This window comes from Equus caballus, chromosome 12 (genome assembly GCF_041296265.1).
Source record: "Equus caballus isolate H_3958 breed thoroughbred chromosome 12, TB-T2T, whole genome shotgun sequence".
NCBI classification, from domain to species: Eukaryota; Metazoa; Chordata; class Mammalia; order Perissodactyla; family Equidae; genus Equus; species Equus caballus.
This window is the reverse complement of record NC_091695.1, coordinates 50,027,578-50,151,792: the sequence shown is the minus strand read 5'-3', so window position 1 is coordinate 50,151,792 and position 124,215 is coordinate 50,027,578. Positions and strand designations below refer to the sequence as shown.

At 52.4% G+C, this 124,215-nt stretch overlaps 3 protein-coding genes and 1 pseudogene across 55 annotated transcripts; 2 read left to right on the top strand and 2 right to left on the bottom strand.

Moving 5' to 3' along the window:
• Positions 1-3,950: 3,950 nt before the first annotated feature.
• PTDSS2 (phosphatidylserine synthase 2) lies at positions 3,951-34,236 on the top strand. 7 transcript variants are annotated; one of them, XM_001489091.7, is made up of 12 exons: positions 3,951-4,276; positions 10,850-10,951; positions 19,262-19,344; positions 23,911-23,978; positions 30,166-30,300; positions 30,971-31,021; positions 31,506-31,619; positions 31,873-31,991; positions 32,432-32,546; positions 32,619-32,764; positions 32,859-33,044; positions 33,288-34,236. In XM_001489091.7, exons 1-12 carry the CDS (start codon positions 4,101-4,103, stop codon positions 33,487-33,489), a joined length of 1,497 nt encoding a protein of 498 aa, XP_001489141.3. In that variant the 5' UTR covers positions 3,951-4,100; the 3' UTR covers positions 33,490-34,236. The 7 variants fall into 7 exon arrangements, with proteins under 7 accessions (XP_001489141.3, XP_005598462.2, XP_070085149.1 ...); XM_070229047.1 differs by lacking the exon at positions 3,951-4,276 and adding an exon at positions 8,329-8,412; XM_005598405.4 differs by having other exon boundaries at positions 32,432-32,764.
• A 1,858-nt stretch (positions 34,237-36,094) lies between these two features.
• RNH1 (ribonuclease/angiogenin inhibitor 1) lies at positions 36,095-48,246 on the bottom strand. Of its 4 annotated transcripts, none has more exons than XM_023654829.2 (10): positions 48,038-48,246; positions 42,076-42,178; positions 40,574-40,744; positions 39,915-40,085; positions 39,220-39,390; positions 38,967-39,137; positions 38,567-38,737; positions 38,064-38,234; positions 36,431-36,601; positions 36,095-36,325 (listed from the first exon to the last, which is right to left on the bottom strand). In XM_023654829.2, the coding sequence occupies exons 2-10, from the start codon at positions 42,159-42,161 to the stop codon at positions 36,238-36,240; spliced, it is 1,371 nt and encodes a 456-aa protein (XP_023510597.1). In that variant the 5' UTR covers positions 42,162-42,178; positions 48,038-48,246; the 3' UTR covers positions 36,095-36,237. The 4 variants fall into 4 exon arrangements, with proteins under 4 accessions (XP_023510597.1, XP_070086466.1, XP_023510598.1 ...); XM_070230365.1 differs by having other exon boundaries at positions 48,075-48,197; XM_023654830.2 differs by lacking the exon at positions 48,038-48,246 and adding an exon at positions 47,729-47,915.
• LOC102148181 (USP6 N-terminal-like protein) lies at positions 43,681-73,249 on the top strand. 44 transcript variants are annotated; one of them, XR_011424197.1, is made up of 13 exons: positions 47,894-48,118; positions 61,130-61,197; positions 61,485-61,570; positions 63,235-63,267; positions 63,606-63,686; positions 64,589-64,696; positions 68,033-68,142; positions 68,579-68,627; positions 69,495-69,615; positions 70,612-70,677; positions 71,203-71,306; positions 71,515-71,666; positions 71,964-73,249. XR_011424197.1 is itself a non-coding variant. In XM_070230371.1 (13 exons), exons 5-13 carry the CDS (start codon positions 63,648-63,650, stop codon positions 72,437-72,439), a joined length of 1,170 nt encoding a protein of 389 aa, XP_070086472.1. In that variant the 5' UTR covers positions 47,894-48,118; positions 61,130-61,197; positions 61,485-61,570; positions 63,235-63,267; positions 63,606-63,647; the 3' UTR covers positions 72,440-73,249. The 44 variants fall into 44 exon arrangements, 31 of the variants coding, with proteins under 31 accessions (XP_070086482.1, XP_070086469.1, XP_070086486.1 ...); XM_070230371.1 differs by having other exon boundaries at positions 71,203-71,251; XR_011424196.1 differs by having other exon boundaries at positions 47,915-48,118; positions 63,232-63,267; positions 71,203-71,302.
• Positions 73,250-74,201: 952 nt separating this feature from the next.
• LOC100053977 (GTPase HRas-like) lies at positions 74,202-80,108 on the bottom strand (annotated as a pseudogene).
• Between the last annotated feature and the right edge of the window lie 44,107 nt (positions 80,109-124,215).

Here is a 124,215-nt window from a genome sequence, read left to right as displayed (position 1 = left end):
AGGCAGCACAGCTGGGTCAGCTGGGGTGGGCCTCCTGAGTTCTCTCCGGGCTGGTCCCAGGCACACGCTCCCCCTTGGCCTCTCTCTCGGGGGCGGCAGACCTCCCTGGCGTCAGGGGAGACCCCTCTGCCAGGCTGGGCCTCTGCTCCTCCAGTCTGCCAGAAACTGGTCCTTGCCTGTCACACCAGGATGGCCCCTGTATGTCCTCACGCTAGGGACACTTCTGTCTCCCTGCTGCTCCCCCAACACCTCAGGGCCTTAAGTTTCCACCAGGTCCTGCTTTCTGTCTTAGAGAAGCAGAGAGCCATTCTTGGCTAAGTTGACAGCCCTGCTGTCCCAAATCCCTCCGTCAACCTTGAGAAAACTCCCAGGTGGCAGGTGTGCACATGGTAGGGTGCAATTTTAAGTAATCCACTCACCTTTACAGATTTACCACACCAGTGGAAATACAGTCATTGTTCCTTCACAAATTCTCAGCTTTCTCTCCCTTCCCTGCAAGAATATTTTTAGAAAGCATTTCCACCAACATTGTCACTATTTTCCACCATGAACGTGAGCCCTGCAGGCCTAAGGGAACCTTGGCATCTGAGGCCAGGCCGCGCCCAGGCGAGCTTTGACCCGGCTCTGCGCGGTGTGGTCACGGAACAGCAGCCATCCCTGAGCGAGGGCAGAGCTGGCCACCTTTACAGCCCCTGCCTCCCTCCGCCCTGGGGCTTCTGGCGGTCATCTCGGTGGCTGAGGAAGGTCAGGGCCTCTGCACTCTTTCCTCCCTGGGGGCCCTCAAGTTCTGCTGCGTCGGGCAGCCCGGCAAGCCCCAGCACAGCGTTGGACCACGTCCCCAAAGCTGCTTGGCTAACTGCCATCACCTGCGGTCCCGCCACCAGAGCCACTAACTGCCGGCCTTCCGCATGCCCTAGCTGCTCCTCCTCGGGCCGCTCTCCAAGCCCTACGGCGGACCCTGCCGGACCCTGCGAGCCCGAGGGGGAGGGGTGAGAAGGGCTGCAGCCAGGGGGGAGGGTGGTGGTCAGCACAGGAGGCGGGCGGAGGTAAGACCCAGATTTTAGGCCCCAGGTGCATGGCTGCAGGCGGAGTCCAGGGGGGAAGAGGGAGCTGGGCGCGGGTGTCACCAACTTTCTTGTGCCTCAGTTTCTCGATCTCTAAGCGAGAGATAAAAATAGAGCCTAAAGGGTGTGAAGAGCAGGATAGTCAGCTTTCGTAAAGTGTCGGGAACTCTCCTTGGCACCTGGCCAGAGTCCGCGCGCGTTCCTCCATCCTGCCCCGCCCCTGCCCCGTCCTCGCCCCGTCCTCAGGCCCCGCCCCTGACATCTGGCCCCGCCCTGGTCCTCAGAGCCCCCCGCCCATGTCCCCCCACTGGCGTGTGGCTCCGCCTCTGTCCCCGCCCCAATCCGACCCCGCCCCTGCCTCTCCCTCAGGCCCCACCCCTGGCATTGAGCCCCGCTCCTGCCATCTGGCTCCGCCCTAGTCCTCAGCCCTCAACCCCCGGCCCCCCCCATGGCACCTGGCCCCTCCCCGGTCCCTAGGCCCCGCTCTCTAGCCCTGACCCTTCCTCAGGCCCCGCCCGGATCCGGCCCCTCCCCTGCCTTGTCGCCAGGCCCCACCCCTGACACCTGTCTCCGCCCCGGTCCTCAGGCCCCGCCCCTCTCTCGCCCTCTAGCCCCGCCCCGATCCCGTCCCTACCCTGACCGGCGCCCGGAATGCGAGCGCCACTGGCTGGGGCGGGAGAAGAGGAGCCCTGAAGGATGGCTCCAGGCCCCGAGCGCAGGGCAGGCGGGAAGCAGGCCTGGACGTGCTTGCTGGAAAGACGGGGCGGGAGGGACCTGGTCTGCTCTGAGCACTTCCTGCTCCTGGGTCCAGCATCACTTCCCCGGACCAAGCGGGTCCCAACGCATCAGTCTCTGCAGGCCAGTGCCCTGGAGACTGCACGTCCCAGTTTCCCCGAAAAGCAGCCAGTGACGCGGGCCACATCGTGACTCTCTGGCTTTCAGGATGCAGAACAAGGTCCAGCCCTGGCCCTCCTCTCCAGCCTCACTTCCCTTCACTCGCACACGCACAAGCACTGTGGATGGCCACGGTGAAGCTGGCTGCCTAGGCCACCCTGACGACCCCAAGTGGATGGGGCTGAGGCCTGGGGCAGGGGGTGGGTGCAGGGGCCTGGGGCACGGGGTGGGTGCAGGGGCAGGCAGGTGACAGCAGCCAGGCCCCGGAAGGCCCGACAGCACACCTCGTGGGGCCGGTGTTTCCTGGCATGCCCCTTGGTCCCTGATTTATTGGGAGATTCCACATAGCGATCGGGCTGACAGTCAGTCACACAATAATCAGGCCCCATGCTTGTACATATACATATATATTAACAACAGCTTTACTGAGATGTAATTCACACATGAAAATTAACTTTCACAATATATACATAATATATACATATATTAAGAGCTTTGTTGATATGTAATTCACATATGTGAAAATTAATAAAGGGAAAACATTTAAAATGGAGTCGGGAGGCAGGAAGGGGGAGCTCCCATGCAGTACCACCGGCGGTCAATTACAGGAAAGAATGTCAATTACAGACTTGGAAAGAAGTCAACAGAGAAGAACGCCAATTACAGGAAGAAATGTACATTTAGTATATTTAGCATACTGTTTTCAAGGTTCCATGTTGTAGCATGTGTCAGAACTTTATTCCTTTTTATGGCCAAATTTTCCATTGTATGGATATACCACATTTTGTGTATCCATTCATCAGCTGATGGACCTTAGGTTGCTTCCCCCTTTTGACTACTATGAATAATGCTACTGCGAACATCTATGTACAGTTTTGTGTGGACATACATTTTCATTTCTGTTGTGTATACACCTCTTGGGTACTAGATAAGTAGGTTTGTACTTCATAGATTGGTCATCATTCAGGTCATCAGCAAAGTCCAGTTCCATCAGTCCTTACCGACAGGCTATTCTTGTCCTTACTGACTTCTTGGAACGTTGGCTGTTTGGTCCAGCTTGGAAGATAAAGTAAACAAAACTTGCAAGGCGTTCTTCTGAAATGACAGCTTTTGTGCTATTTTTTTTTTTTTACATTTTATTTTTTTCCTTTTTCTCCCCAAAGCCCCCCGGTACATAGTTGTATATTCTTCTTTGTGGGTCCTTCTAGTTGTGGCATATGGGAAGCTGCCTCAGCGTGGCTTGATGAGCAGTGCCATGTCCGCGCCCAGGATTCGAACCAACGAATCACTGATTCGAACCAATGAAACACTGGGCCGCCTACAGCGGAGCGCGCGAACTTAACCACTCGGCCACGGGGCCAGCCCCTCTGGTGCTATTTTGATAGGCTCCACTCATGCCATCTTTAGCAATAACTAGGCGTGGAATTGCTGGGTCACATGGTAACTCTGTCTGGAGGAGCTGCCAGGCTGTTTTTCAAAGTGGCTCAGGGCTAAATATTTTGGGGGCGAGCCCTGTCTATGTTAACAAATTGAGTTAACCAAAATCAGCATGTCCACTCCATTCTCAAGGCCCAATTTCACGCGATCCCACGAAAGAACTGCCGCCGGCAGGGACGACCCTGTGGGCCAGAGTCTTGGAGCTCCTGGCGGCATCTAGGCAATCGCATGTGGGGTAAAGGGTCAGGAAGCGCCCCAAAAGGAGACAAAGCAGGGATCCCGCCTCCGGGCCTGGGCCACGGCTCCACGCTGCGAGGAGGCGCTCCAGGAAAGCGCGGGGACACTGAGTCCGGCCGTCTGGGCAGGAGGGTCTGGAGTGGCCACTGCGCCGGAGGCCCGCGGTGCACGACACTGCCCAGCGGCTCCGGTTACCTAGCAACCAGGCGGCATCCTTCCCAGCAAGCACTGCTTCCAACCCGGGACGTAAGGACTACGAGGCCCAGCATGCCCCGCGGCCCAGACGCGCGGACTACACGCTCCACAATGCAGCGCCCACTCTTTCCTCGCCACTCCCGCCCCTGCTCTCTGGAGACCCCGCCGAGCTAGCGCTGCGACCCCTTCCCGGCGCTCCGCGCGGCGCGCTCTCGCGGTGACCCGGTGTGCGTGGGGTCAGGGCGCGGGGCGGAGCGGTCGTGCCGGGGCGCCATGCGGAGGGGTGATCGCAGGGGCCCCGGGGGGCTGCGGCCGGGGTCCCCGCTGCCCGCGGGCAAGGCCTCGCTGGAGGAGCCGCCGGACGGCGTGCCCTCGGGCCCAGCGCCGGGCCCGGGCCGCCGCAGCACGGAGTCCGAGGTCTACGACGACGGCACCAACACCTTCTTCTGGTGAGGGGCGTCCGCCCGGGCCGGCGGGCATGAGGGCGGGCCGCGTCCTGGGGCAGGGTGCCCGCGAGACCCCGGGAGGGGCCCCCGCCCCCCTGCCCGCAGCCTCAGACTGGCCTTCCCGAGGTACCCACATCTCCGACCCTGCCCCGGAGCTGTCCGCAGACGTCCGGCCCCTCTCCCCTCCCCCGTATCCTGGGAGGACTTGGCTCAAGAGTCACCTCGGAAAGGCTTCTCCTGACCTCTTTGTCCAAAATTCACCTCTGCCCTCCGTCGTGTTACCTTCCTTTGGTCTCTTCGCCGCCCCTGGGATGAATGAAACTACCTTCTGGTACCCCAGCTCGGGCGCTGACATTGGCCAGCACGAACGCCTTACCACGTGCCGGCACTCGAGTGGACGTTTGTTGACTAAGGGTCTTTCTCTCTTTAGCTGCACCTTGCCAGGCCAGCCCTTTGACCCTTGTGCGGCTGAGCCCGAGCAAGCCTCAGGGTCAGGCTGTCCCCAGTCTGCCTCAGTGGGGCGTAGGGACGGAGAGACCTGGCTCCTGCCCTCCGAGAGCCTCTGTTGGAAGGGTTCGTGCCCCTGCTTTACACTGAGTTGGGCATCTCTGTGTTTGAGGGTTCAGAAAACAAGCCCTGTACTGAAAGGTCCCAGGCGCGCCTGCTGGCTCTGTGACCTTGGGCTAGCCCTTCTCCTTTCTGAGCTCTCTATTTGTTAGAGAGACAAACCGCGCACGCTGGGAAGCATGCTTGGTGAGAGGAGGTGGCTTGGCTTTCCTTTGCTGGTTGGTCCCTTTGCAGGTGACCCACAGGCAGTGAGGGCAGTTGAGTCCTCTCTTGGGCCCTGGGGGACAGAAGTGCAGTTGATGTGGCCTCAGCCCCAAGAAAGCTCACAGGAGAGGCAGGCGTGTCCTAGCCAGCTGGGAGGGGAATGTGCGTGGAAGCAGCTCTTCAGAGCACAGAGTTGTGGGGTCTGGTCAGGGAGTGAGGAGAGCCCGACGGGGTAATTGGATGTTTCAGGGGAAGGTGGGCCACGTGGGTGGAAACCTAGGAGAGGTGCGTATGGGGCTGAATGGTGTCCTGGTTTGTATTAGACTCGGGAGAGACGTAGGAAGGTGGGTGTGGGACTAGGTCGCCCTGCATCTGGACGAAGTCGGTGTTTTCCCTGTCAGTGCCCAGTCCTGTTTTGGGGAGATAATGCAGGAGGGAGAGCGAGATGGTGTCGCTCGTCAGTGTGGGTGTGGTCTCAGAGCTAGTGGCATGAGCACTGTTGAACGCTACTGGACATGCTGTGTGTGGATCAGACCTCCATCAGCTGTCTTGCTAGGGCGTGGGGATGCCCCTTCAGGCTGCAGGGGGCAGGGCACCAACCTCCCACAGTCTACCTGGTGACCCCTGGAGACTGAGGTCCGGGATAGTGGTGGCTGGCCTTGCTTTCCTTGTTTCCCCTTCATTCTGCACGTATCTTGGGGGTTCCTACTGGGTGCCAGTCACTGTTCTAGGGGATCCAGCAAAGAACTAAACAAGCTCAGGTTCTGGCACAAGCCTGGAAGCTCAGAGGCATGAGTGTGCTGGCTGGAGGGGCGCTGCGAGTGCAGCACCGCGGGAGCCAGCGAACACATGCCTCGTCTTGTGCTGGGCGCTGGTTTCTTCAGAAGCACAGACCGGCGGCCCTTGGGTCCCTGCCCTCAGGGTCTTGGTCGTTTGGGAGTGGGACACATAGACGCGTGCTATAGCTGCGCTTACCTGTGAGGAGGGCTGACGGGCAGGGGGTGCAGCAGGGCTGGTGGTTCCAGGTGTCTGCCTCGGGGGTCTCCTGGTGGGTGGCTCTGGCCTCCCTACCACAGGTGTGAGGTGTGCTGGGCCCTGGCCGGCGCAGGCACCGTCTGTGGTGTGTGCAGGTTCCTCCTGCCTCGTGAGCCTCCCCCTCACCTGTGGGAGAAGGAGCTTCATGTTTCCTCAAGGCAGGTAACTGGATGCCTGCCTGTGAGAGTTGCTTATTCCCACCTGCACAGCCTAGCCACTTAACCTTCTTCGGAGTCTCCCCTCACTGACTTGCTGTGCTAGGAGTTTTAAAACTCTTATTTTGTATTTTAGTAATGAATGTTACTAAAAATTAACACAAAGACTGAAAAACATGCAGTTGTGGAAATGACTTTATGTTCCAAGATTCCTCAGAGGAACTTGTGCAGGATTCAAAATCTTGTCTTTAGGGTTTTTGTTTTCAGAGGCTGGGCTTCTTTGGAGGCCAGTGCTGGTGGTTGTGTATGAGGAGTTTGAGTTTCTTTCTCATTCCTCCTTAGCTGCAGGGTATGGAATTAGGGTTCAAGGTTTGCTTGAGCCTTAGAGCCCACAGCTGGGCTCCTCCGAATTGAGCCCAAGAGCGGATGCGTAAGGCTCACCAGGGTCCATGGTGGCAAGGACACTGCCTCTTCCGCCAGTCGTGGTGGTCTCCTGTGGGAAACATCGGGGGGGAAGTGTTAGAACCAAACACCCAGAGGAATGACACAAAGATGCGTCAGCTTGCGTTGTCTGAAAACTGTCTGGGAGACGCTTGGAGGCTCAGAGCCCTGGAGGGTGCTGCGGACATGCCCCCGGTAGATGGGAGACTGGACCAGCAGGCTTCCTGACCAACTCCTGGGTCATGGGCAGGACGGATGGTCGTGACATGGAGCGGTGCTTGTGTGCTTGCCTTTGGGGAGCACTCTTAGTGACTCACGGGGCTCTACTATCAGCAGCACGTCTTAATAGTAGCCATGAGGGTGTGTGGACGTGGTCGTAGGTGCCCCAGGTTCCAGAAAATGCCTTTCTTATTGTGGGCTAGGGGTTTGTCGGCTTTGCTCACATCTGGGTAGCATAGTTCACCAGATGCCTTTTGGTCTTGCTGGTCAGCAGGCCAGCGAGGGGAGGGGAGTCAGTGTCATGTCCCAGGCGCCTCTTGCAGGCCTGGGAGGCCCTCTGGTCTTGGCCTTCCCTGGCAGAAGCACTGTTGTGCACTCCGTCTCCCGGCCATACCTTCGTATCTTCACTAATTGGTTTGGCAGGCCTGCCTTCCTGCTCACTCAGCACAGCGAGTGTGGTCATCTTAGGAGAGGGACTGACCACTGGGTATTTTCCACTCATCGTGGCAGGGAGCCAACTGTCCTCACGCCCTCACCTTTGCCGAGTGACTGAAGTCACAGGATTTAAGCCGCTGTTGTCCTGTGCCTGGATCACAGGACCCAAACCTTCCCCCGAGCTGTCTATCAGCCCAAGAGTGCGCTTGTCTTCCGGGGCATAGGGAGGTTGGGTGAGGAGCCTCTGCCCTGCTCTGGTGTCCGGGAGGGGCAGGGAGGCCTGCCTGGAGTCTTGGGCCGTCCCCAGCAGCCCTCAGTTGGCATGTCTGGATTTGTTGGTGTTGATGCACTTTGCTGTTGCCAAACGGCATTCCTTGCGTGACTGTCTAGATGGGTCCACGTAGTCACTGAAGTGCTGGCATGCACGGCTGCTGTCCTGCTCCTGCTGTCTCCGTTTCCTGTCCTTTTCCCACCTTCGTTTGGTTTTGTTCCATTTCAGCTGACATCTTGCTTTTAGTGCATCTCTGGAGCTTTGAGTGTTGCTCCAGTAACAGGGGACATTCCTAAGCTTTCCCAGGCCCAGCTTTGCCACGTCAGGTTCATATTGATCCATCCAGCTTCCTCCTTTGGCCGTGCTGGTCCCCATAAGCAGTTTGACAGTGGCTGCTCTCACTAGTCAGACGTGACGTGTTTAAATAGCTCGGGAGGAGGGCAGTGTGCTTTCTTTATTGTTTCTGTCCTGGTGGTCCCGTTTCCCTCTGTCTGGAGAACTTCCTTTAGCAGTTCTTTTAGAGAAGGTCTGCCGGCACTGGGTTCTCTCGTTATTCCGCCGTCCAAGAATGTTGAGTTTACCTTCATTCCTGAAGGATGTCTTTGCTGGACAGGGAATCCCTGTTTAACATTCCTTTCCTCACCACGATGTGCTTTACAAATTGTGTCCCCCTTCCTCTGGCCTGATCTTTCTGGTGAGAAATCTGAGTTCAGCCTTGATGTTTGCAGCTGGACCTGAAGTCAGTCCTGTGAAGAGAAGCCTGGTGAGGAATGTGTATCCAGCAGAGTGAGTTTCTGCGTCACGACATCCAGGTAACCTCAGGGGTGAAAGTCAGAAAGAGGACCCTCTAAAGTCGTGTCTGTGCTGTAACTGTTCCACGGGTCTCTCCGGCACTGCAGCATTGACCGTATGGAGTTCCCTCCTGGCTTAGAGCTCAGACGTGGATTTATTTAAAGCAGAAGGTGGTTGATGTTGAATTGTATTACAGTAGATAGTTTTGTTTTGCTTCTCCTGCTTTTAAATGGCTAGTGTTGTGAAATGTGGCAAATGTGTCTCTGCTTTCTTCAGTTGGGGCTTGTCCACTTAGACATGACTTTTTTCTTTTCATAAAGAAAATAAAATTTAATTAAAGGGCATGAAATAACACCTAAATAAGCACAGAGATATTCCATGTCTCATGAATGGGGGAATCCTCAGTGTCATTCACACATCAATCCTTCCTGCATTAATCTATAAATCTAGTGCAATTCCCATCAGAATCGTAATAGAATTATTTGTGTCAATTTGTCCAACTGATGTTAAAATTAATATGGATGAGTAAATGTGCAAGAAAAATCAGGAAAAAGAAACAAAAGGGCAGGCTGCCCAGTGTCAGGATGGGTACGGCTGCAGTCCAGTCTTCGCGTGCCCTCGTGCTTTGTGGAACATCAGGTATGCTTGTATTCAGTGACACACAGCCACTTGAAGGGAGTGCGTTGGTGCTTGACCGACGGACACACCTGTGCAGACCACCAGGCTCCGGATGTGTAAGATTCCGTCTCTTGGAAGGCTGCTGCGCCCCAGGCTCTGCTCCCAGTCCCTGGTGCTGTGTTGACGCCTCTTCTCGAGTTCCACATCCGGGGAAGCAGACACTGGTGTCTTTTGTGCCCGACTTCTGTCAGCATCGTGTTTTTGAGATTCCTCGTGTTATGGCCGGTGTTGGTGGCTCAGCACGATGTGGATGCACCGCTGTTTGCACGTCCTATGATGGACGTCTGGTTTGCTTCCAGATTCAGTTATTATAAATAAATGTTCATGCACAAGTCTTTGGAGGGACATATGTTTTCATTTCTCTTGGGTAAATACTTGCGAGCGAATGGCTGGGTTGGATGTATGTTTAACATTTTAAGAAACTGCCAAACTGTTTTGCAAAGCGTGTGTACTGTTTTGCAGTCCCACCTGCAGCGTTTGAGAATTCTCTCTGCTCCACATCCTCGCCAGTGCTGGGTGTTGTCACTCTTTCTCATCTCGGCCTGTTGTGCGTAGTGCTGGTGCCTTACTGTGGTTTACGATTGCTTTCACTGAGACCACTGGTGCTGTACATCTTGTCATGTGTTCCTGGCCATTTGTGTATCTTTTTTGTGAAGTGTCTAGTCAATCTTTTGTCCGCATTTTCATTAGATTGTTTGTCTTTATTGTTGAGTTGTAAGAGTTCTTTAGATATTCTGGTACAACGTCCTTTGGCAGGTGTATGTATTGTGAATGTTTTCTCCCAGTTTGTGGCTTGCTTTTTCATTTCTTTACCATGAAGCTCTCATTTGTGGTAGTTTATGTTTGCACGGGGTTCTGACACGGGGCAGGGAGCTAACCTTGGTGGCAAGTCCAGGGCTCAGTGCTTTATGTGTGTTCACTTAATCTTCATGATGTTCTTCGAGGTTGGAGGCATCTTCATGTAGAGATGAGGTTACACTGTCTCTCCAAGGTCACCCTGCTTGTTTGGATCTAGGTGCTGGGTCTGTGACTCCTTTGCAGGCAGTTGTTAAGATGCAGAGGGGCCCAGGTGAGTGTCGTGGGGCAGCGTGTGGGCCTGTCTCAGCATCGGTCTGCTTGCCCTGCAGCCTGGCACCTGACTGGTTGTCAGCCCTGTTTCCAGGTGAGGCACATCCACCAGCTGCTAGGGAGCCCTGTCTCCTTCCTCCCATGGCAGGGCTCTGAAGGCTGAGCCAGAGGGGGCGGACAGAAGGGGCTGAAGCCCACGTCTCTCTTTAGCCTGGGCCCTCTCTCTGCCAGGTGTTTTAAGTAAATGCGCCCTTCTTGCTTTGCGTCTTGGTGTCCCTTTCTCTCTGCCCTTCCTTTCTCGGGCTCTTGTCCTTGCAAATCTGTCAGATATGGTCATTTCATGAATCACAGGGCTGGTCATCTCAGCGTAATCTTGCTCAGTGAAAAGTGCTGAGTTAACCTGCTGCTGGTCACTGTTGACAACAGATGCCTGCTCCAGACGCCAGCGATGGAAGATGCCCCTCTGTCCTCTGAGCAGCAGCCTTGAGTGCTCCAGAGCTCCGTCTGTTCCCTGGTTGCTCAGGGCCCTTCCTGCTCTGACTGACAGGCTGACTTGGCAAATGCAGACCCACCTAGGCTTCCCCCAAGTAGTAACTCTCAGCCAGTGTTTCTGAGTTGGAGATTGAAGGCTAAGCTCTCCTCTGGTTGGTGCCACACGCGTGGTCATGATGCTTTCCGTGTTCTGATGTGGTCTGCGTGTTTGGATTCCAGGCGAGCCCACACCCTGACTGTGCTCTGCATCCTCACCTGTGTGCTTGGCTACGTGACTCTGCTGGAGGAGACGCCACGGGACACGGCCTACAACACCAAGAGGTAACTGGGCCAGCCCAGGCACTGCAGGCGCCTGGTGTGGCTGGGGATGGGTCCTTGCTCTCCTCTAGCTGGCCGGGGCTCAGGGGACTGCGTCCACTTGAAGGCCATCTGCATCTGTCCCCCCATCACTTGTGCCTGAAGCAGCTCCCTCCCCGGGCTGCCTTTCAGAGCTGTGTGGCATTTTTGGCCCCTCCTCTTGTTCCTGGGACCCTTGACTGCACTGTGTGCTGTGTGACCAGCAGCCCAGACTGCATTTGCACGAGTGAGAGACCAGAATGTGCTGCAGCAGCTCCAGGGATGGGGCCTAAAAGGATGTCTGGTCACCATTTCCAGTGGGGGGTTCCCCCTACACCAACAAGCAGTTCTCAGATCCCCACAGGTGTCATGCAGTTCAGCTCAGCTCTGACACTGTCTACCTGGAGATAGCGTCAGATCCCACAGGTGAAGGGCTCCATCCTACAAGCCTGCCCCCAGCTTCAGACTCCAGCCACAAGTCCAGGTTGTCATCTGTACTTCTGATGGAGTGGCTTTGAAGCAGAGGTTCCCACAACCCCCTCCTCAGGTTCGACTAAGTTGCTAGAGCGGCTCCCGGAACTCAGAAACATTTACTCACTAGATCACTGGTTCATAATAAAAGGTTGTAACTCAGGACCAGCCAGCCGGAAGAGTGCACAGGGCAGGGTGTGGGGAAGGAGCGAGGAGCCTCAATGCCCTCTCGGGGTGTCTCGCTCCCCGTCTCCCCACGTGTGCATCAACCTGGGAGCTCTCTGAGCCCCTTCCTGAGGGTTTCTGTGGAGGCCTCATCATGGGCACAGTTGATGAAATCGTCGCTTTGGTGACCTGCATCCCTTCTCCCCTCCCCAGAGGTGGAGGTGGGGCAGGCTGACAGCCCCAGCCCTCTAACCACGTGGTCGGTTCTCCTGCAGCCCCATCCGGAGGGGGTCCAGTCACCTCCTTAACATGGCAGAAGACACCTTTCTGCTGTCATCACGGGACATGCCAAGGGTTTTAGTTCTGTGCCAGAAATGGGATGAAGACCAAACGCACTTTTCTTATTAGAAATCACAGTATCCCAGAGACTGAGTCTGGGTGTCTGGGGGTGTAGGGGTCTTTGTGACCACCAGGGATGGTCCCTGTCAGCCAGCACTGTTCTATGCTCTGTTTATACTCTCCCTTTCTGAAAACTTTAAACCGGCTTTAAGATGTCAGACGCCTGTCTGGTGGAGGGTCCCATCCTGCAGGTCAAGAAGTGGTGTACTGTCTTCACTACCATCTCCAGAGGGGGACTAGCTGAGAGGTGTGTGTCCTTTGCCTAGATCCCATGGTTCTTGGGCCAGTCTCAGAAATGTGTGAGCAGAAGCTGGTTTTAGAACTTGGTCCTTTGAGTTTGCTGTACAGGATGGACTTACTTTTCCTTCTCGAGGCCCACGAAGCCCCCATTGCTCTTCCCATCCTGGGGTCGAGGCCCCATTTACTCTGGTGGGGCAGCCAGAGGAGGTGGGACCGGGGTCTGGAGACCGGCACTGGGGCAGGGACAGGGGTGGGGAGGGGCGCCTGGTGTAGCCTGAGGACCTCTGGTCAGCTTTGGTTGGTGGGGCTGGGGCTCGGGAAGCTTCATTGCCAGAGCAGCCCTTGCTTTTGTCAAATGAGGGTTTTTAACGTCTGCCTGTGAGCATGGTTATGTACTCTGCAGGTGTCAGCAGCCTCTTAGGATGCCCAGCAGCTCCCCGTCAGGTGTGTGCTCGGCCTCTGGTCCACATGGGCCTCATACCCTGCTCGTCTCCCTGGCTGCAGCCGGGCATTGCTGGTTAGAAATGGCTGCCCGGGGGTCTGGACTCAGGGCCCTGCTCCCAGGAGCACAGGTCTCGCACTCACCTGTAAGGCGCAATCTCCTGTCCTGGCTCTGCTCCGTGCTCTGGGGTTTCCTTCCCTCCTCTCAACACCGTGTCCCAGTAGGCTTTGCCGGCTCTTCTCTTCTCCCTAAGGGCTGGCATCGGCCTCTGAGTCTGATCCTCCTGCTCGGCAGTGCCCGCTGCTCCCTGCCCACTGCTCCCTGCTGCTCCATCTCTGGCAGGTCCTCCCAGCCCGGCCTGAGAGCTTGCAGGCCTGTTGCAGGTGGAGCTGGTTAGCGTGCTGTGCGTGGTGATGGATTTCAGAAACAGAGTGGGGGAGTGTCGGCTGTGCCTTGGGCCCCTCTGGGTTGGGGTGGAAGGTGCCTGGGGCTGTGCTCACTGCAGCGGGTCCCTTTAGAGGGGACACTGACCTGTGGATACAGGAGGCAGTGAGGCTGTTGGCAGGAGGGGCTTTCCGAGTAGAATTTGGTCTTTTTTGTGAATTTGTCCATCAGCACCTGGGTGTGGAGGTGTGTGGTATCTGGGCACAGCTGCGCAGGGAATACCAAAAAGCAGGGCTTGGTCACACTCCAGAGGTGTCCCCATATGGATATGGAATTAGCCAGAGTGGGGCAGTTCTGATGTCACCGGGCAAGAACTGTCATGAGGAAGACTGTGACCCCCCCACCTGTGGGCCCATGTGGGGTGTCCTGGGAGCACCTTCCAAGGACAGGGTTGGTTCTGCTTCACTAGGTGGCTGCCAGGAGAGTCACAAAAGCTCACAGCCCTGGGCCCTGCCCTCCAACACGGACCCAGGGGGCCATGGGCTCAGACCCCCGAGGTTAAGGGGGCTTGTTGGCCACGTCCAGGGTAGCAGCCGTGGACCCGTGGGGACGAGTCCTCTTCATCCTGCACTGGCCTCTCTCCTGAGCTGTTCCTGCACATGAGAGGCTAGGACAGTGAGCACGAAAGGTGCCTGGGCCCCCCGAGGCATCCCCTGTGCGAGTTCACTGAGAGAGAGGTAGGGGTGGGGAGTGGGTAGGAATTCGAGGGCTCCTGGCTCCTCTGCTCTGAAGTTCTGTATTCTGGGGACACTGGGCAACTTTTAGCTCACAGTCTTGGCCCTCTTGGCTGACTTCAAGGGCTCAGAAGGAGCCACCATCCTGCCCCGTAATTCTGCTGGTGGTGCTTGACCCTCCTCCTGGCCCCTCCCTGGGAGCCTCCATCGCCCCAGCATCCGTGGCTCTGCTGCTCCTTCAGGGACATTCTCGTGCATGCGTGCATGTGTGCATGGGTTCATCTGTCCTCAGTCCATCCTCCCCCTTAGACCTGAGCCAGACCCACAGCCCTGCCCTGCCCCCAGCACATCGGCTGGGGCTGTGAGGAGGACCCGTTGGGGCAGCTCTCCACCCAGCCTTCCAGGGTCTCCGAGAGGCTGCTGGGCTGACCTACTGTTGTTACTTCAGAGCTTTTGATCCCCATAGGGGTAGGTTTCATGTACAGAAGATACGTTCTAAAGATTACAGTTATTTACAAAAAATTTATAATTACATTGTTAAAAATTTAGGAGCCTTGTTTGTTTTCCTTCAGTTTTCACTTCTGCACCGTTGTTCTTTTTATGGATCTAACAAGTTCTCTCACTTTGGGGGAGAAGGTTTTGTTTTTCTTCTTAAGTCAAGTTTATTGATGTATAATTTAATAGTATATATATCTAAATAAAACATAGGACTCAGTGCGTTTCTGTAGGTGTGTACGTCTGTGTGCCGCCCACTGAGTGGCGCTACACGCGGTTTCCTCCGAGCCCTGTGGTCAGTCCTCCACACGCTGGCCCCGGGCTCTCACCTGTCGCCGTAGGCTCTTCTTGCCTGTTGCACAGTCTCGTGTACAGGAGGCGTCCAGCGGACACCCTCTTTCTTCCCTCAGCATGATGGTTTTGTGACACCCCCATGTTGTTGTGTCTGCCAGCGGTTATTCTGTTACATTGCTGGGGAGTATTCTGCTGTGTGAATGCACCACACACATTTCATTGATCTGTTTATCTGTTGGTGACATTTGGGATGTTTATGTGTTTGTGTAAATATGTACATATAAATATATAAATAAATTAATATGTATAAGATACAGATATGTTTTGCGTATTTATAATATATAGAAAATGTATTCACAATCTTGAAGAAGAATAAAGTTGAGGACTGCTACCACCTGGCTTCAAGGCTGAATGTGAAGTGACAGTGACTGTGGTATAGGCAAAAGACTAGACAAGTGGATCAGTGGAACAGAATAGGGAGCCCAGATACAGACCCACAGAAATGCAGTCAGCTCATCTTTGACAAGGGGGCAAAGGCAATTCACTGGAGGGTGGTTGTTTCAACAGATGGTGCTGGAACAACCAGACATCCACGTGGAAGACAGCAAATCTAGACCTCACACTTTTCACAGTAATTAACTCAAAATGGTTATAGACTTAAATTTATCATACAAAACTATAAAACTTCTTGAAGAAAACATAGGGGAAATCTGGTAACCTTGGGTTTGGTGATAACTTTTTAGATATAACACCAAAAGCATAATCCATGAAAGAAATTGTTAAGTTGGACGACACACTGTTAAGACAAGGAAAAGACAAACCACGGGCTGGTAGGAAATATTTGCAGAACACACATCTGATAAAGGACTTGTATTCAAAATGTGCAGAGAACTCTTAAAGCTCAACGAGAAGAAAACTAACAACACGGTTAAAAACTGGGCCAAAGATCTGAACAGACCCCTCAGCAGAGAAGATAGTCAGATGGCAGATAAGAGCATGAAGGATGCCCAGCACGTTGTCATCAGGGAAATGCAGATTAAAACCGCGAGCTACCACTCCCACGTGAATGAGTGGCTGAGACAGAAAATGAAACAACATGGGTTGCTGGCGAGGGTCCGGAGCAGCAGGGCCCCTCGCTGCTGCCCGTGGGGTTGCAGTGCTGCTGCCGCTCTGGAAGACAGTCTGGCCGTCCGCACAGAACTGAACGTGCTCTTACCGTGCAGTCCAGCAGTCGTGCTCCTAGGTACCTACCCAGATAGGTTGAAAGCTTACGTCCACACAGAAACTGTATGTTTAGAGCAATTTTATAGATAATCACCAAAACTCGGAACAACCAAGATACCCTTCAGCTGGTGAATGGATAACCAAACTCTGGTACCTCCAGACCGTGGGATATTATTCAGCAATAAAAAGAAAGGAGCTATCAGGTGACGAAGACATAGATGAACCAAAAATGCCTGTTTCTAACTGAAAGAAGCCAGTTTGAAAAGACTACCTAGTGTATGATTCCAACTCTATGACATTCTGGCAAAGGAGAAACTGATGGTAAAAAGATCAGTGGTTTCTGGTGGAGGGAGGGGGAATAGGTGGAGCACAGGGGTGTTTTCGGTTGATAATGTTCTGTGTGATGCTGTCACAGTAGATACATGACTCCAGGCGTTTATCAATATCCACAGAACCTGGCAACACAGAGTAAACCCAACATGTGCAGGTTTTAAAAAGTTATTTAGGAGGTCGGGGACCCCAGCAGGAGTGTAGACTGTGACAAGAGAATGTAACCGTGTTACAGACGTGTGCAGCCACCTCACCAAGGGGGCTGATGCAGGGGCCGCCCTCGGTCACTTTGGAAATGAGCGGAGTGTGTAGACTAAAGGCAGGGAGCTGAACACAAGCACTGTGCTCGGGGCGATGACGTCGGGCTTCAGGTTCATGAGTGTGTTACTGCCATACCTGAGTGCTGGGACTGGACAATTGAGTGGGCGGATGCAGGGGCCGGGGGTCTCCCTGCTGGAGTGGGAGGTTACAGGTAAGTGAGGGGAGGCCGATCCATGGGAAGTAGATGGTAGTGGAGACACCAGTGAGAACTCATGTTTAGCTTAATGTAGATGCAGATGGTTACACACAGAAATATTTACAGTACACGCGTATGTGCACAGTCAGTACACAGGCATACGTCTTGTTGCTTTGTCGGCTAAGGGCCCAGAAGCAAGGAGCACACCGCGCCCAGATCCTGGCTCCTCAGACCGTCTTCCAGTGAAGGAACCAGGGCCCCATGGAGAAATGGCAAGTTCAGGGCCCAGGCAGGACTTGCCGAAGGTGGGCCTGGAGCATCTTCCAGTGCCAGAGGGATGTGCTCCCCAAAAAGTGCATTGAGGGGGGTGTGCCAAAGGGAGAGGGGGACTAACTGGAAGAGCTCCCTGTGGCCAAAGGAACAACATCAATAACGGATTATAACCCAGAGTATAACAGATCCCCACAAGTCCATGCTGCACCAGACGAGTGACTGAATACATTAATAAATGGTGGGCACAAGGATTCCAAGTAATATTCGGATGCTCTCCGTCAAGGGGGGCTGCTGCACTCACCCCCTCGAGAGTGGACCTCCCCCCAGAGCATGGCATGGGGCGGGCCTGGCAGACACATTCAGCCGGGAATGGAGGTCGGAGGTCAGCGCTGACAATTGGAAATCATGTCGACAGTGTGTGCCGTTGATATGATATGATGGAAGTGGTCCTTTGCCTCTGCGATCTTACTCCCCGAAACCAAAGCCTTAATCTAATCCTAAAAAACAGCAGAAGTCTTCATTAAGAGATTCTACAGAATCTCCACCAGTCCTCAAAACTGCCTGGGTCATTCAAAACAAGGGACGCCTGAAGAGCTGTCACAGCCCAGAGGAGCCCAAGGAGACGTGATGAGCAGATGTCACGTGGAGTCCTGGATGGGATCCTGGGGCGGAAAGCTGAGGAAATCTGAAAACCGTGGCCTTTAGTTAATGTGTCAGTATGGGTTCATTAATTGTGACTAACGCAGCCTACTAATGTAAGGTGTTAATAATGGGGGGACTGGGTGTGGGGAATATGGGAATTCTGTACTGTCTTTGCACCGTTTCTGCTCTAAAATCAAAAGTTTATTTTAAAATGTGATTTATTTGCTTTCCTTTAGCAGTTCGTCGTTCTCCTGACTGACGGGTCTTCCCAGGGGATCCTCACCTTGCAGTAGTTGTGTGACCGAGGTTGGAGTCGTGAGGCTCAGCTGTGAGGGTCAGGGTCACCTGGCACCACGGGCGGAGGCGCCCTGGGACTGCATCTCCTTAATCCTGTCCTCATGACTCTCCAAGTCTGAGGCCATTTGGGTGACGCTGACAGCGGCGTCTCTTGGCAGCCGCCCACTTCTCTCTTTTGGGGGACGGGAGGGTGTTTAATGGTCTCTTCACCTCGCACTGGAAGGGTGCCTCAGTGCCACTCTCCAGGCAGCCCTGCACGTGCTCTTCACATCTCCACCCCCACCACTGACCACTGAGTCCTCAGGCAGGCGGACACCTTGCTGACCCTCTGCGTCCACGCCTGTGTTGTGGGTCCTACACCATGAATGACCAGACCCTGGTCCTGGCTGCGCAGAGGGCAGGCAGGCCCTCAGCCCCTCTCCCAGCCGTGATGTGGCGTAGGCAGGAGCACAGGGGGCTGCTTGTGGCGTTCTGTACCCCTTGGCCCTGCACGAGCACCTGCTGGCTGCCCTGTGGGCTCGGCCTCACCTGCGCCTGCCCCCGAGAGCTGGGTGCTCTTGGTGGGCAGAGAAGAATAAGGCGTTTTTGGACTGAAAGTCTGTTGACAGACGGCCTTTGGCCTCTGTCTGTCTCGTGTCAGAACGTGCGTTTGTGCACAGCAGCTTCCTGTACAGCAGCCAGACCTGCCAAGGGTGGGGTCCTCATGATGTGAGTGTCAGCAGTGGGAAGAGTGGGCAGTGCCACGCCCTCAGACCGCATGCTGGAGGGTGGGCACCGCCACCTCTGGAGCAGCAGAGTGGTGCAGGGAGGGCGAGCGGTCTCGGTCCGGGCGGTGGTCACGGGCACGGACGTGCACGTGCCGTGTGAACACTGCAGTCTGCGCATCCCCCCCAGAGCGGGTTCTCTCTGGTCGCCCTGCTCTGTTGTCTGGGCTGTGTCTGTGTTTTTGTGTGATTGCAGCTTCAGGACTTACTCTGTCTTCCTGTGAGTGACAGCAGGCCCGTTGCGACTGGGTGAGGCGGCCCCAATAGGACAGGAGCACTGTCGGGGAATACCTGCTTGGGGTCCCCGTCCTGGGGCAGAAAGCCAGTTGATCCTAACATCCTGTCATCTTAGGAGGGCTTTAGTGAACCCTGGGTTGTCACATATGGAATTTTCGGTGTTTTTTAAAATGTGAGGCGCGTGTGAGTGGTGTAACACTCTACGGTACAAATAACTCACAGCCCCCACTGGAAGGGCTTCTCCTGAGGGTGGTGCTGTCTCTGGGCGGCCGGAGCTGGTCCAGGGCTGCCCCGCTGGGTGCCAGCCTCCTCCCGCCCTGCCCCCACCTGGGGGGGCCATCACCTGCAGTGGGCATCCTGGGGGACCCTCCCACCTCCCTCTGCCTGGAGAAGCCAGCCTGGCGCGTGCTGCCGCACACTGAGGGGCTGTTTGTTCTTTATTTGCAGAGGTATTGTGGCCAGTATTTTGGTTTTCTTATGTTTTGGAGTCACACAAGCTAAAGACGGGCCATTTTCCAGACCTCATCCAGGTAACTTGCCATTTCTTTCTCCGTGTGTGCCCGTGTGGCAGTTCTGTTCTGAGCGGTCCCCGTGTCTGTGCTGCTGGGTGTGAGTGTCGTGTCCTCCCCTCTTCCTGGCCCATCCCCAGCTGGCCAGGGCACACTCTTGTCAGCCAAGGAGGGCGAGGGGTGAGTTTCAGGGTGACCTGTAAGTCCTGCTTCTTTCAGCTGCTGGGTTTCCTTCAGGCCCCTCGGTCCTCCTGTTCCTCACCCTGCCCTGCAGCTGTCCTTGGGTTTCTGCTCCTCCTGCCCACCCTGCCTTAGGGGGATTCTTCCTGCAGGCCCAGGTGCCCCCAGGCCTGTCCAGTAGGGTTGGCATGGGCTGAAGCTGATGGCTCTGCCCTCGGCTGTGAGGTGCCTGCCCTGCTCCTGAGGTGCTCACTGGGTGTCTCCTGTGGCGAGTTCTCCTGTCTCTGTCCCTCACCCTCCAAAGTTATGGGGAGTTCTCACAACTCCCTGGACCTCAGAGCTGGAGAGCACTGCTCTGACTGCTCCCGGTCCTGCCCCCGGGCCCCAGCACGTCCAGGACTGAAGCCTCACCCAGGGGCCAGCTCTAGGGGCAGGGGGTGGTCACTTTTCCTGAAGAGTCACTACTTAGTAACATGTTTCTTTTCTGTCTCAGTAGGGGTGTGCATTTATTGTAGAAAACTTGGAAAATACAAAAAATATTTTTAGATAAAATAGCCACTCAAAAATAACCACTGTTAAGTTCTGATGCGTTTGTGTACGTATACATATGCATCGCTTTAAAAAGAATGGGAACCACGTTGTGCCATGCATCTTTCACTGCAGGTGTAGCACGGGCATTTGCTTATTAACTGTTAACTGTTTATTGACAGCTGGAGTTTTTGTTTGTCTTTGAAGAAGATTAGCCCTGAGTTAACATCTGCTGCCAGTCCTCCTCTTTTTGCTGAGGAAGACTGGCCCTGAGCTAACATCTGTGCCCATCTTCCTGTACTTTATATGTGGGACGCCTGCCACAGCATGGCTGATGAGTGGTGCACAGGTCCATGTGCAGGATCCGAACCGGAACTCCAGGCCGTCGAAGTAGAGTGCACGAACTTAACTACTATGCTGTCATGCCAGCCCCACAGCTAGGTTTTTAATGGCTGTTGGTTCAGCCATCATTTGAATGTACTGCAGTTTACTTAACTAGTCCCATAGGGTTGTATACTTAAGGGTTTCCAGTTTTATTGTAATAAACCAGGCTGTAGTGAATTTTTGCACATCCACCTGTGTACGTATCTGATTGTTGGTTGAACTGAAAGTCCTGGGAGTAGAGCTGGTGAGTTCGAGGGCCCTGGTAGGTACTACTGCACTGCCCTCTAAACGGACATGTCTGCCCGGAGTCAGTGAGCGCCGTGGTGGCCTGCGGCCCCGTGCTCTGAGTAGTGCAGGACTCCTGCACCGGGCCTTGTTGGCTGCTCTGCCCCGTTAGTGCCTGGGGGGGATATCGATGCTGGATGACACCTGCGTGGTCCTGGCCCATGGGGTGGTGATGAGCGTCCTGAGCTGCAGGGCACAGCCCATGTGAGGGATGGCAAGGATTGGGGAGGGGCTGGGTCCCCCAGCTCTGGGGCTGCAAGACCTCCGCCTGCTCAGTTGTCTGGGTACATCCCGTCTTGCCTCAGAAAGGTCTGGGGGCACCTAAGCAGAGCAGTGGAAAAGAGAAAGAACGGTGTAGGACCCACCAAAATTATGGTGGAAAACCAGGTGTGACTAAGTGCTCGTTGGGTTGATTTGGAAGGAAGAGTAAGAGCTGCTGGAAATGCAGCCGGTGTTCGTCCGTGGTTGAAGGCACAGCAAGTCCCTTGTGGGCGTCGGGCCTAGACGCAGCCGTGAGCAGGATACATGGGGTCCTGCCAGGGGCCAGACTGGCCAGCAGGCAGCTGCTTGTCCCGCATTTGGCTCCTGGGCTCTGGGAGACCCTCAGCTCTGTCCCATCCTAGGGCTCTGGCTTCCAGTCAGTCACCTGGTGGGGTGCCGCTCATCTTCATCTGAAAGTGTCCACTGTGGTTCCTTTGAACTGTAGGAGCACCACACAGCTTCCCCTCTGAGAGGGCGGTGTGGTAGCTTCTGAGTCTGCATTCTGAGCTCTGCTCTGCCTGCCTTTGAGAGTAGTTCCTTTGCGTGAACTTGGTGCTCCTTGCCAGTGTTCGTCCTGGAGCTCCTTCTTCCAGGTGTCTTGTTAACTTAGTCGCTGGCGGCAAATCTTCAGACGTCTCAAAGCAGGCTACATTTGGAGTGAGTCTGCGATCAGCCCCGGCAGCACGCCAAGAGCAGCTGTGAGAAGGGTTTCTTGCTCCAACAGGGAGGCGCTGCGGGGCCCTCCTGCCCTCCTCTGGGCCTGCTGAGGGGCCGGAGGGAGCTCCACTATGTGGGAGTTGCTTGCTTTGGAAAAGTGGGTTCTCAGGCTGCAATTCCAGGTAGACTGGCCCGTTGAAAGGCCTCTTCCCCTCATGGTGTTTATTTTCATCCATGGCTCCCTTCGAAAGCTGGAGTAAGTCAGAATATTACCAGTGCTGTTGAGGGGGTCAGTGTGACGTTTAGGAAGAAAACAAGAGTGTTGGGGGGGGTGGGTACTGAATCAGGGAACCCAACTTCAGGAGTCTCAGGTGGTTCAGGGGAGAGGGGAGGGGCGGAGACCCTGGTGGTGGGAATGTGGGAGGAGGGCCTGCTGGATGCTTGGGGGTAGGGTGGGCAGGTCTGGGGCCCTGGGGGCCCTACAGGGTGAGAGTGACAGGGAGTCTGAGGTTGCCCACCTTTCTGGCTGGGCACAGCACAGGGCCCCTGATATCAGGCAGCCACGGGGGAGACAGATTCAGTTTCGGACAGGGTCTGCAAGGCCCCTTGGAGACCTGCACTTCACAGGAGGAGTGCTCTCCTGGGAGCACCTGTGGGCCGGGGAGGCCCCTCCAAAGGGGCCTGTCTGCAGGCACAGCTTTGGGGCAGAGGCAGCATGAGTCACGTCACCCCAAGCTCGTCAGCTGCTGGTGCAGCCCGTGGACCAGGGAGAGTGTCACAGGCGCTCTCCATCCTCAAGGGCTTGAAGAATAAGTTCGTTACCTCAGTTGTTTATCCCCAGCTTCCCAGAAGTATGTTAGCAAACTTTCCTTAGAATTAACCACTTCCTGCCTGTGCAGGGTTGGGTTTTCTTCAGTCTTTGTGGCTCTTTTCCCGGCTGGAGGGTTAGGCATGAGCCCCTGAGTGCTAGGTTGGCCCTAGAGCCTTGTGTGTGCACACCTGTGCAGGAGCTGCTGCCACAGGACTGAGCACACGGGGAGCCTGGCCGCTGTAGCACTGTCAGCCCTCCTGGCATGTGAGGTCCCCCGACTGCCCGTTCTCCCACGGTCTCTGCCAGAGCTGGGGGGCTCGAGACCACAGGCAGGCTGCAGATAAACCCGAGTTCCCTGGAATGGCTGTGCCTCAGCCTTGGGTCTCCTGGTCCAGAGGCTCTTAAATGTTTGCGAGCACCACCTTTTTTGTTTGAGGGGAATCAAGTTTTAAAAGTCGGCTGGTGGTTTTACAGACATAAGCATAGGGCAGGCAGGTCTCTTGGGCCTGTATTTATAGTGTTGTCAAGGTTCTGGGGGTGAGGCAGGCTTACGTTGTAGAGTAGTTCTAGATTTCCCTCCCCTGAAAAACTGCGCTTTCCATTGGAGAGCATGGAAAGCGGATGGTGGAGAGAGAGGTGTCCCTGCTGATGAAAGGAATTTTGAGAAGCAAGTTCTTTTTCCCAGCTTGCTGGGTGTAATTGACAGCACTGTGTGGGTGTGAGGTGTGTGCGTGTTGGTTTGACGTGTGTGGGTGCAGGGTGACCACCACTGCAGGTTGGTTAACGCCTCTGTCACCTCACATGATGACAGTTTTTCATGGTGAGAACGTTTAAGATCTGCTCCCTTAGCAGCTTCCCAGTGTATAATACGTACTGTTAACTGTGGCCGCCAGAGGGATGGGTTCTTGAGTCTGCTGGTTGAAACCAAAAGCAGTGTCCTAAAACAAGACATCAGGACCAAGTTGGGTTTATCCTAGGAATTCAGGGATGGTTGTTTAACACTAGGAAATGTGTTAATGTAATTCATCATGTTAACACTAAAGAGAAAAGGTGATCCTCTTAAATGCAGAAGAAAAAAAATTCACGTTTATCATAGAAACTTAGCATCCTGGAATAAGAAGATTTTCTTAACATGATAAAAGATACCCACCAAGAACCGCCTGTAGACTTCCGTCACCATGAAGGTCAGCAGCATTGTGAGCAAACACGAGACAAGGATGTTTGCGGTCGCTGCTCTTGTCCAGCAGTCGATTGGCCTTCTGTGCTGCTGCAGTGGACAAGAAAAAGAGGAAGGATTTAAGGACTGGAAAGGAAGGCAAAAAACATTCCAGCGCTCACTTCTGAGTTAGATCTCTTTATAAAGTCTCCACAGGGAGCTGCGGGCTCCAGAGCAGATGCCGCAGGTCCAGGAGCCACATGGGGGGGACTCTGCGGAACTGGTGGGCTGGCCTCCCTAATGCTTCTGTGTCCTCTGTCTCTAGCTTACTGGAGGTTTTGGCTCTGCGTTAGTGTGGTCTACGAGCTGTTCCTCATCTTCATACTCTTCCAGGTACGTGGTTTGCTTGGTTGATGAACTGTGGGAAGGCAGATAGTCATGTGGTCCCCGAGTGAGTGACGGATGACAGAGAAGGCTGTGCACGTCAGCCCCTCCCGAGCTTTGTAGGAAGCAAGGTGGGACCAGCCAGAGTGGGCCAAGGCTGCGGGGACCCTCAGAAGGGTCGTTGGTGGGAAGACTAACCATCACCTTTTAGCAGAGTCTGTTCTAAGTGTGGAGTGGGGAGAGCTGGACCTCAGGGTGCGGGCTGTGCTGTGTGGGCCCTGCCCCGACGGCCTCTGGGTCGGGTGAGCCGGGGCAAGGCCAGGTGGGTGGACTGGTTCAGGTGCTGGTGCCTGTGGCAGTCTGCTTTGAGCTGCAGGTGCTCCAGCTTGAGCAAGGGGCCAAACCCAGGGGAGGAGCACAGCTGACCCACGACCCAGGCACTCTGAGTGTGTGAGGAGCACCCGGGCGGGGGGTGGCTGGTTTTTTTCTTGTGATTGGTGCACCAGGTGTGGCCTTGCGAGCTCCCCTCCTGGCATGCTCTGCCCGCTGTTGGGTGGGGGTGGGACTCATCGCCTTAGGAAATCGTGGAGCAGGGTTTGTTGCCACCAATGTCTGATTTCTTAATCTTCCTTGTTCTGCTAAATGTAACACATTTTGGTGGTGATCTTTAGTACAAAGTTCTTTCCTATCCACAGTCTCGAAACCCTGTCGATGTGGCCGGGGTATTTATCATCACACAGTAATGTACCTTCCTAAGCCAGGGGCACTGTTCTGTGAATTTTAACTCCCGTTTGTGTAAACACCACAATCAGGATACAGAACGGTTCCGTTGCCCCCAAAACTCCCTTGTGTTACCCCTGGATAGTCGTACCATCTCCCCTCCCCCGGCAGCCTGCCCTGTTCTCCCTCTGTCACCATAGTTTTGTCTCTTTGAATCTCCTGTGAATGCAATTGTGCAGTGTGCAAGCTTTGGTGCCTCTGACGTCCACCCAGACTGTGTCCACCAGGCTGTGCGCTCCTGTCTGCTGCCCGGCGGTTGCATGACAGCAGTGTTACCCCTCCCGGCTGTAGGAGGGCGTCGAGCCACCTTTAGGGCAGGGCTGCTCGCTGTCCTGTGTGGGCCTTCCGTGGCCCTGAGCTTGCTCTTTCCGGGGTAGACCCTGGGTGGGACTGCCGCGTCCCCTGTTGGCGGAGGCTACCTTTAAGGAGCTGCCAGAGTGCTTCCAGAGCGGCCGCTGCTGCTCCCTCCTGTCCCGGTCAGCCCTTGGAGCCTTAGGCATTGTAACAGGTGTGTATCCCTGTCTTATCACAGTTTTCATTGCATTTCCAGAACGGCTAATGGTGTCGACCCACTTCTGCTGCGTTGATGAGCCACGCAGATAATCCTTTTTGGTGAAGTGTTCATTTTTTGCCCTTTTTAGAAATTGGGTTATTTTCATGGCGTTAAGCTATAACAGCTTTTTATATACAGCTGTGTGCCACATAACGGCCCGTCTCTCAGAATGTGTCCCCCTTTCCGGGCTGCACCTGGCCGTGGTCCTGATGTGAGCCCCTTGCCGCTCGCGATATGCCCTTGAGTCGTTGGCAGAGGTGTTGCTTATTTCTTTCATGGGTTGTGATTTTGATGCCAGGTCTAAGGTTTCTTTGTCTAATACCAGGTTATTAAGCTTTTCTCTTATATTTTCTTCTGAAACTTCCATGGTTTTATGTTTTAGGTTTAGATCTCTCTTCTATGTTGAGTTTTTTTCACATCTTACTTTGAAATAATTATAGATTCAGAAGAGGTTGTAAAAAATTGTAATGGGAGGTCCCCTTTACCCAGCTCCTCAGTGGTAATGTTTTGTGTAAATAGAGGACAGTATCAAACCCGGAAATTGACATTAACACAATCCACAGAGCTTATCACCATTCTCTGTTTTTTTCTAAGTTTTATTACAGTGCATTTAAAAAATTCTTTTTTTTGTTTTGAAGATTGGCACCTGAGCTAACAGCTGTTGCCAATCATCTTCTTCTTTGTTTTTGTCTGCTTCTTCTCCCCAAATCCCCCCAGTACATAGTTGCATATTTTAGTTGTGGGTCCTTCTAGTTGTGGCATCTGGGATGCTGCCTCAGCATGGCCTGCTAAGCGGTACCGTGTCCACGCCCAGGATCTGAACCCATGAAACCCTGGGCTGCTGAAGCGGAGCATGCAAACTTAACCACTCAGCCATGGGGCCGGCCCCTAAAAAATTCTTAATTACAATAAAAAACATAACATAAAGTTTACTATCTTAACCATTCTTAAGTGCACAGCTCAGTGGCATTAAGCACATTCACATTGTTGTGCAACCATCACCACCATCCATCTCCAGAACTTTCCATCTTCCCAAACTGAAACTCCATCCCCATTAAACAATGACTCCGCCTCCCTACTTTCTCTGAATTTGATGACCCCAGGGATTTCATATGAGTGGAATCACACAGTATTTGTCTTTTTGTGACTGGCTTGTGTCACTCAGCATGATGTCCTCAAGGTTTATCCATGTGGTAGCACGTGTCAGAATTCCATTCCTTTTTAAGGCTGAGTAATATTCCACTGTGTGGATGGACCACGTTTTGTTTATCCGTTCATCTTTCCGTGGACACTTGGGTTGTTTTCACTGTTTGGCTGATGTGAATAACTCTGCTGTCAGTGTGGGTGTGCAGATGTCTGTTGGAGTCCCTGCTCTGTTTCTTTGGGTGCACACCTGGGAGTGGGATTGCTGGGTCCTATGGTAATTCTGTGTTTCACGTGTAAGAGGAGCTGCCACACTCCTTAGCATGGCAGCTGCCCCGATGTACGTTCCCGCCAGCAGTGCACAAGCGTCCTCGCCAATACTTGTGCTTTCCCCCCTTTCTTTTTGATGGGTATGAAGTGTTGAAATGATATCTCTTGTGGTTTTAATTTGTGTTTTCCTGATTGCTAGTGATGTTGAGCATCTTTTCATGTGCTTATTGGCCATTTCTGTATCTTCTTGGGAGGCCGGCTTTTGTTTTGGTTTCTTTTTTTATGGTCAATATTTCATTTTGTTATTTTAAAACAGATTCACAAAATTGTGAAATTAGTACAGAGTTCCTGTAAATCCTGCACCCAGTTTCCCCTATTATGAGCATCTTACATTAATATGACATTTGTTACAATTAGCCAATATCAATACATGATCATTAATCAAGATCTCTACTTTTCTAGATTCTCTCTGTTTTCCCCTACTGTCCCTTCTCTGCCCCAGGATCCCCCTTCGGGCCCTCTGGGCTGTGATGGTTCCCAGACATCCCTGTTTGGTGGCCTGGACCGTTTGCATAGGCCTCGTCCTGGTTAGTAAACGGCCCTCAAGTGGGATTTGGAATGGGGAAGTGTGAGTCCTCCTACTTTATTCCTCTTTTTCGAGATGGTTGTAACTCTTGTAGGTCTCTTGTGTCTCCATATGAGTTTTGGGATCCTCTTTTCCATTTCTGTAAAGAGAGCGGGTGGGCCTCTGACAGGGACTGCACGGAGTCTGCACATCACTGTGGGGGCTGTCGCATCCAGCTGCTCCGCGAACGTGGGATTCCCATTTGTTGCCTTACAGCAACGTTTTGTAGTTTTCAGAATCTGGCTTCACTTTCTTTGTTACCTTTATTCCTGAGTGTTTTATTCTTTTTGATGCTGTTGTAAGTGGATTTTTTTTTCCGGTTCGTCTCTGGTTTGCTCATTACTGGTGAATAGAGATACAGCTTATTTCTGTATTGGTCTGTCTTGCGGCCTTGCTGCACCTGTGAGCAGCTGTGAGCTCCAGCTGCCCTGCTGTAGTTTGGTGGGTTTTCTGTGCACAGGGTCATGTCATCTGCAGAGAGAAGGTTTCACTTCTTCCTTCCCAACCTGTGTCTTGTTCTTGCTCTTGCCTCACTGCTCAGCTAGAGCCTCCAGTCTTACGTCGCCTAGACTGGCCAGGTGGACAGCCTTGTCGTGTCTGGACCTTATGGAGGCTCTCGGTCCTTCACCATGAAGGACACGGAAGCTGTGACTTTTTCATAGATGCCCCTTATCAGATGAGGGAAGTTCCCCTCTGGTCCTAATTTGTTGGGTGTTTCATCATAAAAGGGTATTGGGTTTTGTCAGATGCTTTTTCTGTGTCCAGTGAGATGATCATGTGGGTTTTTTCCCTTTATTAATATGATGTATGATGTTGATGCATTTTCTCGTTTGAACCAGCTCAGCATTCCTGGGATAAATCTCCCTCAGTTGTGTGTCTTAACCCTTTTTCTGTCCTGCTGGATTCAGTTTCCTAGTGTTCTGTTGGGGATTCTTACATCCATACTCATAAGAGGTATTGTTTGTGATTTTCCTGGTTTTGGGGTCAGGGTTACTTGGGATTTGTGTGGTGTTTTCTCATGACTTGACGGGGTCAGAGTTCATGTGATCAACATGTCATCACTGTTGATGCTGACATCTGATCTCCATCCTGGGCTGAGTATGTCTACCAGGTCCCCCCAATGCCGTGCTCTGGGGGGAGGTCCACTCTTCAGGGGGTGAGTGGAGCACCCCACCTTGACAGGGAGCATCTGCATATTACTTGGAATCCTTGTGCCTGGCAGACTGTGTCTTCCCCACCATTTATTAATGTATTTAGTCACTTGTCTGGAGCAGCATGGACTTGTCGGGCTCTCTTATACTCTGGGTTATAATCCATTCCATTACTGATGTTGTTCCTTTGGCCACAGGGAGCTCTTCCAGTTGGCTCCCCTCTCCCTTTGGCACAACCCCTCAATGCACTTTTTGGGGAGCGCTTCCCTCTGGCACACAAGATGCTCCAGGCCCACCTTGGGCATCTCCTGCCCAGGCCCTGAACCGGCTGTTCCTCCAAGCAGCCCTGGTTCCTTCACTGGAGGACAGTCTGAGGAGCCAGGATCTGGGCGCAGTGGGCTCCTTGCTTCTGGGCCCTCAGCCGATGGCATGGAGCCGTGTGTGTACAACCAGTGTGTCTGCAGATGGCTGTAAGTGCAGCCGATTCCCCTCGCTCACTCTGAGGCACTCCTTCTCTGCGTCCCTCTCCCACAGGCTGCTGTCCTCTCCCAGGGAGCTGTATCAGCAAGGGAGGGCCGAGGGTCACGGGCACCGCTGGCCTCTGCTGGAGCAGAGGCTCCTGGCCTTGACCTTGGGGCCCGTCTGAGCGGGGCTGCCAGGGCTGGAGCTGCCGTCAGTGGGTTGTGTTGGCCCTGAGACGCTCTGGGACAGAGACTGCCTACACTTGTGCGAGTTTTCAGTCTCACAGTGCTCGAGTGTCCAAGAATCTGGACCCCTGTTGCCCTGATTTCCTGACTCAGGACCCCACGGAGTTGGTGCTGTCCTCATGGGGCCCCAGGTCCTGTGGTTACAAGCTAGACGTGGAGCAATTTTAGTTAGTAATGATGCTGCCATCTCAGGGTCACGTCCAGAGACCCCTCCCAGCCAGGGAGGGTCAAGCTGCAGGACCAGCAGTGCCTCTGTCTAGCTCAGGTGGCTTCGGTCATGTGGCAGGGTGCAGGTCTGAGTGTTGTCTGCCCACATGTGCCACGGATGACATCTCATCACCCCATCCTCCTCCCCCCTTGGTCCCCTGGCTGGTATTCGGGGCAGGAGCATAGATGTCCAGGGGCCCCTTTCTGTGGACCAGAGGCCCCCGTGGGTGGCTGGAGGGGGCCTGGAGGGAGGAGTGAGGCTGTGCCTGCTCGGGGGACTCCTCCTCCGTCAGTCAGTTCCAAAAGCCTCCTTTGTCCTGTGGCTGGGAGGAGCGTTTGGCTGGTGTTGGTGTCAGCATGTCTGGGAAAGGCTGTCCCCATGTTGTGTGAAGGAGTGTCCCAGAGGGCGATTCAGGGGGGTCTGGGCCCTGAACGGACGTGGGGAGGGGAAGCAGTGAGACCTGTGGTCTGTGCCTGCACCCTGTGCTTGGCCACCCCACCCCTCCCTCGGAGGCGCACCTGTGACCCCATGCGGTGCTGTGCTAGGGGCATGGGGTATGGAGCGTCACCTCAGACCTGGGACTCCCCCGGTCCACCCAGCCCTGAGTAGGGGAGGCTGCTGAGACGTGTGCTTGCCCTCACGGTCATTGGAGGTGTCGCCGCACACTGCAAACCTTGTCCCACGTGTGAGCCTCGAGGTGTCGGCGACAGAGGTGGGTGCCTGCGTTGGGTCACACTAACTGGGGCTCTGGGCTTGCAGACCGTGCAGGACGGCCGCCAGTTTCTGAAGTATGTCGACCCCAGGCTAGGGGTCCCACTGCCAGAAAGGGACTACGGGGGAAACTGCCTCATCTATGATGCGGACAATGAGAGCGACCCCTTCCACAACGTCTGGGTGAGGACGCGGGGGCGGCCGGCTAGGGCACTCAGGGCAGAGCTCTCCCAGGAGGGGGTGCTCTCTAGGCGCTGCCACAGGCGGGGATGTTTCTGGACCCAGGTCACCATGCAGACATGCGTGGGGTGGGGCAGCATGGTCCCTGGCAGGCCTGGCCTCCCTCCTGCCTGCCCCAGGGCTCCCCTCGGGCTCAGCCTCGTTGGAGCAGGTATGGGCCCCGAGGGCCGTGTAGCCACAGGTGTGGACAACCCTGAGGGCCGTGCAGCCACAGGTGGGGACGCGACCCCTCCTCCCAGTGCAACACCTGCTCTCGGCCCAGTCGGTTTAGAGGGGCTGTGGAGGGGGCACCTGCTCTCTGTGGTGGTTAGGCTGTGACGTCTGCACACGCCCACAGCCACATGTGCATGCAGCCCAGCCTTGCCCCTTGGGGCAGGCAGGCACTGCTCAGAGGGGCTGTCGGGGTGGGAGCTGGTGCAGTGATGCACATGCGGGAGTGAGGGGGCTCCCCAAGGGAGAGGAGGCCCCAGGGCCCTGAGGGACAAGTGGGACATCCGTACCTCCTGGTTCCAGGCAGGGCTGTGGGGGGGTGAGCATGGAGGTGAGGGAACGTGGGGGTGAGGACCGTACACAGGGCAGGGCCTTCATGAGGCCTGTGTCCTGTCACCTATAGGACAAGCTGGACGGCTTCGTGCCCGCGCACTTTCTTGGCTGGTACCTGAAGGTAGGGTGACCTTGTCATTAGTGGGGACACCGTGGTTTTTGGGCCCATCCTGTGCTCTGGGTCTGTTTCCTGCCTACAGTTTGAGGTTCTGAGTGGTGGGTGAGGGCCCAGGGGCCGCGGTACAGGATGGGCAAGCTGTCCAGAGGGTCTGTAAACTGCCTGGGAGCTCCAGGCCCCGACCCTGACCCACGCTTGTCCTTGGCATTGTGGTGGCCAGTGAGAACAGTGGAGACTAACCCCCCGTGAGGCTACTGGCCACCACCCTTGCCTCACTCCTGGTGAGGGTGAATGTGGGCCCACGCCCTCAGGCCCTGGGTACACAAGTGGCCACCTGAAAGTCTTAAGTCGAGGCAGCTGGAGGAGCACCTGCCACTGCCGATGCCTCGCTTCTGTCACCTCTGAGGGCGGCAGGGGCAGGAGGGGCTGCACCCATGGGTGTCCAGGCTGTGCTCCGAGGAGGCTGATACTCTAGCTGCGCCCGCAGACCCTCATGATCCGCGACTGGTGGATGTGCATGATCGTGAGCGTGATGTTCGAGTTCCTCGAGTACAGCCTGGAGCACCAGCTGCCCAACTTCAGCGAGTGCTGGTGGGATCACGTAGGTGCCATGGCATCACGTGGGGATCGCGTGCATGCTGGTGACTCCCCGGGGGTGGGAACTGCCTCCGCTGGGCACCCCTCCCAAGCTTCAGCCTGGGGCTGGGTCCTGGAGCGTCCTGCCTGTTCTGAGGCCCTGTGTCCCAAGGCCCAGGCTGCCCATGGCGGGAGGGACAGGGGCATAGGGTCCCCTCAGACAAGGCAGTCTGGGGCTGTGGGTCCATGGAGCCTGCCTCCCGCCTGGCCCCCCGCAGTGGATCATGGACGTGCTTGTCTGCAACGGGCTGGGCATCTACTGCGGCATGAAGACCCTTGAGTGGCTGTCCCTGAAGACATACAAGTGGCAGGGTCTCTGGAACATTCCAACCTACAAGTACGTCCCATGAAGTGGCCCCTAGACCCAGGCCGGCCTCCCTCTAATGCGCTTTTCACGCGGGGCGACTGACGAGGATTCTTCCTCCTGTCATCTCCACCCAGGAGTCGCCCCTGGGCTGCCCGTGGGAACCCGCAAGGCCTGTGCAGTGGCCATGGCATTGGCCCGTCCCTTCTAACCAGCTCCTCTTTGTCCCTTCCCTGCCCTTCTTATGTAGTAGGTGCAGGCACTCTATTTTACTTTGGAATTTAAAGGAAAGAAACAGTCCAGGAAAAGCCATGGGGGGCGCTGGGGAGTGGGGTCTTCTCTCCCATGCATCGCAGGTGCCTGGGGGTGGGTGGGCGAGGACCCCCAGCCAGTGGGTGCTGCCCTGTGCTCAGAGCCCCTGGAGGCCCTGTGAGGGGAGTACGGCCACAGGCTGACGGGCTCCGTGGTTCCAGGGGCAAGATGAAGAGGATCGTCTTCCAGTTCACGCCCTACAGCTGGGTCCGCTTCGAGTGGAAGCCTGCCTCCAGCCTGCGCCGCTGGCTGGCTGTGTGCGGCATCATCCTGGTGGTAAGGCCAGCTGGCCTCGCGTGCGCGGCCCCCAGGCAGCCAGACTCGCCCCCACCCTCCTCTGTCCCGCAGTTTTTGTTGGCAGAACTGAACACCTTCTACCTGAAGTTCGTGCTGTGGCTGCCCCCCGAGCACTACCTGGTCCTCCTGCGGCTGGTCTTCTTTGTGAACGTGGGTGGCGTGGCCATGCGGGAGATCTACGACTTCATGGATGACCCGTGAGCGCAGCGGGGCAGCGCGTGGGGCGGGGTGGGGCCCGTGCCTCCCCTTGTTCATGGTCCGCACGCTCAGCCTGGTGCCCTAACTCTGCAGGAAGCTCCACAAGAAGCTGGGCCAGCAGGCCTGGCTGGTGGCGGCCATCACGGCCACGGAGCTGCTCATCGTGGTGAAGTATGACCCGCACACGCTCACGCTGTCGCTGCCCTTCTACATCGCCCAGTGCTGGGTGCTCGGCTCTGTGCTCCTGCTCACCTGGACTGCCTGGCGCTTCTTCCTGCGGTGAGCACTGTGGCCCCGGGGAGCGGGTACCCTATGGCTCCAGCGGGTGCCAGCCATCTCTTGGGTTGGGTTTACCTGGCCTCTGGGTTCTGCGTGGTTTCTGTCATCCCCTGCCAGCCCTCTGGTCCCTGGCCTGCGGCTGTGTGAGCTTCCCCTTGTGGAGCAGCCACCTCAGTCCTGGAGCTGTGGCTCATGGGACCACCGTGGGCCAGCTGGTGGTGACACGGCCCCTGCCACCCCCAGAGACATCACCCTGAGGTACAAGGAGACACGGCGGCAGAAGCAGCAGAGCAGAGGAGACCAGGGCAGAGCCGTTGGCAGCATGGACGGACACCCACTTGGGCCGGATGACCCTCTTCCTCGGCCGGACGACCCCCTGCCTGGCCCAGACAACCCCCAGGGACCCGGGGAGGCCGAGATGGAGGGGGTGCCAGCTCTGAACTGACGCTGCGCCTTGGACCCGCCCGGAACCGAGGTGTGCTGTCCCCTTCGTCCTTCGTGGGGTTCCCACCAGGAACCTCTTGGTGGGCCTTGGCCTCGCGGTTTTATTTTCCTTTTTTCTCGTGCACACAGAGGGGCCCTGAGAGGAGGGGGTGATGGGGGTCCCCTTCTCCAGCCTGTGTGCATGTGGCATCTGTGAACACACATGTGTATGGGGGCACGCACATGTGCTCCATGCTCCTGGTTGCTGAGGCTTCTCTCGGGCTGGCAGGTGTCATGGGGCTCGCCCTGGGCCAGCCAGTCCCAGCAGAGAGAGGGGTGGTCAGCCCCTTCCCCTTCATGTGCGGTCAGCCCACTGATCTCTGGGCCCAGATGGCCCGGCCCGGGCAGAGGTATCAAGGCCCCTTTCTCCACTCCGTGGGCCCTGGGCCACTCCGAGGCCCTGGGGTGTCCGTGCTGGACACCCGGGTGGCACGTGGGAAGGATGGTCATCCAGAGATGGCTCAGAAGGGGCAGATCTAAGCGGGCAGCCCTGAGTGTGTCTTCGGAGCCTTCATCTAACGTGACTGACCTGGAGGGCGTGTGTGTGTGGGGTCCGAGATCACCAGGCTGGCCCCTCAAGGGCATCGTGTCAGAAACTCCACGGCCGGGTGCCTGCGGTCGGGAGGAGGGGTCGTGGGTGTCTGTGGCCCAAGAGGAGTGTCATCTCCATGAGCAGACAGAACAAATAAAGCGATGATGAAAGTCTGCAGCTCCGCGTCCTCCTTGCTGCCCCCTGACCTCGGGTGGGCCCCTGCCCACCTGAGACCTCGTCCGGAGGGTGGGGAGTCGGTGGGCAGGAGCTGCTCCTCCTGGACGCTCATCCTGGGCAGACGACCCAGCAGGCACGAGGGTGCCCCAGCCTCCCACTCTGCTCTTTGTCCCCTCAGGCCAGCTCAGGAGCCGGTTCCAGCTGGGGTGTGGGTGGTGGTGGGCACCAGGCTGCGGGAGACAGCCACATCCACAGCCACAGCGAGAATGTTCACACACAGAAAAACACGCTGAATTTGCAGTTCCCTGCTCACTGGTGAGGGTGACGCTCCAGCGCCATTCCTGGGGGGAGGACCCTTGAAGGGCTTGTTTGCTCAGCTTTTTCTCCTTACCTGTCTTTTGGGAGAATTTCAAACCTAGAGAGGTTGAGAGAGTAGACCAGGGGGCTCTGTGTACCCCCCACCCAGAGGCCTGTCCTGTCCCCTGACTGGCTGAACCTCGGGGCGTTGGCTGCAGAGGGAAGACCTCCACCCCGGACCTGCCAGCTCCAGGATGCAGCCACGCTTGCTCATGGGGCAGTTCCTGTGAGTCTCCCAGGGTGCTTTCCCAGCTCTCAAGGCTCCTCTGAGGTCTCTGCCTGCCGCTGGCGTCGCCCTGGTGTTGAGAGCACAGGCCTTGTCCCGTGGCTGCCCTCTGCTGGGCTGGCGGGCTCCAGAGCTGGTTGGGACGTGGGGCCTCAGTGCCCCACCCGGAGGCTGGTTCTGTTCTCGGTGCTGCACGAGTGCTGATCCCTGGGGTTGGGGCTGCCACCCATCTCCCCACTTCCAGGGCCCCCAACCCCACCCAGGCTCACACTCCCAGGATGAGCGAGGGTCACTGGGCAGGTGTCCGTGGTGCCTTGCTCATGGTCCTTGCTGGGCCGCAGCTGCCTCCCTGGCCCTCAGTGGTGGTGACCCTTGCTCCCCTGGCTCTGCTTGGCAGTGGGGAACCCTTCCAGCAGCTGTGCCTGGGCAGCCCCACTGGTCTCAGGAGACAGGGTTCTGGCAGTGGACGCTTGGCCTCACCCTATGCACCTCCTGCCCAAACCCGGGGCTGCCCGTTTCTCCACGGAGTCCTGGTTTCTTCTAGTTGGGGATCGTAGGAGAAACCAAGACCCTGGGTGCTTGGAGGGCTTTGTAGCAACGAGCCAGAGCTGCTGCCCAGGTACCAGGGCCTTGGGAAGCTGCTGAGTGTCCCATGCGCCACACCGAGCAGCGGCCCCTCTCGATTGTGCCACTCAGGGCAGGTCACCCCTATGCTGACCACCCACAGCAGGACGCAGCCAGCTAGACTCAAGGGTGGGCCCTGCCCTCCGGTCCAGAGGCCCTGGGCTCTGCTGAGAGAGCATTCTGGTGCCAGCAATCTAGAGGCCTGAGGCTGTAGCCGCAGATGGCCCAGGGAGCCGCTCAACAGGCCTTCCATCCCACATAGGAGGCTGTCAGCCAAGCCGCTGACCGACAACCCCAGAGACTGCTGGCCAAGGCAAGCCAGGCTCCTGCCACTTGCAAGGACAGAACACGGGAAGTCAGGCTAAGACCTGGTCCTTGCAGACCCTGAGGAGGTAGATGTCTAGGTGGGGCCTCCAGGAGCTGCAGGAGTGGGATCTGCCAGTGATATGGGAACTCCGGCCAGGCCTGTGGCCCCCTGGGAACCAAGCCTGGCCAATGCCCAGTGGCAGCCTGCAGGCCCCATGCTAGAGCCCCGAGGTGGTTTTAAGCTGCTACATTTGTGGTGATTCTGGGCAGCACAGTGCTCACAAAGTATTGCACCTCAATATGGAGGCGCCTTGTGGGGACCCCATGAAGAAGGACAGACCCTCCTGCCAAAAGAGTGCTTTAATAATTATAAAGTGTCCAGATTTCTTCACAGAAGTAAGCTGATTTGAGCGTTTCTCTTCAGTTAGAGCCAGGGGCTGGTCCTGTGGGAAGGGAGGGGGCCATCTGGGAGTGTCAGGAGCGGGGCCTCAGGAGATGAGCCTCAGGCCTGGCTTGCTCTCCTCCAAGGCCTGCAGGCGGTCCTCCAGCTCCTGTGTCCAGTAGATGTCATACAGGCTGCATGGGAGGCAGGGAGTGAGTGGGCCTTGTGCCACCTGCCTCGCCATCCTCCCCGGTCGGCTTGAGCCGGCAACCCGGCCACACCACCCATGCGTCACTTACACCAGCTGCTCCAGGGCGCAGCCAGGCTGCTCGAGGCTCTGCAGCAGCTCCAGGAGGCCCGGGTCCCCCAAGGCATTGTTGCTTAGGTCCAGCTCACGCAGGCTGCGGTTGGCCAGCAGGAGTGAGGCCAGGCTGCTGCAGCCACTATTGCTCACGTCGCAGTCCCCCAGCCTGGGCAGAAAGCAGGGTGGAGTTAGGACAGAGGGTGCCCCAGGTTGCCACTGACCAACAGAGTGACCTGGACCTGTGCTGCCATCTGCACATGTGCGGGATGGTAAGGGGGTCTACACACCACCACACCCACAGACCCTGAAACACGCTGCACATGGTGTGCTAATCCCCAGGGCTGGAGCTGTTCCTCAAATCTCAGCCTTGGCGTGTGGTTTTCTCGTGATGTCTGCTGGCCTGAACTGACTGCTGGCCCCGGGCAGCTGTCCCCACTGAAGATGGGAGGCGCACACAGAACTCCCCTTAGTGGGCACCATGGGCGCCGGCTGACATGAGCTGGGCATATCCTAGACTTAGAGCACCAGAGGGCCTTCTGGAAGGAGTGGTGTGGAGGACACGGGGACAACAGGAGAACACAGTGGAGCTGGCTGTCCACCCAGAAGGCCTCCCACCCACCCTTGCTTCCTCTCCACCTGGGGGCACCAAGGGGAGAGCTGAGAGGGTGGAGGGCACAGGAGGCCTGAGTGCACGAATGCTTCCAGGCCAGAGGGAGGCCACGGATACACGCCCCAGACAGGAGGAAGGCTGGGTCCCCAGACCCACTCTCACCAGGGTCGGGGTGACACTGGCTGAGGAGCCCCCAGGGTGGCAGGACAACGAGGCAAAGACAACGCCAAGGAGCCTCTCTGAGGCGGAGGATGGCCCCGCCCCATGTGGCAGCGGAGGCAGCCCTGTGTCTACAGGGACCTTGACCCTCAGCCTCCTCCCTGCCTGGCTCCAGAGCGCCCCCACAATCCTGGCAGCAGAAGCTGGAGGATCCCTTTCGGGCTCCTGATCCCTTCTCAGCCCTGTGCTCCAGCCTGCACCCAGGAAAGTGCCCGAGAGGCACAGCCTGGGACACGCGGGAACAGACAAGCTACACGACGGCAGAAATAAGACCGAGTTGATGGGGGGACGACACAGAACAAGAACCCAAAGAAAAGCAAGTGGAGAGAAGACCTGACGATGCGTTCCCAAGCGTGTCTGTCCAGAAGGAAATGGAAAGGGGATGAGAGACCGTCAAGGGCACGAGCAGCACAGAAAAGGAGCCAAGAGCACTGAGCCCCAGGCCACAGCAAAGCAGATGCCGCAGAGGTCCAGGGACGGAGACTTGGCGCAGAGGCCGGGCACCACAGCACGTGCACGTGTACACGCACACATGCACACGCCAGCCTGCCCCCAACACCTGCTCCAAGAATCACCTTCTCCAGGCCCCGTTCTGGAAGCTGCTGGATGATAGTTAAGAGAAACAGAGAGGAAACCTAGAGAGACGGGGGAACCCACACGGAGGAAGGAGAACGAGCCAGTCAGGGGCTGGGACCTCTGCCCTGACCCCTTAGGATGAGAACCGAGCCAGCATGGCAATATGCACACACCATCACACGTGCATGCACACAAGTGCACGTACATTCATGCACATGCTCACCAGAGCACTCGCAGTGTGCTGCCGGGCTGGCCCAGGCCCTGGCAGAGCTCCTGGACGCCAGAGTCCCCCAGCTTGTTGCTGCTCATCTGCAGCTCCAGGAGATGCCTGTTCTGCGTCAGCATCGTGCTAAAGTGGTGGCAGCAGGCAGCTGTGAGGCTGCAAGACTTCACCCTGTGGGGACAAACCAGGACTGGGGCCACGCCTCCAAGGTGCCCTGGGAGGCCCCGTGCACTGGAGCATGGTACCCCCTAGCTCCTGCCTGGCTTCTGGGCAGCTCAGCCTCCCACCATCCTCCCTGCCCTCCAAGGAAACGGTGCCTTCCCCCTTCACAGCCACCTGCCTTGATGTCCCCTCTTCACGCCTGCCTCTTGCCCTCTGGTAGGCAGCTGGCCTGGCCCCCAGCACCCTTCTCCCAGTCTCCTGGCCCATCTCCCTCCTTGCTGGGGTCGCTTCGGGTGTCCTGATCTCCGCAGGGGCCCAGTCTGCCCCCCACCCGCACTCACCACAGGGACTCAAGCTGGCAGCGGGGCTCCAGCAGGCTCTCGCACAGCAGCTGGGCACCCTCGTCGCCCAGTGCATTGCCTGCCAGGCTGAGCTCCTTCAGGTTCTCCTTGGCCCTGAGGACACGGCACAGGTCTCTGCAGCCCCCTGCTGTGATGTCACACTCCCAGAGCCTGGGGGGGGAGGGGGCGCGTCACTGCAGGGCCACCAGGGGGACGCCAGCCGGACAGCAGCACAGCAACACTCTTGGACATCCCCTCACCCAGCTGCCCCGCAAGCCCCTTGCCCACCTGGCCACGGCCACGGCCATGGCCCTGAGAAGGAGCAGGGACGGGGCGAGTGACACAGCACATGCAGAGCTATTCGGACCCCCGCAGCCCCCATGCCCAGAGGCCAACTCACCACAGGGTCTTGAGCTGGGAACTGGGGCTCAGCAGCCCAGGGCACAGCTCAGCGATGCCCACATCGCCCAGCTTGTTGCTGCCCAGATCCAGCTCACGCAGCGAAGCCTTGGATGCCACAATGCCACACAGGTCTTTGCAGTTGGCTGGCGTGAGGCCACAGTTCTCCAGCCTGGGGCACAGGAGGTGCCGCGTGAGCTGGGGAGAACCCCTGCCTGCAGTGCCGCCCTGCCCCCCAACCACCCAACACTTACTTGAGCGTCTCCAGCTGGCAGGCTGACTCTGCAAGGCCCTGGCACAGCACCCGCACGCCGGCCTCGCCCATGTCGTTGTTGCTCACTGTGAGCTCCTTGAAGTCCTGCTTGGCCCTGAGCACCGCAGCCAGGGGCCCGCAGCTGGCGGCAGTCAGGTTGCAGTACTCCAGTCTGGGGACAGGCGGGCAGTCAGCCCCTCACCTGCAGGAAAGTGTCCCAGCCGAGGGGGCATCTGTCTGGGTCTCCTCGCCCACCCAGGCTGTGAGGCCCATGGAGGCGGGAGAACAGATGGGCAGTGAAGCATAGCTGTGCCTGAGAGGCTGCCTCCCTGGACAGTGAGCGCCTGGAGCCTCGTGGAAACTGTTCACTGACCACGAGCCCCACCCCAAGCTCCGGGTTCACTGGACTCAGGAAGATACCCAGCCTCCTGAGCTGGGCCTTTCTGGCTCAGCTTCCTTCCAGTGTTGCTGAGCCCGTCTGCACGCTCCTGGTGGCTAGGCTGCCCCACACTGAAGTGTGGGGTCACAGGCCAGCTGCCAGCTCTTCCCTGAGGGCCAGAGCCCAGTGTCACGGAGAAGCACCTGCAGGTTCCCATCATGCAGTGAGGGGCTTGCCCGGGGCAGGCGCAGGGTGGCGGGGTGTGGCTGGGGGTGGGGCAGGCATCTCAGGGACCCCCAGGGAGGGCACACACTCACTGCAGCTTCTCCAGGTGGCACTGGGGATGCAGGAGCCCCTCGCAGAGCAGCTGCAGGCCCACGTCCCCCAGTGGGTTGTCACTGAGGTGCAGCTCGCGCAGGGAGTGCACGGAGCGCAGCACGCTGGGCAGGACCCCACAGCCGGCCTCCGTCAGGCAGCAGTTCTGGAGGCTGGAGCACACCTGGCCATCAGGAGGGCTCCCACAAGCCTGGCGTGGCCGCCCCTCCGTCTGCAGTAGGCGAGCAAGACAGATGCAGTCCCACCACCTCTGCACCCATGCCCACGGGGAACCACGTAGCCCGGCCTCGCCTGCTCCTCCTCCAGTCGGGGCTCTGGGGTCTCCAGGCCGAGCACAGAGAGCAGGAGGCAATGCACGGGAGGGGCTGTAAGTGGGCTCGGATGCACCTCAGTGCCCCGAGGCGCAGGGGTCTGGGACGAGGTGGGAGGAGAGGCCTGGGGCAGGGCTGGGGCAGGGCCTGGGATGAGACGGGAGGAGCCCCAGGCTCCAGGGCCTCTGGCTAAAGCCTGGACACCTGCTGCGACCTCCTCCCCTCCTGCAGCCACCCACAAGTCTCCACGTCCCTGGACCGCCCAGGCAGGTTCAAATTCGAGCCCAGGGCGGGGGAGCACCTGGGAACACGTCCCTGTGCAGGCTCACCTGAGCTTCTGGATCTTGCAGGTGGGGCTCTGCAGGCCCTGGAGCACCAGGTGCACACCGGCATCGCCCAGCTCATTGGTGCGAAGGCTGAGCTCGGTCAGGGAGGGGTTGGCCTGGAGGGCAGAGCTGATGTCCCTGCACCGCACCTCTGTGAGGCCACAGTCGTCCAGCCTACGGACAGGACACGCGGATGGTCATTTCACCCAGCAGGTTGTGACCCAGCGGTGAGACAAGAACTCAACAAGGTGGGTCACAGCCAAGACATTTTAAAGTGAACCAGAAAAAGCGTGTGGACCTTCTTGTGAGTTTTGTAGAAGATACCAGCATATGGACGCGCGCAAAGTTCCTTCTACCTCTAGGAAGGAAAGCAAAGCTGCATGAGGCACAGCTGTGAGGCAGCGCTGGGGAGGGGCACGGCCAGCATGGACAACTGAGCCACGAGACAGGCAATGGCACTAGGTGATAGCCCAGGATCAAGTCCATCCCGATTGACTGAAACGGTGAACAAGCACAGGGGGGAGGAAAGCCAGCTCTTGCTCCCAGCAGAATGACAAGTGATAAATGTGGAAGGAACAGAGAAACTAAAAACCCCAATTAGGCAAAAGCCCAGTAATAACTGTTCTGGCGAGACCCCCGATGGATGCTAAAATCAGTAGGCAAGAGTCTGAGCAGAAACAAGGTGTGAGAAGAGCTTCGAGATCTCTCACTCGAGACATTTACACTTCCAAAGGGAAAAGAGTAACTTCATGGTGGAGAGCCAGCAGGCACTGTATAGACACAGGGGCGACCACATGGTGCCGTCACAATCGTGCACCCCACAATACGACATGCCAGACAGGACACATCATTTCTATGTTGCCAAAAATGTGTGACTCAGCACAAGGAGACCTCAGGTGGACTTTCTCCAGAGGGCAAGCAGACTCAAGAGTCAGATGGCCAAGGACAAGGCGGGAGACAGGGACCATCGTGGATGGGAGGGGGCCAAGGAGAGGTGACACTACATGCCATGTGGGACCCTGCAGGGACCGGGCACAGGAAAGGACACAGGCAGAAAAGGGGGTAAAGTCAGTCAAAGTGGCCATGCTGGGTACCCCAGGCGGTGGGGCGCTGACGTCAGGGGAAGCAGGGCAAAAGGCAGAGGGGCCCCTCTGTGGGACAGGCAGTGCCTCCACAGAGCCCAGTGAGGCCACCGCATTCCCAGAGGAAGGAGACGAGCTGGAGACCCTGAGCCAGGCTGCTCTGCCCACCTGCCCTCAGAGCCTCCGCCCAAATACGCCCACTCAGCATGGGTCAGGAATGAGTTTATATTTTCAAATGGTTCAACAAAAGTACGAGAAGAATAACATTTTCTGTCACGTGAAAATCATGCAAAATTTACACTGCCTGTCCATAAGTAAAGTGCTTCCAGGGCACACCATGCCCACTAGTGGTGTCAGCTGAGGGAGCCCGCCTGCCACCCCCAGCCACCCGCACCTCCCGCAGGGACCCTGCATGCCTTCTACCTGACCACCGCGTACTGCTGGATCAGAGGCAGCAGCTCCGTCCACCGCGCGTCACTCAGCTGCTCACACTGGATGTCAAGGTTCATGGTGGGAGGAAGGTTTTCTAGACAGAAGGCAGAGGAGGAGGTTCTAGCCAAACTCTCTCAAGGTCCAACAGGCCAGAGATCCAGCCGGCGGGATCATCCACATGGGACCCCAAGGACCCGTTTCAGGAGAAGCCACGGCCACCCCCTGGGTCAGGGCCTGCTGTGCTCCCTTTCTCCAGCACCTCTATCAGCCTCAGCCTCCAGGAGTAAAAATGGGGGAGAGCAGAGGGAGGCTGCGCCCACCAGGCTCCCTGGCAAACGCCACCACGGACCGCAGCGCTTGGGGACACGGCTGTGGGAGCAGAGGCCACAGTCACCTCCTGGCCTCCCGCACCAGCCGTCATGGGCACCTCCTGCCCGTTAGAGTGCCGGGACCTGCACTCGCCACCTCCCATCTGCCTGGGCAAGGAGGGGTTGAGGGGAGCCTGGGCCTGGATGTGGTGTGGAGACCCTGGTTGGGGGAGCACTGAGGCAGCATTTGCGCAGTGCTGTGGAAACCCTTCCTCCTGCTCAGCCTATTTTCCCCTCTGAGAACAAGAGGGCTGTGCTGGGTGGGCAGGCAGTGCCACAGCCCCATCTGGCCAGGCCATCCACAAAGCCAGAGACCCCCCGCCAGGATGTGAAGAGCCTAGGCCTCACTGCCCTGAAGCAGCTGGGCAGGAGAGACAGGTGCTGTGGTCAGCTAACTGTTCCCCAAGGCAGCCAGCCACAGGGACCCTGGACAGAACAGAGCAGGTGGGGTGGGGACCCCAGGCCCAGGGGCTGCACTCAGGATCGTGCATTCATAGGGGGCCACTCGGGGAGCCTGCTTCCATGATCCCTTACTGGGGGCTGGGGACTCTGGACAGGCCAGGGCATGTCCTCTGCCCTACCTGGGTCAGCCCAGGGACCAGGCCACTGAAGACAGGCCATCGGGCAGACTGACAAGAGTAAGGCCTTTGGACCAGAGCAGGTACAGGCCCTGGAAACCCAGCGGGGACGAGCTCAGAGCCTGAATAAACGGGCTACCAGAGCCCACGTGGGCGCTGACTGTGGAAGGGTGTTTCCGAGGCCCTGAAGGTGGGGCCGGCAGGGGAGGAACCTGTGGGCACCATGACCCTGAGACTGGGCAGGGAACTGGGTTTCACTCAAGAGCGACAGAGAGCAGAGAAAGGATCCCCGCCTGGAAATCATGCGATTGGAGCTGCCCTTTAGAAAGGTTGTGCCAAACAGGATGACTCAAGCCCACGTGAGGCTCCCTGCTGCCCGAAGCCCCCAGCTTCCTGACAACGCTGCCCCATTCGAATGTGTCAGTGCCTGGCACGGCAGCCATGCTGATGGGGGCCCAGAGCCGGCTGGGAGTCCAGAGTGGGAAGGAGGGCCAGCCCAGGAAGCGGCTCTCGTTCCACTCCTGCTGAGCAGAGAGGGGGCCCTTGTGCCACCCAGCAAGTCCAGCAGAGGGCCGCCGAGGAAACAGGCGAGAGTCACAACCATCACACGAGGAACCAGGGTCTGCCCCGCCCCCGGGAGCCCAGGGTGTGGTCAGTCCAACTCTGACTCAGAATCCTCGGCATCGCTGGAGGGGGATCCGGAGCGGCATGAGGAGGGGGAGCTCAGGGCTGCTGACCTCGGCCGCCGCCCACCCCCGCGGCGGGAGGGGCCGAGGACCTCAGCCCAATGCTGCTGCCCCAGGCTGCGCCCTCGCAGAATCCAGTCTGACGTTAGGGGCCCAGCCCTCCTGAGACGGTTTGAGGTTAACAAGGACAGGAAACCCATACCGAGCGCCCCTCGAAGGCCTGAGCAGACCTTCGGGTGTCCCCTTGGCGGGGCCTCGGGGCTAGGAGGACGTTTAACCAGCGGGCCACCGATCCCTTTGAGAACCCCACGAAAACAGGTAACACCCCCCAAAAGATGTCGAGCGGACAGCCTTCCGCACAAGCCCCGGTCAGGGGCCCTGGTCCACGACTGCGCCTCACTGGGAACCGGGCCCGCCGCCCGGGCTGCTCCCCAGGGTCCAGGATCGGAACACTGGCGCCCAGTTAATGCTTTCAGGGCGAGAACGGGCCGCTCAGCAGGACCGGCCCGGCCCGGAGGATAGAAGCCGGGTCCTTCCCAACCTTCGTAATCGGAACCGGGGCCTCAACCGGGGCCCACTCGCCCCCGGCCGGGCCACCCCGGACGCGGTCACCTCCGCGAGGCGTGGGGGCGGCGGGGATGGGCGCTCTGGCCCCGGGGACCCCCGCCACGCCGCCAGGCCAGGGAGAGACCCCCAGAAGACACCATGAGGACGCCCCGAGACCCCCGAACCTCACCTCGCGCTGCCGCTGCTGCTGACCCGACGCCGAGCCGCTGCTTCCGCCGGGGCCGGGGCGGAGCCACGCCAGGGGGCGGGGCCCGGGAAGGGGCGGGGGCACGTCCTGGGATGGTGCCCGGAGAAGGGGCGGGTGGCGAGCTCGCCCACCCGCCGGTCTCCGGAGGCAAGGGCCCCGGGGTGGCGGGGCTGCTGTCTGTCCCCGCTCGGCCCGGCCCCGGGGCTTCTCTGACCGCGCGCCCAGCCCCCGCCGCTTTCCCCTGAGCCCGGGATCCAACTCGGCGCCCCCACGTGACTTTCCACGTTGTGGCCCCGATCCTCTCAACTCTGCCTCCTGAACAGGGCACAAGCCTGCCCGCGGGGAGGCCCGGCCCCCCACGCCCCGCCCCTGCCCCCCCCACCCCGAGACCCTACCCCCCCCCCCGCAGCACGCAGACAGAAGACCCCCGAGCCTCTCCCTGTCGCACTGGACAGAGTGACGCCGTGTGTGGCCGTGATGACATGGATGGGACGGTCAGTTGGCTCTAGGGGCGCGACAGGGCCCACGTGAAACACGCACGCACGCACCCGTTTCTCTGTACGGATCAGGAGACGCTCACGGAGGACCTTAGACACGGTGGGAAGGTCTCTTCGCAACACGGTAACCATGCCCTGGAAACAGCCTAATGTCCATCAGTGGGAGGGGGCTGAGTAATTTATGACACCCGCACCCCGCCAGTTAAAACACCGCTGCTGACAGGGAGGATGGCCGAGGGCACGCTGTGAACCTTCCTAGACACGCAGAACAGCCCTATAGCACCACCTCCGAAAACCTACGAGGTGGCCCCGGGAGTCAGCACCCGGCCTGGCCCGCAGCGGGAGTCTGCCAGCTCCCAGCACACGGCTGCGGTGTTCCTTCAAGCCGTCCTGCTGCCATGTGCACAAGTTAGAGCAGGCTGCTGATGTGCTGTAATCGCGCAGCATTCATCAATTCAACCTGCACTTACTGAACACCTACTGTGTGCCAGGAACTGTTTTAGGCATTTGGGTGACATTGGTGAGCAAGCAGGGGACAGGTCGTAGCCCTCGAGGGGCTCTGGGGGACCCACGAAATTAGAAAGCAAATTGAAAGACAGCCAGCCCTGATGGCCTCATGGTTAAAGTTCAGCACGCTCCACTTCAGTGGCCCGAGTTTGGTTCTTGGGCACAGAACGCCATGGTTCATCTGTCAGCAGCCATCCTGTGGCAGCAGCTCACATAAAAGAACCAGAACTTACAACTATACACAACTATGTACTGGGGCTTTGGGGGGGGGGCGTGAGGAGGAAGACTGGCAACAGATGTTAGCTTAGGACCAATCTTTCCCCAGGGGGAAAAAATTAATAGTATTTAGAATGTGGATAGTGCAAAGGAGCAAAAACCATGCAGGACAAAAGGGAATCACGAGTGCTGGAGTAGCAGGGCAGAGGTCAGGTAAGTGCCCTCCCAGGCATGAGTAGGCCATGGGTGGCCGACGCCTGAGGCCATGGTGGCCGGCCAGCAGGGGGATTTGAAGTGGTTTCACAAACCCCTCACTGCAGACCTGGCGTAATCGTTGTGGCCAGCAGGGGGCAGCACACTACAGATTGGGGGGGGAGAGCTGGGAGCAGATCTGGCGAGTGGGGTTGGTTCTTGCTTGTGTAGCTCATTGGGTGCCAGTGGACAAGGGGGTCAGGCCACCAATTGGCCCTGTAGAGTGCACTGGCTTCGCAGGGGCAGACAACCCCACCCATGAGTTCCCCCTGAGCAGGTTCAAGATGTCAAGTTGTCAAGTGAAGACAGCTGACGGATGCAGGAAAATGAGGGAGGTTTGGGTTTCTGGCAGAGGCCACTGCAGCCTGAGGGTGGGGAGGACGAAGGGAGGCAGAGGGCAAGAGGTGGAGAGGTGCCTCTCGGTGCACTGGCGTTCCAATGTGATTGTCACATGAGCAGCACGCGCTCTTTGTAGAAAAACCAGAAGACAGAGACAAGAAAATGAAAAGCTCTAGAATGCCCACTTCCAGAGACAAATGCTCTGACATCTGTTTATCTGCTCCTACTCACTCTGTACACACAATACACACTTTTTAAAAATAAAAAATCAGGTATTAGGAATGGTAGGCAGAATAATGGCCCCCAAAGATGTCCATGTCCTAATCCCCAAACCTGTCAATAGTTACCTTCCATGGCAAAGGGGTCTTTGTGGATGTGAGTAACTTAAGGATTTTAAGATGAGGAGACTGTCCTAGATTACCTGGATAGGACCAGTGTAATCACGAGGGTCGTTATTAAGAGGGAGGCAAAAGGGTCAAAATCAGCGAGCACATGTGACCACGAAGTTGGGGTGCCTGCCCTTTGAAGATGGAGTTTCTTGCCTTTAGAAACTGGAAAAGGCCAAGAAGTGGATTTTCCCGTGGAGGCTCGGGAAGGAACCAGCCCTGTGGATACTCTGGTTTTAACCTCCTAAGGCTCATTTCAGATTTCTGACCTCCAGAATTGTAAAGTAACAAATCTGTAGAAATTTGTTACAGCAGCAGTAGGAAACGAATGCATTATGGAGCTGATATAAATTTTTTCCCTTAGGAATAGATATGTATACAATCTAACTTTTAGTGGCCACATTCTGTGCCACCGTCTGACTGTATTCCATTTAGTCAACCCATCTCTACAGGCCGACATTTCGTCTAACACGTGGTTACCTTCCTGGCACCCATCCTAGACGGGGCTTGCCTGGTTCCAAGACGCCGCCAAACTGCCCTCCGGAAATGCTGCAGAAGCCCACGAGCTGTCTCGCACCGCGTGTCTCCACACCTGCGCGGGTACCGTGGCTGGTGCCAGCCAATAATACAAAGTGCCTGACCCCCTTTTTACATTTTGGCCAACCCTGAGACCATCCTGACCCTGAGGCCCACAAGGCGCTGTCCCAGTCCCGTTCTTCTCTGGCCCCCGTGAACTGCCCACCCAGCTCCCCCAGGATTGTCCGGTGACCTTCCAGGGGCAGAGTGACCGGGGGCAGCCGCGAGCTCTCACTGGGCTCCGCGTCATCACCGCCTGCGGTGTACTCCTTCCCGGGCACTCTCGGAGGGTGGGGACCACCCGAAGCGCGTGCGAGTGTCCTTCCATCTCCGCTCTTACGTCATCGAGACCCCCACCATTTCCCCAAAACTCCGTGGGCGACTCCTCTCTGCCAGGGCTGTCCTTCCAGGGGGTCGATTCTTTGGGGCAACAGGTCGAGGGTTAGTCAATTTGGGGCATAAAGTGTGGCTGAGCCAGTCCTTGCCTGTGCAGCTTGCTGCGCGCCAATGGGTCAGCGTTTCAAGGCGCACCTCACACCAGCACCGCAGAAAACCACCAAGACGCGGACCACGCAGGCGCAGACCAGCGCTCCGCGCGGGGACTCCCAGCGTACCCTGGGAGGCGGGCCGGCGTGGGCGCGCAGGCGCGAGGGCGCTCTCGGCGCTCTGACGTCCTCGGGGCGCGCCGACGCCCGCGGGGCGGCGCTGCTGCCCCGGCTCGCATGCCCCGCCTCGCCTGACCGCCCCCCTCGGCCCCGCCCCTTAGCCCCCACCCCCGCCACGCCCCGTCTCACGAGCGGGCTTCTCCCCCGGGCAGTGTGGCCGTAGTACCGCCCCGCGTGCGTCCACAGCCGGCCCGACCAAGGCCGGCGCCGGTAAGGGTTGACCTCGACACGACGACGGACTGTCAGTGGCCTGGAGACCAGGGGGGAAACGGCCTACTTCCGGCAGGGCGGGGGCGGGGCCAAGCGGGGCGTGGTCTGGCTGCCGAGTCGCGTCTGGCGGGGGCGGGCCCGAGCCATAGGGGGCGGGGTCTAGGGCAGGGGCGGGGCCTAGCGGGGCGAGGTCTGGTTGTCGCGTCAGGACGGGCGGGGGGAGGGGCTGAGCCATAGGGGGCGGGGCCTTGGGCGGGGGCGGGGCCTAGCGGGGCGAAGTCTGCGACTTGCGTGCGGACCGGTTGGGGTGCGGGGCCGAGTCCTCGGGGGCGGGGCCTCGTGGCTCCAGGGGGGCGCGCCCTACTGGGCGGGGGCGGGACCTAACCGGCGGGGGCCGGGCCTAGCGGGGCGTGCGGAGGGGCTGGGGTGTGGAGCCGAGCCCTCGGGGGCGTGGCCTAGTGGCGGGGCGGGGCCCCGGATGGAGCTGGCGCGGGCTCTTGGTGGCCGACTGGCTGTTCACCGTGCTCCCACGTGGAGCAGTGGGCCCGGCTGGGCTGGGAAGCATGGGCGGGGCGCGCGCCGTGGGCGGGCGTCGGACGCTGGGCGCCGTGAGGACGTGAGCTCGCCTGGTCGTGACATTAACGTGGCTGCCGGGGAGGCTCGGTTCAGTGACTTCGAGCAAAATCTGGGTTCCGAGATTCTGCATAGCAGTCCTTGCCTAGCACCGACCTGGTCGTAGAGCTGGAGCGTGTACATAGCCATGATGTTGTAAGAAAGAAGCTGTCCGCGCTATTCATTAAGGCACCGTTTGTAGTTATGGGTAGTGCTTCATTCGTCTGACACTGTGAGGGGCCGGAAATAATTCAGCGGCTCACCTAAGTGCATTCATTCTATGAATATTTATCAATAGCTCCTTTGTGCTGGGCCGTGTTGTACGTGCTGGGGATTCAACACTGAGCAAAACAGACAGAAATCCCTGATGGGGGGAACATGGGAAGGGGAGGTCAGGCCTAGGAGGGTTACCTGATGAGGGGCCCGGCCTGGTGTCCACGGACTGAAAAGTGGTGCTCGGGGAAAGACATAAAATTGAAAGCTGGGAGTTTTACTGAAGAGAGGAAGACTGGTCTGGAAGTAGCAGTAAGGAGTGAGGAGGCCAGCTACCGTTCTCCACGGGAGAAACCAGCCACACTTGAGAGGGCCTTTAGGGGAAGCCCTGTTCCCAGGAGTGTCAGTTCCTGCTGGAGCAAAAGGGATGGGAGGATGTTCAAGAAAAAACGGACTTTTCCTGAAGGTTTATTTCTTTATTTAAGTGCCAAAATTTCATTTTAACAATTTTGATAGAAGTTGATTTTTTAATTATACTATTCACTTTCCTGTTCTCTAGCTGTAGTGTACTGACCTTGAGTAACTTTTCTAAAACTGATTTTTCTTTTCTTCCTGAGAAAGATTGGCCCTGAGCCAACATCTGTTGCCAGTCTTGCTCCTTTTGCTTGGGGAAGATTAGCCCTGAGACAACATCTGTGCCAATCTTCATCTATTTTGCATGCAGGACACTGCCACAGCATGGCTTGATGAGTGATGTGTAGGTCCTCGCCCAGGATCCAAATCCATGAACGCTGGGCCACTGATGCAGAGCATGTGAACTTAACCACTACACCACTGGGCCAGCCCTCTAAAACTAATTTCAACAGCCGGTTTGGGAGAGCCTTCTGTGGGCCAGCACCACAGCAGGTGCCCTGGAGGAGGAAGGGGTAGGCCTGCTGCCTGGAGCTGCATGTGGGGCAACCCTCAAGGTGGTAGGTGGTCACGGATGCTCTAAAGGTAGTACCAGGCTGGGTTGTGAGAAGAGGCAGAAGTAGTCATGAGCAATGCCTTTGATTCCTTTGCTGAAATACAGTGATGCTCATGTGATATCTTAGGAGTATGTGTTGGTGCCAGATAGACCTAGTCTTGTTATCTCTTGTTTTAGTTTATTTCTTTGTTTAATGGGAAACAACAGTCAAGGCTTGTTGGAATCTGAGCATGGGTTTGAGATGTTCTCACATGAATAAACATTATGAACTTTGTTGCGTAAAGGTTGCGACTTATATTTTGGGTGCTTATTCAACAAACATGTTGTGGGCTAGTCCCCAGTTCTCAGAATTGACATTTTTGCAGATGAGGTTTGCAAATAAGGAGACTGCCCGGCAGAGTTGTTCCTTCCCATTTTATTAAACCGCTCTTCTGATTGTCTTTAAGGGAGGTGGCTGAGAACCAGGAAGATGCAGGGCCTGGAACCAGCTGACCTGGTGTGACTCTCGCCCTGTGGTGATCAGGGGCCCATCCCTCAAACCTCTAAGCTTGGTCATTTTCATCTGTATACCAGGCCCACCAAGTACCTTATGCCGGTGGTGAAGATTCAGGGTGTGATACAGGTGAATGCTCGGTGCACCTGGGCCCTAAGTTTGTGTGGAGTGTACACTGCAACAAGTAGGCACTTTTGGTTTAGAATCTGGCTGTGAGGTTTCGAGTGCATCGCAGGTCACTGGAAGACCTCTGCTGGCCTGCCTCTTGGACTGGCTCCCTTCCCTACCACAAGAGTGACATTTTAGGAAAGCTGCTAAAATGTTCTCCTTTCATTTCATTCTTTTCTATGCCATAACCTCTTAGATTTGTTTCTTGCAACTCTCGTAAGGGTGAAGAAGACAATTCAGAATAAATGTTTGGCCCTGAAGCTGTTTGGGCCGCTTCGTGACACCCTATGGAGATATGAGGACTTGGCTGCTGTGAGGAGCAGTGAGAAAATGTGGGGGAAGGTGCTCGTCAACTTTGAGACACTCCACGAAGCCAAGCACACAGGTCTCTACCATCCATGTGGCCGTACCCCTCCCAGACGGGACGCTGGCCACAGAGGGGGCCACATGGGATTCACTGGAAGTTGTGTCTTTATTTTTTTTAACTTACCTGATTCACCCAGTTATGTCCTTATCTTTGTTTTTAGACTGACCCAGTTCACCAGATGTGGGATTTGGAGTGTACAGAAGTCCTCCCGCCCCCACTTCTTTATTGCCCTCCTCCCAGACATGACACTCTTGCCTACCTCTGGAAGGTCGTGGCATGCTGGTCTGTGCTTTGTCTTCCTGATCCAGTCCCAACAGCCACCTAATAGGAGGGAATTCCTTGCCCCTTCCCACCTGCCCCCTCCCTTGTTCCTCCGGCCCCACCTGACCACACGTTTCCTGAAATAGAGAGCCTTTGGATGGTTTTGCCTTTTCCTTAGTACCTGTCACAGTGTCCCAACATAGAGGGTCTCACTAGACAGGAATACAGTGAGGGGCTGAGGAGAGAGACCCCAGCCCGTGTTTGTGAGATGCTGTCCCACAGAGCCGCTGGTGCTGCAGGGCGACCAGTCAGACATGGGAGGGATGCCTCCCACGGTGTCTTCAGGTTGGAGTCCCTGTCCTGCTCTAGTTTTGTAAACATATTTCTTTTAAAAAACAAACTTTTTATTGAAATTTAAGATACATACAGAAAAGTGCACATAGTGTAAGCTTAGAGCCTTAGGGTCCTCACAGACAACGCCCAGGTGAAATGGAAAACATTGAGGATGTAGTAGCAAGTGTTTGGGACTTAAGCTTGATCAGTGGCTGCCCTGGGCTCATATGTGAGTGGTTATGTAGTTGATAGTTTTTTTAACTGACACTGGAGATTTCTAGCTGAGTGTTGTCCCTCTGATTCATGGGTGAGTCCGCCACTTGGCGGGAGGAAATTCACAATGTGGCAGGTGTGGGGAGACCTTTGTATACCCTCCTGGGCTCCTCCTGACAACTGAGAAGTTCTTGGCTTGACGTTGTTGATTTCAGCCAGACAGTAAGCACGCAGGCCAGTCAAGGAGGCGGCGCACGCTTCGGGAGTCCTGAGTCCATGGTGGTCTCCACCCAGCCATTCTCTTCTTCCTGCATGGAGGCACTGCAAAAATTAGACATTCCTTCGAGGGCCTCAGGTCAGACACTGAGTTAGCCTATGGGAATGAAGTGGTATTCAAAACAGCAGCCCATCCACAGGAGCTGGAGGCAGTGGCTGTGCACAGCTGTGCAGTGTGGGCACTGGTGGCCTTGGTCAGTCATCTTGATGAGGCCAGCGAGTCAGCTCTATATAGGAGCTACTTGAGTTCACGGGGCATGGGGGAAGGCATGTGCAAAGGCATAGAGGTTTAAAATAATTGCTCTTCAGACCTCTAATTCCATAGACTCATTTTCCCTGTTTTGAGCTGTGGAATTATATTGTATGTTCTCTTTTTTTGCTGAGCACTATGTGAGAGGGACAGTGGTCCACTCCCTGTCGGTGCTGTGTTCCTCCTACTGCCCAGATATACAGGCCTTCTCTCCTCCTTCCGTCCTGATGCTCAGCTAGGCACTTCCAGGTCCCTGCTGTCACCCACAGTGCCACTGTGAACATGGCATATGTGTCCTTTGCTGGACTATGCAGGCCTTTCTGTTGGGTGTGTCCCTGGGGTGGAATTGCTGCGTCATAGAGTGTGCATTCAGCTCTAGTAGTTTGGGTACCAAGGTTGTGGTGGCTTCATAGTTGTGAAGTGTTTCCCCATTTTCTGTCTTTTGGAAGAGTTTGTAATATTGGTGCCAATTATTCCTTAAGCGTTTGGTAGAGTCCACTAATGAACTCTTTGTTTTCTTTGTAGAAAGTTTTTACCTCCTGTATTCTATTTCTTTTGTAGTTCTAGAACTGTTCAGACTTTTCTATTTTGTAAGTTGTGTTTTTCTAGATGTTTGTCAGTTTGCACTATATTTTCAAAGTTTTGGCATAAAGTTTTGCATGATATCCTGTTTCTTTTTTAGTGTCCATAGGATCTGTAGTGATTTCTCCTTTTCCATTCCTGATGTTAGTTATTTATAGCCTCTCTCTTTTTTTTCTTCAACAACCCTATCAATTTTATTAGTCTTTGCAAAGAACTGTTGGCTTCATTGATCCTCAATACTGTATTTTTTTTTCTCTTTCACTAGTTTCTGTTCTTTATTTTGTATTTTCTTCTAATTTAAGGGGGCTTAACTTCTTCTTACTGTCAGCTCTTGAGTTGCATGCGTAGATCACTGATTTTTTCCTGTTCCCATGTATACATCTAAGATGAGAAAAATGCCTTTTCAGCTGCTTCCTACAAGTTTAGATTTGTGATTTTTTTCTTTAACATTAAGTTCAAAATATTTTCTAATTTCTATTGTGATCCCTGCTTTGACCAATGGACTATTTAGTTTTTAATCCTTTTTAATAGGCATTTAAAAAAAATTAGTTTCTAGCTTAAACCCACTGTGCTCAAGGGACAGACTCTCTGTGATTTCAGACCTTCAACGTTTGTTGAGACTTGCTCTTTGGTCCTGCATGTGGCTGATTTTGGTGAAGACTTTTTGTGCTTGAAAACCATGTTTATTCTCACTGGGGCAGTGTCATACAAATGTCATACAATGTAATAAAAATGTCAGTCAGGTCAGGTTTGTTTTTCTTGTGAACATTAATAAAGGAAACGTCGAGTAAAATTGGAGTTGGGAAGGTCTGGAGAGGGAGTTCTCGGCCCTACCACGCATCCTTGGTCGCTGACCAGGAGGAGCCGTGCCTGGCATCTCAGACAGGAAGTTAGCTACCACTTTGCTGCCCAGGAGGGGGAAGGAAGAATTTCTTCTTGCCCAGTGACAAGCTCAGCCAGTGGAAAACGCTGCAGCTCAGCCAGTGAGGAGCTGTCACCCTGCTCAATTCTTACTCCCCCCAATGAGCTTTCATTTAGAACAGCCCCTCCCAACTCCCCTTTCTCCCTGTAAAAGAACCCCGCCTTTGTTCTCTGGACGTTGCCTATGGTTTTTGCCATGGCTTGCTTCTCCTGAATTGCAATTCCTCTGGCTATTCTCAAATAACCTCATTTTGCTGGTAAGGTAACTGGCTGTTTTATTTAAAGTTGATGTTAAGTGGTGTTGGAAGTGGGATCTGAAGGAGGCAACCCCCGAGAGACAGCGACCCCAGAAGCGAGTGCGAGACTGGCACTGAGGCCCCGTGCTCATTGCGTCTGCGAGCTGCTGACTGTGAGTTCCAGCTTGGTCAGTCTCCTCAGAGTCCCAGCTCCGCTCTGCGTGTGTTTTGAGCACTCCAACTTTATCTGGGATTGTGAAAGGCTCTGTCCTTTCTGGTTCAAGGCTTCGTCCTTGGCATCATGCTTCCTCCTTGGTACGTACTCAGTTATTTTCCTTTTGGTAGTGCACTGAAAGGCTAGGTTCCTTTTGGAATCAGGCTAGCTGGGAATTTTCTTTTGGTCTTGGAAAATTTTGAGAAGTAGGATCCCAGTCATCTGAATGCTCTAAGGGCAGCCCTCCTTTAGAGTCCCTGGGCTGTTTTGTGTTTAAAAACTGTATTCCCTCTGCATGTGCATTTTTGACTAAATGAACTGATTTAACAGACTGATTTAGAACACCATTGGCCATTAAGGGGAACTTTTGATCTCCCCAAACTTGCTTTTCTCAGGACTAAATCAGAAAGCCATGGCTCTAAAATAAAACAGACTGAATGGTATGCCTGTTTTAATTGGCATCTAAAGGCTTCCAGAGATATTTAAGACTCCAAAATTGCCTCTTTGCAGAACACAAGTTTTAAATTACCTGAGGTGAACAAACAGTTGAAAGAAGGCAAAATGACTTCTGAGACCTCTTTTTTCCCCTCCCGCTTCTTCTTTGTCTCTGGATGTGTGGTGGCCATCATGTGCTCAGGCCCCACCCCCGGCACTATCTTCCTCTCTTCCCTTCCGCAAAAACCTGCCCCTTTAAAATAAGACTCTCTGAGGATTCAAATGCTAAACCCCTGATTGCTATCTCTAAATTAACTGGAGAAAATAAACAACTATAAGGAAAATTTAAATAGAAATTACCCTAGACTTTTGATAATAGACAAATAAATCCCAAAACTCCTAGGAGAAAATTTGCCTTCTTTTTCTGTCTGTGTGCTGATGCTTCTTGGTGAGTTACCCATCCTGCTCAAAAGGGAGAAATAATTCTAGAATTTGACAGCATTCAAATAAAAATCTTTAGGGGAAAAAACCCGACTGTCTCAACAGGTAATCTTAACTTAATCTGTATGCCAGAAACTCAGTTTGGATCCAACTATTCTTTTGAGTTTTATGTTATTTTACCTGAGACATAGCTAAAGTTTTCTAATAAAAGCTGTGAGATCTCTGTGGCTATCTGCATGCTATGTATGTCTATGTGCATATGCTATAGATAGGTTGTGTATCACCTCTGGATGGTATTGCCAAAATTAATTTGTAAAAGAGCTTTATTTAATTGCCTTAAAGGAAGTCAAGCATTCATATGAATTGGGTATTCACAAAACTCTCCAAAATATAATAAACTAACTCAAACGTGTTTCAAGTTCAGATGATCTGGGATAATCTTTGGTAAATAAAGCTAATTTAACCTTGGTTTAATTAAAACAGGTATGTCTTCAAGAGTTACCATCGTGTACTTGAAAACAGCTTCCCCAAATCTTTTTGGTAACTTGAAACTTTAGAGTTTTGCTAAGTTAAACTACATGATGGGCAGTAGTTAAACATCTAGATCATTTCCAAATAAGATAAAACAGTGAAATATTATTAAAAATAGGTCTGTCTGCTTTTGGCTTCTAATTGCAGGAAAACTAAAGATGTTTGGGCCTGTTGGCAAACATGTTTTGTGCCACATGGGAAATTTTACCATGAGAAAAATGTACTTCTAGGAATTATGAAATATATTTATAAATTTTCTAGTAACAGACTATTCACAATTGTTTGAAGCTACTAGAAATAACAAGAGATGACTCTGTAAGAAGGAAAGTAGGATGTATGTTTTTGCTAAGAAAAGGTATGAGGAATGGAAATGTACTTTTGTTGAGAGAAAACAAAGGACAAAATCTGAATGTTTCTTTAAAAAGTTGTAGGTTTGTGGAAAGGAATCTTGGGGAAGGAATTGTATGCATGGTTAGGATTGGCTACATTGAAAGTAACCTGATACAAAGTTAAAATTCATCTTTCTTTTTTATTAAAAGGACAAAGTTTTCTTGGGCTCTTGGCCTACTTTTGATAAGATTTTGAAAGCTTTTTTACCTTTTAAATAATATGCCTAGAAAACAGAGATTTTGTGTTTTATTAAGAGAATTTCCTGTTTTTTTTATCAAGTTTTTAATTACTTAGGAAAACAACTTCTTCTTAATATTAAAAGAGCTCAGTTTGGCTTACAACTATTTAACCTTTTGTATTTGCCTTTGAAATCTTTCATTTAACTTGGGTCAAATAGATATAACGTTATCACTTGTAATTCTAGTTACTATCTAAAAGCGTATGCCACAAAAATACCCAGATTTCCTTGTCAAGTGCATTTACCCATTGCCTTTTTAAAATAGTCTTTTGTTGGGGCTGGCCCTGTGGCTGAGTGGTTAAGTTTGCGTGCTCCACTTTGGTGGCCCGAGGTTTGCAAGTTCGGATCCTGGGCGCGGACCTACGTACTGCTCATCAATCCACACTGAGACAGTGTCCCACATACAAAATAGAGGAAGATGGGCACAGATATTAGCTCAGCAACAAGCTTCCTCACACAAAAAAAAGGAAAAAAAAGTCTTTTGCCATTTACAGACAGTTACTGTTTTCCTCTGATACTTTTACAGATGTTTCATCTTCAAAGAGATTCACGGGAAAGTCTTTAATAAGTACTCTGGAATACAGGTTTTGATAACTTTAAGATCATAACACTGAACTGTGTGGAAATTTCTGGAACTCGAGTGGAGGGCTGATTGCTGTAACGTTTTGTTTTCCAGATGTAAAGGACCCCTTTTTCCTCCCCTTTAGGCTATGTGTAACTTACAGCAATTTGGCAAAGTGTATCTTTGCAACAGAGGTTGAAACATTTATCTTTTTCTCCCTACCTGATCCTTCCAGCACTTGGACACTCTTAAGTATTCTTTTCATGACAAATATATATTTGCATAAAATCATTGAGAATCTGTTCTCCTTATCACAGGACACAATTGGAAGTATTGGCTAATATTATCAAGGCTTTGACCACATTTTCATGTTCAAGAGAGAGGTACATAGACTCAAAAATAACCACATAGCTTTAAGGATTGTCTAGAAAAATCAGCCTAGTACCTTGCTTACAAGCTTTCAGCAAAGCAATCTTAAAAAAACAAACAAAAAAAAAGGAGCTTGTATGGTCAATCACCCTTTCTAGCTGCAGTTATCAGAACAAGTTTAATACAAACAAATTAGTTTTAACTATGATTATGTTTAATAAAATTGGGGGTAATCGTAGAGAGAAATTACGTTTGTACCTTCTTAGGTATTAAATTCTAGTCCTATTAATTGTCTTTGAGGTTTTGTTATATATGTGTAAGCTGGACTGGATCCTAAATTCTTCTAGTTTTCTTAAGTGTCTTGCTGCAACTCCACAAACTAACATTTCCAATTTTGCTGCCCTTGAGATCTCCTTGGAGGGTACTATGCCAGGTCCTGCTCACTACCAGATGGCAGCCAGACTTCAGGGACTCGAGCCTTGGGTGCACATCTCACAGCTGAAGAAGGCTCCTCCTGACATCCAGTCCTGTACAAACACTGGGGACCTCAAATCAAATTGACTAGGAAGAGAAGCAGCCGACACCTGAGGCAATGGCTTCCCCCAGCTGACCAGACCAGGCCTGTACACCCTCTTCCCACTGTTGTTTCTTACTTTATTTTCTCCCCCTCCTTCCTGGAAGGACAATGCCCTTGTCTGCATTTTTCCAATCCCTTGCGAAAGAGGGAACCTCTTCGATTGCTGGATTTGCCATCAGAAACCTCGGTCTGTCCAAGACAGTAATGACCCCAGTTCACCCTGTAAGCAATTTCACTGGGGTTCCAGATGCGGTTGTTTGTCTAAATTGAGCTGCTGGTCCATTTTACTGACTGAGAGTGCTAAGCCTGCCTAAACTTGTTCCTTGCTTTAATTTGACCCTGCCTTGTGAGGGGAAAACAAGGCCTCCCAAATATTTGTATGAAAAATTCTGTGGGGCCGTCATTGTAAATCAGGCAGGCCCTCTGTAAATTTCTTGATATACCCATATATTTAAGTAGCCTTCCAGTGTGTAACAACATAATGTCTGAACCTTGGTTAGATAATGTTAACACCTCTGTACCAATGAATGAGTCCATAGATACCCCCACTTACGCAGAAGCCTTATGTACACCCCCGATTATACCTTCAACTGTGGACGTTTCAGGCTTGGGCAACCCATTGCCTTGACAGCTGGAGATTACAAGGACAGTGTGCCCCGCCATAGTCACTGTTCTGTTCTCTCTGCATAACCAAACAGAGAGCTCTCATAGGTCTTTCCCCTTGAATCTCCATAGTCGCTCTAAACAAGAACTCCCAGGAGGTGTACGTGACTCGGTTTCCCTCCGTGGCAAGAGCTTTCTTCCCATGCGTTGGAGTGAGTGCCAATGAACAAATGACCAGGAATCTCTCCCTGACACTGAACGAGTTGGCTGACTCCAAAGCCAAAGCAGTTTCAGCTCAGCAACAGTCACTTAAGTCCTTGGTCAAGGTAGTTTTGGGTAATCATATAGCCCTTGATGATCTCCTGAGCAGGAGGCGTCTGTGCAGTGGTGAACACCTCCTGGTGCACACGGGTAAATGCTGGGGAAGTAGAAACCCAATTACACAAGATTAGAGAGCAAGCATGTTTCACCTAACCATCCACTGTCTTGATCTGTCCAGCTGGTGCCTTTAGGTTTGGGCTCCCGGTTTAGAGCCATCCTGCAAACCCAGCTGACAGCATTACTCTTATCCTGCTCTGGACACTTGCTGTGAAGCTCTGTACCTATTGCCTTGAACCTCTGTAGAAATGACGTACCCAGTAAGGTGATGCTGCTCAGCACTTTGAGATGACCTCCAATACCTATGACCTCAAAGAGCTGTAGACCTTGAATAGGAAATGCCTGAGAGTTCTCCCTCCTGACCTTCCTCGTTACTCAAACATGGCCTACATGGCTTCCAACCGCTGTGCACCTCACAGCTCTGAGGCCAGGGGCAGGCATTCCTGTGGTTTTAACTGGCACTCCCAACTTTTCAGGTGACAGAGAATCTGAAGTGACGGGAGGGGTCATGGCGTCTGCACAGGTGTTCTCCGGTGGGTCCTCACATCGCCTTGGCGCAGGCCGGGGCTGGGAAGCGGTGGCCTCTGTGGCGTCTGCATCTTATAGTTGTCAGTGTACAAGTATTTCATTTCCTTGGTTAAGTGTCTTCCTAGGTATTTTATTCCTTTTGATGCTATTGTAAATGGGATTATTTTCTTAATTGCCTTTTCAGATGGTTTGCTGTTGGTGTACAGAGAGGCAACAGATTTTTATATGTTGATTTTGTATCCTGCTGCTTTAGTGAATTTGTTTATTAGATCTAACAGTTTTTTTGTGGAGTCTTTAGGGTCTTCTACATATAAGATCATGTCATCCGCAAACAGATAGTTTTACTTCTTCCTTTCACTTTGGGTGCCTTTCATTTCTTTTTCTTGCTTAATTGTTCTGGCTTGGACTTCCAGTACTAAGCTGAACAGGACTGGAGAGCGTGGGCATCCTTGCCTTCATGACATTGGTTTTCATAATGATTCCTTGGATTTGACACCAAAAGCAAAAGTAACAAAGGCAAAAATAGACAAGTGGGTCTACACCAAACTAAAAATCATCTGCACACAGAGGAAACCATCAACAGCCGTTTAAATTATATTCCAGTTTGGCTCTCTTTTAGTATTGTGCTTTGATGAATATAAATTGATAGACTATGAGAGATAAGAATGCCAACCTCAGGAGATACACCAGATTTTAGTGTCCCAACATGGGCTTCATGTAATTTCCATCTTTTTCAAAAAGATGGAGCAAATAACAGGTAGCAATGGGCTTTCTGTAGACACAAAACACAAAGCCAAAATGATGTCCTTTTGCCCTCTTTTGGACAGTCTCCCCAGCGGCGTCCTGGACATCAGATTGCTGGGTCAAAAGCTGACATTTTATGGCTTTTGAGATGTTTCTGTTAAGCCTTTTTCAGATAATGCCTTACAACTCTGACGAGTGTGGACTTGCTGGGTCACATGGTAACTCTACGTGTAACTTCTGAGGAACCACGAAACCGGTTTCCGCAGCAGCTGCACCATTTGACATTCCCACCAGCAACGCGGAGGCTCCAGTTCCTCCCCCCCCCCACACTCCTTCTGTCCATCTGTTGGTGAGAGCCGGTCCAGTGGGCGGGAAGTGGGGTCTCATGGTTTCCGTCTGCATTTCCCTGGGGGCCAGTGCCATTGAGCACCTCCTCACGGGCTTGTCGGCCGTTTGTACATCACGTTGGAGAAATGTCCCTCCGACCTTTGTCCTCTTTCGAATTGGGCTATTTGTCGTTTGTTGGGGAGTTTTCTATATTCTGCACAGCAGGCCCTGATCAGACAGGTGATTGGCAGACATCTTCGTTCCTCGTGCGGGCCGTCTCTGCACTCCTCGATGGTGTCGTCTGAAGCACAGCAGTTTGCGTGTTGCTGGCGTCCCGTTGACTCATCTGCTCTTGTGTTGCTCGTGCTTTTGGTGTCTCAGAGCACAGTCGGATTCCCAGTGCGCCTGCGGGAATCATTGGCCGGCAGCCGCACGCCCCTTTGCTCAGTGCCACCCTGGGCCCGGAGCGCGCACACCGCGCTGCCGGTCAGCAGGTCATCTGAGCACCTGGGTCCACCTTCTCCCTCCTCATAAGCTGAAGAGAACTCTGATCTCACGAGGACAGAAGTCCCAGGGGGCTGGGAGGGTAGCCCCTAAGCGGGAGTGCAAGAAAGTGTGAGTGTGAACCTGTGATCCGCCAAGCCAGATGCTGCCCGCCCTGCCTGCGGGTTTGCCCGCTCTCTGATCAGACAGACCGGGGGGCTGGCAGCGGGGCACACAGGTTTGCTCTCTGAAGCTCTGAGTGCAGTGCTACATTTGGATTTTTTTGTCTTGCATATTAGACATGAAGGAAGACCTGGAGACCCTGCTGGCCCTGGAAAGAGCAAAAATAATTGCCCAGTATGATCAGGTGAGGCCCAGGAGGAGATCCTAGCTCTAGGAGCAGGTACGGCCTGGGGGGCAGACCATGGCCAGCAGGAGCAGGTGGGGCCCAGGTGGGGATCACACAGCGGGAGCAGGGGAGGCTGTCAGGCTGCTCCCGTTCGGGAAGGTGCGTCCTCATCCCTCAGTCTGTGCCCATTGTCGCAGGTTCCAGAGCTCCCTCAGGACAGGGGAGGGAGGAGCCGCCCTGTGCCCTCCTGCCCCTGGTCCCTGGCTCTGGCGCGCCCTCACCACGTTGCCCCCTCTGGGTTGCAGGGACGCCAGGCAGGGGTTCCAGTGGATCCGCAGGAAGACCCCGAGCTCCCCCTTTCCAAGGTCACCGACCGCCTCGGTTTCCTGCAGTGAGTCACCTGGACGCCCGCTCTTTTCATCTCAGGGATGGTTTCTGTTGGTGGAAACACCTCTCTGGAGGCAGGACCCGTCTCCCCAGCTCAGAGCCTCGTCCCCTGGTGCCCACTGCAGTCCAGGGTCTACAGTCGGCTCCAGCTGAGAGACCAGAAGGGGCCTCAGAGTGGTGGGCAGGGGTGGAGCAGGGCCCTGGCCGGGCTGGGACACTCAGCAGTGTGGCCTCCACGCCTGCATGAGGGAGGGCGTGATGGTGTCCAGCGCCCACAGTCAGAGGGCACGTCCAGCCTGGCCAGCAGTGGCTCCACAGGGTGTGGCCACAGAGTGAGGGGCACCCAGTCCCACCAGTGGGATGTTGTCCATCAGGTCCCCAAGGGCACACGTGGTTCTAGTGTAGCATCCACATGGGCACAGGCACAAGGGGCAGTGAGGGATGTGGCCTCTGGCGTTGACAGGATAGGCAGGGGGCGCGTTCAGACAGGACCTGGCCTGGGAACCTCATGGGAAGGGGACAGAGGCAGGCGGAGTTGGAAGGCAGCTGAAGATGGCCTGAACCCCTGTCTGGGGCTGGGAGGAGATTGGGGATGGAGGCTGGGCCTTGGTGGCGAGAGAGGAGAGGAGACTGGAGGGAGATGGGACTGGGTGGGGCATGTGCCCCTGGACGGAGCCAGCCTGGGGCAGGACCGAAGGTGGTGAGCTCCTGGGATGGGGCCTCCTCTCTGGGGGAGGACAGTCCAGAGCAGGGCGAGGCCTGGGGGAGGGACTCACCTGAGACGCCTGAGCCAGGGCCTCTGTCAGCCCCGAGTTCTCTGCGGTGCTCTCTGGAGACACCACCAGTCAGACCTGCAGGGGAGAAGCCAGCGAGGAGGTGCCTGATCAGGAGGGGAGGGGAGGGAGGGTGTGGAGCATGGAGTGGAGGAGCAGCCTGGAGGAGGAGGGAGGAGGGGAGGAGGCGTTGTGAGGGGGGATGAGGAGGAGGCGCCGTGGGAGTGCAGATGAAGGTGGAGGGCTCAGCAGGCCATGTGGTGAGCCGCCTGGTAGGGACGGAGGCTGCAGACATGGTGTGGGGCCAATCTGGCTGCCCGCGGGCCTCAGTCACTGCCCATCACCCAGTGGACAAGCAGCCGTTTGGACCCATCAGGGGCGGGTCCTGCTCAGAGGTTCTGACAGCACAAGCATTAAAAGATGGGCCCGAGTAGCTGAAGTGACGACAAGAAACGGGTGACGTCAGGGATAGGAGGGTGGGCGGCCAGGGGCAGGGAGAAGCAGCTGGACGCTGGACAGGCAGACCCTGCGGGGGGCGTGCGGACCTCAGTAGGATGGCCACAGGGGGCACCCTGGCACGTTGGATGGTTCTCAGGGCAACCCGACTCCAGGACAATGGCAGGTCACCTCCTGTGGGGCTGCTGTCTGGGCGCAGCCCACCCCCCACGCCAGCACCGGCCCTTCTCAGGCACCGGAGGAGGGCACTGCCTCCAGCCACAGGCACCTGGCCGCCCTGCCCTCCTCTGCCCTGTGTCCGGGCTCCCTCCTAGGTCAGCCCTCCCTCCGCAGAATCCAGGGCCCAGACTTGGGGGCTGGGGGCGGACCCTGTCCTTCTATGGCCCCTGGCCTGGTGCAGGGCCTCAGGGCTCTGCTTCTCTTGCCTTCCATTGAGGAGGAGCTGCCCAGCCTCACCACCCAGGAGGCGAAGGTAAGAGCCTGTCCTTGCTGCACAGGCGGGAGGCGGCCGTGGGTGTAGGGCTGCGGTTCCTGCCATCCCCGACCCCAGAGCTGTCCTGAGGGCACGTGGTTTACTGAACCCACCTGTCTCAGAAACACACACACAGCTCAGGGATCACTGCCTGCCAGCCGCCAGGACCCCACCTTGAGGCTGGGACCGGGGCAGGCCCAGGGGTCTGTGGGAGAGGGTCGGCGCCTTTTCCGGCCCCTTTGAGTTCCTCATGTCAGGGCACCTGATGTGACCTGATGCACTAGGGCCCCTCTAGGAAGCGGGCAGCTGGGCTCTCACCACCATTTCTCATTTTCCAGCACAAACGCTGAGACATCAGGCGAGCCGACAAGTGGCTGAAGATGCTGAGGGACTGGGGGCAGTACCAGGGCAGCAAGAAGGTAGGACCTGAGCGCTTGGCAGGCTGCACCCTGCCTGAGCCCAAAGGACCACGGGCCTGTGTCCCTAGGGCAGCCCACAGCCTCCCTGCCCACCCCACAGGGTCACCTCACCTGGAGAGAATCTGAGGCCAGAGCCAAGGCCACCCCAGGGCAGGGCCCCGTAGGGAGGGATAAGCCGGGACCGCTGTCCACCTCATCCCCTGAGGCCTCGTCCACTCCTAGCTGTGGGAGACGGGGCCCAGGTCTAGGTAGACCCACCGTCTCCCGAGAAACTGTGACCGAACTCAGTGGGTTTGTCTCTTGGTGAGTGCGGAGCCGAAAAGCCCACCAAAGCAGAAGTAGGGGAGAAAGGTTTCTCGCTTGCACGAGCGCTGGAGAACAGCGGGGACTCCCAGAGCGGCGTCTCCCCGAGCTCGGTGCCGGTGGAGACGTTATACACAAGAGCGGAGGAGAACAGGTTTATTTGTAACAACTGTGGCCGTTTAGGGTGTGTGGAGCAGGTAAACTCGCTCCTGCTGCATCGCCTGCTCCAAAAGCGGCTGCTTGGCCCTCCCAGCGGGAGAATTTAAGACGTTAATGAGAGAAAGTGGCTGTAGGACGCTTGGTGCTGAACCGTTGGCAGGGGTCTTGCTGCAAATACGTGAGTGTCTCTGCGAGACAGCAACGTCTGCCAAACGGGGACATCAGCTTCTGCAAAGCAGAGCACAGAGCTGCCTCTTGTCTGAAAGATGTTTGAGGGACCATGTCAGTTGTTGCCCAGACCCTCCGTAACCCTTTCTGTGCCTGGGTCCTGGTCACAGAACCACGGAGCCAGAGGCCAGAATCTTCCAGATGCCTCCCACTCCATCTCGTGCGCGGGGTCGCCCTGCGGCCTGGTCACCAGAGCTTTCTGCTTCCCGTAGATGCACAAGCGGGTCTTTAAGGGGATCCCCCCGCAGGTGCGGGGTCGAGTGTGGTCGCTGCTGTTGGACCTGGAGAAGGTGAAGGTGGAGAATAAAGGCAAATACGAGGTACGGCCCTTCCACACTCGGCAGAGGCAGCGCCCACAGGCCCGGCCTTTCAGGAGCTGGGGGAGCCGGCGGGTGGTCATGCGCCATGGGACCCTCTCACCTGGCCTCAGCTCTTTCCTGGCCCGTACTGGACTCACGGGCCCTGGACACTCCCACCGGGAAGGCCCTGCCTGTCCTTCAGCTGCCTGGGCCTCCATTACCTTCAGCTTGACCCAGTGCAGACACTGGAGCCAGAGACAGACAGACGCCACATGAATCCAACTACGGCCCACAGCCCTGAGTAGGGGACAGTCACACAGCAAAGGACAGAAACCAGGGAAAGAGCAAGGAAGCACACCCACAGGACCCACAAAATGAGGAAAGCAACCAAACCCACGGAAATCACAGACAGGAGTGCCATTGGGTAGAAAGGAAAAACTTAATGGGACCAGGAACTGGTCTTTTCCTGTCCCCCCAGCGGGGACCCGGCACCTGGCTGGTTCCCACGGCTCAGCCCTGTCTCCACCCAAGGGTCCCCCAGGTCACATGGCCCAGGGAGGGGGCTCTGTGCACACTTGATGATGCAAGGCAGCGATGCACCCAGACCGAGTGGGACCGGCCCAGCAAAGCCTGGACAAGAGGAGATGCAGCCCGAGGGGGTGTGATGGGGTCACAGTTCAGCAAGCAGCCGGGAATTATGTGGTGAATATGTCCACAAGTGTGCATCCGCTGATGACTGTGGAACAACAGCCAGCATCGTGCTCAATCGTGAGACCCTCCAAGGGCCCCACAGACCAGGACGAGAGGAGGCTGTAGTTGTCAAGCAGGCAGTGTGTCCCTGTGGTCCCGCAGGAGACGGGGAAGGAGGTGTGGAGAGAAGAGGCGGGATGAGTTTGGCTGTGGAGTCCTGTTCCAGCGGGGGCTGAGCCCAGACCCCTCCCACCGCCCCGTGCAGGGTGAGGCGAGGCCAGGCCAGCTCCTTCCCAGGAGCGGAGGGGCAGCACTGACATCGCACCCACCTGCTCCCACATCCGGGCCCCCAGGCTCCCTGCACAGCTGCCCAGACTCCCCCGAGCCCCTGACAGCCGAGTCCGCTTCTGAACTCGTGACCAGGAGCCCGCCAGATGCAGCCGTATTCGGGTGAAAACCCAGACAAACTGCCCCACAGCTGCCGCTGCCCGTGTGTAGAGACACCAGGGACTCAGCCGAGAGCCCAGTCGGCCACAGGAGAGGGGACTAAAGGAGCAGGTGGTTACTCCGCACAGCACACATGGTTATAGTTTGTATTACACAGTGTGCCATGGACATCAGGGAAACCATCGTCTTATTGACCAGCTACTGTGTAAATGTTCTAAGAAAAATGTCCTGTTCACCATAGCACCAAAACTTTAGACCCAAGGACGTCAAAACTGGGATGACATTATGTAACAGACCATGAGAAGCCCCCCAAAACAGTGTTTTATTTTCTAAAAGACTAACATTAAAGAACTATGTATTCAACTTTAAAATTAGAAAAAAATTAGAAAAAGAATAAAGAAGGAGTTTAAAATTGCAAAATGAAATAGAAGCCCAAAAGATGTAGAAAAGATAAATAAAACCAGGAACTGGTCCTTTGAAAAACCAGTTTTACAGCTAAACTTCTCCCGGGCCTGAGTAAGGGAGAGAGGGGAGGGTGCGGGGCGTTCAGGGAAGCGGGCCTGGCCGCAGGCAGGACGGGCTCAGAGAACTACAGGGAGGCCGTGCCCGGCTCGGGGCGGCCTTTGAACAGAGGATTTCCCGGCAGCATTGGCCCGTGTGGAGGGAGGAGAGAAGCCTGAGGTGAAGGAGAAGCGGAGCCGAGCCAAGAGCGCCGTCCGTGGAGGCCGCTGCTCCCAGTACAGTGGACGCGGCTCCTCGGCCCGGGCTCAGGTCGGGCGAAGGGGACGCTCCATCTTCGTGACGCTTCGGCCCCACTTCAGAGCCTCGTGCAGAGTGCCCGGGGAAGACCTTCCGTCCATCGCACACTCGCCGTGGATGCACGAGTCTAGATATGATCCTCGCAGGGGAGACGTACAGGATCTTAAAGGAATGACCCCATGACCCAGGACAGTGCCTTCCAGAGCCAGCCCGTGGGGACCAAACCGCACGTGGACACGTAAAAGGGGAAAGTCATCCATGACATCAGCGGATTCAGAAAGCCAGTGAATACAATTCAGCAGCCACTTCCCCGTTGGTAAAAATCATGAGAAATAGAAGAATAGAAATAAACCGAGTATTTCTGAAATTGTTGAAGAAAAACCAACAGCAAATATTCTGAGGGGCCGGAAATGCTGGAGCCATTTCCATCCACATCAGAAGAACGAACCGGAGCCATCTGCTGTCACCACTGATTCAGAATTGCTCTGGCAGTTTTAACTCATACAGTCAGACAAGAAAATAAAAAAAACCATCACACAGATGAAGAAGAAACAAAATGACCTTCGCTTGCAGGTGATCTGATCACAGACAGAAACTCAAGACATTCTGCAGACACCTACGAGTCAGAATGAGTAACTGATGTAGAAAGTCGGTGGGTCCAGGGGGAGATGCAGAGGCCAAGCGTTCCCTCCACTTGAGCACAAGGAGCTTTAAAGTGGGAAACACGCGGCTCAGGGAGGCCTGCATGGAACCCCAAGGATGCTTCTCTGCCTCCGCAACCAGGGGGCCGAAAGTGGGGGTGTCAGGGCCATGGGGCTATGCGCCCCCGGGCGGTTTTAAGATCAGGGCGACGGGAGCGGGTGCCACAGATGGGCCTGGAGCCCCCGCAGCCCTCTAGTCACCCAGCGCCCTGGGGGTTGGCCAGGTGGGCTGGTGCTGGATCCCTGTGTGGTGAACAGAATTAGCTAGCGGGTGAAGGTGGAGGGTGCAGAGAGAGTGGCCTCGTCTCACTGTCCAGCTGCAGAACTCAGGCGGGTGTCAGGGAGCCAAGGCCGAGCCGCCCTCCTGCCTCCCAAGGGCCCTGAGCGGCCAGCGCCCTGGGAGCAGGTTCCGGGGAGCCATCTCCTGGGGGTGAGCTCAGAGCCCAGGCAGGCGCTGTCACCCTGGACGGGCCCCCGTGCAGGGCAGGGAGGAGCGGTCAGGGGCCTGGACCTGCCTATTGGGGTTCTGGGCTTGGAGGAGTCCACGGGCTGACCATCGGGGTTCCCTCCCCGGGGCTGCTGGGCATCATGTGGGCCTCATGGGCGTGGTGGGCACTTGGGACCCTCCCTGGCTTCAGAGATGAGGTTCCTGCGGAAAAACTCAGGTTCCAGCCAGGAGCGCTCGCTCTGCTCAGGGTGCAGTTGGTGGCAGGTAGTGTTTCGTGTCTCTGATGCCGGCTCCTCCTGGTTCCCCCCACAGAGAATGAAGGAGCAGGCGAGGCTGTTTTCTCAGGACATCAAACAGATCAACCAGGATGTGAACCGAACATTCCGAAACCATATCATGTTCTGGAACCGCGATGGCATCAAGTGAGGCCGCTGGGCAGGCAGGGTCCCCGGGGGTACATGGGGAATCCCAGGGGAGATGGGGATCCCAGAAGAGATGCAGGGGTCCTGTGAGGGATGCAGGTCCTGGGGGGATGCAGGGGTTCTGGAAGAACGCGAGGGTCCCGAGGAGAAGGGAGGTGAAAAAAGCAAACAAAATAATGTTGCATGGTGAAAGACGGAACTTTGACGTACACAAACTAAAAAATCAAGAATGAAGATAAAAACTCATCAGACTGTCCCCCTGAGGTATCTGCATTTCATCGCGTGTAGACTTCACCCCAAAATGTTGTTAAACACTGAGGCACCCTGAAGACGTCAGCTTCTTGGCTGACTTCTTAACCACACCTGTTCTGTCGTCGGTGTTTGTCACAGAACGAACCCGATGGCATCAGCACCGCCCCCTGTCGTCCTTTCCTAGGCAGCAAGCCCTGTTCCATGTGCTCGCAGCCTATTCCGTTTACAACACCGTGAGTATCCCGCCCCCAGGCCCAGGGTCCCACACTGTCCTTGCCTCTTAAAATCGAGTGTCTGTGACCAGACAGGAGGCACGTGTCAGGCCTCCAGCTCACAGGGTCACAGAGACGCAGCGAGGGGCTCTCTCCCCTGACGCTGAGGCGGACAGGGCTGGATGCAGACTCCACTTCCAGGACCAGAAGGGGGCCCTCACCCCCGGCGCTGCCCGGCCCACGAGCTCAGTGGGGCTGCCGGACGCCCGTCTCGGTGGGGCTGTGTCACCAGTCAGTGCGGGGCCTCAGGGGCATCGCTGTTGTCGTCACACTTGAGATTTGATCCTGAAGCCACCACATTATTCATCAGAAACCAGCAGGGAGGAAGTTCCCCATCAACCCGACTCCCTAAGAGTGAGGCAGACAGGGAGGCGGCTCCCGGGGCGGCTGCTCCCCTTTCCAGAACTTTCCCTCAAGAACCACCAGCTCAGCCGACTCCACAGGCAGCCCACAGCGGGGTATGGCCCAGCTGCCATCCTGCGCCCGGTCAGGCTCCAGCCGGCAGTCGTGGCGGGGTCTCCAGATCTCGCGGGTCCCTGTCACCCTGGTGGGCCTCACGGAGGCACCTCTCCCTCATCTGAGAAAGCGGACCCCAGGGGGACACCCCAGAGCTCGGGCACGGGGCTGCCGTGGTGCTGGCGCCGGAGCTGCTGCAGTGGCTCTCCCCGCCGACATCTCGGGGGCTCCACGCGAGCCTCCACTCCCCTCTGGGCCCTGAGAGCCTGGGCCGGGCAGGGGTCTGTCCAGGGGCTCCTAGACGCTGAGATGGGAGCACAGGGAGGAAGAGGCGGCCTCGGGTCATCCTGCCGTGCGGTCTGGCTCTTGTAGGAGGTGGGCTACTGCCAGGGCGTGAGCGAGGTCGCGGCCGTCCTGCTAATGTTCCTGGGCGAGGAGGACGCCTTCTGGGCGCTGGCCCAGCTCATGGTCAGCGAGAGGCATGCCATGCATGGTAGGTGGGCGCTGCGGACCGCTGGACGTGACTTAGAGCCCAGGAGGTCCTGGCAGCCCCAGCAGTGCTGCTGCCCGGGGACCCCTGCCTCATCACCCTGTCCTCTAGGTGAGGGCACCACCTCCCCACGCTGCCCTCTCTGTCCTGTAGCCACGGCCCCCGGCTCTGTCCTCGTCAGATGATTCTTACGTCCCTCCTGCTCTTTCCTCACATCTGCCCGCCTGCCCAGCCGCCCTCCGGGTGCATGGCCAAACGAAGCCCAGATGGCAGCGTCTCCCCCTCCTGCGGGCCCCCAGCCTGACTCCTGAGCCCAGGAGATGGCCGTGCACACCCCATCACCTGCCACGTGGGACCCCCATGCCCCCACTGTGGCCATTGTGGGGAGTGGGGAGCCAAGGGGGGTGCCGGTGTGGGGACATCTGCCTGACCCCCAGCACAGGGCGCCAGCCAAGTGAGCCTCCATGAGGGGGTCTTGTTCCTGGGCCACCCCGGGTCTCAGGGCATCCTGCTCTCTGGTAGAGGGCGTCCAGCCAGCATTCAGAGGCCGTGGGCACAAGTGGGGTCACTGTGGGCGAGAGGAGGCCTTGGGCTCAGCGGGGGCACCTGCCAGCGCCCAACCCCGCTGGGATCCGGCTCTGATTGGCGGGGCCGGGGGCTTCTCAGGCTTCTTCGTTCCGGGGTTCCCGAAACTGCTCAGGTTCCAGGCCCACCATGAGCAGGTCCTCACCAAAGGGCTCCCGAAACTAAAGCAGCACCTGGGGAGTAGGAGCGTCCCGCCTCGTCCTGGGCGCTGGCCCAGGGTGGGGACTGGGGAGGGGCCAGGCCCCTGCTGCCTAGAGAGTTTGGACTCATCCTGCTCGTCCGGTGGCCAGGGGCAGCCGGGGCTGAGCGGGGCTTCGGGAGGAGCATCCACTCAGCCCCCGGGAGCGGCTGCAAAGGCCCCGCATAGGGAGGTTTGTGCGCCAGGAGGGCCCTGAGCCCTCTGCCCTCCCTTAGGACGAGGAGCACATGTGCACCGGCATCTACACCGCCAAGTGCTTCCTGCAATGCTTCATAGACCGGGTGAGGCTGCCAGGGGCCCGTCCCGGGATGCTCCCTGCCCCCGGCGTCGGGGAGGGCTGAGCTCAGCCCAGACAGGCCAGGCCCTGCCGAGTGGCAGATGGGGCCAGGACCCCTCCTGGGGAGCCCAGAGCCTGTTCCAGGATGGACACCTCCGGGCCCCGGGGCCGGGCTGTTTCCACCTGGGCTCTGGAGGGAAGGCCAGGTCAGCCCAGGGTGTGGACGAGCTCTGGGCCCACATTGCAGACGGAGTGTTGTTCCTTCGTGGTGTGTTCCCTTGGGTGGGGGGCCATCCCTGTTGCCCCCCAGGTCAGCAGTCGTGCAGGCCAGCCCCTTAGGTCCCTGCAAGGCCTGGCGGGGAGCACCTTCGTCCAGCAGCCATGTCCCCACCGGGATGAGTCCGCACAGATGAGGAGCTGCGGGACCTTGTCAGACATGGGGACCAGAGGCACAAGGGGTTCTCACCACATGCTGGAACCCCCAGTGGCTCTGCTCAGGATGCCCCCTCACGCCTGTTCTCCCCCACAGACCCCCTTCTCACTCACCCTGAAGCTCTGGGACGCCTACATCCTGAAGGGTGAGCATGTGCTCATGGCCATGGCCTACACCATGCTCAAGGTGCACAGGAGTAAGTGAGTCTGTGCGAGCTTAAGTGCCCGGGGGTGGTGGCCTCTGCTCTGGCCTGGTCAGGGCAGGGCACCCTCTGAGAAGTGGCGGGAATGTGCCTCCTGGGCACAGGGGGACCTGCAGGGGTGGCGCCCAGCAGAACACAGCAGTTGTCCACACAAGGGACCTGGAGTCAGGGTGGGCCCCTGGCCTGACGCGCATCCCCTTGCCTAGAACACCTCCTGAAGCTGCCTCTGGAAGGCCTGCGGGAGTTTCTGCAGGACAGGCTGGGCAGCCCTGGGCCCTGGAGGATAACGCAATGCTCAGGCACCTCCAGGCCTTGATGGTGGAGCTGCAGAGGATGAAATGTGACCTGCCTTCTCCAGGTGGGCTCACAGGCACCGTCCCCTCCCGACTCTCCCTCTGGGGGCTGTGAAAAGTGGGGAGCCCCCAGGGCCTCCCCCCGTCTCCTCTTCTGCTCTGAGAAGCTTCAGCAGCCAGGCCAGGCCGGCTATGAGGGCAGACGCTGCAGACACAGCATCAGCAGCCTGGACGGTTGTTCTCATTGTCAGGCCAGGGTGGCCATGTGGGGAGCCACGAGGACACCACAGGGCCCCACCCTGCGCGGGCCAGATGGCCTGGTGCAGAAGTTAACCTAGTCTGCTCACTTTCATCCAAACCAGAGGAGTTCCCCACCGTGCCCCTGGGCCTGGAGCGAGCGTCCCCGGAGCCCAGGCCTGTCCTCGCCTCTCCCAGCTGTGAGAAGCTGCCCAGTGAGGCCAGGCTGGCCCTCCCCGCCTACCCGTCGAGCACGAGCGGCCAGGACCCTCGCCCACCCAGGCTGTCCCCGAGGCCGAGGAGCTGCAGCATAAGGGGGCCTCCACGGGGCCCATGGCTGCTCACACCTCTCTCAGAGCCCCAGAGGCTCCGGGTCTGTCCTGCCTGCCCCCGGCCCAGGACAGCTCTAGGGATCGGCTGCAGCCACGGCGTTTCACTTCCCTCCCGAACCTCCCAGGGAATCATGAAGCCGCGGACAGGTGGCCCCCAGCCGTGGGCTCTGAGCTGGAAGGCTGGGCGTCTCTCCCTTTACTGCCCGCCTGGGCCACCCCCAGGGCCACAGGACAGGCTCAGCCCTGCATCCCCACTGGGGCCCCAGTGACAGGCCCCATCCAGCCTGACGAGGACCAAGCCACAGGGCCCAGGACACCCTTCCTGCCCTGTGACGCCTGCAGCCGATGCCCCTCTCAGGGTGGTGAAGGGCACAGTGGAGATGAAGCCCTGGCAGGGCCCAGCGAGCTGCCCCGAGGCCCCGACTGTCCCCTCCACCCCCTGATCTCCATGTCCACAAGGAAGCTGGAGGCTTGGGACCCTCTAGAGGGGAGTGTGATGGAGAGGGCGATGGCCCTGAGGCGCCCGGCATCCAGCAGCAGCGTGCCCCGGGTCGTCATGCTGGCCGTCCTGGAGGACGGTGCCCCCCTCTCATAGAGGGGCCTGGCCTGGCTTGAACCTGGGCTCTGGGAGGGAAGGGGCGCCATGAGCGCTTCCCCAGCCGGGATGAAGACAGTGGTGACTGAGCCCACCATGTCCCTGGCCTGTCCTGGTCTCTGGCCAAAGCAGGGCCAGGTCTCTCTGAGCAGTGTGTGGTCACCTGGGGCCTGGGCATGCCCCACAGGGCGACGTCGGTGACTAGAGGCAGCTCTAGGAGCATCAGGCCACTCCAGTGAGGGAGTGGCAGGGGCAGGCGGGCCAGTCCCACCCTCCCGCCCCAGAGGTGGCAGGGACAGCCAGTCGCTGGGCCCCAAGCGGCCACCTGGCAGTGATGGGGTAGAGCCCCCAGGCCGAGCTGAAGGCGCTGGGCCTGCTCGGAGAACCCGAGAGCTGCTGCTCCGGGACGGACTGGAGGACACTGTGGGAGGCCGGGTCCCTCCCTCTTAAAGTTCAATAAAGCGTTTTCGTGGTTAAAATGCAAGACCAGCCTGTCCTCGCATCGCCCAGAACTCTCTGCAGGATGGACCAGAAGCCCCGCGAGGCAGAGGATGGCGTAGCCCGGGCCCCCCCAACCAGCCTCTGCCAGCTGTCCCCACAGAGGGGCCGCGGGCCAGATGGAGCTGCGGTTCCTGCCGTGCCTGGTGCGAGGCCACATGCACCGCAGCCCTGCAGCCGCGTGGGGGCACTCAGCTTATGCACCTGTGCTGCCCAGTCTCTCGCACCAGCATGTAGATGGCATCCCCATGCCCTGGGAAGAAGGGGCCAGCTGAGAGGCGGACCCGGCCTCAGAGCCCAGCCGGGGAGGAGACCCAGGGACCCCTGCCGCGGGCTCAAGCAGAATCCCAGTCCTTTCCCTACCTCCACCCCCACAAACGGAGCCTGGCCCTGCTCGTCCTGCGGCCCCAGGGCCACCCCATGGCAAGGTGGCTTGCTCCTCAGCAGCTCCCCCACAGGGCAGGGCAGCCCCCAGGTCTGGCTCTGAGCTTGACCACCCTGTGCCCAGGTCCTGTCTGAACTACTGCCCTTGTCCCCAACAGCCCACTAAGGGATCAGAGCCAACAAGGGCCCACAGGGCGCTCTGGGGAAAGGGGACGGGGCCCCAGGGTCACCGCTCCGGCCCGGCTCAGGGCAGCTCTCTCCAGGGACCTCCACCTCCCCCTGGAGGTGCATCAGTCCACACCCTGGCCCTGGCCTCCCTCACTGCCCTGCCATCCGGGGAAACTTACAACGAGAGGGGCTGGTGGGTCATGGAGGTCCTGGAGGGTCCCAGAGTGTCCCGGAGCTGAAGCGGGAGCCAGAGCCTGAGTGGCTGCCCTGTGTTGAGGGAGAGGGGGCAGTGAGCGCTGCTCCCTGGCGGGGGGGCGGGGGGGGGGGCGGGGGGTGTGTGGCTGGGTGGGGCGGGTCCGCGGATAACTGTGGGGTGGAGAACCGGCTCACCTGGCGCGTCTTGGCCTCTTGGCCGACGTCTCGATGTATGGGATGCCATAGCTGCGGGCAAGGTCCTGCGCCTGCTAAGCCTCCACAGTGCGTGCAGCCAGGTCACACTTGTTCCCCACCAGCACCATGGGCATGTCATCCGAGTCCTTCACCTGCTTGATCTGCTCCCTGTGAGGAGAAAGGTGTGAATCAGCCAGCAGGCTGCAGGTTCGGCTGCATCCAGGAGATGCAGATGGAGGACAGGGAGGCCCCTGAGGGCCCACGGGCAGCTCACCTGTACTGGTGGATGTCCTCGAAGGACTTGGTGTTGTTGATGGCAAATACACAGAGGAAGCCCTCCCCAGTGCGCATGTACTGGTCCCGCATAGCACTGTACTCCTCCTGGCCTGCTGTGTCCAGGATGTCCAGCAGGCACGTCTCCCCATCAATGACCACTTGCTTCCGGTATGAGTCCTACGAGAGGATACTGCTCAGGGACGCCCCGCCTTGGATGGGGAGTTTGCACCACCAGCCCCTCCCTTGCACCTCTCATGGCCACAAGGGGACTCCCTCCTAGAGCCAGCAATAAACAGAATAGAGAGCCCAGAAATAAACCCATACATATATGGTCAACTAATCTCTGACAAAGACATCAACAATCCACAATGAGGAAATGATAGTCTCTTCAATAAATAGCATTGGGAAAACCAGATAATCACATGCAGAGTAATGAAACTGGACCCTTATCTTACACCATTTACACCATAAATAAACTCAAATTCATTAAAGACCTAAATGTAAGACCTGAAACAATAAAACGCCTAGAAGAAAACACAGGGGAAAACCTCCTTGACCTGGGTCTTGGAAATGACTTTACGGACGTGACACCAAAATCAAAAATCAACCAGTGGGGCCACATCAAACCAAACATTTTCTGCACAGCAGAGGAAACCATCAGTAGAGAGAGAAGGCGACCTGCAGAATAGGAGAAAATGTTTGCAAACCACATACAGTCGTGGCCACATCACAACATTTCAGTCAAGAAAGATGGTCTCATCAGATTAGCACGATAGAGCTGAGGTGTGTAGTTGGCTGTACCATCTAGGATTGTGTAAGTGCACTCTGTGATGTCTGTACAATGATGAAATTGCCTAATAGTACATTTCTCAGAACATGTCCCTGTCGTTAAGTGACGCATGACTGTGTCCAATAGAGATTAATATCCAAACTATATAAGGAACTAATACAACTCAATAGCAAAAAAGAAAACCCAAATAACCCAACTAAAAAATGGGCAGGAGATCTGAATAGACATTTTTCAAAAAAGGCCTACAAATGGCCAACAGGTATATGAAAAAGTGTCCAATATCACTAATCATCAGGGAAATGCAAATCAAAACCACCATGAGATATCACCTCACACCTGTCAGAATGACTGTCATCAAAAAGACAAGAAATAACAAGTGTTGGCGAGGATGTGGAGAAAGGGGAACCCTTGTGTGCTGTTGGTGGGAGTGTAAACGGGTGCGGCCACAATGGAAAACAATATGGAGATTCCTCAAAAAATTAGAAATAGAACTACCATATGATCCAGCAATCCCACTTCTGCATATGTATACAAATGAAATCATCTTGAAGAGTTATCTGTACCCCGTGTTCCTTACAGCATCATTCACAGCAGGCAACGTATGGAAACAACCTGAGTGTCCATCAACAACTGAGTAGATAAAGAAGATGTGGTCTATATATGCAATGGAATATTGTTCAGCCTAAAAGATAAGGAAATCCTTTGCAACGACATGAATGGACCTCGAGGGCATTATGCCAAGTGAAATAAGCCAGACACAGAAAGACAACTACTGCATGGTATCACTTATATGTGGAATCTAAAAAAGTCTAACTCATAGTTACAAAGAATACCATGGTGGTTGCCAGGGGCTTGGGTGTGGGGAAATGGAGAGATTCTGGTTAAAGGTACGAACATGCAGTTATAAGATAAATAAGTTGCAAGGATGTCATGTGCAGCCTGGTGACTCTAGCTAACAATACTATATCAAATACTTGAACTTTGCTTAGAGAATAGAGCTTAAGTGTCCTCACCACAAATAAAGGGTCACTATGTGGGTGATGGAGGTGTTAATTACCTTGATCACTGCAACCATTTAATAATGTGTATATATATCAAAAAATCACTTTGTACAACCTAAATATATACAATTTCTGTTTATCCATCACACCTCAGCAAAGCTGGAAAAAGTATGCAAAACTGGAACCTCATTAGTCACCTTTGGAGGATATTGGGAATCAATTCATTATTTTGAAAATAAGCAAATAAGTAAAAGAATCACACATTTATCCTATTTTTGATACACAAACTCTCTGATCTTAATCAAATAACGAGAGCACACGTTCCAGCTTATAAATGAAGAGAAGTCGTAGGATTAGATACTCACCATTCTGTAACACTAATGAAAGAACAGGTCCAGGAGACGATAATGACTCATTCCACGTCAAATTTACTGAATGCGACCAAATCAGTGCTTAGAGGAAAATCTATAACCTTCAGTGAATATGTTAGAGTGAAAGAGATAGGCTTGAGACCATTGAGCTAAAAACCCGTCTGTGGCACCGACAGAGTTGCACATGGAGCGCTGAGCTGGGGCATCGCAGACACCCTATCTGTCCTCTCTTGGGACCCAAGTCAGAGGTTAGATGGTAGGTGGCCCTTCCCCAGCGCCCCTCGCAGCCGGGCATGGCTGTGTGGTTGCTTGAGCAGAAGCTGTTATCAGAAGTGGAAAGACAGTCAGACTGCCCAGATCGTGTACCGCTGGCCGAGGGCTCAGAGAGCTATGCTGCCTCTGTGCCAGTGGTTGTGGTTGCATTTCGCAAAGCATTATAAGAAAGAGGTTATCTTGAAGAACTGGCTGGTTTGCGAGCCAGAACGAAAGGTGTAGAGAAATCCAGAAATTTGGGGAGATACAGAATTCTCAACCCCAAGTGGTAAACGCTAACATTTAGAAGGTCTTCGAGCAGCACAGGATGATTAAAACTCAGAGTAAGGAGTGCCTACTCTAAGTGGGCACCACAGCGTGGTTTCACAAGGTGGGCCCCACCTACCTGCAGGGAATTGACAGTCCTCCCCAGATAAGCAGCTGAAATGAAGCATGTATTCCTCGCAAGAGTTCACGACTCTCAGAGAAGCTGACGTTCACAAAGTGCACGAAAGAGTGCCAGTCTGCAGAAAGTGCTCTGAGTGTGGCGGTGGCTGTGAAGGTGGTAAAAATTAGATCCCAAATATGTTTCAAAGACAGAAACAGGAGCTGGTGGCACAGAAAGGAAACCAGGAGCCGGTTCTGTCCTGTCCATCCCCTGGTCACCCCCCGTTAGAGGAGTGGTTCCTCGATGACACCGAAATGTCTTCAAGAACTGACACTCGTGCCGACGCGCCCCTTCAGCGTCCATCCCCGCCCTGCCCAGCTTCTCCAGGTCCAGTCGAGGCAGGGGCTGGTTATCTGAGGGTGCATGTCCCAGTCTCAGGGGCAGGGAAGGGCGGTCATGTACTGAAAACACCCACAGACGAGCTGACCGCTTCTAAAACGATTCCCTACTCCAACAGCACACCTGCCTGACAACGCAACTTATCCCCCATCCCTGCCACGTCTCTGTGGATCCAGCTGTCAAATGCAGCTGAATGTGTGGAAAAGGGAGCTGCTGCCTCACACAGCACACAAAACGGGCTTGAGATCCGTCACAGAACAGAACACAAAAACAAAGACTCTAACGCTTCCAGAAGAAAACCTGGGAGATTGTCCAGAGAGATCAGACAAAAGCATGAACCATCAACGATAAAAATGTTTAATGGGACTGCACGAAAATGAAGAACGTTTCCCCATCAAAAGATACTGTCGAGATAATGAGGCAAACCAAATACCGGGAGAAAATTTGTATCTATATCTCTCAAAGTGCTTTACTAGCCACAATTTATGAAGAACTCCAATAAACCAATAACGAAAACAATGAAAATAGACAAAAAATTTGAACATTTTTATCAAGAAAGAAAGATAGATAAATGGCCAATAATCACATGAAAAGACACTCAACTTTGGTCAACAGAGAAACGCAAATCTAGGTCGACATGAGACACCATTTCACACCCGTGAGGATAACTAAAATTTTAAAAAGCTGCCAGCAGCAAATATTAAGAGCGATGTGGAGCAGACGGTGCTCTCAGACACGGCCAGCAGGAGCTGAAAACAGCATAAGCATGTTGGGAACTGTCAGTTTCTCATAAAGTTAAGCATCCGCTACCCCGTGGCTCAGCGAGCCCACACTCAGATATTTAGCCAAAAGGAATGAAATGTGTTCAAAAAAGACGTGTACAAGAATGTTCACAGTGTCTTATCATCACAGTCTCAAACTGCAGACACCCCAAAGATCTACGAACAAGAGAAGAGGGACACGCTGGGGTGTATCTTACATGGAACCCCACTCAGTGATGAAACAAAGAATCCATTATTGATACACGGAAGAAGATGCTGAGCGAAAGAAGCAGGAATGTATACTTCATGAAGGGGCAAAACCAGTCAGAAGAGGGGGCTGTGGCAAGGGGGGGGAGGTGACAGGAGGGGGCAGGCGGACGCTCAGGATGATGGAAACGCTCCATCACGATGGGACCATTGGCTGCGTCAGTTCACAGTGAGCAAAACTCACAGGGCCACATATTCACTGCACGTGCGTTTCACTGGATGTAAATTTCACCTCAACAGAAATACTAAAATTGGTTTTCTAGAAAATGTGTCCATAGAAAGGATGGCTAGTCAAATTGTGGCCGGTTCACTCGTTGAACTATTTTTATAGCCTTTGAAGAAAATACCTTTGAGCTTTCAGTGGAGTTGTGGGGTCTTCACAAAGACCAACTGAGGAAAACTAAAAACCTCGGGAAGAGTGACATAACCCGTGAATGTGGGCCACGCGGGGAGAACACGGGGTCTGTCTCACGTCTGGGGGAATAAGCTAAGCGGACAGAGGGGCTGAGCAAAGAAGAAAAAGAAAAATATGCGACTGTGCTAAAAGCTGAATGCTTCCAAATTTTACAAATTTAACCAAATATTTATAGGCAGTTTTGGGTAGTGAAACTATAAAGCGTCTTATCTTTCTTCCTGATACTTTTATTTACAAAAATGACCACCACTTGATTTTTAAGTAGGGGAACAAGAACTGTGGTCCCTGGGGGACAGAGGGTCCACATCACGGGGCAGAAACAGGTCAAGGATGGTGGCCCCCCAGCCAGCGGGCGAGGACCGGCTCCTGGGGCCCCTGTGGAGGGAGCTCGGTCTATCTTTGCAAAGAAAAGCACCGTAAGGAAGAGGCCAAAGCTAGAAAACAAAGAAAGTGGACCTTGGCTTGAGCTCTTGGGAGCTCGTGGGACTGCAAAGAGTTTAAAAGTAACAGTTGTCCATAAGAAATAGCAAAAATACATGAAAGGAAGTGGCCATGTGTTGAGTACAGACACCTGGAAGGGAAATAAAGGCTCCAGGCCCAGGAGGCTCCACACCTGACCCTCCCTTCTCTACCTGCTCCTCTGACCTGCTCCATCCTCGACCCCCAGAACCATGGGCTTCTATGGCTGTTCCGGAGGCTGTGGCTCCAGCTGTGGGGGTTGCGGCTCCAGCTGCTGTGTGCCCGTGTGCTGCTGTGTGCCAGCCTGTTCCTGCTCCAGCTGTGGCAAAGGGGACCTGTGGCTCATGTGGGGGTTCCCAGGGGACCTGTGGCTCGTGTGGGGGCTCTCAGTCCAGCTGCTGTGTCCCTGTTTGCTGCCAGTGCAAGACCTGAGGCTGTGGCCACAGACCCCAGTAATTCCCCACTTTCAGATTTCTCTGGATTGTCCCCGGCTGCGTGTCATAGCCTCGAAGCTGTAATGTCATCGTAGCCTCCAGAATTTTCTTTCCCTGTCTCCTGAGCTGGGAATTCAGCAAGGCTATGGATGGAGGCAGACAGAGGGGGCATGAAGCTCAGGCCCGTCACCCCTGACGGAAAGCCCACATCCCCTCCAGCACCACCTGTGGGGGAGTCTCCTGCTCTCACTCACCGCACCCCCCCCAGCTTCAGAGCACCTCACTCCACTCCCCTGACTCCCCCCCAAGGGGCCTCCTGCCCCGTCCAGCTCTTCAGTCACTCCAACTCTTTTTCTTTGCATATTTTGGTCCAAACCAGGCATTGTGAAATTCTTCAGCAAACACATTCCCTCTGCACGAGACACATCCTCACAGGAATTTTTTCCAGCACCTGCCTGGTGAGTGAGACCCACATCTCTGCCTCCCGGAGCATTGTGCTCCAGTGCACTCACTCACTCATTCCGGCACTGACAGAGACCCACTGTGCGCAGGCCCATGCTCCACTCTTGGTAACAGAGTCCCTGCAGAGGAGGGAGTGCACGGCCACAGGGCAGCACGAAGGGTACTCGTGGAGAGAAGTCCAGGCCGGCTAGAGGAGAGGAGGAGCTCCCGGTTGAGGCAGGGTGGGGACGAGGGGAGGGGAGAGGGTTTTGTCAGGTAAAGAGTTGGGCGGAGGCCTGTGGGGCGCAGGGGAGAGCACGTCTAAGGACGAGGAAATGCTCCATGCCACGCGCAATTAGTACCAGATGCTGTGTGACCTCTGGCAAGTAACTTGCCCTCTGGGTGCCTCCCTTCCCTCCTCTGAAAAGTGAGGATATGTGGGTACCCACCACACAGCGTTGTGGTGAAGACTGTCTGATCCATGCCAGGTGCTCAGCGTGAAGCCGGACACATGGCACTGTGAACATCATGGCTGGAGGGAGGTGGCGAGCAGAGGGAAGAGCCATCCAGGGCCGTGCTGGGCACTCACTGCAGAGGAGCTTGACGTTTCCACTGAAAGCAAAAAAGCAGGGAGTACCTGGAATTTCTGGAAGTTCATCTGGGAGGTGGGGGTCATTGAAAGCCCAAACTCACGCGATGGAACAGACAGATAATGAGGGAGCTGACCGCACGGGCTGGCATTTGGTCAGATGAAGGCAGGATGGGGTGAGGATGGGACTTGGGGTGACTGAGTGGAAGGTGCTGGTCATGGAACACTCGGTGCTAATGTAACCATCAGAGACCAGTTCCCACTCGCCCGATTGTATCCAATTGTATCAATAACAATGTCATGATGAGCAAAAACTGCTGGAGCACAAGCTGAAGGAAACCTTGTCCTCAGACGGCCTCGAGACAACTAGGAACCAAAAGTTCCCCAACTGGGGAGCTCAATGTGATGAGAAGGCAGCCCGGGGAACCTAATGAGAAGCGAGGGGCCCCTGATCTGTAGCACAGCCGACTTACAAGATCCTTACTCTCCCACCAACCAATCAGATTCTCCCAAACTAGTGTCTGCATAACCGCTCCCACTTCAGCTCCGGGAGACAGATTTGAGCTCTACGTCCTGTCTCCCTGCTGGTCCGCCATGCAGTAAAGCTCTTTCTTCTCCCCAAAGCCGGTGCCACAGTATTGGCTTCTGTGCGCATGGGGCAGTGGATCCTTGCTCTGTAACAATAAGAGGAGGTGTATCGGTTTTCAATTGCTGTGTAACAAACCGCCACAAATGCAGGCTTGAAGCAACACACGTTGCCCATCTTGCAGCCTCTGCAGGTCTGCAGTCCGGGCACAGCAAAGCCGAGTTCTCTCCTCAGGTGTCACAAGTCTGCAGTCTACGTGGCAGCTGCACTTGGTTCTCTGCTGGGACTCAGGGCCCTCTCCCAAGCCCGTTCACAGAGTTTGAAGAATTAAGTTCCTGTGATTGCAGGATCGAGGTCCCCATTTTCTTGTGAGCTATCCGCCAGTGACCTTTCTCAGCAGCTGGAGGCCACCCACAGTTCCTCGATGTGTGACCCCCATGGACTGTCCACAACATGGCTGTTGATTCCTTCTAGGCCCGGGGGACTGCATCTCTCTGACTTCTTCTGTCTCCAGCATCTAAACTCCTTTTTTGTTTTGTTTTTCTGAGGAAGATTAGCCCTGAGCTAACATCTGCCACCAATCCTCCTCTTTTTGCTGAGGAAGACCGGCCCTGAGCTAACATCCGTGCCCATCTTCCTCTATTGTATATGAGGCTTGGTGAGCAGTGTGTAGGTCTGTGGCCAGGATCCAAACCAGCAAACACCGAGCCACCGAAGTAGAGCATGCGAACTTCACCATCACACCGCTGGTCCAGGCTCTAGACTCCTTTTTTAAGAGCTCACTTGATTTAGGCCAGGACCATCCAGGATAATCTCCTTTTTGATGCAACTCAACTGATTAGGAGCCTTAATTACACCTGCAAACATTCCTTTTGCTGGATAGCAGAACAAATCACAGGAGTGACAGCTCATTGTAATCAGGTTCCACCCGGGCTCACAGGGAGGGTCCATAAGGACGAGGGTCATTTTGCACTTCTGCCTGTCACAGGAGGCAAGACCAGTTCGGAGAGGTGAGGAAAGGTCACATTCACAGTCTCCATAGGACGTCAAAGTGGAGGCGTCCAAGGGACGGTCAGAGGTGAGGCCTGGAGGTTGGGGTCATCACACAGATCCAGATGCTACCAACACAGGCAGTGGCCACAGGGGACCCACAAGGTTTTCTGAATGTTGATCAGCAGAATCACTGCTGGCCTAGACTGAAGGGACAGTAAGAGGCTGTGAGACTTCCAAAATTCTCCCGTGGGAAACAGGCTGACAGGGCCACTCGGCTGCGTTCCTTCCATTTCCCCCTTTTGGAAGGAGAATGTCCATACTGTTAACTTATGCCGGTCCCACCATTGTACTTTGGAAGCAGATAATTTATTTTCTAGTTTCACTGGCCCACAGATGAAGAGGAGATTTGCCCCAGGATGGATCCTACCCGAATATCACCCCTACTTGATTCAGATGATTTTGCTGATGAGATCTGAGACTTTTGAGCTGATGAGGTGGAGATGAAATGTCAGACTTGACGTGATGCTGTAATGGGCGGGGAAGTTGGGGGATGTGGGGACGGGGTGAGTGTCTTGTGCACGTGGGACCAATGTGAGTCTTTGGAGGCCAGATGACAGACTGTAGTGGGCTGAATGGTGGACCCCCCAAATCTATGTCTGTCTCCAAATCCCCAGAATCTATGAATATTACCTTATATGACAAAAGAGTGAATGTTTCCTTATTTTGAAAAAGGATCTTTACAGATATAATTAAATGAATGATCTTGAGATGGGAACACTCTCCAGATCAGCCACGTGAGCTCTCAATGCCGTCACATGAGTCCTCGTAAGAGAGGCAGAGACAGACAGAAGCGGAGGAGGCAGAGTCTGGAGTGAGGGGTCACAGGCCACAGAAGCCACCATGAGCTGGAAGAGACAAAGGATAGGTTCTCCCCGGGAGACTCCGGGCGGAGTGTGGTCCTGTCGACACCTCAATTTTGGACTCCCGGCCTCCAGAACTGTCAGAGGATAAATTCTGTTGTTCTAAGCCATGAGCTTGACGTCATTTGTTACAGGAGCCACGTGAACGTGACATGTGCGTGTTATGGGTCCACGGCCCAGCTCTCGGGTCTGGCTGGTACACCTGGTGTGGGGTCTTTCCTGTTCCCACCAGAGCTGCCCAACAGAGCGGTCTGCTGTCTGATAGAAACGTTCCGTGTGTGCGATTTCCGTAAGCTAACTGCTGGCCCCGTGTCGCTACTGTGTACCTGACATGGGCTGGTGCCCTAAGGAACGGAAGCATTTACTTCATCCAATTCTTATCAGTTTGAGTTTAAACAGCCCCACGTGGTGAGTGGTGGCCACGGAGGGCAGTGCAGAAGGGTCCTGCTCTCCAGCCGTGAACCTCACCCCCAGCGCAGCGAGCTCAAGAGGAAGCCGGGCAGCGAGCCTCAAATTTGGATGCCCAGGAGCAGCCTCAGTCCACACAGCTGCAGTCAGGGGGACACTGCGCTGGTCCATGAGGAACAGGGATGCATGGGGCGGAGCATTCGCCGCTCCATGCCTGGCTCGGGATCTCGTGGGCGTCCTTTGCATTGCTTGTGACTCTGAAATTTAAAACAAATACTTTCTGTGTTCTGTCTGTCGCCTCAGACTCCAGACTCTCCAAGGGCCCCAAGACCCCTGAAGAGGGGTTGCACCCCTCCTGTCCTCCTGGCCCTGCCCCAGGGTGGGTGCCGCACTGCACGGGCTGGTCGGGAGTGCACTGCATGTGGTCGCATTGTGACGTGAACGAGTAAAGGGAGCCCAGGGCGAGGAGGGAACAGAAGGAAGAGTCATTGTGAGACAGTATTTCGGGGGGAGGATGTTTATTTAAGGAACTCACAAGTCAGAGGGAGCATGTCACAGGAGATGGCCAAGTGGAGATGCCTTAAGGCAGGGCCAACTTTTGGTGGCAAAGAGGTACACATTCCAGGGGAAGTCCCCAGGGTTTAGGGGACCCCACTGTCTGCTGGTCCTCTGGACTTGACTCCAACTGTAGTCAGAAGGCAGACAGGCAAGGAGAGGAGGTCTGGGGGTGGAGTATCTTCAGAAGAGGGGAGGGGTCAGGAGACCGTCATCTTCACAAGAGTCCAGATCAAACCAGAGCCCAGGATGGGGGTGCAGGAGTCGAGGCCCCGCAGAGACTGCAGAGAGTGACATCGAGGAACAAGCATGATTCCTGAGAGCAGGAAAGAGGGACCTGATTCCACCATGTGAAATGTGTCTGTCTTCTACACCAGCAGGACTGGATGCTCCTCCATCTGGAGACCCAGCTCTCACAAACCGGAAGACGAGGGCTCCAGAGGTGAGCTTCAAGGAGGACGTGGAAAGGAGCTGATTCAATGAAACCACAAGACTACGGGCTTCACCAAACATTGAGAAACTGAAGGTCTGGGTTCAGAGCCTCAGATCTTGCACTGGCAGCAAATGGGGACACAGCAGCTGGACTGGGAGCAGCAGGGCTTGCAGCAGCTGGACTGGGAGCAGCAGGGTTTGCAGCAGCTACACTGGGAGCAGCAGGGTTTGCAGCAGCTGGACTGGGAGCAGCAGGGCTTGCAGCAGCTGGACTGGGAGCAGCAGGGCTTGCAGCAGCTACACTGGGAGCAGCAGGGTTTGCAGCAGCTACACTGGGAGCAGCAAACGGGGACACAGCAGCTGGACTGGGAGCAGCCACAGGATCCACAGCCCCCCTTGGAGCCCCCACAGGAGCCACAGCCCCCCTTGCAACCCCCACAGGAGCCACAGCCCCCCTTGCAACCCCCACAGGAGCCACAGCCCCCCTTGCAACCCCCACAGGAGCCACAGCCCCCACAGGATCCACAGCCCCCACAGGAGCCACAACCCCCCTTGCAACCCCCACAGGAGCCACAGCCCCCCTTGCAACCCCCACAGGAGCCACAGCCCCCACAGGATCCGCAGCCCCCACAGGAGCCACAGCCCCCACAGGACCCACAGCCCCCCTTGCAACCCCCACAGGAGCCACAGCCCCCCTTGCAACCCCCACAGGAGCTACAGCCCCCACAGGATCCACAGCCCCCCTTGCAGCCCCCACAGGAGCCACAGCCCCCTTTGCCACAGCTCGAGCAGGAACAGGCTGGCACACAGCAGCACACAGGCTTGCAGCAGCACACGGGCACACAGCAGCTGGAGCCACAGCCCCCACAGCTGGAGCCACAGCCCCCACAGCTGGAGCCGCAGCCCCCACAGCTGGAGCCACAGCCTCCGGAACAGCCACAGCAGCCCATGATTCTGGTGGGTTGAGGGTGGAGCAGGTCAGAGGAGCAGGTAGAGAAGGGAGGGTCAGGTGTGGAGTCTCCTGGGCCCGGAGCCTTTATATACCTGTCAAGGGTCAGGTGTGATGCTGGGCATGTGATCACTTCCTTGTGGATGTTTATGCTACAACCCAGGGAAATTCTGTTTGCCTTCTACTAAAAATAGATATCATAAGCTTTATCCCGTGTCCCATCTCTGCACCCACCACTGTTCTCTGATCCCCGTCTGCTTTCCCTCGTCAGCTGTGGAGACCGAAGCTGTGTGTTCAGGGTCTGGCTTCTGTCCCAACTCAGGATTCCCTGGGTTCACTTCATTCAAAACTGTGGACGTTCTGTTCTGGTCTGCCTGAAGGCCTGTCCAGTTCTGTGGCCCCCACTGTGTTTTCACGTCGAGTGGACCTACTGCCGCCTCCCTCCCTCCCCATCCTTCCTCCCTCTGCTTACAATTGTATTTTTATCTACTTTGTACATGAACAGTCGAACAGTAAAGTAGTACCACTGACATTAATGAAAACAGCAGCCTCCTGCCCCAACACCTCCAAACATGTCAGCTGCGTCTCCTGTCATCTGCCTTGACAGTTTTTAGACGTTGCTGTGTTTCCCTCGGTCAAGTCTCCTGTTCGATAGCTCTGGGCTTTTGACAATAAACAACGAGGCTTTGCTTTCTCTCCTCCCTCCTCTGCTGACCCCAGAAGCTACCCCACCACCCTCCCAACACAGCCTCTTGGGCCTGTTCTCTAATTTGTCCCCACATTCTGCGCCCCAAGAGTGAATCTCGTGGGGGGCGGCCCCATGGCCCAGTGGTTAAGTTTGGTGGGCTCTGCTTCAGTGGCCCAGGTTCGTGGGTTCAGATCCCAGGTGAGGACCTACACCACTCATCAGCCCTGCTGTGGCAGATACCCACAAATAAAGTGGAGGAAAACTGGCACAGATGTCAGCTCACGGCAGGAAAAAACAAAAAAAAAAGTGAATCTCCTTGTAATCCCTTCAGCCTCTTCAGGCTGTCTCTAATCTCAGCTATTCTTTCCCCTGGAGAGGGTCCCTGGGGGTTCTCTGTCTTCTGCTCACCGTCGTCCTGGACCCTCCATCCTCTCCTGGAGGACCCTGTGGCTCCCGTCCTGCATTCGTGTCCTGTTTAGTGGGTCCCCCGTCTTTCTCTTGGTTTACTCCTTTGTTTTGGTGGAGCACATCCTCTAGTAGTTTCTTGAGAAAGAAAGCAATGGAGATACATCTTTTGAAAACTCGCATTTCTGAAAAAAAAATCTTAATTCTCACTTCAGACTCAATTTGTAGCTTGGCTAGGTACAAAATACTGAATTAGAAACTTCTCCCCAGAACAAGGATGAAATTGTTCTATTTTCTTCTTACTTTTGGTGCTACCACTGAGAATTCGAACCCTCTTCTCATGTGAACTGTTAATTTTCTTTCTGGAAGCTTTTGGGATTTTTCTTGGAAATTCACGCCACGTGCCTTGGTTCTGCTTCTTTTCTTTTTTCCTACCTGTTGTGTTGATACATTGGTGGACTTTTTGAACCTGGAAAGAAATGTCAAAAATACCTTCCAGAGGGTCCCTCGCCTGACGGGAAAAAAGGAAGCAAGAAGGATGGCAGAGGGAACAGAAGAGCATATTATCACAGACGTTGTGGTTGTTCTTCCTTTTTCATTCATTTTGCTCAGTGAAATAAGCAGACATCAGAGGACAGCACTGCCTGATTCCCCCGAGGTGCTGGGTTGGGAGAGATCCCGTGTGCGGGGGGGCAGGGGGAGGCAGAGGGGCCAGGATGGGGCCCAGGGGAGCAGGGACCCAGAGAGCAGCGAGCCTGAGGGGAGAAGAGGCAGGAACCACCCCAGGTCACACGGAGAGACACACTCCAGGGAAGCTGAGGACCTGGAGCCCCAGGGGAGCTGGGCTTCCAGAACGCTGGGCGGGGCAGACACGTTGTTCCTGAGCTTCTGCCCCCAGACACAGTGGAGAACGACGTCTTGATCAGGCCAAATTTGGGTCAAAAACCAAGAGAGCCTAAGCTTTATAAATATAGTGCTCCCCCCTTATCCACGGGGCACACATTCCAAGACCCCGTTGATGCCTGAAACCACAGATAGTACCAAACCCTGTACACACTATGTTTCATCCTAGACACACACACCTGTGGTAAAGCTTAACTTATGAATTAGGCACAGTAAGAGATTGACAACAATAACCAATACTAAAATAGAGCGATTACAATCGTATACTGTAATAAGTTACTGTGGATCTTAGCAACCTCAGCACATGATTTTTTTCCTTATTAAGTTGAGCACTTTTGACTTTTCACTGAAAGGAGGCATTTTACGGCTCTGTTTGGAGTGTCCAGATTGCCAACGTCACTACTCTTGCGTTTTGGGACCATTATTAAGTGAAGCAAGTGTTACTTGAACACAAGCATACCATGATACCACAACAGCCTGATGACGAGACGGCCACTAAGTGACTGATGGGCGGGTAGTGTACGCAGCGTGGGTCTGCTGGACAAGGGGCGAGTCACGTCCCAGGACGGACAGAGCAGGACGGCACGAGATTTCATCACGCTACTCAGAACGGTGCACAGATTAAAACTTATGAATTGTTTACTTCTGGAATTTCCCATTTAATATTTGTGGACCGTGGTTGACCGCGGGTAACTGAAACCACGGATAAGGGGGGACTCCTGTATCTCAGTAAAACCAAGAAACCATTAAAGGCAACTCATCGTATGGTAAGTCCTCCTCGATTAGTGCTGGAGGCCTGGGACATAAAGGGCGGTGGGCAGGGACAGACGAAGCTGGCCCCATTCCCAAGGCCACCAGAGGGGAGTGACATCGGACTTTGACAATAGAGAGAAGAAAACAGTGTCTAAGGAGGAAACAGTCACATGGGTAAAGCAATATTTTTATCATTTTAAAATGACACACAAGTGTCCTGGGGAAAGAATATAAACAGGAACCAGGAAGTGACCACATGCCCAGCATCACACCTGACCCTTGACAGGTATATAAAGGCTCCGGGCCCAGGAGGCTCCACACCTGACCCTCCCTTCTCTACCTGCTCCTCTGACCTGCTCCACCCTCAACCCACCAGAACCATGGGCTGCTATGGTTGTTCCGGAGGCTGTGGCTCCAGCTGTGGGGGCTGCGGCTCCAGCTGTGGGGGCTGTGGCTCCAGCTGTGGGGGCTGTGGCTCCAGCTGCTGTGTGCCCGTGTGCTGCTGCAAGCCTGTGTGCTGCTGTGTGCCAGCCTGTTCCTGCTCGAGCTGTGGCAAAGGGGGCTGTGGCTCCTGTGGGGGCTGCAAGGGGGGCTGTGGCTCCTGTGGGGGCTGCAAGGGGGGCTGTGGATCCTGTGGGGGCTGTGGCTCCTGCGGGGGCTCCAAGGGGGGCTGTGGATCCTGTGGGGGCTGTGGCTCCTGTGGGGGCTCCAAGGGGGGCTGTGGATCCTGTGGGGGCTGTGGCTCCTGTGGGGGCTGCAAGGGGGGCTGTGGATCCTGTGGGGGCTGTGGCTCCTGTGGGGGCTGTGGCTCCTGTGGCTGCTCCCAGTCCAGCTGCTGTGTCCCTGTTTGCTGCTCCCAGTGCAGCTGTTGCAAACCCTGCTGCTCCCAGTCCAGCTGCTGCAAGCCCTGCTGCTCCCAGTCCAGCTGTTGCAAACCCTGCTGCTCCCAGTCCAGCTGCTGTGTCCCCATCTGCTGCCAGTGCAAGATCTGAGATGCCGACCACAGACTTCAGGGGCTTCTCAGCCCCCATGTGAAGTCCGTGGTATCCGTGGCCTTTCATCTTGTCCAGGCGGGGTAGCAGACTGTCCTGGGCTGAGGCCTTCATTGTAGGACACACCTGTGTGGGGACTGAGAATCAGACCCCGGCTGCTCCTGGCCCTCCTCGAGCACTGGCACAGGTGGACACACACTGGGCAGCTCCACTCACCAAGGGGGCAGCCGTGGGGAGAGCGGGGCTGTCTCAGGGAGGCCATCGCCCCGCGGGGATAGGGCTGGCCTTCGCCAGCACAGTCAGCAGTTGGGAGGACGAGCTGGACCTCAGGCGGAGAGGGCGGACACTCTGGAACCTGCCGACCTTGCATTTGCCCATCTCTTTACCTGACCATCAAAGGCCTGTGGAGAGGAGTGACCACTGCTCCCGTCCAGCCCCTAGAGCTTGTGCACCTTTTCTGTGTCCAGCGTCACCCTGGAGCTCCGTAGGGATGGACATCCTGGGAAGTCCAGCCCCCAGACTAGCTCCCAGTCTGGTGGGGGGCAGCTCCGACTCTCCGGGTCCCAAGAGCTTTAGATGTCTCCTTGTCCCCAGGGGACGTCCCTAGGAAGGCCCCAGTCCAGAGCTGCGACCTGCTTTTCGCAGGTGTGATTAGGGACAGATCAGCCCTCGGCACCATTAAATAAACGCCCCTCACCACAGATTGTGTCTGTGATTCTTTCCCACCTGCCGCCGTCCGTCGAGAAACAGTCAGCACTTCCCCCTCGAACTCGAGCTTTTCCCACTTTGAGTCCCCTCCTCACATCAGATCATCATCCACTGACCCCTCGTGTCTGCCAGTGAGGCCACTTCAGGCAGCGGACCAGAGGTGAAGAGAGAGGGCGGGGGGCCCTTATTAACTCAGTGACGATGACCGGTGGCCAGTGCCCGGGTCAGGCACAGGGAGAGCTTCGGGGGCCTTTGGTGGGGGCGGAGGGATGGTGAGGAAAACCTTCTCAGGGTCGAGAGAGGCGAGGATAAAGGAGGTAAAGGAAAATTTGAAAGGTGGGTGTCATGGGCGGAACTGTGTCCCCCCAATTCACATGTTAAGCCTACAACCCAGCACTCAAAAGGTGACCTCATTTGGAGCTGGGTCTTTAGAGAGGTGATTAAGGTGAAATGAGGTCATGGGGGTGGGCCCTGATCCAATGTGATCGGTATCCTTGTAACAAGAGGAGATGAGGACACAGACACGCACAGAGGGAAGGGATGACTGTGTGAGGACACAGGGGGAAGACGGAGTCTACACAAGAAGGAGAGAGGCCTCAGGGGGAATCAGGCCTGCTACACCTGGATCTCGGACGTCCAGCCTCCAGGACTGGGAGACAGTGAGCATCTGCTGTGTAATCCACCTGGTCTGTGGGACTTTGCTCCGGCTGCCCCAGGACCCTAGTGCAGTGGGAGACAGCGTAGGTGGGGGGAGAGGCACACGACAAGGTTTGGAGACATGAAAACGTGAGCTGCTTGAGAGGGAGAGGTAAGCTGGGAAGGGTGGAGGGGGATGCACGGGACACACCGTGACGGACATGCCACCCAAGGGGGTGAGCAGGCTGGAGCATGAAGAATCACAAACACTAGGACATTGCCACTGTATTTTCCCGAAACCTAACAGAAGCCACTTAAGCAGGGGAATCACCTGTTTTAGTCACTTTGCAGGCAGCTCTGTGGAGCATGGGCTGGAGGTGGCCGTACAGCAGGAAGGAGGCCCCAGGAAGCCACTGCAGCAATGGGGGGTCAACTGACGCCAACTGAGGGATGGGGGGCAGGGGTGAAGGAGGGGCTGGGAGGTGGGCACGGAGACAACTGTGGACATGTCCGCAGGACACCACAGGCGGGGTGTCCCCAAGGGCATCGTCCAGGGGTCTGGAGCTCAGCAGGACGTGGGGATGTGGGAGGCAAGGGCTCTGAAGGGTGAAGTCCAAAAGTGGAAGGATGTGGGTCCCAAGGACCATGGCTAGAGCGAGGTGAGGCAGCATCAGGGATGCAAACCTGAGGACTGACGACATTGTAGGGGCTGCAAAGGAAGATGAGCCCACGACGGAGGCTGAGAAAGGAGTGACAGAGGAAGGAATCAGGGAGAGGCTGAGGGAGAGGCTGACGACCTCAGCAAGACAGGGTAACGTGAACACGATGCCATGATATCAGGGACACGGGGAACTGGCTTCCTCTCCAGGGACCACCACCACCTGAGCACTCTAGAAACGGGATCTGATCCTTCAAGAGGAAAACAATAAAAATAACAAATATCCTACAACTTGAAGGAGGAGGGTGATTTAAGAGAGGAGATGCCCACAAGGTCCAATGAGGCAGAATGTCAACGGGGGCTTGGGGGACCATCCCCGCCCCAGGACAGGGCCCTGAAGCATGTGGGTGATGGAGGCGCAGGCATCTAGGACATGTCCTGGGGCCTCAGAAGGCAGGGTCTCCTCCGAGGGTGGACCTCACCGAGAGCCCAGGGAACAGTCTGCCGGACTGTCATGAGGGACGCTCGGCATGTGGATCCGTGCAGCAATTGTCAAGCACAGACCAGGTGCTGGGAAAATTGAGAAGTTGACGAGGCCACTGAGCTTACAGCCCAGCATTTCACCCAACGAGCACAGGCAGTCTGTGCATTTTGGGCAACTTTTTAGAAGACCACACGCTCTGGGGCATTTCGTCCTCAGAGATATTTGTTACCATGAATAAATGAATGAACATCATTACAGCACACACAGCATTTGCTATAAAATTGGCCCAGTGGCTACGCCATGAGCCTGAGAACTGCCATTTGCCTCCTAAGAATGTGTCTTGCCCGATGAACACAAGACATAGTGGCTGATTTCCAAACGCAGTCAGCTGCAGGTCCCATCCAACGGCGTCTCCTGCACAGTTAGTCGTCCACACTACCAAGAAGTCAGGATCAGATCTGATGGGGAAATTCCTCAACAAAACAGCTTAATTTGGAATTTGATTTTGGAGCCTTTCAGGGGACTCCGCAAAGGTGGCAGCTGAAACGTGTCTTTCCCCCTCCTCATTCTGAGTCCCAACGCCAGCCAGAAGCCAGACCCCAGAGGGTGCAGACAGGGAGAGGCTGCAGGGCTCCCTCGCAGGAGAAGACAGTGGGAAGAGGAAGGAAACACAGAGGACTCGGAGGAGGGCCAAGCCGCAGACCTGGGTCCCTGGCGGAAGGTCCACCTGAGCCAATGCGGGTGCCCATCCCCCAGGTGCACAAGTGGGTGAGTCCGCTCCACTCCGAGGTCACGAGGAAACGGAAGCGGGTGGGTGACGGGCAGGCTCATTGCTCACACCTCAGTGATAGAAGGACAACATGAACACCACCACGACAGGCTGACACGCAGGGCCACTGGGACGGCTGAAATGAAGAAGGGCAGCCACGGCACACGCCGGCAAGGAGGCGCAGCAACCAGAACGACGTCAGCCAGAGTGTGAAGTTCTACAGCTGCATTTGGAAACCAGTTTGGCAGTTTCTTATGAAGTTAAATGAACAGGTGCCATACGACCGAGTCATCCAGCCCGGAGGCTCATCCGGAAGAAATGAAAGCACACATCCAAAAATAGACCTGTGCACGGATGTTGACACCCAAATCCAGTAGAAACCTAAGCCCCACCACCAGGTGAGTGAATGGATGCACAGAGTGTGGTGCGTGCCGGTGAGAGAGGACCGAGATACAGGGGCTAAGATGCTGATGGGGACGACCAGACTCGTGGTGCTCCAAGCTCACTTATGCACGAGTGCAAAATGAAATCCCAAACTGAAATTAGCAAGAAGGGTACCGCATTGCATCCAAAGAATATGGGGATGATTCCAGAGACGCAGAGCGGTTTAACACCAGGACACTGTCCAGGTAATCCGTACATGGATTTTAAAAAGGAGAAAACCCATTTAGTCACAGAAAGAGATGTTCAAATGCATTTGGTAAAACTCAGTAGCTTTACCCTTAAGTCTTAGTAAGAGAGAAACAGAAAGACAAAACTAAAATATTATTAACTAGAAACTAATAAGTCTAAAATACTAAATGGAAAACTAAAGGCATTACTAAAATATCTTTAATTAAATAAATAGTCCTAAATACCACTTGCAATATTATTTTGGTGTTTTTGTCAAATGCAATAAGTCAAGAAAGTGAAATAATCAGTATATATGCTGAAAAATAAGAAATATAAAAATAATCTCTTTTGTTGATGAAATTATCTTATACCTAGAAAATTTAACACCAGAATTTTCTTTAAAAAATTACTAGCCTTAATTATATGAGAATATCCTTAAGGGTAGGGATTTTTGTCTATTTATTTCACTTCTAGCTTCTGAGGACATGGAATAGATCCAGCACATAGCTGACACTTAAGAATGTTTTTTAAAGATCTGAAATAATAATAATATTTAATTGAGTGGTTTCCATTCGTCGGGCTCTGCTCTAAGAGTTTTATCACTTAATCATCTTTAACAGCCTTTCTAGGTTAGTGACACTACTGTACCCATTTCACAGACAAGGAAGCTGAGGCACAGAGAGGCTAAAATTCAACGAGGTCACACAGATGGTATGCTAAGAAACTAAGGTGAGGCCCTGGGTCGTCTTGCTTCAGAGTCCATGCTCCTAACTCCAGCAGACGTTTGACTAGAGATTTTCACATATTGAGGTACATGGAGTAGCTATTCTGGTTCAAAACTGATTTGGCTTGAACTAAAGAGGCCTGACTTATGGCCTCTCAAACATACATTGCACATCTGCTTAACCGTTAAAGGAAAGAACGTACTCTCTCAAGACTGTGTACTTCCCCTCCTATGCCCACCAGCATTGGTCACGCCTGGGTCAGTGCTCCTGATAAACTCCCTTTCCGGACATCAGGGTCACATTGACCTGCTGAGTTGCAGCTGAATGCCTTTTTGAAACTTTGATGAATATGTATCCTGGGCATGCTTGATGTCTGCTCTTTGTTCTAAAAAGCTATAAAACTGCACTGAAGACCATGCTCCCCTGGAATGCTTTCCTCTTTGTGGAGTCTGCCTTCCCGGGTTATAATCCTCAGCTTGGCTCAGGTAAAGCTCAGCTTATGTCTCTATCTATGGAACAGTTGTTGGTTATTTTGAGCTGACATTTCTTGGCGTGGTTGGCAGGATTTCAGGAAACCCACTGGAGGGACCTGGAATCTGCTTTGAACCCGCACTTGGTGCCACATAGGCCTGTTGAGCACCAACCCCCAGCTTCACCGTATTCTTCAGGTGCCCTGGTGAGTTCTCCTGAAGCCCAGACATTAAGTCATAGGTCCTGACTTTTTTTTTTTTTGAGGAAGATTAGCCCTGAGCTAACATCTGCTGCCAATCCTCCTCTTTTTGCTGAGGAAGCCTGGCCCTGAGCTAACATCCGTGCCCATCTTCCTCTACTTTATATGTGTGATGCCTACCACAGCATGGCGTGCCAAGCAGTGCCATGTCCGCACTCGGGATCCGAACCGGCGAACCCCAGGCCACCAAAGCGGAACATGTGCACTTAACCTCTGCACCACCGGGCCGGCCCCGAGGGCCTGACTTTACTTGAGCTGTTTCAAGTCCTAAGACTCGCTGTCTGAAGGGGGCCCCAGTACACACTCTCGGTGAGAGAACCCTGGGGGAATTCCTGGGCCAGGGGAGCCAAGGGGGAACTTTGGAGGGAATGGGGCAGGCTGACCTGTTTAATTTGGCTTTAAATTGGAAGGAATTGTGTCTATAAAGTCTGAACAAATTATTGAAGAGCAAAGTGAGAGACTGAAAGCTCCTTCAGCCCCAAAGAAGAGACGGCAGCTCCTCCAGCCACATGGCGTTCTCAAGCAGCTGAGGACCCAGTGGGAGTGTCTGAGGTCGAGCCTCATGATGCGCAGCGGTCTCATGGGGACCCATCATGAATGTTCTCTTTAAGCAATTGGTGGCTCGTCTGGGGGTGCACGCAAGGATTTGTCATCCAGGGCTCTGAGCACCCACAGCAGTTTTCAAATGCTGGCAGGAGAAACCAAGACACATAAGACAGTGTTCACTGCCTTTTAGGAAGTGACACAAGCAGCACACTTCTGACCCACTACACTGTCCTTAGAAATTGTTCAGACTTTATAGTAAAATTAAACTAAAAGAAAACAGGAAATCGCCCTTCTAAAAGCCAACCAGTTCCTGAACGGCAGCCTCCCCTGGAACTCCAGCTGGCTTCACATACAATACGTGTGCAGCTGGTACTTGCAAGTGCTGAACAGAACAGATTACTATAAATGGCTGGATCTTTGGATCAAGATAACCCGGGATAATTGAAAATTACAATGGCCACTTTGGGGCTCCTTTGAGCTTCCAAAACTTGTCTTTTTCACACCAGATTTAAGAGCCATCAAACAGAGATTAAATGCAATCTTTAATCTTTAAAGTGGCAAGGGCACTCCCTTCAACCACAACTGCTCAGAAACTAGTTTCCAAAACCTCTAAATATTTACAGAGAATAGCAAAATCTTGCTAACCTTGTTTCATGTCCTGAGACCTTGGCTTGATAATTGTCAGGTTGGGGGCCCCAAAATATGGTCAGACACAAATGCGGTTGCACCCGTCTTTCTGTCAGAGACGGTTGGACAGAAATGCAGGTTGCACCCCATTTGCAGCTAGAGTTTCGTGAAACTTTCACCAGCCTCCAGAATTACACTGGCCGTTAGAAGGAACGTGCCAATCAGACAAGATCATTTAAGAAGTGCACTTAAAAGCAAAGGCTTAAAAATTCCAAAATAGCCTTACTGAAAGTTTTGTTGCAAAAAGCTAATGAAAATTATGAGGTACCTAAATGAAAAGTCTATTAAGTCATGGCTTTACAGACATCCCCATAACCGACCTTCAAAGGAGGGCCCAGGAGGAGCCTCTCCCACAGTTGAGGAGGCTCTGAGAGATTTTTCTGGGAAACTGCTACATTATTCCCTTCAACAGTCAAGGGGAAACTAAAATAAAAAATTAGCGGAGCTGTTTAATGCTGCCAGGTATGGTTACTGTTTGTTCCAGCTGAAATGTGACAAGATATTTGAAAGGATTTAGCAACTTGTGATCAGAAATTTGGCCAAATTGGAAGCTGATATGCAAAGGCTGACAGGATTGTTTTTTAGGGCCTTCTTCCCTAAATTAAGATAAAACTAAGTATCCAGAGGGAAAGAAGCAAATTAAGAACAATGTGATTGGATGGGTGTGTCAGTCCTTTCATGAGTAACTCACCTCCCCTGTGTATCTCAAACACTTGTGACCTTTTCTGGGAGCTGTTATCTAAACCACCCCAGATTCCTGAGACTGAAGAAAAAACGGGAGGGGGAAGAAGCTTCTGGAGGTGCAGGCTGCTATGAAACACCCTTGCCCAAAAATCTAAGGAAAATTTTTAAATGGATGCTATAAAATCTTTGTTGCATTTGTCTGTGTGTTTATGTGTCTATATATGTGTATTATAGATATGTGATGTTTTCCTACCTCTGGATAGTATTATTAAGACTAGTTTATAAGAGAGCTCTACTCAACTGGCTCAAAGTAAGCGCTTATATGAATTATTTCTAAATGTAATAGAAACTAACCCAAATGTTTTTCAAGTTAACACGATATAAAATAAGCTTTGGTAAATGAAAGCTTATTTAAGTTTGTTGGTGTGATTGAAGTAAGCATATCTCCAGAGTTATCAGCGTTGGATATGATGAAGACACACAGCCTTCATTCCACCCGGGTTTACTAGTCAAATAAGCTCATGGTATCTCTGCTACAAAATCTGTCAGCAAAATAACAGATTAGAATGACAGCTGATTTTGTCTAAAGTCTTATGAGGTTTTTGTAGGCAATCTAAACATTATTGGAAACAAGCAAACTAAATAGATGCAAGTAAGATAAAAGTTTTGGGTGAACTTTTAACAATAATTATATGTTATGGTATATATGTCCTCAAAATAACTTCAAAACCTTTTGATAACTTAAAATCTTAGAGTTTTGTTAAATTGAGTTAAATGATAGAAATTCATTGAGTATCCAGATCATTTCCACATAGGATAAAATATTAGACATTAATGACTAAACACAGATTTATCTACCTTTGGTTTCTTATTACAAAGAAACTAGAAAAATACGTGGGTTTATTAATAAATATGTTTTGTGCCAGACAGAAATTTTCTGCCAGGAAGCACATGTCTCTAGACGGTATCTGAGGGTCTGCCACTCCACAGGATGCCAATATAAGAAATGAGGAAAACAACTCTGTATACAAAAAAAATAAGGTGGATGTTTGGAGATTTGTTTGTTTTCGTTTTGTTAAGAAAGGTAAGTTTGTCCTAAAGTACTAGCAAGGGAAGAAGACACGGGACAAATTCTGGATGTCAAAAAAGGAAGTTATAGAAGGTTTGTAGAAAAGGAGCCCTGAGGAAAGAGCTTTGTGCCTGGTCAAGTTGTCTAAGACTAAACTGAATTTAATTAAGCAAGTAAGTTTTAATATCAAAGTCAGCTGGTGCAAAAATTGACATTTGGTTTTCTTTGTCTTAAAAGGATAATTTTCTTGGAGTTTTAGTCTGCTCCTGATGGAGAGATTATGGAAGGTTTTTTCTTTACCATTGAGTAGTCTACCAGAGGGGCAGGGGTTTTATCAAAATTAATTTCCTGTATTGCTTTTATCGGGTCTTCAATCACAGAAGCTAAGGTTTTCCTTACAGCTATTTAATCTTTTGTATTTGCCTGAAAATCTTCAATTGTCACCTTGGTTAAATGGATAAGCAATGTTTCAAAGCAACTGATGATCCTGTTTGACCAACAGTTTTAAAACCTTTTGATATTTTTGACAAGCTTCCCCAAAATTCAAATCCTAAATGAAGTATTTCTTTTGACTTGAAAGTAACTTTGAGAATTTCTAGCAGGCATGCAGGACTTCTCAAAGAATTTTTTCTCTCTTCCTTCAAGGAGGGAGATACTAAACTAATTAGGTTTATTTGGTATATTGAACCGCATAGGAAGCATTGTCAAGTAAATGGCAATAAACCTTCGTATGTTGTATTGCATGGGTAAGTGTTATTAATATAAGTATTCCAAAAATTATATAAAAATGTAAAAAAATCGAATATGTCTGGTATTCTAGTCATTATCTTAACAACACCACAGGAGGAAAACGACCATGACTGCATTTTATTATTTAGTTTGTTTTACAGATGGGTCCTATTTTAAAGATAAGCAGGGACATTACCAGGCTGGATGTCCTGTCCAGCATCGAGAATGCCCACTGCTCTCTGTTAACCCTGATAAGCCAGTCAAAGATTTCCTCTACAGGTTCAGGAAATTGTCATGGAAGAAGAGAAACAAATATGGCAACAAAAAGTGAGAATTTTTGACCCTGCCACACAAGTGTGGTTTGGACTTGATAAAAAACCTGTAGTGCCTATTGGAGCACAATTTCTTTTACTCCAACATGTGACAAGGACCTTAAGGATCATGGACTACAACCTACAGATTTTGCTTATTGGAAAAGGCGTCAAATATAAGACTCTGCAGACCCATTGGAAAGGACCGTTTCAGTTACTTTTAGCCAATCCATGTGCTGCATAATTAAAAGGCATAGACTCACTTTAAAAAGGCCCCTTGACCTGAGTGGGTTTCAACTCCTATTTCTGACACCCGACTTCAACTGACCAAGACAACACCTCCAAACCAGGATGAGAAGAAGACAGCATCTGTTGTAGGCAGCTGTCCTGAAACTCCAGACCAGGTCTGTATTTCCAACTTTCTCTCTCCTCAGTTAAACCCTTTGTTGTAAGACTGGCATGCAGGCTAGAGTGAAGATTGCCCAATGACTTGAGAGAGTCAACTGATCTTATAACTGGATGAATTCTTTTCCTGATAAAGACTATGCTTAAAACTCGTTCTTCTAAATTAATCATTTCAAGTATTAAATTTATTACCATTGTTATTATATCTCTTCTATAATTGTTACAAACAATGTAATCATAAGAAGTCACGTAAAAGCACATGTACAATGTTTGTGCAATAATCTAAAAATAATTGACAAATTACATAACCTATGAAATGCTTCCCCTGTCAATATATACCGCTATGCTTGTCCACTATATCCGACGGTCTTCCCCCAACGTGACAACGGGGCAAACCAGTGAAATAAAAGCCTAGCATCAAGGGACATGATGGACCCAGGGCAGGCAGCAACCAGCCAGCAGTGAGGGACAATATCTTGATCATCAATGTTTTCTATTGAAAGGTTATTGACCAAGAGGAGAAAATGACAAGAAATTTTCACATATCAAGGTATGTAGGGTAGCTATTCTGGCTTAAAACTGATTCAGCTTCAACTAAAGAGGCCTGATTTATGGCCTATCAAACATACATTGTACATCTGCTTAAACCATTAAAGAATGCAGTTTTTGAAGATAAGAATGCATACTTCCCCTCCTACGCTCACAGGTATTGGTAATGCCCATATCAGTGCTCCTGAAGATAAGCTCCCTTTCCTAGACATCAGGGTCATGTTGACCTGCTAATCTGCAACTGAATATCTCTTTGAAACTTTGATGAATATGTATCCTGGGCATGTTTGACGTATGTTCTCTGTTCTAAAAATGTATAAAACTGTACTGGAAATCATGCTTCTCTAGAATGTCTTTTCCTTTGTGGAGACTGCCTTCCCAGGTTATAATCTTCAGCGTGGCTGAAGTAAAACTCACTCTATCTCTCTATCTATAGAAGGGTTATTGGTAAATTTAGTCAACATGTGTCATAAGTCATGCGCCACTTAAAGATGAGGATACCTAATGAGAAATGTGTCATTGGGTGATTTTGTCATGCAAACATCACACAGTGCACTTACACGAACCTAGACAGTACAGCCTGCTATACACAGAGGCTATATGGTACTCATCTTATGGGACCACTGTTGTATACACAGTCCATTGTTGACCGAAATGTCGTTAGGCAGTGCATGACTGTAAAAACAAACAAAATTATCCGGGGGAAGTAGCACAAACAGGAACCAGGAAGTGACCACATGCCCAGCATCACACCTGACCCTGCACAGGTGTATAAAGGGCTCCTGGCCCAGGAGACTCCACACCTGACCCTCCCTTCTCTATCTGCTCCTCTGACCTGCTCCACCCTCAACCCACCAGAATCATGGGCTGCTGTGGCTGTTCCGGAGGCTGTGGCTCCAGCTGTGGGGGCTGCGGCTCCAGCTGTGGGGGCTGCGGCTCCAGCTGTGGGGGCTGCGGATCCAGCTGTGGGGGCTGTGGCTCCAGCTGCTGTGTGCCCGTGTGCTGCTGCAAGCCCGTGTGCTGCTGTGTGCCAGCCTGTTCCTGCTCCAGCTGTGGCAAAGGGGGCTGTGGCTCCTGTGGGGGTTGCAAGGGGGGCTGTGGATCCTGTGGGGGCTGTGGCTCCTGTGGGGGTTGCAAGGGGGTCTGTGGCTCCTGTGGGGGTTGCAAGGGGGGCTGTGGGTCCTGTGGGGGCTGTGGCTCCTGTGGGGGCTGCAAGGGGGTCTGTGGATCCTGTGGGGGCTGTGGCTCCTGTGGGGGCTGCAAGGGGGGCTGTGGATCCTGTGGGGGCTGTGGTTCCTGTGGGGGCTCCAAGGGGGGCTGTGGATCCTGTGGGGGCTGTGGATCCTGTGGAGGTTCCAAGGGGGGCTGTGGCTCCTGTGGGGGCTGTGGCTCCTGTGGGGGCTCCAAGGGGGGCTGTGGATCCTGTGGGGGCTCCAAAGGCAGCTGTGGCTGCAGTGGGGGATGTAAGGGGAGCTGTGGCTCCTGTGGCTGCTCCCAGTCCAGCTGCTGCAAGACCTGTTGCTCCCAGTCCAGCTGCTGTGTCCCTGTTTGCTGCTCCCAGTGCAGCTGTTGCAAACCCTGCTGCTCCCAGTCCAGCTGCTGCAAGCCCTGCTGCTCCCAGTCCAGCTGCTGTGTCCCTGTTTGCTGCTCCCAGTGCAGTTGTTGCAAGCCCTGCTGCTCCCAGTCCAGCTGCTGTGTCCCCATTTGCTGCCAGTGCAAGATCTGAGACTCTGGCCACAGACCTCAAGTAGCTCCTAAAGATCTGTGCTTTCCATTGAGTGACTATAGACACATCCTGACCCCTCAAGCACTCTTTCTCCAGGTGCTGGACAACTGGAGTCTCCCTGCTCAGGATTTTTCCCCCAGCCCTTGAGGGAAAGAAGTGGACCCCTCTGTTATCATTCCCTAAAGAGGATCCAATCCTCCAGGCACTTTGCATTTCCTACCCATGTGCCTAGTGCCTGAGCCAAATGCTACCTGGGAATGGCCCCAGGCCAGGGAGGCAGCTGAAATTCCTGTTTCTGATCACTCCATGGGAAGCACCAAACCTTGGCTTTCCTCCACCTGCTGGGAGCTTTATTACCTTTGCATATGAATGTCTCATGTAACTTTCTGGATTAAAACAAGTGTATTAAGATCCAGTATGAATCTGGGTGCACCACCAAATAAATTCTCCACCCATAAGCCTTGATTTCACTGTGACCCTTTCCTTCTGGCCTCTGTCTCATTAGCAAATTGATTGTGCTTCCTCCTCTCACTGCCTGATACAGCACTCCTCCCCAGGTGTTCACGCTGTCACTCCAGTGCTGGGCTCAGTAGTCATTTTACAAACACTTGTTAAATTAACTAATGAAGGAAGGAATCACTAAATGGATGTATGAATGTGAAGAATGTATGAGTGAATGAAAGAATATCTCTTATTAGTATAGAGGGTCCCAGTTGAGTCTAAATGGGATTCAGAGTTTGTCTTTGTTGGAATAGTGGATGCTGCTCCTTTCCCCTGAGATGATCTGCGTGGAGGAGAGGAGGTCTTTTCTCTCAGAGCCTAGGAAGGGAGCAAACGGGTGGTCTTCGTGCCCATCGAGGCCCCAGAGCAGGAGTCAACCCAGAGAGAGGGAAGTGAGTCTAAAAGGAACTCTGTTCCTGGGATGTTCTGTAAGACAAAAATGGAAATTGCACTGCTTCTGAGACAGTGTGACTCAGCATGGGGTGAGGAGCACTCTCTCCATTACTGGGCTCTGTTACTGGGAGTCAACCACTCACAGATTTCACAGCTTTGCTTCTGCACAGGGCGGAACAGAAGGGAGCTTCCTCAACCTGGTAAAGGGCATCCACCCAACCCTCAGCCGACATCACATGGCAGGGTGAAAGCCTGGATGTTTTCCCTCTAATATCGCAACAAGAAAAGGATGCCCACATTCACTACTTCTATCCAACATTGCACTGAAGTCCTTGCCACGGTAAAAAGGCAACAAAAAGAGATGAAAGGCATCCAGGTTGGGAAGGAAGAAGTAAAACTGTCTCTATTCACAGAAGACATGATCTTGTATATAGAAAATCCCAAGGAACACACAGACACACACACAACTATTAGAGCTAATATGTGAACCCAGCAGGTTGCAGGATACAACACCAATATACAAAAATCAGTTGTATTTCTACACACCAGCAATGAGCCATCAAAATTTAAATCAAGAAAGCAGTCTCTTCAAAAAGAACAAAATGCTTAAGAATAAACTTAACAAAAGAAGGGAAAGACTTGTGCACTGCAAACTGTGAACATTGGTGAAAGGAGTGAAAGAAGCCCAGGAGAAATGGGAGGATGCCGGGTGCTCACGCATCAGGAGACTCAATACTCTTAGGAAGACAATACTTCAAAAATCAATCTGCAGATTCAAAGCAATCCCTATCAAGACCCCAGGTCGCTTTTTTCAGAAACTGACAAGCTGATCCTAGAATTCATATGTAAATTCAAGAACCCCAAATAACCAAAACAACCTTGAAAAAGAAAACCAAAGTTGGAGGACTCACACCTCCCAATTTCAAAAAGTAGTATGAAGCTACAGTAACCAAGGCAGTGTGGTCCTTGCTTAAGGAAAGATGTAGAGATCAATAGAATAGAACTGCGAGTCTGGAGATAAACTCTCACAATTATGGCCAATTGATTTTCAACAAGAATGCTGAAGCGATTCAATGGGAAGAGTCTTTTCAACAAATGGTGCTGAAACTACTAGATATCGACGTGCAAAAGAATGAAGTAATGAAGGTGGACCTTTACCTCATATTACATATATTGAAAAAAAATCCTCTAAATGGATCAATGACCTAATTGTAAAAGCCAAAATGATAAACTATAAAACTCTTAGAAGGAAACCTGGTTAAGTCTTTGTGACCTTGGATTAGATAATAGCTCTTAGATATGACACCAAAAGCATGGGGAAAAAAAAGAAAAACTAGATATTTTGGACTCCATTGAAATTAAAAATTTTTGTCCTTCAACGGACACTATCAAACAATGAAAAGACAACCCTCAGACTGAGAGAAAATATTTGAAAATCATATACTTGACAATTGACTTGTATCCAGAATACATAAAGAACTCTTACTACTCAAAAATAAAAAGACAAAACCCAATTAAAAACTTAGCAAAGGATTTGAATAGGATTCCTCCAAAGAAGATACACAAATGGCTAATAAGCACATGAAAAGAAGCTCAACATCATTAGGCAACAGGGAAATGCACGCCAAAACCACAATTCATACCACCTCTCACCCCCTAGGAAGGCTATGGCCCAAAAGACAGACAGTAGGGGCTGGCCCCATGGCCTAGTGGTTAAGTTTGGCACACTCTGCTTTGGCGGCCCAGGTTTGGTTCCCGGGTGTGGACCTACACCACTTGTCGACAGTCATGCTGTGCTGGAGACCCACATACAAAATAGAGGAAGATTGGCACAACTGTTAGCTCAGGGTGAAGCTTTTTCAACAAGAGAAAACAAAGGACAGACAATAACAATTGTTGGTGAGGATGTGGAGAAATTTTGGAGCACCTGTGCACTGCTGATAAGAAGAGAAAATGGCGCAGCTACTTTGAAAACCGTTTTGGCAGTTCCTCAAATGTTAAATATAAAGTTAGCACAAGATCCAGAAATTCTACTGCTAGGCATATACCCAAGAGAATTGGAAACACACGTCACACAAAAATTTGTGGGAAATGTTCCTAGTAGCATTATTCATAATTGCCAAAAAAGTGGAAATATCCAAATGTCCATCAACCAATGAATGGATAAACAAAATGTGGTCTATCCATACAATGGAATATTATTCAGCCCTAAAAAGGAATCGGATCCACGCTACCACATAAACAAGCTTTGAGAACCTTATGCGAGGGAAAAGAAGCCAGACACAAAAGGCCACGGATGATCCGATTCCACTTACAGGAAATGTCCAGAATAGGTGAAGCTATAGAGCCAGAAAGCAGATTAGTATCTTCCAGGGGCTGCGTGGAAACGGAGGAGTGGACACTGCCTGGTAACATATATGGAGTGTCATTTGGGGGTGATAAAAATGTTCTGGAATTAGATGGTAGTGATGGTTGTATAACTTTGTGAAAAAACCACTGAGTTGTACACTTCAAAGTGTTAATTTTATGGTGTATGACTTATGTCTCTATTTTCAAATGCACGTGATACGACTCTGTTTCAGGAATAACGTGCATATGTTTAAGATAGTTTTCAATACTAAATGATCTTACCAGGTCACCTTGTGATTTCCATTGAAAATGTCTATTTTAGTCATTGATTCTAGACTTGCATTTCAAGGCAAAGTTATAAATAACCCAAACTAAGTTTAAAGAGAGTACTGAGGTATTTAGGAGACCTTGATATTCACTATATTAAAAGTCTTTAGTGATCTGGTCCACATACGTTAAGAACCAGAGGAGTTTTCATCGCTGGGCTTTTAAGCTGTTTAAGGAGGTAGATCAGTCCAGTCCAGCAGGCAAGGAGCTTGGAAGCGGTCGCTCCTGTCCACAAAGCAAGAAAGAAGCTGAACGAACTGAAAATCAAGAACTCTTCTTAGATCCATCCAAGAGCTGCGGTCACAGGGCAAACTGCTGCCCCTAAAAACAGGAGAGACAGACAGACAGACACAGAGAATCACAGCACACAGGAGCTGAGGCCTCCAGGGAAGCAGTGCTCGGGCAGAAACCTGGACCCTAATCGACGAGCTGCTGGAGGCTCGGCGTGGACAAGTCTGAGGGCTGACACTCCAGAGGGACTGGGGTCGGGCCCCTTCTTGAGTTTTACCTCCAGGAGCCCTACCAGGTTCTCACAGGAAGACGGGAGGAAAACTCCCTCATGCTTCTGGTGGTTGGGGGGAAGTAGGCATTTTGAAATAGGCCAGAGCATGCTGTTCCTACGAAGTCTGCCCTCAGGATAAATCGTTTTACCAAGCCTAACCTGCTGGGGTTTTATCAGAGCCCAATTGACCTGGGGGAAGCGAAATTCTGGATTCCAGCCCCCTGCAGCCTTCCTGACCCACCTAAGCAGGAGAAGAGAAACCGAGACGCACTTGTGAAGGTCACAGTCCAGGTCACTAAAGGACCAAGACTTAGTCTCAGGATGGTAGAACGTGGCCTTCCCCATGCTCCCCACCACAGCACCAGAGGCCTGTTACAGCTATGCCCTTTACCCAGTGTGTCATGTCCGGATTTCTGTGAAAAATGACAAGCGTACTAAAAGGCAAGAGCATGGTGTGGAGAGACAGAGCACGGGAACCAGACTCAGACACGGCAGGGACGCTGGGACGATCAGACAAGGAATTTAAAACCATGACTCATATGCTAAGGGCTCGAGCGGAAAAAGTAGACAGCATGCGCAACAGACGGGTAATATGAGCAGAGATGGAAATCCTAAGAATCAAAGAAATGCCAGAAATCAAAAAGACCGTAATGGAGATGAAGAGTGCCTTTGCCAGGCTCATTACAGACTGGACACGGCTGAGCAAAGAATCAGTGAAGTGGAAGATATGTCAGTGAAACGTCCCAAACTGAAAGAAAAGAGAAAAGAGACTGAAAAAATGGAAGAGAACACCAAGAAAGGTGGGATGATTACAAGAGAGGTAAACCAAAGATGACTAATTTACATATGTGTTTTAAAATGCTGAAGGGAATTTATCTAACTGATAAAAGTGATGGAATATTTACCTTGAGAGAGTTTAGGTGATTTCAACTTGACTTAATGAAACAACAACCATAGGTCCCTTTGACAATGATTGTTAAATTTATTATATCTACATTTTGCAAAATATAGATAACAATATCTATAAAATATATTTATTTTCTATATTTATAAGTTGTCCTTATAAGGTTTTAAAAAATAAGTTTTTCTGGGCTGGCCCCATGGCCAAGTGGTTAAGTTCATGAATTCCACTTCAGCAGCCCAGGGTTTCCCCGATTCAGATCCTGGGTGCGGACATGGCACCGCTCATCAGGCCGTGCTGAGGCAGTATCCCACACAGCAGAGCCAGAAGGACCTACAACTAGAATACACAATTATGTACTGGGGGCCTTCAGAGAGAAGAAGGAGGGAAAAAAAAAGGAAGATTGGCAGCAGAGTTAGCTCAGGTGTCAATCTCTAAAAACATAAATAACTAAAAAGTTTTAAAAATTGTAATGCTAAAAAATTCAGTATTAACTTCAAAGCTTCAAGCAATCGAAAACCTTTTGGGAACAAATATGGTCCTCACACGTTGGTTCCCTGATTCATGGAGTGAGGGCTATTGCGATGGGAAAGGCCAAGTGGAATTTACCAGAACTGCCTCTTCCTGTGACAACTGTAACCAAAGCAAGATGGCATTCCCGAGGGACTGCCTAAATGGAGGCCACCGTCCAGGACTCAAAAGACTCAGAGCAGTGAGGCCCCCATATCCTCATTCATTATTGTCCCGAATGATTCACTAGCAAACGTCTGTTTCCAATCCCAGCAACCGTACACCAGCTCTGCTGGTGTAGAGGTCTTCATTCCAGAGGGTAGAATGTCTCTACCAGAGACACAACAACCATTCTCTAAACCAGAGTTGAAGACTGCCACCTGGCCGCTTGGGTTCCTCCTGCCTCGGAATCAACAGGCAAAGAAAGGGTTTTTGCCCGGACTGTGGTGATTGATCCTGATTACAAAGGAGAAATTGGACAGCTGGTCATCAGGAAAGGTAAGGCGAGGGTATCTGGAAAACAGCAGACCCCTTAAGGCTCTCCCAGTACTCGCGCCCTGTGATCAAAGCAATGGAAAAGCACAACAATTAAGGCAGAACTGCTAACAGCCCAGCCTCGGCCACCAGGTTTGCAATGCAGAATCGCTGATGCCACCAGCAGCGAGGCCACACAAGCACCTCCTGCCGTGAGATGACAGGAAAGACACATCCACACCCACCACCCACGGTGGCTTTCTGCTGGGAGCGCACTGTGTGCACTGAGTCAGCCTGTCACTTGGTCTCTGGGACACTGTCAGGACAGCTCAGGTCCAGGCAGGGTCGGGGGAGGTCAGCATGATGACCAGTCATGCCCTGAGGGCGTGGCTGCCATAGCCCAATGGAAAATCAAACCTAAGCCACACTAGGTGAGGGAAGTTATGGGGCAGGGAAAAATGCACAACACAACAAAAGGGTTCCTTGTAAAAACTATAACATGTTTTTTCTTAAATTGCTAAAAATACCCAGAATTTTCCTGTTAGCAAGTGACACACACAGGAACCTGTAAGTGACCATGTGCCCAGCATCACACCTGACCCTGGACAGGGATATAAAGGCTCCTGAACCAGGGGAGTCCACACCTGACCCTCCTTTCTCTCCCTGCTCCTCTGACCTGCTCCACCCTCAACCCACCAGAACCATGGGCTGCTGTGGTTGTTCCGGAGGCTGCGGCTCCAGCTGTGGGGGCTGCGGCTCCAGCTGTGGGGGCTGTGGCTCCAGCTGTGGGGGCTGCGGCTCCAGCTGTGGGGGCTGTGGCTCCAGCTGCTGTGTGCCCGTGTGCTGCTGCAAGCCTGTGTGCTGCTGTGTGCCAGCCTGTTCCTGCTCCAGCTGTGGCAAAGGGGGCTGTGGCTCCTGTGGGGGCTGCAAGGGGGGCTGTGGATCCTGTGGGGGCTGTGGCTCCTGTGGCTGCTCCCAGTCCAGCTGCTGTGTCCCTGTTTGCTGCTCCCAGTGCAGCTGTTGCAAACCCTGCTGCTCCCAGTCCAGCTGCTGCAAGCCCTGCTGCTCCCAGTCCAGCTGTTGCAAACCCTGCTGCTCCCAGTCCAGCTGCTGCAAGCCCTGCTGCTCCCAGTCCAGCTGTTGCAAGCCCTGCTGCTCCCAGTCCAGCTGCTGTGGCCCCATCTGCTGCCAGTGCAAGATCTGATGTCACAGCCAGTCCAGGATGCAGCTGACTGCTTCCAACTGTGACAGGTGTGAGACCTCTGGTCTCAGCATTCCCCCAGATGCTTCTTGCTCCTGGAGACCTCCTTCCTGCACTTCCCTGTAGCCAGCATGAGAAACCCCCTTCACCCGAGTGGCCACGGCTCCCCCGCTGTCCCTCAGAGATATTCCTACCCAGAGGAGAGGGATCATCTAAACCTCACCAGGGTTCTCTAAGGCGCAAGTTTCCCCGCTGGTCGTTCCAGCTCTTCGAGGGGCCGTGATCAGCCTCTTCCCAGCACTGACCTCCACGTGTAGAGTCTCCCAGTGACTGGTCCAGAAGTCTAGTCCCTGACTCCTCAGTGAGAAAAAGCACTGCTCAGCATCACATCTAAGCCACCTCCTTCCACCAGCGAGGAGTCCAGAAGCACTCCTTCCTTCCCAGCAGGTTTCTGTATTTGTCTGTTAACACACAATAAAACTTCCTTCCAACAAAACCATCTCTGTCCTGGCAGAACAATTCCATTCCCAGTGTGCTTGTCTCGCGCCAGTTCTTTCCCACACACTGATGAGGGAGGGAACTCATGGGGTTGGGTGCCTGGGAAGCCCAGGCCAGGTTAGCAGGCATGGCCTCCACTTACACCCAGACGTCCCTGCTGCCTCCATCTGGGAATGTCCTCCACGGGTGTCCATCAAGGGGATGTTCTGAGGCATGGCCCACAGGGCACAGAGCCCGGGGCTCTGAGTCAGGACGTGCAGCTTGAGTCCTGTGTCTGCGACTGTCCAGCAGGACTCTCACTTCTGAGGAGGAAACTGGCACTGGGGCCATCACCTGCTCCATCCTTTTCCCTCTCATATCAGAGACTGGAAATCATCGTCCTGACTCCCTTGCAGCTATGGTTCCCGATGCAATAGGCTCACCATTCTGCATTGAAGTTCGTCATAAATATTTGTCCACGGAGTTCTTTTCCTGCACTGTCTTCCTCTGCCAACCTACAACTTGCATATCCAGTAAATATGTCCCTGAAAGCTCAGGGGGCAGTAGATATATTTTCAGACAATCAAAAACTGAAAAGAGGGGCCAGCCCGCTGCTGTCATGATTGGCTTAGCACACTCCACTTCAGCGGCCTGGGGTTCATGGGTTCGGATCCCAGACGCAGACGCAGATGCACGCACCGCTTGTTCAGCCATGCCATGACAGCGTTCCCTGTACCACATAGAGGAAGACTGACACAGACGTTAGCTCCAGGACAATCTTCCTCTATTAAAACGAGGAAGATCGGCAACAGATGTTAGCTCAGGGCCAATCTTTTAGAGAGATGCAGACTTTCCTTTCAAAAAATAATAAATGTAAACTTTCCCAGACAAACAAAAGCTAAGGGAGTTCATCGCCACAAGACAGCCCTCCCCCCATTGCAAGAAATCCTCAAGAAGGCCCTAATACCAGAAAAAAAAAAGAAGAAAGGGCTTACAAAGCCCTGAGGAAGGAGATCAATAGGTAGACAAAATCAGAAAATTGTAGCTATCCATCAGAAGAGGTTCGCAAATACTCAGGTAAAACATTCAAGATAAAGTGAAGGAAAACACCAAAAACAAAGATAATCTTGTCATTTTAACCAAAAACTCACAACACAAGATGGAATGAGATGTGACAAAAACAACTCAGGAGGGGAAGAGGAAAGGCACTGAATCGGCTTGGTCTAAGGAAATAAGAGGCCATCAGAAAACGGACTATCTTATCCACAAGATTTTGCATGCAAACCTCATGGTAACCACTAAACAAGAAAGTAGAACAGAGACATAAATAATAAATAAGGAGAAAATAAGAAATACAGCATGAAAAACTACCCCCCTGAATTGTTAAGTCCAAATACACAGGACGAGAAACAAACGAAATGCAAGAGAACTTGAAAATCAGTGACAAAACGGCCGCATTAAGCCCTTATATATCAATAATCACTCTAAACATAAACGGATTCAATTCTCCAATCAAAAGACACAGAGTGGCAAGATCGACTAAAGACCAAGACCCAACAATACGCTGCCTCCAGGAAACATATCACAGCTCCAATGACAAACACAGGCTCAGAGTGAAGGGATGGAAGATGAGACGCCAAGCTAAGGGCAAACAAAAGAAAGCAGGTCTTGCCATACTTATATCAGACAAAGTAAACTTCCAGATAAGACAGGTAAAGAGAGATAAAGAGGGGCAGTATACAACGATCAAAGGGACATTCCATCAAGAAGACATAACATACATAATTATCTATGTACCCAACACAGGAGCACCAAAGTATATAAAGCCACTATTAACAAACCTAAAAGGAGATATTAACAATAACACAATAATATTAGGGGACCTGAACACCCCACTTACACCAATGGATAGATCATCTACACAGAAAGCCAACAAGGAAACAGTGGAATTAAATGAAAAACCAGACCACATGGACTTAAAAGATATATATGGAACACTCCATCCAAAACCAGCAGAATATGCATTCTTCTCAAGTGCACATGGAACATTCTCAAGGATAGATCATAAACTGGGCAACAAGGCAAGGTTCAACAAATTTAAGAAGATTAGAATAATAACAAGCATCTTTTCTGACCACAAGGCTATGAAACTAGAAGTTAAGTACAAGAAAAAGCTGAGAAAGGGACAAAGATGTGGAGAATAAACAACATGCTACTAAACAACCAACTGATCATTGAAGAAATTAAAGGAGAAATAAAAAAATATCTGGAGACAAACGAAAATGAAAACATACCATACCAACTCATATGAGATACAGCAAAACTGGTCCTAAGTGGGAAATTCATCACAATACAGGCTCACCTTAACAAACAAGAAAAATCCCAAATAAGCAATCTCAAACCAAACCTAACTGAATTAGAGAAAGAAGAACAAACAAAGCCCAAAGTCAGCAGAAGGAGGGAAGTAATAAAAATTAGAGCAAAGATAAAGGCAATTGAAACAAAAAAGACAGTAGAAAGGGTCATTGAAACAAAAGGTGGTTCTTTGAGAAGATAAACAAAATTGAAAAACCCCTAGCCAGACTTACAAAGAAAAAAAGAGAGAAAGTTCAAATAAATAAGATAAGAAATGAAAGAGGAAAAATAACAACGGATACCACAGAAATACAAAGGATTATAAGATAATACTATGAAAAGCTATATGCCAACAGATTAGACAATCTAGAAGAAATGAATAAATTCTTAGACTCAGAATCTCCCAAAGCTGAATCAAGAAGAAATGGATAATCTCAATAAACCAATCACAAGTAAAGTACTGACACAGTAAGCAAAAACATCCCAAAAAACAGAAGTCCAGGACCAGATGGCTTCCCTGGTGAGTCCTATCAAACATTCAAAGAGGACTTAACACCTATCCTTCTCAAACTATCTCAAAAAATTAGGGAAGACAGAATACTTCCTAACACATTCTACGAGGCCAACATCACCTTGATACCAAAGCCTGACAAAGACAACACAAAAAAGGAAAACTACAGGCCAATATCACTGATGAACACAGATGCAAAAATCCTCAACAAAATATTAGCAACCTGAATTCAGCACTACATCAAAAAAGATCACACATCATGATCAAGTGGGAATTATTTCAGGGACACAGGGATGATTCAACATCTACAAATCAATCAATGTGATACACCACATTCACAAAATGCGGACTAAAACCACATGATCATCTCAACAGATGCAGAGAAAGAATTTGATAAGATCCAACAGCCATTTATGACAAAAACTCTTAACAAAATGAGGATAGAAGGAAATTACCTCAACATAATAAAGGCCACATATGACAAACCCATAGCCAACATCACACTCAATGGAGAAAAGCTGAAAGCCATCCCTCTGAGAACAGGAAAAAGACAAGGGTGTCCACTCTCACCACTCTTATTCAACATAGTACCGGAGGTTTTGGCCAGAGCAATTAGACAGGAGAAAGGAATAAAAGGAATCCAAATAGGGAGTGAAGAAGTGAAACTCACTGTTTGCAGATGACATGATCTTATATACGGCAAACCCTAAAGAATCCATCGGAAAACTATTAGAAATAATCAACAACTACAGTAAAGTTTCAGGGTACAAAGTCAACTTACAAAAATCAGTGGCATTTACATATTCTAATAATGAACTAATGGAAAGAGAACTCAAGAATAAAATCCCATTTACAATCTCAACAAAAAGAATAAAATATCTAGGAATAAATTTAACTAAGGAGGTGAAAGACCTATACAATGAAAACTCTAAGACATTACTGAAAGAAATCAATGATGACATAAAGAAATGGAAAGCTATTCCATCCATATAGATCAGAAGAATAAACATAGTTAAAATACCCACACTACCCAAAGCAATCTACAGATTCAGTGCAATCCCAGTTAGAATCCTAATAATATTCTCCACAGAAATAGAACAAAGAATCCTAAAATTCATATGGGACAACAAAGGACCCCAAATAGCTAAAGCAATCTTGAGAAAAAAGAGCAAAACCAGAGGCATCACAATCCTTGACTTCAAAATATACTACAAAGCTATAATAATCAAAACAGCATGGTACTGTACAAAAACAGACACACAGATCAATGGAACAGAAGTGAAAGCCTAGAAGTAAAACCACACATCTACGGTCAGCTTCTTTGACAAAGGTGCCAAGAACATAGAGTGGAGAAAGGAGAGTCTCTTCAATAAATGGTGTTTGGAAAACTGGACAACCACATGCAAAAGAATGAAGGTAGACCATTACTTTTCACCATATACAAAAATTAACTCAGAGTGGATCAAAGACTTGAAGGTAAGATGTGAAACCACAAAACTCCTAGAAGAAAATATAGGCAGTACACTCTTTGACGTTGGTCTTAGAAGGATCTTTTCGAATACCATGTCTTCTCAGACAAGGGAAACAAAAGAAAAAATAAAAAAGTTGGACTTCACCAGACTAAAGAGCTTCTGAAAGGCAAAGGAAACCAGGATCAAAATGAAAAAACAACCCACCAACTGAGAGAAAATATTTGCAAATCATATATCCAACAATAGGTTAATCTCCATAATACATAAAGCACTCACACAACTGAGCAACAAAAAAACAAACAACCCCATCAAAACATGGGCAGAGGATCTGAACAGACATTTTTCCAAAGAAGATATACAGATGGCCCACAGGCACATGAAAAGATGTTCAACATCACTAATCATCAGGGAAATGTGAATCAAAACTACACTGAGCTATCACCTTATATCCATTAGAATGGCTATAATCACCAAGACAAAAAATAACAAAGTTGGAGAGAATGTGGAGAAAAAGGAATCCTCATCCACTGCTGGTGGGAATGCAAACTCGTGCAGCCACTATGAAAAACAGTATGAAGATTTCTCAAAAAATTAAAAAGAAATACCATATGACCCAGCTATCCCACTAGTGGGTATTTATCCAAAGAACTTGAAATCAACTATTCAAAAAGACATATGCACCCCTATGTTCATTGCAGCATTAATCACAATAGCCGAGACATGGAAGCAACCCAAGTGCCCAGTGACCGATGATTGGATAAAGAAGATGTGGTATAAACATACAATGGAGTACTACTCAGTCATAAAAAAAGACAAAATCGTCCCATTCTCAATAACATGGATGGACCTTAAGGGTATTATGTTAAGTGAAATACGCCAGACAGAGAAAGACAAACACCATATGATTAAACTCACATGTGGAAGATAAAGTAACACATGGACAAAGAGAACAGCTTATTGGTTACCCAAGGGGAAGAGGGCATGTGAGTTACCCAAGGGGTGAAGGGGCACATTTATGTGGTGACTGACAAATAATAATACACAACTGAAATTTCGCATTATAAACTATTATTACCTCAATAAAATAAAATTTAAAAATATATATATAGTTTAAACTAACATATAAATGATAAAATGATCCATATCTTCTAAATAATCCCTAAAGGAAAAATCCTATGCATTGGGACTCCTGACTCTATAGGACAGAAACATTTCTGGGCTTCAGAAATGACTGCAACCCTTCATTGACTCCATGAGCACTTATTAAGCTCCTACTGGGTACCAGGCCTGCTCTGGCTCTGAGGAAAGAGCAGCAGACAGCATAAAGGACCTGCTCTTCAGGTCCTTACATTCCAGTAGAAAGAGGCAGGCAGGAAGCACGTGAACAATCTGCCAGGTGATGCAGAGCTCCGAGATGACGCTGGGGAAACGGGATAGGAAGCTGGTAGGATGGCTGTGCCGGAACCGCCCAGGGAGCTACATTATCATGATGCAGAACCCAGCCCTGAGAGTGTCTCCACCCCAGACGTCATGTAGAAAAGACATCTAGGCGTTTGGGGGTGCAAATGTGACAGTCTTCCTGCTGCACCTCAGTCTGGAATAGAGCTGCTTCCCGAGGCCACAGGCAGATGCTTCTGGTCTGTGACAAAATTCTCCCCACCCACAAAAAAGAAGACAAAAGAATGTTTTTCATGAACGTAAATATGTTCAATGTAAAGAGCTACCCTTTACTGAGATCCTATCTTTGCTAATTCTTGATGCTAAAATTTCCTTCAATGATACTGATTTCAATGATACACGCTTTTTCATGTTCTTACTGGTAAAATTAAAAGCTGTCAACAATAAGACAATCCCTAGCACCATTTTTAAAAATAGATCCATGAAATCCAGACCCCTGGGAACCACTCTCTTGGGCACAGTAAGACAGTAAGAACCCCCAAGGCAAGCGCCTCTCAGATAATGTGGTGGCTTTCTAATCTACTGGCGCATCCACTTTGAAATAGGAAAACACCCTGTTGATATTCAGAGAAAACCGTGCAACCACTCAACTCAACACTGCATTTCAACCACCCTCTGCGCACACCCATGTGCACACCAGTGACAATTACACCACCCATATTTCTTTGTAAGCAACTTGGGTTTTTCCGCTAAGACACGTACCCTGGTCATCCCTCCTAGGAAGCAGACGTAGGTGTAACTCCTTATCCGTCTCTTTACGCACACACATACATATCCATAGCTTTGCGTAAGCAGGATCATAGAGCACATCCTAGACTCATTTTTATATTGCCTTCTTCTTTTTCGCCTGCATCTTACTGCCCTCCCCCACTCCAACCAATTGTTATCCTGCTCCACCCTCAGGACACACCCAAATACATGTAAAAGGTATTTCGTATTGTTACCAAAATGAGATCCTATTATGTCATTTCTCTACATCTGCATTTCTCACTAACCAATACCCTGGGGAATTTCTTCAATTCAACTGGTATGGCTAATCTAATCTTTTCAATATGTATTATTATTGGTTTCCAATTTAGTGGTATTTTTTGCCAAAGCAAATAGATGTATGGATGCTGGATAGATGATAGATAGATAAATAGATACATACATACATACATACATACATAGATGATAGATATGTGTGTGCTTATATTTGCTTTTATTTTTCAAGGCTAATTGTATTGATATTATCTAATTTTATTAGATGTTGCTTTAAAAAAATACTATAACAACTTACATTCCCAAGAAGAATTTTTCCACAATTTCGCTAGCAATCGGTATTATCATTCTTGTTAATTTTTTCCAGACTGGTGGATATAAAATATCACCTTCTTACTTTAATTTGCTTTTATCTGACTACCAGTGAATTTGATCTACTTTTCATATTTTTATAGGACGTTTCTATTCGCTCTTTGGTGAATTGCCTATTTTTCTACCTAGTTGTTTGTTTTCTCCTTGTCAGTTTGTAAGAGCTATTAATGTTTTAGAGACGTTAAAACTGATAAATGAGTTCGGCGAGGCTTCAGGATATAAGATCAATATAGAAAAACAAATTGTACTTTTATTCACTTGCAATGAACAATCTGAAAATGAAATTAAGAAAGCAATTCCATGTTCAATAGTTCCAAAGAGAATAAAATACTTAGGCATAAATTTAACAAAGGAAGTGCAAAACTAATTCTCTGAAAATGACAAAACACTGTTGAAAGAAATTGGAGAAGATCTAAATAAAATGAAAGACATCAAGAGTTTGTTATGGACTGAAGGTTTGTGTCCCCTCGAAATTCATATGTTGGATTCCTAACCCCCAGTGTGACAGTATTTAGAGATGGGGCCTCTAAGGAAGTAATTCAGGTTAAATGAGGTCATAAGGATGGCGTGCTGATCCAATAGGATTAGTGTCCTTATAGGAAGAGACACCAGAGAGCGTGCTCTCTCTGTCCACATGCACATGCCCAGGAAAGGCCTTGTGGGCACAAAGCGAGAAGGCAGCTGCCTGCAACCCAAGGGGAGAGCTCGGACCAGAGACTGAATCTGCTAACACCATGATCTTGGATTTCTGGCTCCAGAGCTGTGAGAAAACAAATTTCTGTTCCTTCAGCCACTGAGTGTGTGGTATTCTGTTTGGCAGCCCAAGCTGACTGACACAAAGTTCATGGACCAGGAGACTTCATATTGTTGAGATGGCAATACTCCCCATGTTGATCTGCAGATTCATCACAACTGCTTCCCAGCTGGCTTCTTTGTAGAAGTCGACAAGATGATTCTAAAGTTCATATGGAAATTCAAAGGACCTCGAGTAGCCAAAACAATCTTAAAAAAGAACAAAGCTGGAGGACTAACTCTTCCTCATTTCAAAACCTACTATCAAGCTACAGTAACCGAGAAAGGATGGTGCTGGCAGAAGATCAGACATAGACCAATGGAATAGAACCGAGAGCCCAGAAATAAACCCTCATATATATGGCCAGTTGATTTTTGACAAGGGTGCAGGATCAATGGGGAAAGAATAGTCTCTTCAAAAAACGGTGCTGGGAAAACCAGATAGCCACATGCAATGGAATGAAGTGGATTCTTACCTTACACCATACACAATAATTAACTCAAAGGGGCCGGCCCCGTGGCCGAGTGGTTAAGTTTGCACATTCCACTTTGGTGGCCCAGGGTTCACTTGTTCTGATCCTAGATGCAGACCTACACACTGTTCATTAAGCCATGCTGTGGCAGCATCCCACATAGAAGAACTAGAATGACTCACAATTAAGATAGACAACTAGGTACTAGGGCTTTGGGGAGAAAACAAAAAACAAAAAAAGCCCTCAATATTCATCAAAGGCCTAAATTTAAGAGGTCAAAACTATAAAAGTCTCAGAAGAAGACAGGGGGTAAATCTTTGCAACTTTGCATTTGGCAATGGTTTCTTAGATACGACACCAAAACACAAGTAACAAAAGAGAAAACAGGTAAATTGGACTTCATCAAAATTTAAAAATTTTGTGCATCAAAGGACACTATCAAAAAAGCGAAAAAACCTATAGAATGGGAGAAAATATTTATAAATCACAAATCTGATAATGGTCTAGTATCCAGAATATATAGAGAACTCTTACAACTCAAAAATAAAAAGACAATTGATCCAATTAAAAAATGGGCAAAGGATTTGAATATTCATTTCTCTGAAGAAGATATACAAATGGCCATCAAGCACATGAAAACATTCTCAATATCATTAGTCATGATGGAAATGTAAATCAAAACCACAATAAGACACCACTTCATACCCACTACGATGGCTTAGTAAAAAAGATCAGATAATAGCAAGTGTTGGCAAAGATGTGAAAAACTAGAACCTCATACACTGCTGGTGGGAATGTGAATTGGTTCAGTCACTGTGGAAAATAGCCTGACAGGTCCTTAAAAAGTTGAATACAGAGCTCTCATATGACCCAGGAAGTCCACTCCGAGGTGTACACCCAAGAGAAATGAAAACATACATCCACACAAAAACACGTACGCAAATGTTCATGGCAGCATTATTCATAATAGCCAAAAGGTGGAAACAACCAAATGTCCATCCACTGGTGATGGATAAACGAAATATAGTATATCCATACAAGAGAATATTATTCATAAATAATATATCATAAAGGCAGTGAAGCATTGATACATACTATAGCATGGGTGAACCTCCAAACATTATGCTAAGTGAAAGAAGCCAGTCACAAAAGATCACATATTGCATGATTTCTTGTATGTGAAATTTCCAGAATAGGCAAATATATAGAGACAGAAATAAATTGGCGGTTTCCTATGGCTGAGGGGTTGGGTGGGGTGAATTGGGGGTGATAGCTAAAGGGAATGGGGTTTCTTTTTGAGGTGATGAAAATGTTCTATTATTGATTGTGGTTGAACAACTCTGTGAACGTAGTAAAAAATATCAAAGTGTATACCGTAAATGGGTGAATTTTATCTCAATAAAGTGGTTACAAAAGAATAAAAAGCCATCAGAGAGGCTGAGGGTCAGTGAAGAGAGTCTAGTATCAAGGGACTGAGAGTTCTGGGAGGATCACAGCACTAGAGAGAGTGAGCCAGAACGAGGAGGGTGGGTAGAGAGCGGGACGCGTAAAACTGAGAGTAAAGTGGGGTTGCACTTTCTAAGAACAAAGTTAAGGAGATCACCACAGAAGAGCGTAGCTGAAGAGGGTGGAGGGCAAGATCTCTGGAGGAGAGGAGGTCAAGGAACTGAGAAGGCAGGGGTTAGCAAGGATCATCCACCTAGCTCTAGAAATCACCAAGAATCAACCCAGAAATCATGTTGGAGGGAGTGGCCCAGAGCCAGAAGCCAAAATCACTGAGCAACGAGGGGGCCTGGCATCCAGTCAGCCTGCAGCGGTAACAAAGCTGGGGGTCTCTAGAGAAGGGAGAGGGAGAATGGACTGGAAGCAGCAAGGAGCACAGCCCCTTATATCCAGGACCAGTTTCCAAACTTAACTGGGCTTGCCGAGTGTACAATTCAGTCCCTCTCTAGCCTTACTTTTTTGTCTAAAGATATGCCCAATTCTGAAGGTGAGATATTGAAATATCCCTCCATAATTCCATTTTTATCAACTTTTCTTTACATTTCTAATCATTTTCATCAACTTAGCTGCCATGCTGGTTCGCACATACTGGTTCATGATTGTTTTGGCTTTTTCAAGCAACGTCCCTTCTTAGTGTTATGTAACATCCCTCTTTACCTTGTTTGGTGCTTTCAACCCTTAATCCCACCTTGTCTGCTTGCTGCCCTGGGCTTTTTCTTTTCTTTTCACTTGCCTGTTATCCTTTATCTCTCTTTATTTTCAACATTTCTCTATCGCTTTGTTTTAAGCGTGCTTCTTGGAAATGGGATATCATTGAGTTTGCATCCACGAGTGTCTGTCTTTAACGAGAGCGTTCAGTCCCCTCCTGTGGACTATATTCTGATTCACTGCTGTCTTGTTGGAGCATTTCCCCAAGCATTGCTGAGATGGTTACACTGGTGATATAATTGCTGTATCCTGGTGCTTTCTGTCTGGAGGTCTGTACAAGTTTACCAGGACATTCCTAAGTGTTCATTCTTTCCATCAACCCCAGCTGAATCTTGGTTGGCCCTTTCAACAGGCTGACACGGCTTTTGTCTAGCTCTCTTGTCTTTTATTCTATGGTTAATTATTGTCTCTTCTCCATCTGTCTCTTTTCCTCCCTGTGAAACTCCTATTTTATTTGCATGCTATATCGTAGGTCTATTCTCAAATTTTTTCTCATGGTTTCGATTTCCTTTTGTTCTTGTTTTATGGTTTGAGATTTTTCTTCCATTTAATCTTCCAGAGCAATAATTTGAGTGTAAACAATCACCATCCTCTCCTTCAATTCATCTACAAGAGTTTTTTCTAAATTGGACTTATTTATTTATTTTTTTTGAGGAAGACTGGCCCTGAGCTAACATCTGCGCCCATCGTCCTCTACTTTATATGTAGGACGCCTGCCACAGCATGGCTTGCCAAGTGGTACCACGTCCGCACCCGGGATCTGAACCCACAAACCCTGGGCCGCCGAAGTGGAATGTGCGCACTTACTGCTGCGCCACTGGGCCAGCCCCTGGGCTTTATTTTTTTAGAGCAGTTTTAGGTTCACAGCAAAATGGAGAAGAAGGTACAGAGATTTCCCATGCGCCCCCTGCCCCGATGCCCCCATGCATGCACAGCCTCCCCTACTATCAATATCCCACACCAGAGCAATACATTTGTTAAAACTGATGAATCTACATTGATGCATCATTACCACCCAAAGCCCTTAGTTTACATTACAGTTCATTCACGATGTTGTACATTCTATGGGTTTTGATAAATGTATGATAACACGTACCCCCCGTTATAGTACCATACAGAATAGTTTCACGGCCCTAAAATCCTCAGTACTCTGACTATTCATCCCTCCCTCCCCGTGAGCCCCTGGCAACCAGTGATCTTTTTACTGTCTCCACAGTCTTGCTTTGTCCAGAATACCACGCAGTTAGAATCATACAGTATGTGGCCCTTTCAAACTGGCTTCCTTCTATTGGAAACGTGTATTTAAGGTTCCTCCATGTCTTTCCCTGTCTTGGTAGCTAATTCCGTTTTAGCACTGAGTAATATTCCATTGTCTGGATGTACCACAGTTTATCCATCACCTACTAAAGGACGTCTTGGTTGCTTCCAAGTTTTGGCAATTATGAACAAAGCTGCTGTAAATGTCTGTGTGCAGGGTTTTGTTGGACGTAAGTTTTTAACTTCTCTGAGTAAACTGCTGGATCACATGGTAAGTGTATATTTAGTTTTGTAAGAAACTGACAAATTTTCTTCCAAAGTTGCTTACCATTTTGCAACCCCACCAGCAATGAGTAAGACTTCCTGTTGCTCTGCATCCTCGCCAACATTTGGCATTGTTTGTTTAATTTTTTAAATCATGTTTTGTTAGTTTTCAATGACATGACATTATTGCCTATGTAGAAAATCCCAAAGAGTCAACAAAAAAATCTCCTGAATTAATAAGTGACCATGGCAAGGTTGCAGGACACAAGGTTAATATACAAAAGCCCATTGCTTTCTTACATATCAACAATGAACAATGAATTTGAAACTAAAAACACAATATCATTTACATTAGCACCAAGAAATTAAAAACTTAGGTAAAAATCTAACTAAGATCTACAAGATCCACAGGAGGAAACTACAAAACTCCGAAGAAAGAAATCTTTCCAACTTGATCCATAGGTTCGACGCAATTGCAATCAAAATCCCAACAACTATTTTGTGGATGCTGACAAACTGATGCTAAAGTTTCCATGGAAAGGCAAAAACCCAGAACAGCCAACACAGCATCGAAGAAAAACGAAGTCAGGAGACTGACACGACCCCACTTCAAGACTTATTACAAAGCTCCAGTAATCAAGACAGCGTGGCATTGGTGAAAGGACAGACAAACATCTTAGTGGATCCAAATGGACAGCCCAGAAACAGACCCACACAAACACAGTCAAGCGACGTGACAAGGGAGCAAAGGCAATTCAATGGAGAAAGGATGGACTTTTCAACAAATGGTGCTAGACCAACTGGAGCTGGGACAACTCACATAAAAAAAAATGAATCTACACACAGACCTTACACCCTTCACAAAAAATAACTCAAGTGGATGACAGAAACTAAATGTGAAACACTAAACTAGAGAACTCTAACAGATACATAGGCCTAGGTGACCTTTGGTTTGGTGATGATTTCTTAGCTACAATCCCAAAGCCATGATCCATGAAAGACAAAATCGATGTCGCACTTCATTAAAATTAAAACCACCTGCTCTGCAGAAGACAGTTAAAAGAATGAAAAAGACAAAACACATCCTGGGGGGAAAAAAACCTTTCCAAAGCACACATCTAATAAAGGACTGATTTCCAAATAATATGAAGAACTCTTAAAACTCAACAATATGAAAACAACTCAATTGAAAAGTGAGCAAAATATCTGAACATACTCATCATTAAAAAAGACATACAGATGGCACATAAGCATATGACGAGATGCTCAACATCATACGTCATCAGGGAAATGTAAATTAAAGCAACAATGAGACGCCACTGCACACCTCCCGGTGGGAACGCAAACAGCACAGTCACCTTGGAAGACAGTTTGGCAGATTCTTATAAAACTAAACACACTCTTACCAAACGAGTATTAAATGAGTGGAAAACTTGTGTCTACACAAAAATCTGCACATGGATGTTTATAGTAGTTTTATTCACGATTTCCAAAACTAGGAAGCAACCAAGTCGTCCTTCAGTAGGTGGATGGATAAACTGTGGTCCATCCAGATGAGGGAATATTATTCAGTGATAAAAAGAAATGAGCTCTCAAGCTACAAAAAGACATGGGGGAAACTTAAATGCATATTAATAAGTGAAAGAGGCCAATCTGAAAAGTCTACACACTGTGTGATTCCAACTACATGACATTCTGGAAAAGGCAAAACCATAGAGACAGTAAAAAGATCAGCGGTTGCCAGGGGTTTGGAAGGTTGGGGAGACACGACTAGATGAGCACTGAGGATTTTTAGGGCAGTGAAACTATTACTCTGTGTGAGACCATACTGATGGACACGTCACACTTTTTTCAACACCCATAGAATGGACAACACAAAGAGTGAGCCTGATGTAAACTACTGACTTTTGCTAGTAACAATGTATCAATACTGGCTCATCAATTCTAACAAACATACCACATTAATGCAAGATGTTAGAAATATGGGAAATTGGGAGGGGCTTAAAGAGGGATATGGTAATCCTCTGTACTTTTCACTCAGTTTTTTTCTGTAAACCTAAAACTGCTCAAAAAAAGTTTCTTAATTTTCTTAAAAACCTGTGTGTGTGCACTTAACTTGCTTTAGCCACTCTTCCATCGTTGTTGTTGTTTGGTTGTCAATCTCCACCAGAAACGCCATTTTATCTAAAGTGGGTGCCCAGTCTCCTCATTCCTCCAACTCCATCACCGCTTAGGTGGGATGCACGATCTTCTGCTGCCCCGAAGTGCCTGCTCCACTTGCCAGAACATCTGTGATGGCTGCATTCCCACAAGGCTTGGGAGGCCTCTGGGCTCTGGCCTGTGGACCATCATGCAGCAAAAGGCAGGGGTCAGACTCTCATTAGGGTGTCAGGCGGGATCCATTCTGCTCCCCAGTGTTTCCATGTCCCTCCAGAAGCAGAGAGGACTCATTCCACTCTTCTCTCATCTCCTTGGGGACAAAGAGAGCAGGAAGCCTCAGGAGGAGAACAGACAGTGACTCCCACCCTGCTCTGGCTCTGTGTGGTCCATGTCTTTCTCCAGATCAGCCACATGCCAGTCCTCCCCCAGGCCAGGGCCTCTGGGACTCTTTCCCCATGTTCTCACCAAGCCCAGAGTTTCAAGGAAAGCCTCAAGCCTCATTCACATCACCAGCCATGACCTCTCTGCTTGCTGCCCTTGAAAGACACATAGGTTGGAGTCAAAGCTGACTGTAAATGAGAGGTGCTACATAGTCAGGCTGCCATCTCCCAAGA

Excerpts from the sequence above, each read along its gene's own strand:
- PTDSS2 (XM_005598405.4), top strand. The coding sequence starts at position 4,101 with ATGCGGAGGGGTGATCGCAGGGGCCCCGGGGGGCTGCGGCCGGGGTCC. Across the intron at positions 19,345-23,910 it reads ATTTTCCAGACCTCATCCAG|CTTACTGGAGGTTTTGGCTC; the intron begins GTAACTTGCCAT and ends CTCTGTCTCTAG. Across the intron at positions 33,045-33,287 it reads GCCTGGCGCTTCTTCCTGCG|AGACATCACCCTGAGGTACA; the intron begins GTGAGCACTGTG and ends TGCCACCCCCAG.
- RNH1 (XM_023654829.2), bottom strand. The coding sequence starts at position 42,161 with ATGAACCTTGACATCCAGTGTGAGCAGCTGAGTGACGCGCGGTGGACG. Across the intron at positions 40,086-40,573 it reads TGCAAGATCCAGAAGCTCAG|CCTCCAGAACTGCTGCCTGA; the intron begins GTGAGCCTGCAC and ends GGTGTGCTCCAG. Across the intron at positions 39,138-39,219 it reads TGCCAGCTGGAGACGCTCAA|GCTGGAGAACTGTGGCCTCA; the intron begins GTAAGTGTTGGG and ends CCTGTGCCCCAG.
- LOC102148181 (XM_070230368.1), top strand. The coding sequence starts at position 63,648 with ATGCTGAGGGACTGGGGGCAGTACCAGGGCAGCAAGAAG. Across the intron at positions 70,678-71,202 it reads TGCAATGCTTCATAGACCGG|ACCCCCTTCTCACTCACCCT; the intron begins GTGAGGCTGCCA and ends TCTCCCCCACAG. Across the intron at positions 71,252-71,514 it reads GGACGCCTACATCCTGAAGG|AACACCTCCTGAAGCTGCCT; the intron begins GTGAGCATGTGC and ends CCCCTTGCCTAG.